Source organism: Pelobates fuscus, chromosome 4 (assembly GCF_036172605.1).
Source record: "Pelobates fuscus isolate aPelFus1 chromosome 4, aPelFus1.pri, whole genome shotgun sequence".
NCBI lineage: Eukaryota > Metazoa > Chordata > Amphibia > Anura > Pelobatidae > Pelobates > Pelobates fuscus.
The window spans coordinates 146383111-146527289 of NC_086320.1; the positions used below are offsets into that span (position 1 = coordinate 146383111).

General features: G+C 42.2%; 1 protein-coding gene across 2 annotated transcripts; it reads right to left on the minus strand.

Annotated features, from left to right (window-relative positions):
• Positions 1-5208: 5208 nt before the first annotated feature.
• Positions 5209-111124, minus strand: SLC66A2 (solute carrier family 66 member 2). Of its 2 annotated transcripts, XM_063451664.1 has the most exons (6): positions 110916-111124; positions 99360-99701; positions 98078-98211; positions 88490-88543; positions 62714-62930; positions 5209-7300 (listed from the first exon to the last, which is right to left on the minus strand). In XM_063451664.1, the coding sequence occupies exons 2-6, from the start codon at positions 99560-99562 to the stop codon at positions 7093-7095; spliced, it is 816 nt and encodes a 271-aa protein (XP_063307734.1). In that variant the 5' UTR covers positions 99563-99701; positions 110916-111124; the 3' UTR covers positions 5209-7092. The 2 variants fall into 2 exon arrangements, with proteins under 2 accessions (XP_063307734.1, XP_063307736.1); XM_063451666.1 differs by lacking the exon at positions 88490-88543 and having other exon boundaries at positions 110916-111122.
• Between the last annotated feature and the right edge of the window lie 33055 nt (positions 111125-144179).

Below are 144179 nucleotides of genomic sequence, written 5' to 3' on the forward strand. Positions count from 1 at the left end.
TCGGTAGCTTGATCAATTTCAAAGGATTCTTTTATAAAAACAGTGCAAATTTATGTTAACGCAAAACACTCAGATCAAATAAACATTCCCCAGTCTTTTTCCATTTTTATAAAGCACACATTTTATGAAATGCTAAACAGAATGTTGAATTCATTTATAATTTACATGAAAAACAAAGCACTTATCCTCAAAATATAGCGGGGCCTGATATGTCAAAAACGTATTCTGGAAACGACTTTAATAACATCAGGTTTTATTTCAGAGGTGGTTTGGCAGCATAAATGTATACATTTCTTTTGAGAAAAAGTAAAAATAAATAAAAGGTAAAAACCTATGGATAGTTGCCATCCACGATATTAAATGCTATACATTAGATTAGAAAAAAAAAAAAAAAACACCTTTTGGCAGTGTCTCTTTAATTTTAATACGCTAAGTGAAAACTGTCCCTTTTTTTTTTTTTTGCATAGCACGAAAGCCAAATTTAATAAACTTAGTAATGATATGATTTCTTCTCAAAATTTTAATTACATTTTTACAATTTCTCCTATGATGCAGTGGGTGTATTCTTATTGTGATTTTGGAAGGGTTCCCAGCATGTATGACATTTTGAAAGAAAATGCCAAAGTTGGCACCTGAGGACGTTGGCAACAATACCCAGCAGTGTCAAGGTGTGCCCTGTCGTTACCACAACAAACCTCACCCCAATTAAATGCCTAACCAGCATTTACTGCTGTGAATACAAATGTAATGGTTACCAAATCAAAAGGTGACTTTCTCTTCAAACTTCGAAGACAACTGCACATATTTATTATTATTTCAAAGGTGTCTGGGAAAAAGACGACAAGATCTTTAATTAGTACAGTGCAGGTGAAATGTAACAGAGAAAATGTGGTCTAGCACATCACATAGCAGTCTAAAACAAAAATGACAGGTTATACAAATTGCATTATCATTCAGTACATCAAAACTTAATGCGGCATCTAATTATATGAAAGTTTTTTGTTTTAAGAAACACAAACAAATTTAACTGGAATATGATTTTTTTATTAAAAGGATACACATTCAGATCAAGTAGAAGATTGTATTTACTAACATGTGAAAGCATTGTATTCTACCGTTATAGCATGATGCCTTAACATACTTCATTAAAGTCAACTACTCAGTGAGGCTAGTTTCAAGCTATTCAGGCTACTGTCCCACTTCGTAGGTATGCTTTAAGTTCAAGGTGATGACCCCAGGATATGAAATATCTCAGGGGTTTTTACCTTTTGGTAAATATAGTCCAAACATTACATCTAATACAGTGATGTCTAACTTTGGCACTCCAAATTATTGCAAACTACATTTTCCAGCTCTGAGGTTGGCCGAGCATGGGTAGTGTAGCTTGTAAATATCAGGGGAGCAAAATGTAACCACCACCAGGTCTAGAAGGTCACTTTGGCAAGAAGGTATGCATACAGTACAACATAACTTACAAATGTAACATACAGTGATCAAGTGTCTTACATAACATGTTTACAAATTGTAACATTTTACACCATTGACAAAAAAAACAACATGTTTTACGAACATTAAAAAATAACTAGTAGACAATATTTTTAAAATAAAACTGCAGGAATGTTAGAGTGCAATCAAAACGCTTAATGCGGAATAGTCGATGCTGTAAATCAAGTCTTATTTTGGTAGTAAGACAAATCAAATACCATAAGGTTGTTAAAGGGACACAATCATGAAAAAGATACATGTGCTTGTGTACAAAAATGTCTTATTTGCATCGAGCAGTTTCAAAATATATATATATATATATTTTTTTTTTTTGTCTTATTATTTTATTATGCTTCTCTTTTTCTACTTGTCACCTAAAAATAATTATGTGAACTGTACCGGGTTTCCATTAGTTTAAGACTAAGGCTTGTTCTCATTTTGCTTATGTGGACATTTTTGTCTAAGTATAATAAGGCAACATATACAGAATGTATTTCTAAAGGGATGTCATGGATTAGACCCAGTGCTGAAAATAATAATAATATTTTTAACCCATGCACAGCAGCAAATGAAACAATATTTTAGAATTTAACATTCAATGAATGTCATATTTATCTAAAACTACTACGGACTACAAAGACTGTGCTGAGAATTAAGGGAGATAAATATTTTCATGGTTGTGCCCCTTTAATGTTAAAGGGTGTTCGTGCCATAGTCAACTGGAAAAAAATTCTAAAGTACCTGTCCGCCCATAGTTACTTCATTCTTCAGGCCCGCAGCCAATGTTCATGTCACACTTACTTGTGCACTTGGCTGCAAAGTAATTTTATTAATTCATGGCTGTGTGATTATGACATCACATAGCAATAGGTTTTACATCTTTCTTGCATCCAGAGCTCAATATCCACTTTTTCTTTATTGAATACAAGACAATACAAAATAGAATAATCTTATAACAAAGAGCAGCATCATTTTGAAAATATACTAAATCGGGATAAGGAACTCAAAGCTTTGTCAAACATCCTTCCAATATCCCAAATAGGCTAAATTATTTAAAACTTTAATTGGTACTGAATTCTGCCCAGCATATTTTAAATTGCTAAGTCTTTGTATGCACTGCAACTGTGCTGTTAAATAACATCATATTATACAAAAGTTGTTTTCTATTATGCGCCTTCCTTACAAAGATCAATAGGAAGGACCACTGATGTACACTATTTGTCCAACATAAAACTATAAACAGAAAAAACATTTTTACTGACCTACAAAGAAGGCCTATTATACAAGGTAATCAGAATGCAAGGGGAATCATAATAACATTGTAATACAAAAGCTGTCAAATGACAGAAATTTCTAAAAATAATAATAATAAAGTCTAACAAAAGCTGGACACCACCTGGATCAAAGTAAAACATGTCTGTCACATACACAGCAGCCTCCCTCTTCATTTACAATATCGACATTCAATACTACATACCCTGAGAGTTATGTAACAATAATCACCCCTATCAGCATTTTAATTCCCGATTACAAGGGAAACAACATCAACATCAACATCTATTGCAAGTTTTGATTGTATATTTAATTAGAATATATATTTGTGTGTACATAGAAAAGCAATGCAAAATAAGTATAACTACTGTATTGGAAACACCAGTACATTTTAATTAAAGGGTTACTCCAACCATCATGACCACTTCAGTGATTTGGTAGGAGTCAGTATGTGCATAGTCACAGCTTGAAACACTGCACATACAGAGATATTTGTAATTGTGTGCTGGAGGGTGTTTGTTGTACCCCCAGCACATGTGACATTGGTAGCTCAGAACTCTGCATGGGAAAGTCAGCTCTTTCCCCTCCCTCTGCATCACTGGTGTATTTAAGAACACAAAAAATAAAAAGAACACCTCCCTTTCTCCTCCGCATTCCCTTTCTCTGCCTCTCTCCCTTCCCTTGCCAGCTCAGAGCACGCACATGCAATCTGAGCTGGAAAAACTGTCCAATCACAAGCTTCTCATGAGCGGCCCCAGTGACGTTACGAGTGGGCACGGGAGAGCAGCACCAGGAGCTTTGTTTAGTGCTGGATAGCAGGTGAGTTTTTTTTTTTGTTTTTTTAAGATTCACTGCTAATTGAAAGGGGAAACAATGTAATGATACATTACTTTGATTACTTTACCTAGTCATAGTTTGCTCAGATAAAGAAATTGTATTAATACAGTAAAGGGACACTTTACTGCCCCCAAACAAAAACACTATTTAGTAGATATACTCCAATGAAAACGTGCATGAATTTTTCCAATGAGGATCCATTGCAAGTGTGCAATGCTTACTTTATCTGCAAACTTAAAGAATGTTTACAGACAGATTGTAAAAGCTGCAGATCTCATCTGCAGGCTTTGCAAGCCCTCCCTTCTAACTAAGCCCTGACTTTCTGTGGTTGTCCAATCACAGACTTCCCAATGTAGCTCAATGGGAAATATTTGCACGGTGCTTGTGTTTAGCTCCACTGAGCTAACCAAACCAGGAAGTAACAGGACCAGTTGTCTAATACAATATACACTTTTTGTAACATGAAAAAAAGGACACCACGTAAAGCAAGTAAGCTAAAGTTCTCTAGGTGTTTGGAATGTTCTAATGCAAATTGGAAAAGTTTTCTACATGTACAATATAAATGTTTGCTAAATACCTTTGGTGGTAATGTTTCAGGTTGCCCATGCACTGCTTTAAAGGGTTAAAAACACGGATATATTATGCAATCAAAGACTGTCAAAATAAACATCCCCTTTATACTTGGCTTGGAGTTCTGAAAAAGATGATTAGATGTTGATGGTTTAGGCTTACAATATGGATGTCTGTTAAAATGGCTGTGGCACACAAGAGTGGCCATCAAAGGACAAACACTATCAATTATTAATCATTAAATAAAGAAGGAATGTATATATTGGTGAAGTAATTGTAAGAGCTTGGGAGTAGTTGTGAAAATTGAAGCATTAGAATACTATTGTCCCCATGCAATACTCTGTCCTTGAAGAAAAGTTGTCTATGATAACATGGCTAAGGCAAATTCAGTACAATAATATTCTACCAAAAGATAAGTTACAATGCCGTAGCTAATAATTACATACCCAAACAAGCACTGGCCTTTATTTAAAAACAGTCCATTGCCACATGCTTATCAAATAAGCTTTGTTAACAAATACCTAACTTAGGCTTTCACTCGGAGAACATATAGAATAGATCACAAGGAACACATGCAATTCTGGGTAAATCAAACCTAAGAAATTATATTTTGCCTAACTACCAATCTAATCTATGTACAAACACACACACAAATATATATATATATATATATATATATATATATATATATATATATATATATATATCAAAACACAATCACCCACAGTAACAAAAAAACAAAAAAACAACTAAGACAATAAAGACAGACACTGGAATTACTTTCATATCTGCTCAGAAATTCATTGGTGCCAGAGGTAAAATGTAAACAAATCTGATCTAGTATATAAATGTAAATATCAAAGTCATTGCACTGTAGCTGATTCGTATTTGCAAATTAAGAGTGCTCACATTTCCTGAGTCGGATTATAGACAACGGGAGCAAAGAAACACCAATACAGTGAAACATATGAACACAGAAGCAAAAAGCACTCTCCAAGCTAATTTTGTAAACATATATATTTATATAAATTAAAATTACCCCAATTAAGCGCAGAGTTCCAATATTAAATTGACAGTTATAAATCCGTGGGCTGATATATTACTTCATAAATTGCCATTGTTTTGGCAGATTGTTTGGCTCTTTTCACTGTGGAAAATCGGGGACAAACTACAGAGCTGATAACAGCTCAGATAAACCTGCTGTTATATAGCTAATATTCAGAGGTATATTCATGTAAGCTTACCACTGCAGCTGCCAACAGTACCAAATTAAAGCTATTTATCATTTATTTGTAGGGACAGTGGTGTTGTGCCTTGTCATTAGCTAAAGCTTTTTTTTTTTTTTTTTAATGTATTTATAATAAGAATATAATCTAGGTGCCTTTACCTGGTATTAAAGAATACTGCACACAGTCATGTGTAAACATGTACAAGCTATATATTTAATTGCATACGTAGTTGATTTAAATGCAAAATGATGTCAATGTATTTACAATACAGTGATGTGGTTTAGAATATAAGCAATTGATGTATAGACTAAAAGCTCGATCGAAATCACCTGGCAGTATAGTCTAATATCAGCTGAAATGTTACAATATACTAACCCTGCAATAAACCATTAAAGTACCACACAGGCTCCTTTTGCTAATTTCCTTTCACAGACTTTGATGAAGAATTCAAAACACTAATAACAATGCAATAGGACATAAATACTTCATATTCATGAAAAATAGCACAAAATCAATGTAAGGCCTCTATAATAATTTCTACCAGGAAACACTCCTCCATCTTTATCGATGAGGTATAAAAATGGAACAAAAAGTCGTAGGTCCTAGATGTAGAAAACAGACTAATAATTAAGAACTAAACTGCAAAGCTTTGCTCATTATAAGTAATACTGATAAAGTGCAGCTAATGCAGTGACACAGAAGAGGTAATCACCATTGCCGTGCAGATGCGTGTCAATGAAAATGTGCGCTAATCTATAATGGAAAGAGATACGTGTATTTAATTTCAGCTAGTGAGAAATGGTGTTCTGAACCAAAGATATGGATACACAAGACATTCCTCTATAGCAGTTTTTCTTCAATCCCGTCCTCAGGCAAACCAATGGCGCAAGTATTGGCAGCGTCCCCAAAAGAACATAACGGTGAAATACCAAGATCTTGGACTGGTGGTGTTTCTAGAGGACTGGGATGGAACTCACTGCTTTGTGTTGTTCTGGCACTGAATAATCTTTTTATACAAAGCAGCTAGAGGTGATTATCTATTACAACGTACCAAACTTTTTCTGCTACAGGTTACGTGTGTGTGTGTATGTATGTATGTATATGCATATGAGTTTGTTTGGAGATATTCTGGATGTATCCATATACATACAAATTGGATTGGCAAACAATTTTTTTTTTTTTTTTTAAACAAAACATTTTAGTGATAAGTAGATTGTGTCCAAATGAAACTGACCTCAGTTTGCTTAACATGCTGTGATATTGTATAGTGTCGTATAGTTGCATGCAATGGGTAGTCATTGGTAGTTTGTTGGTGGTCAGCATATCAAACAGGATATATTAGAAAGAAAAAATAAATAATCCAGGATCCTAAATTCTCTATAATGCGGTCAATCTCTGCATGTCTGTTGGTGTGTGTGTGTATACACCAACACACATACTCATTGCAAATACATAAATACATGCTGTACAATGATTTACACATTTACTTATAGAAATACATGCACAAACCTGTAAAGAGTGACTGTAGCATCAATACCTCAATTCTCTGGGGAAAACAAACATACAAAGAAAAAAAAGAAAAACAGAATATATTGGTGGACTTCACATGTCCCTGGTGGTATGTATACCATGGAAGCTGTAGAAGGTGCAGTTCAATGACCAGGAAGCACACAGTAAAACAGTTCTTTTTTTTTTCTCGTCACAGAACTTTGGCACTGCTAGCATGTATGGGGTGAGGAAGTGGCTTCTGAGGGTAGCGGCTGTACAGGTACACCTGCAGCAGGATGGTGATGTCCACAAACACCTGAAGTAGGCCGCAGATTGTGAACTGGAAAGGGGCTTGATTCAGTACAAAATATACAGTCTTGAACGTATCTCCACTTGTCCACATCAATACCATTTTGATGCTGAGGAAAGCAAAATACAGAGAGAATAAGTATACATTAAACGCATTACACATACCTTTTAGCATATTACATGGGATTGCTTTCCAAGGCCCATGTTGCCATTTAATAATTCCTGCCTATAACGTAATGTTATACATTAAAAATGCATTGAATTTCACATAAGCAACACACTTCAGTGGTGCATGTAACATACACCAGTGAGCATATTTAATTTTATTCTCTTTTCATTTACTGGCCCTATTTATCATGCCACGTCGTTGTTTTTTTTTTTCTATTAATTATAGCTGCTAAAATTTCATTTTCTGCCACGGTGATTTAAAAATGTAAATAAATAACACTCATTTCCATCAATGCATTTACATGTCCGGAACGACGGGACTCAAATAGTGACAAGGTCTGGTATAGGTTAAAAAAAATAAAAGTCTATACATTCTGTAATAAAATGTAAAGATGAACAGCCCTTTTTAATACAAACTTGGATTAGATTATAACAATTACACTACAGCAAGTGTTCCTCCCCGCCTAGCAAGTAAGAGGCTGTAGGCACATCATGAAATGTGCACTTAAACCCAATACATTCTAGAATAGTTATAAGGTGATTCAATTTACGGGTTTCTATTGCAGTAGTTTATACCTATATGCTTCGGTTCTATACACATATGCATAGGACATTATAGTATTCCCTGTCAGGTTTATTTACTAAGCTTGAGTGGTTTGAAATTCATAATTAATTTCCAGCTCTAGGCCAGAATAGCTGAACTGAATAAAAATACAAGAATGTTATATTTTATTACAGTTATTTTAGCCTAAAATCCGAATCGCTTTGAATTCTGAAAAACTGATACTTTTCATGACACGTAGCACGAAAACACATCGATCATTATAAGATTTGTCAAGCTTGACAAAGATCTTGGTGAATTTCGAAATGCTGTTCTATAGTATTTTTTTCGCTCCAATAAATCTGCCTAATTTGAACCTTGTGAGTGGCTGACGCCATTGTAATTTACACTTTGTTCGAAAAAAGTAGTCTAAAGTACTAACTGGTACAGTTACCAGGAAAACCAGTGCAACCAGCACTGTATTGTAATGTATTCATCCCTGGCACTGCTGATGCGACCACAAAGCTGGATGTGATTTCACAAGGCATCATAAAAACACCAAAAACACTATTTCCAGATTAAAAACCAAAGAAAAAAAAGTTACCTGCGCTCTCTCCTTAATCCCTATGTATATTTAGACAAATGGAGGTAAAAAATAAATAAAAAAAATAAAAAATACCCCTCTCTGTCTCAGTGGAGAGATCTTTGTCAGAAGCTCAAGGAAGCAAGGTGAAGTATCAGTGTAGGACCCGCTTAGGGGGGTCTGCTCTGATGTTGGCAGGCGGGCATTCCCTCCAATGGCCATTGGAGTAACTAGATGACCTCCATTTGTCTAAATATACATAGGGATTAAGGAGAGAGCGCAGGTAACTTTTTACCTTTGGGTTTTAACTATTTATTGGGGCTGATGTGTACTGTGGTCATTGCTGCCGCACAGGAGTGATGGGAGTGAGCGCAGGACTTATCTTTTTGAATTTGTATTCACTATTTCCAGATTGTTTGTGAGCCACATTTCTTTTACACTTTTCATCTAATATAATAAATGATGTTATTAAGTATGTTATAGTTCTCTTAACGTAGCAGATAAAGCTAAAAATATGAGAGAGAGAGAGAGAGAGAGAGTGTTTGTTTATGTAAAAAACAAATATATGGTTTTAGCTCAGCTGGAAAACGTGTACTAAAGAGATTTTGTTTTTTATCCAACGTCATAATGTATGTTTACATTCAAAATGCACATTCGTTCTGCACTTTTTAAATCACACATTTCCAGAAGTGCTTAGAGTTTATATTATATTATCTTATAAATCAGCACTTTCTAAAGTAGAATGAACCTGTTCTCTCTCTTTGGACAAGAGTCTGCAGGTACAGGACTTGGAATTCCCATTTCTTGACATTAAACCTACACTAAAACAATCCAGTTAGTTCATCACAATCACTGCACAGGCAGAAAATCTCTGTGACAAAGGCAATTTTCTGGCATTGTTTAGCAACCCTACTTTTTCTTTTGCTGGTTATGCATTTTTCTTGCTCCAAAATTTTCCAGTTGAGTTGAGCAATTTGTTCATGCTGACAAGAGTAATGGCGTTCTGATGTCCTGCCGGTGTGCCCTTTAATACAGCACAATTTTATCTTTTATAGCATCAATCATAAAACATATTTGGAGGTGGTTTACGGGATCTATAAAGAAGACATGCTACAGTAAAAACGGCTGGATGTACTGGAGTGAGCACAAAGCACATTGGCCAGATGTCACTTGTGAGTATTGGATCTTGGCATAGCTTTCAACACAGCCAATTTCATACAGGGAAGAAATACAATACGTTTCTTCAAACTGGAACTAAAGATATAAAGATAATGCGAAAAGAAGAGAGGAAAAAAACAAAACACAAACTCCTAAATTGCGAGATAACAGGACTATAAAGGCAGCGGAAGCTCAGCATTAAAGGGCCACTACAGCCTGAAGTTGAGCTCCCTTTTAATTCTATTATATACCCTTTATATAATGTACTAGAGGAGTAAGATCCAGTAAGATCCTATTTACTGGTAAGTGGCTGAATCTTCAATTCTAGCTCTCCCATGGTTTTCAGTGGGAGCACTAAACATGTCCTCTATAATCCTCTGCACAGAAAGGGCTTGTGCAATATGTACTGTGATGTAATTCCAGTAAAATACAAGTTTAGCAGGCTAAGATTGCCACAAGGCATATGTATGTATATGTGTTTGTAGTATCAGTTAGTTAATAACACGTAGCTAAGATACTGTCATCACTGTACTGACCAGGTGCAGGAATGTAAGAACTGGAATTACGCGTCCCTCTCCTTTGTATCAGATGAGCCACGTGGTTAGACCGGATGGATGAGTTTAGACTCTATTCATTAAATAGGTTAAGGGTATGTGTGGGTGTAGTTAATTGTGGGAGGAGCTACAGTGCTATATAAGGAATGTACTCTATGTATTCAGTACTCAGACTTTGCTGTATTTTGGTGACGCTAGTCCCTCTGAGTCCCGATCGGTGATCCAATAAAGAATCTCTTCCTTCCTGAAGAAACCTGTGTCCATCTCTCTGTGCTTGGCTTCCGTCAGTTTCTCCGGTATCATTTGGTGCATTGGCCGGGAAGCTCATCGTTCAACGGTAGCTGAGAGGCAGAGGCGTGAGACGGTCTATCTTTGCCCACGTTCTCTACGGCTGCACCCCTGAACTTCTGCGTGGACCTCCCTTCGTCTCGGCGCCACTGGTCTGTTGTCCAGGAGATCATCGGCCTCTACGTGAGAAGTGCTGGGGTGTCCCCGTCGATGAGTGTGAACTCAGGTTCAGGAACGAGGAGGTAAGATAACTGCTGTTTTAGACGGCAGGACCCGCTAGGGGTATACCGATTGTGCGGTAGGCCCAAAGGGGTTTTTGAATCTGTATCTGCCCCCTCTGTCGGAGGGAAGGAGCGAAGGCGCACCGCTCGATCGAACGCTCTTTAGTCAGACCGTTTGATTTGGTTAGTCAGGCGGGGTCCTGGTGTAAGATAGCCCTAGCCGGACACCGGTGTCTTGTCTAGACTAGCGTTCTAGGGTGTATATTACGTTCGCTAGGTCGGAGGGACCGGGAGACTAAGCGGCGCCTGTGTAAATTCGGTTCGCTAGTTCTCATCCTATCTGGGCTAAGTAGGAAGGCGTGTAAATTTGGAACCCACTAGACTTTTGATAGTACGACTAAGAGGCGCCTGTGTAAATTCGGATCTCTAGCTCGTTGTATAGTGCGACTAAGAGGCGCCTGTGTAAATTCGGTTCTCTAGCTCGCTATGTATATGTGGTGATTGGGCAGTGTGGCTAACCAAAACGGGTGTATATAGTTTTAGGTAGTCCATTCAAGGTACTGGCCAATAGTTTAGTTGGGAATTGTAAATGTGTTAACGATTGTTTTAGTAAAGTGTATATCTTGTTAGATAGCGCGAGCTCAGCCGTCTAGCGAGAGTGTTAATAGTGTGTTGCTGTATTATAGTGCACGGTACCATAACCCTGTATATTTACTGACATTATATAATAAGTACTAATCATTGTCGTCCATTGCATGTTTAACACCATAACCACTAATAATTGTATTGTGACCTTAACTTGTGCTTTGACCTATGCTAACCGTACTGTAACCGCTATTTGTAAAAGACGATGTTACTGGGGTGTGTTATAGACGGGTAATTCGTATATAGAGAATTATAGCGTGGGTGACTGTGTAGTTACGCCAAAGGGCATAATATTGATTATATAGTGACTGGTGTAGCAGCTGTGTGTGTACGGGAATTCCCTGAGTGTTTATTGTTATTGTGTACGTTTCACTTGGTAACCGTACCACGTGGTGCTGTTGCCAGAGGAAACGGGTGTGACTGTTGAATAGTACGCGTGTATAGTAATCGTTGTCGACGACGTTCCACTGTTAAATATGGGTGCGTCGCAGTCAACGATTCCGGATCCCTTAGGATGTATGGTTAAGAATTTTAAAAAGGGATTCAAAGTTTGTGATTTTGGGGTTAAGATGTCCCCTGTACGTTTGGTCACTTTGTGCACTAGGGAGTGGCCTACTTTGGTTGCGGCATGGCCGCCACGTGGCAGTTTGGATCCAACTCTGGTACAGCGCTTACACGTGGCTGTATCAGGTAGGCCTGAACTTTACGGCCAGTTTCCTTATATTGATTGTTGGAGACAGGCCGTAAATGACTCGCCAAAATGGCTCCGGACATGCCACGAGGAGCAGTGTCGCCTCATGGTAGCTAGGACTTGTTCGTCCACTAGGACTGGTGTTAGGCCCATTTTGGACACGCCCCCTGAGTCCGAGATCCCTTTGCCGCCCCCTTACTTTCCGGTAAGAGGAAGTGACGCAAATACAGGAAGTCCTGTAACCCTTCCCTCATTACCCTCATCCACTTCCGCTTCCTCCTCCAGTACAGGATCCACCCCCCCTCGTACTAAATCTCCCCTTCCGGAACCAGAACCCACCCCCATTAGAAACGAATATCCTGATTTGGCGCCACTTCAGACTTCCGGTCAAGCTTCATCTAGCTCGGCCCGAAGTGTTCTATTCACTACCTTTTCCCAAAACCAACCTCCCACATCCCCATACCCTATATCTCCCCGACCGGAACCCATGACTGACGCTTCCCTACGTAGCCCCATCCAAACCCGACAGTTGACTGGTGCCCAACAATTAAAGCACTATCAGATGCCTCTTCGCTTAAATCCCGGGTCAGCTTATATCGATGCCGCAGGTCAAATGGCACACGCTGACCCTGTCTTCGTATATGTCCCTTTCACCACTACCGACCTTTTAAACTGGAAGACCCATAATTCCTCGTATACTGAGAAACCACAAGCCATGACTGATCTGTTCACCTCAATAGTACAGACACATAATCCGACATGGGCTGATTGCCAGCAGTTATTAATGACTTTATTTAACAATGAGGAAAGGACAAGAATAAATCAAGCAGCCATTAAAGCATTAGAGGATAGAGCCCGTGCTTTGAACCAAGCTAATCCAGCAGCATGGGCCGCAACACATTATCCCAACACTGATCCCGATTGGAACGTAAATGGTGCTGATATGGTTCAACTCAGAGCCTATAGAGACGCTATAATTGCTGGCATGAAAGCCGGAGGAAAGAAAGCCATTAACATGTCGAAGACAGTTGAGGTGATCCAGAAAAGCGATGAAGCGCCCAGTGTCTTTTATGACCGATTATTGGAGGCGTACCGCTTGTACACCCCCTTTAATCCGGAAGACGCAGACAATTCCCGAATGGTGAACTCCGCCTTTGTCAGCCAAGCTTACGGAGATATTAAGCGCAAGCTACAAAAGTTAGAAGGGTTTGCAGGTATGTCAATCACCCAACTAATGGAGGTAGCTAATAAGGTGTATATGAATAGGGAAACAGAAAGCAAGAAAGAGGAGGAGCGCAAGATGCGTAAAAAGGCTGATATGCTAGCGGTAGCGATCGCAGGCGTAGATAAACGGGGCCCAGATAGAGGCAATAATAGATGGAGTAGGGAGCCTTTGAGTAGGGATCAGTGTGCGTATTGCAAGGAAGAAGGGCATTGGAGGAACGAATGTCCGCAAAGAGAGCAGTACGAGAGAGACCAACCCAGGGCAGGCTACGGAAACTTTAGAGGCAGAGCGAGAGGTAGAGGAGGTCCCGGAGGGAGTAATGGTTATAGAGGGAGTAATGGGAACAGAGGAAGTGTTAGGGAAGACAGGTATATTCCAGCAGCGCAAAGGTCTCGCGATAGAGAAGGTAGGGACTTTGTAGGATTGGCTGACACGGTCATGGAGGACTATTGATACCGACCGGGCTCCATCCCCCTTGGTCGAGCGGAGCCTATGGTCGATGTATCAATAGGGGGGAAAAGGAGTGCGTTCATGATCGACACTGGTGCTGAACATTCAGTGGTGACTAATCTAGTTGCTCCTCCATCTGGAAGGACTATTACTGTGATAGGAGCAACTGGAAGAAGTGCTGAAAGACCGGTTCTTAAAAGTCGACTCTGTACATTGGGAGGCCACGTAGTAAAACACCAATTCCTTTATATGCCTGAATGTCCAGTCCAATTGCTGGGACGTGATATGCTATCCAAATTACAAGCGCAGATTACGTTCCTACCAGATGGAACAACATCTTTAAAGTTTAATGGACCTTCAGGTATTATGACTTTATCCGTACCAAAGGAAGAAGAGTGGCGACTTTATACAGTGTTGACTAGCCAAAACCCTAGGAGTGATGAGACATTGTTTAACATACCAGGAGTTTGGGCAGAGAACAACCCACCAGGACTGGCCCGCAATATTCCACCAATAAAAATTGAACTGAAACATGGGGTTTATCCAGTGAGCCTAAGACAATATCACATTCCGCAGAAGGCTAAGAAGAACATCCAATCCTATCTGGATAAGTTCATACGGTATGGTATCCTAAAATTCTGTACTTCCCCCTGGAACACCCCATTGCTGCCTGTTCAAAAGCCCGGCACAGATGAGTATCGACCTGTGCAGGACTTAAGAGCAGTCAATGATGCGGTTGTTAGTATACATCCAGTTGTACCCAATCCATATAACCTGCTTGCTTTAATTCCGGGCGGGGCTACTTACTTCACAGTCTTAGATCTCAAAGATGCCTTCTTTTGCCTCCGAATTGCCGCAGAAAGTCAATGTATTTTCGCTTTCCAGTGGGAGAACGCTGTAACGGGCTCAAAACGCCAAATGACTTGGACAAGACTGCCCCAAGGGTTTAAAAATTCACCTACCCTATTTGGTTCAGCCCTAAGTCAAGATCTATTGGATTTCGAGTCCATCCCAGGAGAGTGTGTATTGTTACAATATGTAGATGACTTGTTGATAGCAGCAGTTACAAAAGAAATCTGTCAGCAAGCAACGCACGATCTACTACACATTCTCTGGAAGGCAGGATACAAGGTGTCTAGAAAGAAGGCTCAGTTGTGTTTGCCAACTGTCAAGTATCTAGGATTCCATATCTCTGAAGGTCAAAGGATTATGGGGCCAGAGAGAAAAGAAGCTGTCTGCCAAATACCAATACCCAAGAATAGAAGACAAGTGCGAGAATTCTTGGGGGCAGCAGGCTTCTGTAGGATATGGATTCCCAGCTATGCGATACTGGCAAAACCTCTGTACGCAGCCATCAAAGGTACAGAGCACGACCCCTTCTTATGGACCCAAGAACAGCAAACGGCATTTGAAGATGTGAAGAAGGCTTTGATGAGTGCCCCAGCATTAGGTCTACCTGATCACACACGACCATTCTACTTATATGTACACGAGCAAAGAAGAATGGCTGTGGGAGTATTGACACAGTACTTGGGATCATGGCAAAGACCTGTTGCCTACATGTCTAAGCAACTGGATGCAGTGGCCAGCGGACTTCCACCTTGTCTAAGAGCCGTAGCTGCAGCCGCCCTGCTAGTAGCTGAAGCCGATAAACTCACTCTGGGTCAAGAACTTTATGTACGAGTCCCACATGCAGTACAGACGTTGTTGGATTACAAAGGAAATCATTGGTTTAGTAACAGCCGTATGACCAAGTATCAAGCAATGTTGTGTGAAAACCCAAGAGTGCATTTAGAGACTGTAAACACCTTAAATCCAGCTACCCTTTTGCCACAACCTACTGAAAGTCAACATGATTGTTTGGAAGTAATGGATGAAGTATTCTCAAGTAGACCAGATCTTCGTGATTTTCCCATCCAGAACCCCGATGTTCAATATTACACCGACGGCAGTAGTTATGTGAAAGAAGGGATCCGCTATGCAGGATATGCAGTGACAACAATAGACAAGGTGATAGAAGCTCGGCCACTGGCGAAAGGAACATCAGCACAAAAGGCAGAATTAATAGCACTAACACGAGCGTTACAATTGGCTGAAGGTTTAAGAGTAAATATCTATACGGACTCTAAGTATGCGTTTTTAACCACTCATGCCCACGGAGCTTTGTATAAAGAAAGAGGACTACTGAATTCAGAAGGCAAAGAAATCAAGTACGCAGCTGAAATCCTACAACTATTGGAAGCAGTGTGGGAGCCGAAAGAAGTCGGTATCATACATTGTCGAGCGCATCTGAGAGGAGATGGTGATGTAACCAAGGGAAATCGGATGGCAGATAGTGCAGCTAAGCGTGCTGCTGAATCAGGAAGACAGGAGTATGTGGGGCATATAGCTGCTCTTATACCAACTCCACTGTCCCAATGGACTCCAGTTTATACAGCTCAAGAAGAGGAGTGGTTAAAGACTGAACCGGGAAAGTATCTGGAGAACAAGTGGTATCAGCTAGAAGATGGAAGAATAGTTATCCCAGCATCGCTAGCGGTAGAAATTGTCCAAAATTATCACAACGGGACACATTCTGGGAGAGACAGTACTGAAGAATCTCTCAGGAAACATTTCTACATACCAAGATTGTCCAACTTGACTCAGGCCATTGTACGCAGATGTGTAACGTGTGCTAAGAATAATGCAAGACAAGGACCAGTAAAGCCACCAGGAGTTCAGTTTATGGGGGGACTCCCCATGTCCGATCTACAAATAGACTTTACAGTAATGCCTAAATCGGGTGGACATCGTTACCTGTTGGTAATTGTGTGCACCTATTCAGGCTGGGTAGAAGCATGTCCTACTCGTACAGAGAAAGCAGGAGAAGTTGTGAGATTCCTGCTACGAGAAATAATACCCCGATATGGACTACCCTGTTCTATAGGATCGGACAATGGTCCAGCTTTTGTTCATCAGTGCCTACAACAACTGACTCATATGCTTGGTATAAAGTGGAGGCTTCATACTGCATATAGACCCCAGAGTTCTGGTAAGGTAGAGAGAATGAATAGAACTATAAAGAACCAGTTGGCTAAAATGTGTCAGGAAACCCAACTTAAGTGGAACGTTCTCTTACCTATAGCCTTATTGCGAATCCGCAGTACCCCTACCAGAAGGATGGGCCTCTCTCCTTTTGAAATCATGTATGGGCGACCACCTCCCGTACTTGGTAACTTAAGGGGGGACTTGAGTCAGTTGGGAGAAGGAATTACCCGGCAGCAGGTTGTAGAGTTGGGTAAGACTATGGAGGAGGTACAGAAATGGGTACAAGATAGATTACCTGTGAATATTTATCCCCCTGTTCATAGTTATCATCCAGGAGATCAAGTGTGGATTAAAGAGTGGAATAATGTACCGTTAGGGCCCAAGTGGAGAGGTCCTTATGTTGTTCTTTTGTCTACCCCTACAGCGATAAAAGTAGCAGAAGTGACTCCGTGGATACATCACTCCAGGGTTAAACCAGCAGCAGTCGATTCTTGGCAAGTTACAGCAGATCCAGAGAATCCCTGCAAGATCCGGTTAAAACGCACTACTCAGTCGGAGTAACGAGGAATTATTGTGGATTACAAATTTTATTGTTACAGGTGTGAGTGAGAAGGCCATAATAAAGCCTGTCCGCTTACCATCACATAGTGTATAAGCCAGGAAAGTCTCGAAGGGACACCTGTGAAGATGAGCAGAACTCCATTCCCTGCAGCCCCTCACATCCTGGAAGCTGAGGCGCCATCGCACGGACGAAGACTGAGGATGACGGCGAAAGATGTGCTTTTGATAGTGTTTATTTATATGTGTTTTTATATTCAGGAAGGTAGAGGTACCGACACTCCTAGCTGTGAGGTATGCATTAAGACTACGAGAACAGGTAACCATATTTCCCAAACCCTAATTTGGCATTCACAATACGAATGTAAAGGAGATGTATCGAGATGTAGATACTTAAATATAGATTATAGTGTGTGCCATTTAGGAGTAGGAGAACCTAAGTGCTTCAGTCCGGAGTATCAGCCTCGTACAATTTGGTTGACTCTCAGGAATGGAGATCCTCAGGGGACCCTAATTAATAAAACGGTGTTAGAATCCGTACATTCTTCGGGTGTTCTGCTATTTGATGCGTGTAAAGCGATATCGAGTGGTAGAAAGCCGTGGAATGTATGTGGGGATCTTAGATGGGAGAGGACGTATGGGTCTAACGATAAATATATTTGTCCCAGTAGCAAAAATAAATATGTAAGTCCTAGATGCCCAAATAGAGATTATAACTTTTGCCCATATTGGTCTTGTGTGGGGTGGGCAACTTGGGGACAGACAGTAGACAAAGACATGATAGTGACTAAGTTGCCGACTAGCCCTTATTGTAAGTCTATGGAATGCAACCCAGTCCATATACTCATTAATAACCCCGACAAGTTCTTAGATAAGTATGGAAATTTATTTGGGTTTCAAATATACGGGACGGGTTTAGATCCTGGGACATTATTGTTTATAGGAATAGAGACTGATACGGTATCCTCCCAGACTCATCAAGTATACCATTCCTTTTACGAAGAGATGAGTATAGATAATAAGATCCCCCATAATGCTAAAAACCTGTTCATCGATTTAGCTGAAAGTATTGCCGGTAGTCTTAATGTTACCAACTGCTATGTGTGTGGAGGTACTAACATGGGAGACCAATGGCCTTGGGAAGCAAAGGAGGTAATGTCCGGTTCTGAGGCAGTTGACCAATTAATATCTACACAAGCCGATTATCATATGAGTGTTAGAGGTAAATCTGAGTGGAGATTAAAGACCTCCATCATAGGTTATGTTTGCATAGCAAGGAAAGGAATAATGTATAATACTTCTGTAGGAGAATTAACTTGTCTAGGGCAAAAAGCTTATGATGATGATACAAAGAATACAACTTGGTGGTCGGCTTCAAATGTCTCAGAACCATCTAACCCGTTTGCTAGATATGCCAATTTAAAGGATGTTTGGTTTGATCTATCCATCACATCTACTTGGAGAGCCCCAGCAAATTTGTACTGGATCTGTGGTAAGAAAGCCTATTCGGAGCTGCCACAGGACTGGGAAGGGGCATGTGTGTTGGGTATGCTCAAACCATCCTTCTTCTTGTTACCGATTGAAACAGGTGAGACTTTAGGTGTTAAAGTGTATGATGTGAATCATAGGAAGAAAAGGGGACCCATAGAGATAGGCGCCTGGGAAGATGATGAATGGCCTCCCCAGCGTATTATAGATTACTATGGGCCAGCCACGTGGGCTGAGGATGGTACCTTTGGTTATAGAACCCCTATTTATATGCTCAACCGTATTATAAGATTACAGGCGGTGGTTGAGATTATCACAAATGAGACATCACAAGCGCTCAATCTTCTAGCGAAGCATAACACCAGGATGAGGACAGCAGTCTACCAAAATAGATTAGCCTTGGATTACCTTTTGGCAGTAGAGGGAGGTGTATGTGGGAAGTTTAACCTAAGTAATTGCTGTCTTCAAATAGATGACGAAGGGCAAGCAATAGCTGAGCTTACTAGCCATATGGTTAAACTAGCGCATGTGCCTACTCAGGTATGGAAAGGGTACAATCCAAGTAGTTGGTTTGGTAGCTGGTATGAGTGGTTTGGAGGGCTTAAGGCAGTGGTAGGTGGAGTCCTACTGATTTTACTGTTGTGTCTACTCCTACCGTGTCTTATACCCTTAGTAGTTAGGTCTGTGCAAAGCCTGATAGGAAGTATAGCAGAGAGGAAGGCTGCTGCACAGATAATGGCGATATATAAGTATAAGGCTCTAGATCAGGGAGAACCAATGCAAGAAGATGAATGTTGAAGATTCACATCATAAGATAAGTCTGGTCTGGTTCATGGTAACCTGAGGTATATGCAAACCAAGGTTAAGTGATGCCTCAAGTAATTGTGAAATATCAGAGGCATCAAAGGGGGGAATGTGATGTAATTCCAGTAAAATACAAGTTTAGCAGGCTAAGATTGCCACAAGGCATATGTATGTATATGTGTTTGTAGTATCAGTTAGTTAATAACACGTAGCTAAGATACTGTCATCACTGTACTGACCAGGTGCAGGAATGTAAGAACTGGAATTACGCGTCCCTCTCCTTTGTATCAGATGAGCCACGTGGTTAGACCGGATGGATGAGTTTAGACTCTATTCATTAAATAGGTTAAGGGTATGTGTGGGTGTAGTTAATTGTGGGAGGAGCTACAGTGCTATATAAGGAATGTACTCTATGTATTCAGTACTCAGACTTTGCTGTATTTTGGTGACGCTAGTCCCTCTGAGTCCCGATCGGTGATCCAATAAAGAATCTCTTCCTTCCTGAAGAAACCTGTGTCCATCTCTCTGTGCTTGGCTTCCGTCAGTTTCTCCGGTATCAGTACGTCAACACTCAGAAATTACTTGCAGTAGTTTCAATTAAGAAAATACATGAATGAAGCCACTATGCATGAAGACAGAAGTCAGATGAAGCTTGTTACCTTACCATATAACTGAAATCTTAAATGATCAAAACCTGGAGCTGATGTAAAAAGACTATCAGACTATGATGTCATAAAGAAGGACCTTACAGCTGAAATAATAATTGCAAATTGGAGCAGTTACTAGCAATCCTAATGGAGGCTAAAGGTGACAGGGGACCACCTTACACAATACGTACAAATATACATTGTTATGGTTCTTGCAAAATAACCATGATAAATACGAGGGATAACAAAAAATAAATGTTTTTTTTTTTTTTTTTTTAATGAAACCGCAACAAATTTTAGCAGGAGTTTCCCGTGTCATGAGACTTTGCCAGAGTAGCAAAGAATTCTCTGTGTTATAGTTCTATAGCACCTGGGGGTCTACTGATTCACCATCCCTAGCCTAGAGATTTAAGCAGTGCAAGTTCAGGAAAAGTCAAACTACTGCTTAGGGCCCAGGCAGGGTCACAGTGGGGACTGGAGCTCTGGCTCTGTATGTGAGGGGGGGGGGGAGGGGCGGGGGGTTCTCTCTTCTTGGCCCTTTGCTTATTCCCTACCTCAAGGGAGTTTCTTGATCTGCAACTCTATCGAGTGCAGATCACTTTAAGAGCTCCCTTGCGGTTCCTATGGCACTTCTCAATAACTCACTGACTGAGTGCTGGGACCCTGCAAAAGCAGGAGGGGGCACGTTAAATTTTTTCCCAACAGACTCAGACCAGTCCACACAAACAATACTCTACCACCACACACAAGAGTCACAGAAACAGAGCCCAGGGCTTTAGGAGATGGCCCTAAACTGACAAATAAGTTTGTTTTCCTGGCACTATTGTGGTCCTTTAAAGTGATTATTAATACATTGCTTTCATATTCATTGGTGCCATTATAGACTGAATATTTAAAAAGGGAGGATTAAAACAGTTTGATTGCTGACTAAAGGACACTAACATGGGACTCCTGGCGTGATTACTATAGCATACTGTTAGTGGTTATGGAGCTTAGAAAGCACCTTCAAAAATAAAAATAAAAAATGCTAAAAAAAATTCCAGGGAGAAAACCCCCCCAAAACATCCTTTATATATTTTATGTGCATACAGAATCTTATAAATAGGAGAGAAATGTTAATTTTTTGGACCTATGAAATATTAAAATGAATATATGTTCCCTCACAAACAGTATGCACTGTACTGTTAAAATACTATATTATACGGCTCTTCAGAAGAGCATACTAGATTTTTTTTGCACACATTGCTTAGCATGCAATACATTCTGGAAGAATAGCAAAGTCTATCTGTATTTTTATTATGTGATGTTTCCATGATAAACAATGGACCAAAAAGACCTCTCAATGAATCTAAGAATTGTATGTTTTATGTAATTATCTAACTATAGCGCAGAGGTCTATGAAAGGTCCCATAAGGCTATAGGACCCTCTGTAGACCTAATATAGTGACAGCTACGGAAATTGATAAAGTTATGTTTTGGTCAACATCAGGCTTGTCTTATTACATATTTTGATTGTGTAGTCTATGAGTATTTCATAAACAATGTTTATCTACATACATTGGAGAGCTGCCTTAAACTTAAATGAAAGAACAAAAATAACGGTAGTATTCTTTTAATGAAACTGGAAGAATGGAATGATAAAATCTTCCTCAAACATACGCAAGAATATCGAGTTTAACATTACCTAACCTTCCTAGTCCTTACAACCTATACCGGCCATCAAAGTTTGGATGGATCAAGCAGAAAAACGTCCATCTGAGCAGCATACAATGTGTCAGGCCAAGCCTTGGGTGCCAGCACTACTTGAAAATGTGCAAATGAATTGCATCTGAAGACTCCTTGTACCATAACTACTAACATAATATAGTGGTTATACTGTTTAGTGTGTTCCTTTAAAGTGAACCCTTCATGACAGGTTTACTTTAATGGAATTGCCTTACAGCCACCGAATACATAATTTATCATAGAGCTAAATGATGCATTCAATATAAAATATTCAGATGATAACTTTACTTACCCTACAATACTTTATAGCAGGGCTGGGCAAACAGTATATCCCCAGATGTTGTAGAACTTGAACTGCCATGATGCTTTACACGCTTTCAAACTGGCAAAGTATCATGGAAGTTGGAGTTCTACAATACTTGGGGAGCTACAGTTCGCCCAGCCATAACTTAGGGCAAGGCTTGAAAAATTTGCTTGGGATCTAGGAGCCAGCTAAAAAAAGTTCGGAGTTATGTTTTTCAACGTCAAAAATAAAATTCTTACAGGGACACTATAGTCACCAGAAGCACTACAACTTAATGTAGTTGTTCTGAAGTCTATTTCCTGCCCCTGCATGCTTTTCAATATAAACACTGAGTTTTCAGACAAAAGGTAGTGCTTACATTGCTGCCTGGTGACACCTCTAGTGACAGTCACTCAGGTGGCCACTTGAGATGCTTCCTAGGTCAGTGCTTCACACTGTGCAGCAACTAAGTTAATATTCCCTATGGGGATGGATTGATTTAATGTACACTTTGAGGAGAAGTTGATTGGCACAGTGGCAGTTTGCCGCGCATGCGCAATAGTCTGCCAATGCTTTCCTATGGGGAAGCATTGGTATGGCTGAGATCAAGATTGATGACCTCAGCCAAGGAGGTGGGGCTAGTTGCGGCGTCACCAGCACGGTGTGGGGAAAAAGGTGAATAAAAACACATTTCCCATGTGATTGGAGGGGGGGGCTCATCATCTAAACCGACACACACACTCACTGACCGACACAGACACACACACACTCACTCACAAATAATACATTTTTTATTTTCATTTAAATCCACCCATCCTCCCTATCTTTGGAGAGCTGGAGTGGATAGGCTTTCCCTGGAGTCCAGTGGGGCTACTGTCATCTCCCTGCTCAGCTCCCTCTCGCATTCAGTGATGCGGGGCCGGAGTGACATCATATTCTGGCTCCTCGCATCACTGCAAAGTGTGCTAGGAAGCAGAACAGGGAGATTACAGCTCCCTCCCTCGCTGCTGCACTAAGTCAGTCGCCCGCCTCCCTCCCTCAGTCAGTTGCCCGCCTGCCTCAGCCCTCTGTGAGTCAACAGCACGTCTCTGCTCTCAGACAGCTGATCCCTTTGGGGGCTGAACAGGCTCACAAATCACAAGTGCCTGGGATGTGTCGAGACCTGCCTTATGGTATTGTAACACCCAGGTCTGGTACCGCCTGTGTTCTGCGACACTTGATGCAGACATGCTGGCTTTATTGTCCATTCGTTCTTATAGTCACAAGCTAGTGCTATAAGTATCAGCTAGGGAGTAACCATAGCAACCACAGTGCATTTACTGTGGTTGCTATGGTTACAGAGCAGGAGGACCACTAGTGGGAGTTCTCTCCTGCTCTCTGTATCAGTGAAGTCTTCAGGTATAGAGTTTTATACATTTGCTATTAATTCTGCCAGCACAATGTTCAGATTGATTTTAATGTACCTGGGGGGCATGGGGAGAGTCCTGAGGACATTCACTGAGCCACTGTTGCTCATAGCACCCATGAAAGAAAAAAGGCACCACACAACCAAGACTGTCACTGCCCATAATGCAATGAAAATACATCAGTTTATTTTAACTCTGTAAACTTTGATGTACCATGGCATATATTCAGTTTTCTATTAGGCCAGTACAGATAGAAATAAAACATAAATAATGCACAAAAATAGGCTTCCAACATTTGTTACAAATGGCAGTAGTTTGAAAAGCATAAGCATTTATATTCTGTATGCGTTGCCTGTATACGTGATAGTTAAAGAAACAAAAGCAATTTTTAACATACTCTTTTTATGCCATAAACCCATTTATACTTTGCAGAACTGAACTGTTTTTCTGTTTTTCTTTGATGAACATTTTTCACAGCTAGGGACCATATGCTAAAATGAAAACATCGGCAAAAGTGAACATATTTTCAACAACTGAAATTCCACATCAAGAGGACTTACACCAGCATTTGTTCAGGATCTGTTTTGGCATCCCGTAAGCGATTTGTTTTAGGTTTTTAGGACCTAGCAGAATTTTGTCTAATACAAACCAGGGAGCCCAAGCACTAAAATCGGGTTTCTGATTTTTAAAAGCGCTTTTGTGACCAGCTGCAATTCAACCCTTGCTCTACATTTGGGAACCACAATAACAATGCAGGACCTATGGCAAATATCAACATGGGTTACTTGTGACATCCTCAAAAAAAAAAAAATCTTCCCCTTGTCAAGCATCTAGGATGTTAAGCAAATCTGAATGCATTACAGCAGCCGATACAAAATTAAAATAGCTCTGCTTCATGAACACCACCATATTTTTTTTATATATAAAGTATCTCTGATAGCATGCACAAAAACTATGTATAGATTTGCTCCATTGCATTAAAATTCATATACAACTTCAAACCCATCAGTGTTAAAAGAGTTAAGAGAAATTGGCACTTTTATGAAGTTTCTAAGTTGCGATCTTGTCAGACAGCTGGGATGGTGATTTTCCGGACTGCTTTGGGCTTCAGTACAAAGTGGATGGCCAAGCTTCTCAAAAAGAAGCATTGCAAGTGAAGCATGATAAGTGACACACATGCGCATTGCCTCTCAATGCTTCTTTATGAGTATTGTAAAAAATATGTTCCTTGGTTCTCCAACAGTCTAGTTTCCAAAATGTACATTTGCATGGTTTCCTGGGTGTTAATACATTTTGTAACCACACTCTAATGCCTTTTTTTTTGCTACAAAAGACCAGAGATTCCTTCAGTGAGTGTGCTTAATCTCCCCTGAAAATGTTTGACAGTGGCAAAGGTCATAATGCCTTCAGAGAGATGATCAGTTGGAAATCAGCCTGCTGGTTGAGCAGCACTCGCTGTGCGATATCCCCATGGAAGTTCCAGGTGGCAAACTGAAGGGGATGAACCACGTAGTGAGGATAGAGCTTGATTCTTAGCCGGGGATTCGTTAACCCCTTTCTGTTACAAATATACAGTGTCTAATAAAATTGCATCAATTTGTACCAAACAAAGAGATAAGGCAGGGAGCATTTTTCCTTTTTAAGACTACATCTGCAACATTGCATAAATTTGAAGAAGAAGAAAAAAAAAAAAAGAAAAAAAAAGGTTTATTATATGACACTGAAATGACGATCGTTTAATGCAAAGTAAACGCATGCAAAAGTCTTATGCCTTTTACCCTTGCAATAACATTTATTCATGTGTGCTTTCCCTAATCATTTCCATACATGGTTATAATTTCCATAATTCTCATTGCACTTATTGCGGAATGATTTCTGGGTTTGTGTAAGCTGCACAGTCATTTTGCTGCTTGTTGCATTTGATGGACTAGCACCAAAGGCGTAGCGTGGGGGGTGCAGGGGGGGCCGGCCGCACCGGGCGCAACATCTGGGGGGCGCAGACTGGCCCACCGGGACACCGGTGCGCGGCCGCCTAGTGTGCACCAGCCCCGGCAGCAATTACAGGGTGACCGGCAGGAGGGGAAGCGCTCCCCTCCTGCCGGTCACATAATGTAGCATGGCCGAGCAGGCAGACCGGGTAGGGGAGCTTCTGATCCCCTACCCGGTGTAACAGGAAGCAGTAAGCGAGCCGAGAATGCTCCTCCCGCGAGCAGGCAGGTTGGAGCGTTGCCGTGCGTTATCATGGCAACGCTCCGACCTGCCTGCTGTTCTCGCGGGAGGAGAGCGAAGTCAGCCTGCAGCCAGAGGAGCTGCAGGCTGAACAGCACGCGACACCACTGGACCACCAGGGATTGAATTGAAGCTGTTCCCCCTCTCCCCTGGGCCCTGACCAAGGTAAGGGGGGAGGGGAGGGGAGTAATACAAAAGTTTTGTTTTTTTTAAATATAAATATATCAATGCTTTAACCCCCCCCCCATACACACACTACACTCCTCCCCCTCACCAACAGCACCCCCCCCACACACATAGAACCCCCCCACACACAGAACCCCTTCACGCACACAGAACCCCTCCACACATAAACAGAACCCCTTCGCACACAAAACCCCTCCACGCACACAAAAACCCCTCCACGCACACAAAAACCCCTCCACGCACACAAAAACCCCTCCACGCACACAAAAACCCCTCCACGCACACAAAAACCCCTCCACGCACACAAAACCCCTCCACACATAAACAGCACCCCGTCCACACATAAACAGCACCCCGTCCACACATAAACAGCACCCCGTCCACACATAAACAGCACCCCGTCCACACATAAACAGCACCCCGTCCACACATAAACAGCACCCCGTCCACACATAAACAGCACCCCGTCCACACATAAACAGCACCCCGTCCACACATAAACAGCACCCCGTCCACACATAAACAGCACCCCGTCCACACATAAACAGCACCCCGTCCACACATAAACAGCACCCCGTCCACACATAAACAGCACCCCGTCCACACATAAACAGCACCCCGTCCACACATAAACAGCACCCCGTCCACACATAAACAGCACCCCGTCCACACATAAACAGCACCCCGTCCACACATAAACAGCACCCCGTCCACACATAAACAGCACCCCGTCCACACATAAACAGCACCCCGTCCACACATAAACAGCACCCCGTCCACACATAAACAGCACCCCGTCCACACATAAACAGCACCCCGTCCACACATAAACTGCACCCCGTCCACACATAAACTGCACCCCGTCCACACATAAACTGCACCCCGTCCACACATAAACGGAACCCCGTCCACACATAAACGGAACCCCGTCCACACATAAACGGAACCCCGTCCACACATAAACGGAACCCCGTCCACACACACACACGGAACCCGTCCACACATAAACGGAACCCCGTCCACACATAAACGGAACCCCGTCCACACACACACACGGAACCCGTCCACACACACACACGGAACCCGTCCACACACACACACGGAACCCGTCCACACACACACACGGAACCCGTCCACACACACACACGGAACCCGTCCACACACACACACGGAACCCGTCCCCACACACACAAACGGAACCCGTCCCCACACACACACAAACGGAACCCGTCCCCACACACACAAACGGAACCCGTCCCCACACACACAAACTTACCCGTCCCCACACACACAAACGTACCCGTCCCCACACACACAAACGGAACCCGTCCCCACACACACAAACGGAACCCGTCCCCACACACACAAACGGAACCCGTCCCCACACACACAAACGGAACCCGTCCCCACACACACAAACGGAACCCGTCCACACACACACACACGGAACCCGTCCACACACACGGAACCCGTCCACACACACACACACGGAACCCGTCCACACACACACGGAACCCGTCCACACACACACGGAACCCGTCCACACACACACACACGGAACCCGTCCACACACACACACACACGGAACCCGTCCACACACACACACACACACGGAACCCGTCCACACACACACACACGGAACCCGTCCACACACACACACACGGAACCCGTCCACACACACACACACACACGGAACCCGTCCACACACACACACACACACGGAACCCGTCCACACACACACACACACACGGAACCCGTCCACACACACACACACACGGAACCCGTCCACACACACACACACACGGAACCCGTCCCCACACACACACACGGAACCCGTCCCCACACACACACACGGAACCCGTCCCCACACACACACACGGAACCCGTCCCCACACACACACACACACGGAACCCGTCCCCACACACACACACGGAACCCGTCCACACACACACACACACACACACACACACACACACGGAACCCGTCCCCACACACACACACGGAACCCGTCCACACACACACACACACGCGCGCGGAACCCGTCCACACACGCGCGCGCGCGCGCGCGGAACCCGTCCACACACGCGCGGAACCCGTCCACACACGCGCGGAACCCGTCCACACACGCGCGGAACCCGTCCACACACGCGCGGAACCCGTCCACACACGCGCGGAACCCGTCCACACACGCGCGGAACCCGTCCACACACGCGCGGAACCCGTCCACACACGCGCGGAACCCGTCCACACACGCGCGGAACCCGTCCACACACGCGCGGAACCCGTCCACACACGCGCGGAACCCGTCCACACACGCGCGGAACCCGTCCACACACACACACACACACACGGAACCCGTCCACACACACACACACACACACACGGAACCCGTCCACACACACACACACGGAACCCGTCCACACACACACACACACACACACGGAACCCGTCCCCACACACACACACGGAACCCGTCCCCACACACACACACGGAACCCGTCCCCACACACACACGGAACCCGTCCCCACACACACACACACACGCGCACGCGCGGAACCCGTCCACACACACGCGCGCGCGCGCGGAACCCGTCCGTCCACACACGCGCGCGGAACCCGTCCACACACGCGCGGAACCCGTCCACACACGCGCGGAACCCGTCCACACACGCGCGGAACCCGTCCACACACGCGCGGAACCCGTCCACACACGCGCGGAACCCGTCCACACACGCGCGGAACCCGTCCACACACACACACACACACACGGAACCCGTCCACACACACACACACACACACACGGAACCCGTCCACACACACACACACGGAACCCGTCCACACACACACACACGGAACCCGTCCACACACACACACACGGAACCCGTCCACACACACACACACGGAACCCGTCCACACACACACACACGGAACCCGTCCACACACACACACACACACGGAACCCGTCCACACACACACACACACACGGAACCCGTCCACACACACACACACACACACACACACGGAACCCGTCCACACACACACACACACACACACACACGGAACCCGTCCACACACACACACACACACACACGGAACCCGTCCACACACACACACACACACACACGGAACCCGTCCACACACACACACACACACACGGAACCCGTCCACACACACACACACACACACGGAACCCGTCCACACACACACACACACACACACGGAACCCGTCCACACACACACACACACACACGGAACCCGTCCACACACACACACACACACACGGAACCCGTCCACACACACACACACGGAACCCGTCCACACACACACACACGGAACCCGTCCCCACACACACACACGGAACCCGTCCCCACACACACACGGAACCCGTCCACACACACACACACACACACACGCGCGCGCGCGCGGAACCCGTCCCCACACGCGCGGAACCCGTCCCCACACGCGCGGAACCCGTCCACACACGCGCGGAACCCGTCCACACACGCGCGGAACCCGTCCACACACGCGCGGAACCCGTCCACACACGCGCGGAACCCGTCCACACACGCGCGGAACCCGTCCACACACGCGCGGAACCCGTCCACACACGCGCGGAACCCGTCCACACACGCGCGGAACCCGTCCACACACGCGCGGAACCCGTCCACACACGCGCGGAACCCGTCCACACACGCGCGGAACCCGTCCACACACGCGCGGAACCCGTCCACACACAAAGAACCCCCTCACGCACAAAGAACCCCCTCACGCACACAGAACCCCCTCACGCACACAGAACCCCCTCACGCACACAGAACCCCCTCACGCACACAGAACCCCCCCACGCACACAGAACCCCCCCCACGCACACAGAACCCCCCCCACGCACACAGAACCCCCCCCCCACGCACACAGAACCCCCCCCACGCACACAGAACCCCCCCACGCACACAGAACCCCCCCACACACAAACGGCACTCTCTCCACGCACAAACGGCACTCACTCCACGCACTATGATAAAATCCACGGGTTGGGGGGCGCAAATTACTTGCCTTGCCCCGGGTGCTGACAACCCACGCTACGCCACTGACTAGCACTATTTACGTATATATGCATTTGTTCTGGCCATAGTTATAGTGATCAATACATTCATCATTACTCAACAACATACAAATAGCCCATTTATGCTGCACTCCACAGCAGTGCATACACTCACATTTTACCCATCCTGCTATTCACCCTAGTTACAGGTCAATCTGACAACAGTCCATCTCCCAGCAAAAAAAAATATTTATTTTCACTATCCCACCCAGCCAACCCCCTCCTCTAGCCCGGCTTGTTTTCAGTTTGCTTTGTAGCTTGCCTCTCCAATTGCATGATATGTTCTCCATATCTCCTCCATCATTTCACATTCCAAAATTTTCAGAAAAAGTCATCTAAAGCTTCTCTTCAAATTCTCCTTGCTCACTTATGTCTCAGTTCACATCATAATGGTGCTGTAAATGCTAGAACGTGGTTCATGAACTGGGGCTTCTTTTTCTTCTGCACTGTCTGTCTACACTCCATCATCATTAATAAATTGGAATCATAATAGTTATCAGAATGGAGTGGTTTCTCCAAGCCTGGAGCTATTTTAGATAAACTACACACCAAACGGCACGGACTTAAATTTAATAAACACTGCCTGGAAGACATGCAGACATCCACATATTATTTGAGTCAGCACTTGTCACCTACATGGATAATTATTGAAGATTCGTGAGCATCTTGCTAAACTGTGTTAAAGTCTTCTGAAAAAATCCCAAGTACTTAAAAAAAAAAAAGGAAAAGGAAAAAAAAGGCTTATTTAGATGGCTATAAGCAGTGCCAAAAAATTAAGCTAATGGAAGCCGAGATGGAAGAATACAAACCAAATGTTGAAGATCTGTATTAAAAAAATATAAATAATAAAAAAAAGGGAGGGCAAGTAATTTGTCAACTACTTAAAGGAAATGTTTAGATTAAAGGCCAAAAACAAAAAAAACAAAAAAAAACACAAACACCCAGCTAAAACTGTCAGCAAAAAAAAAGAAAAGAAAAAAATATAAACATGCAAAATTATTCAGGCAAACTGAGACAGCTGATAAGCAAAGAATAGCTAAATCACTGGAGGCTCCAGAACATGTTTGAGGAGATTATGGAGATCTATAGAGAACGTGAAGGAGCAGTTCAATGCCTCAGTAAGGCATTGATCATCTATATCAGGGGTAGTCAATCTGGTATGGTTTGGGATTTCAGGTGGGCGGTGGTGGGTTCTGCAGAAAATGCCCGGGTGGGCATCGATGTCCGCGGGCAAAGGCCGGCATGGGAGATCATTTCATCTTGCTGTAAGTCCTCTCGTGCTGTTGAGGAGATCAAAGATCTCCCTCACCAACCCTCTGGCACTTAGTTCGAGCAGAGGGAGGGAAGGCTCTGTGTTCCTCCCGCGAGCAGGCTGGTCGGAGCATTGCCGCACATTACCATGGCATTGCTCCGATACAGTGCTGTGCTCGCTGGACAACAGGAGAGTCAGGCTGCAGCCAGAGGAGCTGCAGGCTAAAGCGAATATGCCACCACTGGACCACCAGGGCTTGCAGCATTAAGTCCCCCCTCCCTGGTAAAAGGTAAAAAGAAGCGAGGGGAGACGTTTAGATTTTCACATCTCACCCACGTACACACAGTATAGACCGTATCCACCCTTCACACACAAACACCCCTCACACACACACTGACTGCCCCCCTCACATGCGCTGCCCCTTCACACATGCACAGCACAGCACCCCTCACACACGCACTGCCCCCGTCACACACACACAGCCCCCCACCACACTGGACCTCTTACCCACGCTGCCCCCTCACAAACACAAACACTACACACACAGCTCCCTTCAGACACACACAGAAAAAAGTAGAATAATAAAAAAATAAAAAATAAAAGATTAATTTAAGTAATTTTTTTTTTTTATCCTACTTTCAAAAAATAAAATAATATTTGCACTTGAGCTATAAAATTAGTTACTGCGACACTGGTGGACGGTAAGGAACTGTTACCATAAACAAAGATACAAAAGTGACCGGTAGGTATTAAAAGGTGGACTACCCCTGGTGTAAATAGTTTAACTCTCGAACGCCAGGAATTTTGAATAAAATAAAAAAGATTTGTTGCCCTATTTTGTTTCTTATTATTGTCCTTGCCAAGTATTACTCATAATAGAATAACAAATCAGGAGACAGTTTTGTTATACACAAGATTATTACATACAAGCTGCACAGAATAGAAGAGGTCTTGGATTTTGATATCAGCATTATGCTTAGCAATATTTCAAAAGAAAGCGTGGTTGACTTAGCAATATTCTGAGTGCAGTGTTTTTTTCATAAGGTCATATTAAAGTCTGCAATGTAATCGTTTCACTAGGCAGCCTGGAATAAGGTGATATTACAGAAAAAAAAGTTATGTTAAAGTAAAGAAGAGACAAACAGATTTAAGGGGGGAGAAGGGTGGGCAAAAACACAACCGTGTGGGATCTTTGGTAAAAGATTGACTTACTAAGTAAATAAGCCAATACATAAATCAGGCATTTAGAAAAAGAAAGGTGAGACACTCAATTAAATCCAATAGGTACTATAGGTCATTGAACTATCGAAAAGAACGTTAAAAATATGTTGAAATATGGGGTAAAGGAGAAGTCTGGGAACTTTGCCCAATGGTACAACTGTGCCTATACCAATCCAATTACAGGGTATAAACCCTGATCTCTCTTAATAGTATATGTTGAGAGGCTGCGTCTCCTCTTAAGGGCACTTTAAGTCTTTTACGTCACTTTTAATAGTGGTTATACTCAACAAATGGCTTACACTTTTGGAAAGGGAAAACCTTTTTCTTAAGGGCATTTACCTGGGTGATATAAAGTATATTCTCTTTATAGTTTAAGTTTATATTGTGTGTAGAACAATATAGTACTAGTGGGAAACTAACTGCATTTTGAAATTATTCTCTTTAAAGGTGCAGTTAGTCACCATGCCAGAATACAAGGGCACCCGGCATCAATACAGAGGGCGTGCGCGAGGGAACAGTGAGGAGCAGGAAGACTGAGCTCCCTCGCTGCCGCCAGGCACCTCTCCTCTCTGGCTGGGTAATTTTGGCAGAGTAGGCACCTGCAATGTGGGGATAGCAGGTGCCGACTCTGCTTTAGTAAGCATAGCAAACTTGCGGCTCACTTGGCCACAAAAATATTCATTGTGGGCCGCGAGTTTGACATGCTTGGCTTATATGATCAAGATTTCATTGGATTTTTTCTGATTACAAGGTAAGACAACATGGTCAGTGCAACTGAACAATAATAATGGTTTGTGTACTGCTTCAATAAAATAAAAACTGATTATCTAATTTTTCTTCATAATGCAATTCCTTTTTCTAATTTTATTGCATTTCTCTGAAGGTTTGCCAGTTTTCTAATGCCTTTTCGGGCCATTTCCTGCCAGTAATCTACCAGTTTTATTTATACATTGTAAAGAAATAACGAATTAAGCACCTGTGAGCTTGATCTATCTTTATTTTCTTTCAAGTTTGTTTGTATATTTCCTTCCTCTGTAGAAAATAAATATAAAAGCAGACGTTGTGATTTCATTCCCAGAGGGGGCTGGGTATTTTCCTTTTTTTTTCCTGCGATTTTTACTTCTGCAATTAACTTAGGTTCTGCAATTCAATTTTTCCTATACAGACAAAATTATATTGTGCTACCCTTTGCCCATAAATCATCCTCATGATTAACTTCATCATCTGTCTTTGTACCCATTTGCAATTTGTAAATATCTTGGTATGGAGAACAAAAGTGCAATTCATATCCTGATGGCTATATTAAGACTCCGGAATGTGAAATGACAGAATAACAATCTTTTCTCCCGTTCTTTTGCAAAATCAGCACAGCTCTGCCGTATTACAATCTGGATTGGCATGGTCACTTTCACAGCTATACTTGTTATTCATTCTAATATTAGCTATATCCTACTGTTCTAATACTTTTTATTATATGCATTAAAAACTGAAGTATAAAGCAATCATCCCACTCACATTTTCAAAAGTGTTCATTTGAGTAGAATGTATCACTGAACTGCGTTCTAAAACTCCAGCAAGCAATACACTGAGCAGCCACGACATTAAAACCACCTGCATAATATTATGTAGAGGCAAAAGAGCTCTGATGCGTCCCCAAGACCTGTGAATGTGACCTGTTGTGTCTGGCACAAGTCCTGCAAGTTGCGAGGTGAAGCCTCCATGGTCAGATCTGTTGTTCCAGCACATTACAAAGATGCTCAATCGGATTCAGAACTGGGGAATTTGGAGGACAAGACAACACCGGAACTCTTTGTCATGTTCCCCAAACCATTCCAGAACAATGTTTGCATTGTGGAAATGTGCATTATCCTGCTAAAAGAGGCCACTGCTATCCGGAAACACCATTGCCATGAAGGGAGGTATGTGGTTTGTAACAATCTTTAGCTAGGTGGCATGTGTCAAATGCCACGAATGAAAGCCAGGACCCAAGGTTTCCCAGCAGAACACCGACTCTGCTGGCCTTCTTTCCATACACATATATTTTTTATTTAAAAAATCTGTGTGTACATTGCTAAGGGTACCTGCAGAAATGCAGTGCGATGTCTGAAACATGGCGAAGAGCAGGTACATCAGTGCTCCCTTGACACCACCTCTATCTCCCCACTGGATGCATACATTTCGCCAGAGTAGGCTTCTACCGTCCACTTAAGCAGGTGCCTACCCGTTTTAGTGGATATTCCCCGGACTTGCAGGGCCCTATTATGGTTAGTCGACCACCTCCTGGGCCCCCTGTGACAAGCAGAATGCGGAGGGCATGGTCGCATATAAGGCCTCAGCGACCCCTGTGGCTCTGCCACTAAGCAGGGGGTTGACAGGGTAGCTGGGCCTCCTGTCACCGTGGTAGATCCGCCATAGTCTCTCTCACGCAGTTTAAAGTTCACCAATTGGTGGCAAATACAAAGATTGAAAGAAAATGTATATAAAATAGGCCCCTCACCCAAGTGTTAATCATTTTTTTGGCACAGATATGACAATACTTAAGCCAAAAAACATAAAAATCTGGTCTTGAAGTGGCTCTGATGTGACCTTGCACCACCTCCCCACCCCTCCACCCTCCCAACTCTACAAGTCCTTATTGGTCAGCTGACACTCTCAACCAATCACAGCTGCCCATTGTTTCTTAGGCTCATATTTCCTCACAAGGACCAGCTACTGGGGGTTCTCATGCACTATTAAAATATTTAAAACAGTTTAACACTGAATGAAAAAATTAAAGGATGACACCAGGGGACTGCAGACAGTGTAGCCACTTCAATGATTGAAGCAGTTAAAGTGCCTACAGTGTTTCCTTTAATCTCTACTCTGTCAAGTGGAGGAAATATACATAGGGCAAAGTAGTCCTTACTTTTGCCTTATATTTGTCAAGAGAAATAGATCAGAAATTAAGAAAAGTAGAAGAACAGATTCTGTCAGGGGAAGATAAAGAGAAACGATTAGAGAATAATTGAGTTCGGGATGGCAGTGGCACTTTAAAAAGCTCCATGCATATGTTAACTGCAAAAGGAAGCATTTAATTTTATATAAAAAAGTTCCACTTATTCTCCTTAACATATTGCTTTCCTCCAGTGCATTAGATGCCCTATTTTCAAAGTTTTGAACAACGCATTTTTTTTGTATCTGTAGCCAAACTTTTTTGTCCACGACGTAGATTTTTTTTTAAATGTCACTTTCCTTTTAGTTTAAACTGACAATTCTATTATAGTACCGACCTATTTTGGATTTTCTAGCTTCCCCTGAGCAGCATTTTTCCATTTCAATTTAAAAACCATGTAGGTTGGAATTTTTTCACCTTGCGTAGTGCTTCTGCAAATGCACATATTTACTGTGTAACATGCTCACGGCATACATTATTGGATTTTCCCAACAAACCCCCAACGGGATAAATGTCATAAATAAAAACACATAAAATACAAAAAGTGGCTTTTAAATGAGCACAACGTTAAAAGCGTACTATTTTGTAAGATATATTTGCATCACTGTACATATACTACACAGAAAAGTCTTTTAACCCATTAAGGACACATGACATGTGTGACATGTCATGATTCCCTTTTATTCCACAAGTTTGGTCCTTAAGGGGTTAATCAAAGTCCTGCAATAAAAGAAATTCCTTAATGCAAGAATTACTTGCATACAAAAACACATAAGTGTGCGGCACATTTCATTATGAGATACGCATAAATACTTGCATACAAAAAACACAAACATGCACACACTAATCAGCAACAGTATTAAACAGTAAATGGGTGTGATATATTAGGGAGCAAGTGAACAGTTTTTGAATTTCAGGAAAAATGGGCAAGAGAAAAGACTCACAGGTTGCTCACGGTTTAATAGACATGCACCTACTCGCAGGATAGCAAGTAGGGGCAGAATTTACTAATACTAAGTAATCTTTACATAGTATTAGTAAATTTGTCTGAAAGACCAATTTAGGTCTTTCAGCCTTTTGGCAGACAACTCCCTGATACCGTAGGAATTAGGGAGCTATCTACTAAGCGGCTGCAAAATGCAGCCATGGCACGAATAGGATCGGAGTTTCATTCATTCAAATGAAATTCCGATCCGAACAAAGTCCCGAAATGCATCCTAACACGAATGGAGAAACTATTCTCATTCTGTTATGACGAAATTCGGTAGTTTCGCCGGCGTTCTGTCTAAGTGACAGGACGTTCGGGAATACTGACAGGAAGCATCGCAATATCACGGAGGAAAGGTGAGAATTGTGGGAAAATTGCTCTGACCACCAGAAATTAAGCACACTTTGCTCCTCCGTTGGTCACAGCTGGTCAGGCGTAGGAAACCTCCATAAGACAAAGTAGTCCATACTTTGTCTTATGTTTTAAAGAAAACGAGAGCAGACAGGAAGAAATGAAGAACAGATCCTGACAGAGGGAGAGAAGAGGAATCAATTAAAGAAAGGCAAGTCCAGCATGACAGTGCCACCTTAAGTAAGGTTGGGGGTAGATTTCTAAAGGTTGTGTATTGTTCACTGTTACTAGATTAATGTTTCATTAGGCATGATTTCTCCACACTTAAGCGTGCTTCGATCTTATGTTTACCATACACTTTCCTCATATTATTAGGTTCTCACTATTTCTGTGACGTTTAGGGACTTCCTTATAAATAAAACCTCTTCTATAATTTGCAAGGTAGGTGTTACTGGAAAGAGTTATTTTGCTTCTCTGTGCCAGTCTAGATACTCACTCATATTCCCCCTTCATTCAGTAGGTACTCACTGTCACAGTGGCCCAGCAGTCTCATTTTCCAAGTCTGTCTGTATAAGGAAGGTAATATAATCCTCTCTTCTCGATTAGCACTCTTCTATGCGTACTTTACCACACACACTATTTAGGCTCTTTTAGCTTGTTTTTTCCCCATTGGGTAGGTCTAAGTCACACGTATCATTATACCGGGATTACTTCACACATGTCTATTCTTAGTAGGTACTGGTCAAGTCCTTTTCTTCACACATTTCAAAAAATTGCCCCTCGTTACGTCACTGAAGTAGGGATAGCTGTACTGGCTATAGGTGATGAGTAGCATAGTCTTCCAGGCCTTCTATGTCTAATGATGGTGGTCTCTGAGGAAAGTGACCCCACGGCCCAAATCACAGTTTGCAAAAATATATATATATATATCTGTCACAGCTAACACAACAACGGTCGGTGGCCTCATAGATTAAGCCTCTCTAGCCGCTTGGTAACTAGAAGATTCCTTACTTGTCACCTTGTTAGTGAATTTTGTAGTCACTGACTTAAATCCCCCATGATGAGGCATGCACAGCCAAGCATGCATTATCCTCTGCAACAGGTGCAGAATGACCTGATCAGGCCTTCTGATCAGAAACTTTGGTGACATCAGTAATGACGTCACTGGGTCATAGCTGAATATGGAAGTTCAGCCATGGAAGTTTAAAGGGCTGCGTGCAGCGCTCACTTTAAGCGTTGCACATAGGTCACTGTCATTCATGGGCCACTTATAATGGCCCAACCTGAAAAAGGGTAGCACAAAATATTGGGTGATGCCTGAGGTTCCTTAGTACCAACAGCGAAACATAATTATTCCACAATGGGTCCTTAAAAGACACGCTATCATGCCAGAATAATGACATCATCGGTCAAGAAGGGGAACAGTGACTTCAAAGTATTTCAATGTTTTAGTCAATAGTATAATTTCCAGAAAACTGATGATTTTCATTCAGATAATTTTTTTCAAAGTTAATTATCGAAACAAATATTCATGTTTCTGTAGAGATATCACTTGCTGAATTTATTTTAAACAAAATCTGTTCAAAAACATATAAAGTACATTTGACAAAAGTGCAATTAAATCTAACTTAGAATCTATAGAGTTAAAAGTACAATATGTGATGTTTTTAGGAAGATGTTGCTCCAAACATTTCATTTAAATAATATGAGACATACCTAGCCCGAAACATGTCGGTTACGGAGAAATTGCCTTTCTATAGCCACAAGGAAACAAGCAGAACATGCTGTTCTTTTTTCAATACTTAATATAATCCTTTGCTTTTACTAAATGGTCACATTACGTTCAAGGCTACACAGTAAATATATTTTTAAATGTACTCAAAGAATATATAACAAAGCAACTAGAATATAAAGAAACTGAAATATAGAAATTGGTAAAGCAGGTTTAAAAAAGAAAAAAAAAATATATCAAAATAAATGTAACTAAATAACCATTATTTCCATATAACTTATGTTGGTTTAAAACTTTTATGTGTTTTACGGTTACGGTAGTTTAAAGGGACACTATAGTCACCTGAACAACTTTAGCTTAATGAAGCAGTTTTGGTGTTTAGATCATGCCCCTGCAGCCTCACTGCTCAATCCTCTGCCATTTAGGAGTTAAATCCCTTTGTGTATGAACCCTAGTCACACCTCCCTGCATGTGACTTGCACAGCCTTCCATAAACACTTCCTGTAAAGAGAGCCCTATTTAGGCTTTCTTTATTGCAAGTTCTGTTTAATTAAGATTTTCTTATCGCCTGTTATGTTAATAGCTTGCTAGGCCCTGCAAGAGCCTCCTGGATGTGATTAAAGTTCAATTTAGAGATTGAGATACAATTATATCTGTTTGAAAGTGAAACCAGTTGTTTTTTTCATGCAGGCTCTGTCAATCATAGCCAGGGGAGGTGTGGCTAGGGCTGCATAAACAGAAACAAAGTGATTTAACTCCTAAATGACAGTGAATTGAGCAGTAAAATTGCAGGGGAATGATCTATACACTATAACTGCTTTATTTAGCTAAAGTAATTTAGGTGACTATAGTGTTCCTTTAAAGTAGAGTTCACTTATTATTATATGTTTTATCTCTTGGTTATCAACAACACCCTTATCAAGTGTGCATGTTGGGTGAGTACAGCCCTTGAAATGGGAGATGACCACCTAATTTAATTCATTAAAAAAAAGATCCATTGTTTTACAAGATATCTTACAGGTCTCCTCTCTTTCTCAGCAGCAATAATGGCTCGGAATCTTTCAAACAGTTCCAGGTCTGTAATATTATTCAATGAAATTAGACTAGGCATTAGAAAAGTTAGATTGTGCAAGTGGGACATGGTATATTACACTTGACAACTGATTGCGTGTCCTAATGATACCGGAGAAACTGACGGAAGCCAAGCACAGAGAGATGGACACAGGTTTCTTCAGGAAGGAAGAGATTCTTTATTGGATCACCGATCGGGACTCAGAGGGACTAATGTCACCAAAATACAGCAAATTCTGAGCCCCGGACAATAGTGCAGGCTCCTTATATAGGCATATAACTCCTCCCATATTAAGCTCCACCCGCACATTCTCTTGACCAATCAATACAATATAAGAATTAACTTCCTGTTTGACCGCATGGCTTGTCCAGCACAATGGAGGAGGGGGAATACTATATCCTGTATTCTTGCACATGCTCCGTACACTACTGATCGTATCTTGCCTCGTGCAACCAACTGATCGATACGTCAGCATATGCACGTACACATGCCACGTGGTAATCTCGGCCTACTAAATTTATTTTTACCGAGATTCCACCACATTCCCCCCTTTGATGCCTCTTGATATTTTACAATTACTTGAGGCATCACATAACCTTGGTTTTGCTTACACCGCAAGTTACCTTGAACCAGACCAGACTTATCTTATGATGTGAATCTTCAACATTCATCTTCCTGCAGTGGTTCTCCCTGATCTAGAGCCCTATACTTATATATCGCCATTATCTGTGCAGCAGCCTTCCTCTCTGCTATACTTCCTATCAGGCTTTGCACAGACCTAACTACTAAGGGTATAAGACACGGTAGGAGTAGACACAACAGTAAAATCAGTAGGACTCCACCTACCACTGCCTTAAGCCCTCCAAACCACTCATACCAGCTACCAAACCAACTACTTGGATTGTACCCTTTCCATACCTGAGTAGGCACATGCGCTAGTTTAACCATATGGCTAGTAAGCTCAGCTATTGCTTGCCCTTCGTCATCTATTTGAAGACAGCAATTGCTTAGGTTAAACTTCCCACATACACCTCCCTCTACTGCCAAAAGGTAATCCAAGGCTAATCTATTCTGGTATACTGCTGTCCTCATCCTGGTATTATGTTTCACTAGGAGATTGAGCGCTTGTGATGTTTCATTAGTGATAATCTCAACCACCGCCTGTAATCTTATAATACGGTTGAGCATATAAATAGGGGTTCTATAACCAAAGGTACCATCCTCAGCCCACGTGGCTGGCCCATAATAATCTATGATACGCTGGGGAGGCCATTCATTATCTTCCCAGGTACCTATCTCTAAGGGTCCCCTTTTCTTCCTATGATTCACATCATACACTTTAACACCTAAAGTCTCACCTGTTTCAATCGGTAACAAGAAGAAGGATGGTTTGAGCATACCCAACACACATGCCCCTTCCCAGTCCTGTGGCAGCTCCGAATAGGCTTTCTTACCACAGATCCAGTACAAATTTGCTGGGGCTCTCCAGGTAGATGTGATGGATAAATCAAACCACACATCCTTTAAATTGGCGTATCTAGCAAACGGGTTAGATGGTTCTGAGACATTTGAAGCCGACCACCAAGTTGTATTCTTTGTATCATCATCATAAGCTTTTTGCCCTAGACAAGTTAATTCTCCTACAGAAGTATTATACATTATTCCTTTCCTTGCTATGCAAACATAACCTATGATGGAAGTCTTTAATCTCCACTCAGATTTACCTCTAACACTCAAATGATAATCGGCTGGTGCAGATATTAGTTGGTCAACTGCCTCAGAACCGGACATTACCTCCTTTGCTTCCCAAGGCCATTGGTCTCCCATGTTAGTACCTCCACACACATAGCAGTTGGTAACATTAAGACTACCGGCAATACTTTCAGCTAGGTCAATGAACAGGTTCTTAGCGCTATGGGGGATCTTATTATCTATACTCATCTCTTCATAAAAGGAGTGGTATACTTGATGAGTCTGGGAGGATACCGTATCAGTCTCTATCCCTATAAACAATAATGTCCCAGGATCTAAACCCGTCCCGTATATCTGAAACCCAAATAAATTGCCATACTTATCTAGGAACTTGTCGGGATTATTAATAAGTATATGGACTGGGTTGCATTCCATAGACTTACAATATGGGCTAGTCGGCAACTTAGTCACTATCATGTCTTTATCTACTGTCTGTCCCCAAGTCGCCCACCCCACACAAGACCAATATGGGCAAAAGTTATAGTCTTTATTTGGGCATCTAGGACTCACATATTTATTTTTACTACTGGGACAAATATATTTATCGTTAGATCCATACGTCCTCTCCCATCTAAGATCCCCACATACATTCCACGGCTTTCTACCACTTGATATCGCCTTACATGCATCAAATAGCAGAACACCCGAAGAATATACGGATTCTAACACCGTCTTATTAATTAGGGTCCCCTGAGGATCTCCATTCCTGAGAGTCAACCAAATTGTACGAGGCTGATACTCCGGACTGAAGCACTTAGGCTCTCCTACTCCTAAATGGCATACACTATAGTCTATATTTAAGTATCTACATCTTGATACATCTCCTTTACATTCGTATTGTGAATGCCAAATTAGGGTTTGGGAAATATGGTTACCTGTTCTCGTAGTCTTAATGCATACCTCACAGCTAGGAGTGTCGGTACCTCTACCTTCCTGAATATAAAAACACATGTAAATAAACACAATCAAAAGCACATCTTTCGCCGTCATCCTCAGTCTTCGTCCGTGCGATGGAACCTCAGCTTCCAGGATGTGAGGGCTGCAGGGAATGGAGTTCTGCTCGTCTTCACAGGTGTCCCTTCGGGACTTTCCTGGCTTATACACTATGTGATGGTAAGAGGACAGGCTTTATTATGGCCTTCTCACTTACACCTGTAACAATAAAATTTGTAATCCACAATAATTCCTCGTTACTCCGACTGAGTAGTGCGTTTCAACCGGATCTTGCAGGGATTCTCTGGATCTGCTGTAACTTGCCAAGAATCGACTGCTGCTGGTTTAACCCTGGAGTGATGTATCCACGGAGTCACTTCTGCTACTTTTATCGCTGTAGGGGTAGACAAAAGAACAACATAAGGACCTCTCCACTTGGGCCCTAACGGTACATTATTCCACTCTTTAATCCACACTTGGTCTCCTGGATGATAATTATGAACAGGGGGATAAATATTCACAGGTAATCTATCTTGTACCCATTTCTGTACCTCCTCCATAGTCTTACCCAACTCTACAACCTGCTGCCGAGTAATTCCTTCTCCCAACTGACTCAAATCCCCCCTTAAGTTACCAAGTACGGGAGGTGGTCGCCCATACATAATTTCAAAAGGAGAGAGGCCCATCCTTCTGGTAGGGGTACTGCGGATTCGCAATAGAGCTATAGGTAAGAGAACGTTCCACTTAAGTTGGGTTTCCTGACACATTTTAGCCAACTGGTTCTTAATAGTTCTATTCATTCTCTCTACCTTACCAGAACTCTGGGGTCTATATGCAGTATGAAGCCTCCACTTTATACCAAGCATATGAGTCAGTTGTTGTAGGCACTGGTGAACAAAAGCTGGACCATTGTCCGATCCTATAGAACAGGGTAGTCCATATCGGGGTATTATTTCTCGTAGCAGGAATCTCACAACTTCTCCTGCTTTCTCTGTACGAGTAGGACATGCTTCTACCCAGCCTGAATAGGTGCACACAATTACCAGCAGGTAACGATGTCCACCCGATTTAGGCATCACTGTAAAGTCTATTTGTAGATCGGACATGGGGAGTCCCCCCATAAACTGGACTCCTGGTGGCTTTACTGGTCCTTGTCTTGCATTATTCTTAGCACACGTTACACATCTGCGTACAATGGCCTGAGTCAAGTTGGACAATCTTGGTATGTAGAAATGTTTCCGGAGAGATTCTTCAGTACTGTCTCTCCCAGAATGTGTCCCGTTATGATAATTTTGGACAATTTCTACCGCTAGCGATGCTGGTATAACTATTCTTCCATCTTCTAGCTGATACCACTTGTTCTCCAAATACTTTCCCGGTTCAGTCTTTAACCACTCCTCTTCTTGAGTTGTATAAACTGGAGTCCATTGAGACAGTGGGGTTGGTATTAGAGCAGCTATATGCCCCACATACTCCTGTCTTCCTGATTCAGCAGCACGCTTAGCTGCACTATCTGCCATCCGATTTCCCTTAGTTACATCACCATCTCCTCTCAGATGCGCTCGACAATGTATAATACCGACTTCTTTCGGCTCCCACACTGCTTCCAATAGTTGTAGGATTTCAGCTGCGTACTTGATTTCTTTGCCTTCTGAATTCAGTAGTCCTCTTTCTTTATACAGAGCTCCGTGGGCATGAGTGGTTAAAAACGCATACTTAGAGTCCGTATAGATATTTACTCTTAAACCTTCAGCCAATTGTAACGCTCGTGTTAGTGCTATTAATTCTGCCTTTTGTGCTGATGTTCCTTTTGCCAATGGCCGAGCTTCTATCACCTTGTCTATTGTTGTTACTGCATATCCTGCATAGCGGATCCCTTCTTTCACATAACTACTGCCGTCGGTATAATATTGAACATCGGGGTTCTGGATGGGAAAATCACGAAGATCTGGTCTACTTGAGAATACTTCATCCATTACTTCCAAACAATCATGTTGACTTTCAGTAGGTTGTGGCAAAAGGGTAGCTGGATTTAAGGTGTTTACAGTCTCTAAATGCACTCTTGGGTTTTCACACAACATTGCTTGATACTTGGTCATACGGCTGTTACTAAACCAATGATTTCCTTTGTAATCCAACAACGTCTGTACTGCATGTGGAACTCGTACATAAAGTTCTTGACCCAGAGTGAGTTTATCGGCTTCAGCTACTAGCAGGGCGGCTGCAGCTACGGCTCTTAGACAAGGTGGAAGTCCGCTGGCCACTGCATCCAATTGCTTAGACATGTAGGCAACAGGTCTTTGCCATGATCCCAAGTACTGTGTCAATACTCCCACAGCCATTCTTCTTTGCTCGTGTACATATAAGTAGAATGGTCGTGTGTGATCAGGTAGACCTAATGCTGGGGCACTCATCAAAGCCTTCTTCACATCTTCAAATGCCGTTTGCTGTTCTTGGGTCCATAAGAAGGGGTCGTGCTCTGTACCTTTGATGGCTGCGTACAGAGGTTTTGCTAGTATCGCATAGCTGGGAATCCATATCCTACAGAAGCCCGCTGCCCCCAAGAATTCTCGCACTTGTCTTCTATTCTTGGGTATTGGTATTTGGCAGACAGCTTCTTTTCTCTCTGGCCCCATAATCCTTTGACCTTCAGAGATATGGAATCCCAGATACTTGACAGTTGGCAAACACAACTGAGCCTTCTTTCTAGACACCTTGTATCCTGCCTTCCAGAGAATATGTAGTAGATCGTGCGTTGCTTGCTGACATTTTTCTTTTGTAACTGCTGCTATCAACAAGTCATCTACATATTGTAACAATACACATTCTCCTGGGATAGACTCGAAATCCAATAAATCTTGACTTAGGGCTGAACCAAATAGGGTAGGTGAATTTTTAAACCCTTGGGGCAGTCTTGTCCAAGTCATTTGGCGTTTTGAGCCCGTTACAGCGTTCTCCCATTGGAAAGCGAAAATACATTGACTTTCTGCGGCAATTCGGAGGCAAAAGAAGGCATCTTTGAGATCTAAGACTGTGAAGTAAGTAGCCCCGCCCGGAATTAAAGCAAGCAGGTTATATGGATTGGGTACAACTGGATGTATACTAACAACCGCATCATTGACTGCTCTTAAGTCCTGTACAGGTCGATACTCATCTGTACCGGGCTTTTGAACAGGCAGCAATGGGGTGTTCCAGGGGGAAGTACAGAATTTTAGGATACCATACCGTATGAACTTATCCAGATAGGATTGGATGTTCTTCTTAGCCTTCTGTGGGATGTGGTATTGTCTTAGGCTCACTGGATAAACCCCAAGTTTCAGTTCAATTTTTATAGGTGGAATATTGCGGGCCAGTCCTGGTGGGTTGTTCTCTGCCCAAACTCCTGGTATGTTAAACAATGTCTCATCACTCCTAGGGTTTTGGCTAGTCAACACTGTATAAAGTCGCCACTCTTCTTCCTTTGGTACGGATAAAGTCATAATACCTGAAGGTCCATTAAACTTTAAAGATGTTGTTCCATTTGGTAGGAACGTAATCTGCGCTTGTAATTTTGATAGCATATCACGTCCCAGCAATTGGACTGGACATTCAGGCATATAAAGGAATTGGTGTTTTACTACGTGGCCTCCCAATGTACAGAGTCGACTTTTAAGAACCGGTCTTTCAGCACTTCTTCCAGTTGCTCCTATCACAGTAATAGTCCTTCCAGATGGAGGAGCAACTAGATTAGTCACCACTGAATGTTCAGCACCAGTGTCGATCATGAACGCACTCCTTTTCCCCCCTATTGATACATCGACCATAGGCTCCGCTCGACCAAGGGGGATGGAGCCCGGTCGGTATCAATAGTCCTCCATGACCGTGTCAGCCAATCCTACGAAGTCCCTACCTTCTCTATCGCGGGACCTTTGCGCTGCTGGAATATATCTATCTTCCCTAACACTTCCTCTGTTCCCATTACTCCCTCTATAACCATTACTCCCTCCGGGGCCTCCTCTACCTCTCGCTCTGCCTCTAAAATTTCCATAACCTGTCCTAGGTCTGTCTTTCTCAGACTGTTCTCTTCGCGGACACTCATTTCTCCAATGCCCTTCTTCCCTACAGTAAGCGCACTGATTTCTACTTAGAGGTTCCTCATTCCACTTACTATCGCCTCTATCTGGGCCCCGTCTATCTACGCCTGCGATCGCTACCGCTAGCATATCAGCCTTTTTACGCATCTTGCGCTCCTCCTCTTTCTTACTTTCTGTATCCCTGTTCATATAGACCTTATTTGCTACCTCCATTAGTTGGGTGATGGACATACCTGCAAACCCTTCTAACTTTTGTAGCTTGCGCTTAATATCTCCGTATGCTTGGCTGACAAAGGCGGAGTTAACCATTCGGGAATTGTCTGCGTCTTCCGGATTAAAGGGGGTATACAAGCGGTATGCCTCCAATAATCGGTCATAAAAGACACTGGGCGCTTCATCGCTTTTCTGAATCACCTCAACTGTCTTCGACATGTTAATGGCTTTCTTTCCTCCTGCTTTCATGCCAGCAATTATAGCGTCTCTATAGGCTCTGAGTTGAACCATATCAGCACCATTTACGTTCCAATCGGGATCGGTATTGGGATAGTGTGTTGCGGCCCATGCTGCTGGATTAGCTTGGTTCAAAGCACGGGCTCTATCTTCTAATGCTTTAATGGCTGCTTGATTTATTCTTGTCCTTTCTTCATTGTTAAATAAAGTCATTAGTAACTGCTGGCAATCAGCCCATGTCGGATTATGCGTCTGTACTATTGAGGTGAACAGATCAGTCATAGCTTGTGGTTTCTCAGTATACGAGGAATTATGGGTCTTCCAGTTTAAAAGGTCGGTAGTGGTAAATGGGACATATACGAAGACTGGGTCAGCGTGTGCCATTTGACCTGCGGCATCGATATAAGCTGACCCGGGATTTAGGCGAAGAGGCATCTGATAATGCTTTAATTGTTGGGCACCAGTCAACTGTCGGGTTTGGATGGGGCTACGTAGGGAAGCGTCAGTCATGGTTTCCGGTCGGGGAGAGATAGGGTATGGGGATGTGGGAGGTTGGTTTTGGGAAAAGGTCGTAAATAGAACACTTCGAGCCGAGCTAGATGAAGCTTGACCGGAAGTCTGAAGTGGCGCCAAATCAGGATATTCGTTTCTAATGGGGGTGGGTTCTGGTTCCGGAAGGGGAGATTTAGTACGAGGGGGGGTGGATCCTGTACTGGAGGAGGAAGCGGAAGTGGATGGGGGTAATGAGGGGAGGGGTGCAGGACTTCCTGCGTTTGCGTCACTTCCTCTTAACGGAAAGTAAGGGGGCGGCAAAGGGATCTCGGACTCAGGGGGCGTGTCCAAAATGGGCCTAACACCAGTCCTAGTGGACGAACAAGTCCTAGCTACCATGAGGCGACACTGCTCCTCGTGGCATGTCTGGAGCCATTTTGGCGAGTCATTTACGGCCTGTCTCCAACAGTCAATATAAGGAAACTGGCCGTAAAGTTCAGGCCTACCTGATACAGCCACGTGTAAGCGCTGTACCAGAGTTAGATCCAAACTGCCACGTGGCGGCCATGCCGCAACCAAAGTAGGCCACTCCCTAGTGCACAAAGTAACTAAACGCACAGAAGACATCTTAACCCCAAAATCACAGGTTTTGAATCCCTTTTTAAAATTCTTAACCATACATCCTAAGGGATCCGGAATCGTTGACTGCGACGCACCCATTTTTAACAATGGAACGTCGTTGACAACGATTACTATACACGCGTACTATTCAACAGTCACACCCGTTTCCTTTGGCAACAGCACCACGTGGTACGGTTACCAAGTGAAACGTACACAATAACACAATAAACACTCAGGGAATTCCCGTACACACACAGCTGCTACACCAGTCACTATATAATCAATATTATGCCCTTTGGCGTAACTATACAGTCACCCACGCTATAATTCTCTATATATGAATTACCCGTCTATAACACACCCCAGTAACATCGTCTTTTACAAATAGCGGTTACAGTACGGTTAGCATAGGTCAAAGCACAAGTTAAGGTCACAATACAATTATTAGTGGTTATGGTGTTAAACATGCAATGGACGACAATGATTAGTACTTATTATGCAATGTCAGTAAATATACAGGGTTATGGTACCGTGCACTATGATACAGCAACACACTATTAACACTCTCGCTAGACGACTGAGCTCGCGCTATCTAACAAGATATACACTTTACTAAAACAATCGTTAACACATTTACAATTCCCAACTAAACTATTGGCCAGTACCTTGAATGGACTACCTAAAAACAATCTACATACGTTTTGGTTAGCCACACTGCCCAATCACCACATATATAGCGAGCTAGAGGACCGAATTTACACAGACGCCTCTTAGTCGCACTATACAACGAGCTAGAGGACCGAATTTACACAGACGCCTCTTAGTCGTACTATCAAAAGTCTAGTGGGTTCCAAATTTACACGCCTTCCCACTTAGCCCAGATAGGATGAGAACTAGCGAACCGAATTTACACAGACGCCGCTTAGTCTCCCGGTCCCTCCGACCTAGCGAACAAAATATACACCCTAGAACGCTAGTCTAGACAAGACACCGGTGTCCGGCTAGGGCTTATTTTACACCAGAGCGCCCTGCCTGACTAACAGAATCAAACGGTCTGACTAAAGAGCGTTCGATCGAGCGGTGCGCCTTCGCTCCTTCCCTCCGACAGAGGGGGCAGATACAGATTCAAAAACCCCTTTGGGCCTACCGCACAATCGGTATACCCCTAGCGGGTCCTGCCGTCTAAAACAGCAGTTGTCTTACCTCCTCGTTCCTGAACCTGAGTTCACACTCATCGACGGGGACACCCCAGCACTTCTCACGTAGAGGCCGATGATCTCCTGGACAACAGACCAGTGGCGCCGAGACGAAGGGAGGTCCACGCAGAAGTTCAGGGGTGCAGCCGTAGAGAACGTGGGCAAAGATAGACCGTCTCACGCCTCTGCCTCTCAGCTACCGTTGAACGATGAGATTCCCGGCCAATGCACCAAATGATACCGGAGAAACTGACGGAAGCCAAGCACAGAGAGATGGACACAGGTTTCTTCAGGAAGGAAGAGATTCTTTATTGGATCACCGATCGGGACTCAGAGGGACTAATGTCACCAAAATACAGCAAATTCTGAGCCCCGGACAATAGTGCAGGCTCCTTATATAGGCATATAACTCCTCCCATATTAAGCTCCACCCGCACATTCTCTTGACCAATCAATACAATATAAGAATTAACTTCCTGTTTGACCGCATGGCTTGTCCAGCACAATGGAGGAGGGGGAATACTATATCCTGTATTCTTGCACATGCTCCGTACACTACTGATCGTATCTTGCCTCGTGCAACCAACTGATCGATACGTCAGCATATGCACGTACACATGCCACGTGGTAATCTCGGCCTACTAAATTTATTTTTACCGAGATTCCACCACACTATCAGCATATGTCACTTTCCTTATCATCTGCTGTAATATGCAAAGATCTCCAGATTTAAGATGGTTCGGAAACGTTACATGTATTACAGAGCTTGTTTTCGTTTTTTTTCTTGGAGTCCAGTGTTTGACAGTTGTGATTGATACACATACAGACTTGCGGTGATCACACCCTTAAGTTGAAGGAGCATGGTGATGTGTTTTCTGAAGTCTAGCAAGGGTACCACTGACTGCTTCATACATCATGTCCACACGAATCAGGAGAAATACACAAAGGATTATCCATGCTTAAAGGCAAATGTACAAATATAATACACACAAGACAGGACTCCTGCTCTGAGAAAAAGCCACTGTAGTAATAAAGATCAATTGGCATCAAGTAAGCATTGCTAATATTCCAAAAAGCAGTCTGCACAGTATACTGCAATATAGGTGCTCAAAATGGGCTTGCAGTCTGTGGCAGTAGGGCAAACAAGGATTTAAATGAGATGAGAATAGTGGTTTGCGTCCTTTTCCCCTGCATTAAGGTTTCAAAAATAATTTTTTCTTTATCCCTGCCATAAAAGGATCATTGTTAAATATATACAAAATAATATTATAATGCTGTAATTATATAATTATTACTGTATAAGCTTTTGAATATTATATATTATTGTAAAAATTTTAAACTTTTCAATAAAAAATATTTGAAAATAATAAAGGAATGCAACCCATGTTGCAGCAAGCAAAGTGTAGATAAAGTATACTTTTTTCCCTAGCAAGGGCTAGATTTTGATAAATAATAGGCAGCCGAATCTCAAATTACCGTATATACTCGAGTATAAGCCGACCCGAATATAAGCCGAGGCCCCTAATTTTATCCCAAAAAACTGGGAAAACTTATTGACTCGAGTATAAGACTAGGGTGGGAAATGCAGTAGCTACTGGTAAATTTCTAAATAAAATTAGATCCTAAAAAAATTATATTAGTTGAATATTTATTTACAGTGTGTGTGTATATAATGAATGCAGTGTGTGTGTATATAATGAATGCAGTGTGTGTGTGTGTGTATGAGTGCAGTGTGTGTGTGTGTATGAGTGCAGTGTGTGTGTGTATGAGTGCAGTGTGTGTATGTGTAGCTGAGCCTTGGTGGGGGGTGGGCAATTTTATTATTTTTTGTAAATTATTGTAATAATTTTTTATTATTATTTTTTTTAATGTAATTATTATTATTTTTTTTTTTTTTTTTTTTTGTCCCCCCTCCCTGCTTGATACATGGCAGGGAGTGGGGCTCTCCTTCCCTGGTGGTCCAGTGGCATTGGTAGTTCAGTGGGGGGGCTGTCAGAGAGCACTTACCTCTTTTGCAGCTCCTGTCAGCTCCCTTCTCCTCCGCGCCGGTCCGGTCAGCTCACACTGTAAGTCTCGCGAGAGCCGCACTATGACCCCGCGGCTCTTGTGAGACTTACACTGGGAGCTGACCGAGGTGCTGAACGGACCGCCGCGGAGGAGGAGAGAGCTGACAGGAGCTGCAGGAGAGGTAAGTAACCGCTCTGCAGCCCCCACAGCCCCCTGTCTGTATTATGGCAATGTAAATTGCCATAATACAGACATTGACTCGAGTATAAGCCGAGTTGGGGTTTTTCAGCACAAAAAATGTGCTGAAAAACTCGGCTTATACTCTAGTATATACGGTACTCTTTTTTTCAGAAATTTCTCATATACCTGTATATTTCAGGAAAAAAAGTGTTATTTGAAATAATATAGTATATATATATATATATATATATATATATATATATATATATATATATATATATATATATATATATATATATATATATACTATATTATTTCAAATAACACTTTTTATTTATATATATATATATATATATATATATATATATATATATATATATACACACACACACACACACATACTATATTATTTCAAATAACACTTTTTTATACATACACACACACAAAACTTGACATAGTTGAAGAGCTGTAGTAAATAACTAGTATTTCTGATATTGCTCATTTAGGTTTTTGGACCAAACATGATCAGAGACTGCTGGTCTGTGTTGCTAATCTCAATGTATGGATGCCATTTGTATATGCTTATAATGCCAGACCTGTCTGCTGCCATTGTTGTTCATATGCCATTAATGTTCATAGTATATTAATGAGATCAATGGTAAATCATCCTTCTCAATGGATCTTATTCTTTCTCAAGAAACATTCACAGCCGATAGTGATGTTTTTTCGCTGTCCCAAAATAAACTCATTCCACCATGGGATGCCAAAAGACTCAATGTTAGCACCACTATTGTTCAATATTATTGTCAGTCCTGGGTATACCTCAACCCAGGCATGGAACAGAATACGACCACTATGCAGATAACACCAAGATCCATGTCACTTCAGATGACAGAATAATCACTGTAGGTTACCGTTCTCACTGCCCATCAATAACAGACATGACGAGAGGACAAAACTAGTTGAGACTCATCTTTGAAAAGGAGTCCTGATGTTAAGCTCAAATGTTGTCTAAATGTATAACAGGGCTTGATTGCTCCTGTTTTTTTTTTATAGATGAGGTTCTACCAACTCTAATGTAGTCAGATGGCAAAAGATGGTTCAATTTTAACAGCAGTTTGAACATATGAATTCATCTCTCAGATGCGGTCAAATCAGCGATCTGTACTTTATGATAATGTACTTCCAGGAGGCAGTCTTTGGTCAGGGAAAGATACCATGGAATGCATTTTTTTCCTTCTGGTCTTTATGAATTGTACTTGTATTCTTTATGCTTTAATTGCTCGATGATGTTATTTCCAGTTTCACTTGCTGAAATCATTTTATAAAATGCTTTGGTAATTCCCTGCGGCATTGAGGTACAAAAACAGATAGATAGACCACATAATGGATGAATGGCATTAAATGGGTCAAAACAAATTACATTGTTCTAAAGGCTGCAGAAAACAAAAAAAACAAGTTGCTATTATAGTATGATCTAGCCTCTTTAAAATATAGTATAACTATCCAGATAGATTGCATGGGTGGCAACTTAATAAAAACATTTTTTCAAACGTAGCCCAAGGTTGTTCCTGTGATCTACATTGTGCAATTTCTTTTTGTTCTATGTTGGAAGGAGAGTATCAGGAATATCTGTTAAATAATCATGCATTGTGAAAGAGGTTTTCAATGTTCAATTCAAAAAAGACCAAGATGAACAAAAAAAAATAACTTTAAATTAATTATACCAGCATCCAGAATCATTTTCTATCTTAATGAATATATAATACATAATGAATTATGATGCAGAGAATTTAAGGTTTTAATTGTGCTTTGTGTAGGATAGGGCTTGACAAATTTTCTTAGATCTAGGAGACTGCTAAAAAATTTAGGAGCCATGATTTGTTTTGTTTGTTTGTTTGTTTTTTAACCCCTTAAAGGGACACTCCAGGCACCCAGACCACTTCTGCTCATTGGAGTGGTCTGGGTGCCAACTCCCACTACTCCTAACCCTGCAACTGTAATTATTGCAGTTTTTTCTAAACTGCAATAATTACCTTGCAGGGTTAACTCCACCTCTAGTGGCTATCTACTAGACAGCCACTAGAGGTCACTTCCTGGTTTGTAGCAAGGATTTTCCTTGCTAGAGCGTTGCTGGACGTCCTCACGCTGTGTGAGGACCTTCAGCGTCGCTCAAATCCCCATAGGAAAGCATTGAAATTTGTTTTCAATGCTTTCCTATGGGGAGCGCTAATGCCGCGCATGCGCATTAGGTCTCCTCGGCCGGTGGGCGGGATCAGTCTCACCCACTGGCCAACGGAATCACAGGGAGGAACGGCGCGGAGGAGGAGGCAGCGACGAGGGACATCGCCGCTGTCCCAGGTAAGTGACTGAAGGGGTTTTCACCCCTTCAGCCTCCAGACTCCCCGGGGAGGCCGGACGGCCGCCTCCAGACTCCCCAGGGAGGCCGGACGGCCGCCTCCAGACTCCCCGGGGAGGCCGGACGGCCGCCTCCAGACTCCCCGGGGAGGCCGGACGGCCGCCTCCAGACTCCCCGGGGAGGCCGGACGGCCGCCTCCAGACTCCCCGGGGAGGCCGGACGGCCGCCTCCAGACTCCCCGGGGAGGCCGGACGGCCGCCTCCAGACTCCCCGGGGAGGCCGGACGGCCGCCTCCAGACTCCCCGGGGAGGCCGGACGGCCGCCTCCAGACTCCCCGGGGAGGCCGGACGGCCGCCTCCAGACTCCCCGGGGAGGCCGGACGGCCGCCTCCAGACTCCCCGGGGAGGCCGGACGGCCGCCTCCAGACTCCCCGGGGAGGCCGGACGGCCGCCTCCAGACTCCCCGGGGAGGCCGGACGGCCGCCTCCAGACTCCCCGGGGAGGCAGGACGGTCGCCTCTAGACTCCCCGGGCCGGTCGTCCCCTCCAGGATCCCCGGGCTGGCCTGCCGCCTCCAGAATCAGGGAACAGACAAACACCCAAGCGACTTGGTGCCTGTGATTTGTCGAGCAGTAGTAGCAGGGCATAAAAGTAATTCAAAACAAAGAAAGACAGAGCAGAATTGACAGGGTTATTCAAAGTGAATTTTAAATTGAAGGTAGAAATTGCCAAAATAAAAAAAAAAAAATTAAAAAAATAGAAATCAGTCAGCTATGCTTTCAGCTTGGCTACTCTGTCCTTAAAATGAAATTAATTTGAACTCAAGCTGTAAATATTATGCCAATACAATGCACTAGGACATAGGCATAACCGCAGAATTGCTCATGAGATGTATTTTTTGTATTGACTAGTGTCTCTGAGTGCCTTTCTGCTATTTCTAACTGGATGGCTACCCACTTCCTTAAACTAAACTTGACCAAAACTGAAATTCTGGTCTTTCCTCCCTCAATTGTTGCTACTTCTGTGTCTGTCTCCCTCCAACTCAACAGTGCTACCATCAGCTCCACCACGCAGGCTTGCTGCTTAGGTGTTCTCTTTGACTCCAACCTCTCCTTCACGCCTCATGTTCAGTCTATCGCCAAATCCTGCCGCTTCCATCTCAAAAACAATGCGGTGGCGAAGCACATCTTCCTGTCCGCCCACACCTCACCCTTCTGTCAGTCCCTACTTTGGCTTCCTGTAAGATATAGGGCTCAATTTAAAATTCTGGTTCTTGCTTTCAAATCTTTACATAATGCTGCACCTACCTATCTATCCTCCCTAATACACAAGTATGTCCCGTCTAGACCCTTGCGCTCTGCTGAAGACTTATGTCTATCTTCTGTCCGTACTCCCACCTCTGATGCTTGCCTTTAAAACTTCTCGAGGGTGGCACTGTTCCTGTGGAACTCACTTCCCTCCTCTATTAGATGCACACCCAGTCTCAACTCCTTAAAAAAAAAATCATAAAAAACACACTTCATAAAAAGTGTATCAATTAAACAGTTAATAGCTCCCGACTGATTCCTCTCTTGCAACTGTCAGTCTAACACTATGCTTACCTTATGTGTCACTTTACAACTCCCTCTAGCATGTAAGCTCATTGAGCAGGGCCCTCAGCCCCTCTGTTCCTGTGTGTCCAACTTGTCTGGTTACAACTACATGCCTGTTCGTCCACCCATTGTAAAGCGCTACGGAATTTGTTGGCGTTATATAAATAAAATAATAACATAATAATAAAGAAAAGGATGAACAAAACTCTGTGTGTTCTGTTTTGTGGAAGACATCCAGAAATGAGCAGATAGACAGCCATTAAATGTGCTGTAAGAATGACACGAAGAATGACATGAAGAATGAAGCACTAATGACATTAACCCCTTAAGGACACATGACATGTGTGACACGTCATGATTCCCTTTTATTCCAGAAGCTTGGTCCTTAAGGGGTTAAAAGAACCACTATAGGCACCCAGACCACTTCATCTTAATGAAGTGGTTTGGGTGCCAGGTCCACCTAGGATTAACCCATTCTACTGTAAACATAGCAGTTTCAGAGAAACTGCTATGTTTACTTTAGGGTTAATCCAGCCTCTAGTGGCTGTCTCATTCACAGCCGCCAGAGGCGCTTCCGCGCTTGTCACTGTGATTTTCACAGTGAGAAGACGCCAGCGTCCATAGGTCCAGACGCCAGAGTCCATGCTTTCCTATGAGACTGGCTGAATGCGCAAGCGGCTGAATGCGCGTGCGGCTTTTGCCGCGCATGCGCATTCAGCTGATGACGGGGAAAGGAGGAGGAGAGTCTCCAGCACCGAGGGAGCCCGACGCTGGAGAAAGGTGAGTGTTTAACACCTTCCTCTCCATCTAGCCCGGCGATTGAGGGACCCTGAGGGTGGGGGCACCCTCAGGGCACTATAGTGCCAGGAAAACGAGTATGTTTTCCTGGCACTATAGTGGTCCTTTAAGAAACAGAATTACTACAATCCACTAGTCGTTCATTATACAGAGATACATATTCACATGTTTAAATCACAATAGAAAAACATTTGCTGTGATTGTTTTTTTACTTTTTGGTATAATGCATTGCATATCTAAAACTGCTTTTTCACTGTGTTATCATACTTATCATAGGGCATTCTGTAAACCAGAATATAAATCTAACAAATTAACCCAACACTATAAGATAGTCATGGTATAGTTAATGGTACAATAAAAAGATGGCTGACCTTGGTGAAAGGCAATTTGTTATTGTGACTGTGAATGACCAATTTAGAAAAATAGTATATATTGAATTGTCAGAGGCATTAGGTGCACTCTAAGTTCCCATACACCAGTTTTTCTTTGTTCTCATGAAGGTCTGTGGGAACATTTTCAAGGAGAGACAAAATTAAAGCCGTGGCTGAATAAATAAGAGCTCATCTGCATTAATCAAAATTGTCCTTTTCTTGGTGTCACCAGCTAATTAATGTTTTAAGAGAAAGCACCTGTGACTTGAAAGAAACAAGGTCACAAATAAGGATTAACTTTCCCCGTGGATATTAGCACCTGTCTTTTATGTGTTCTATTACCTTGTGCTCAAATGAGTGCTGCAATTAAAACAAAAAAAGATCACAACCAACAAGGATTTTTAACTATGCAAATAAACCCCTTTGAACACAACTACAGACAAAAGTCTGATCTCTGAAATAACCGTGAGGACATCAAGTCAACATTTTTTCTGCCATCACGGGAGAGAAAAGACATTTATTCTATAATCTAATGCTCATTAGAAGGAATTTTGGATTGCAAATGTTCAGTATCATCATGACTCCTTCCTCCCACTGCCCCCCACCAAAAAAATGATAAGAGAAGTTTCCAAGTCTTCATTTCACTATTCGATTTATACGATTCCTCAAAATTTTATGACACCTATTTTTCCCCTCCAGTTATATAAGCCTGTTATATGGAAAGAGAAGTCAGTAAAAATAAACAGGCTTCATCTACACACATTCACACAACAATTAAACTGATGAGGGTCCTGCGAGCTAGATATCAGAGGGTATAGATCAAATTCAAGAACTTGTACACATGCTTATTTCCCATTCCACAATTACACGTCGCATTTATCTCCTTTACAAGTGGTCTCTTAAGTATCCCAGTTGTAATGCGATAAAGTGTTATTTTGCGGTTGACCCGCCAACATTATTGAGAGATATACTAAAACAAAGTTGTGCCTAGGAAAGAATATGGTCTATAGATATCAATTTGCCATTTCGGGAAAATGGAAAACATAGGGGGGGCGGGGCCGGACCGCCATGCTAACCGGTCGCATGCAGGAGAGGCTCCGGAGAAACCGGGCCCTTTAAGCTACTTACAGCGGAATTTCGCACACAAAACGAGCCTACAAGGCACCCCACAGATGTGGGAGCGGTGGCAGACCCCGAGGTCGGGAGTTCTGGCCCTCTGAAGGGGGCACGGAGCTTCGAAGGCTGCGGCTTACCCGGAACGGGAGCGCGGTGGACGGCCGCTGCTGCGTCTTCCTCCCCGGCTGCCACAGACTGTCAGAGTTGCTTGCCGGCCCTGTTTTCCCCCCCCCCTTTGGACCGGGGGGGTCATCCCGGTCCCCACTGAGGGGAGCCTGAGACGGGCGGGGGCTGAGGCGCACGGAACAATCGAACTGCCCCACAAAATGGCGGCGGCAGACAGCTCAACGTTATCTGCTCCTGCACCATGGAGCCCCCTTGAACCGCGGGTACATCATCTGCCCAGCCGGAAAGCTTCAAGCACAAGAAAACCGTGGAAGTACTCACCGCGGTCTGGGAGAGTGAGAGACCCCCAGCCCACACTGGTTGTTCCTAGGTGTGACCGAGTGCAGAAGGCACGAAATGAAACTGGGCTGCAGCGTGTAACAGCCAAACAGACCTACACGACTTCCAGCGCTGCACCCCCACGACTGCAAAGGCTGACATGGGGAGACTTACCACACACAGATGAGCACCTGCAAAGCTGAACTGCCATGGTGATAGATCAATGTCCGAGGGGAAGGAGTCACACATGCCAACATAGAGACTCTCACATCACCGCAGGACGCTGACTAAACAAGAGAAGCTGTAGTTTTATATCAGCTACCTAAGAGCAGCTACCTATTCATCTCTTGCCACCTAAACGGCGCTCTAACATTCACCGTAGCAATACTATTATATTACTATGTCTAATGATAATACCTAATGATACAGGAATGCATTCAGCCCCGATGGCCGCCCGCCTACCTACGCTCGGCAGTGGTAATATCGAAGTTCAACTATGTAATACCCTTGAAAGCCCACATTTACCTCTTTAAGTTAAAAATATATATTTTATGCCATAAGCTAGTAGATCCCATCGTGACCCATTGCATAAGATATGATATAACTCAGCCTGCGTTTAACTTAACCTGCATTACGCTAGTTTCATTACAAACAAGCATACAGTATGTAAAACGTACAAGTTAGCATGTTACACAACACGACTATAACTACTGCTTTATCTTGCAATTCTTTTTGTATAATTCATGTTCCTACTCGACAAAAAAAAAAAAAAAGTGCAGCACCTCTTGACTATATGTACCAATTGTTTGCAATAATATTGTATACTAAACATGTCACAGATTAAGCTTGTAATCATCTCTGCACTCAAAAATAAAGATTTCAAAAATGGAAAACATAGATTAAAGGGGGGGGGGGGAAATGTTTTTAAAAGTGGAACCATAACTTCTTCTGCTTGCTGAAGCTCTTAAGGTGCAAGGACTCATAGCATTATCACAGCTGCTGATCTTACACTGCACGAGTACATGCAGCTTTTACTAACGGCGAAAATGACTCTAGCGAGTCAGTGCTTGCAGCAAGCTGATTGCTGCACATTATTTTAAAAACACGATGGATGGACAGCAGCCAGGGGGTACTTATTTTTGGAAAGACAGAGAATCTTGATGAATTGGTCAGCTCTTTGCAGAGACCACCTAGCTGTTGTGAGGCAGATCAGATCTCATTATCGGAGGGACGGGAAAGTTTATTAACCCCTTAAGACCGGAGGGCGTACTATTACGTCCTTTTAAAAGCGTCTCTAAACGCCGCCGGACGTAATAGTACGCCCTCCGGTTTTTAGTAACTTACCCGGTCGCTGGCGGTCCCACGCCGGCGATCGCGGTTCGGGGGACTCCCAGGGAGCCCCCCGCGGCACGTCCGCCCTCCAGGAGCCCTACCGGCCATGTGAGAGTGAGGTCCTTGCGAGGACCTCACAATCACATGGCCGGTATAGCTGCCTGCTGCATTGCCAGCAGGGGGACCAACTGTAATGACAGTTGGTCCCCCTGCTGGCTGAAAATCAAATAAAAATGTTTTAAAACAGTGTAAAAATAAATAAATTATATACTTAGATCATATATATATATTATATATATATGATCTAAGTATATATATACACATATACACACATACACATACACCGTCTAGGTGTATTTTAATATTAATATATATATAATTATATATATATATTAATATCAAATTACACGTAGACTGATACTGATTAAATATATATATAATTATTGTTATATATATATATTTATAAATAATATAAAAAAAATAATATGTAAATACGTAAAAAAATTAAATAAAAAAAATATATAGATGTGTTTTATTTCGTTCTAACTGTATTCTGATATTAATATATATATATTTATATCAAAATACACTTATAACGAAATAATATATATATCTATATACATAAATATATACGTATATATCACTATATATATACCTATATATAAATAAAAATATTAAAAAAAATATATATATATATACGTATATATACACATATGTATATATATACATATATTAATTCTACACATATATTTATGTAATAATTTTACATAATTAGGTATCCTAATTAATTACAATTAGCGGGACCTGCCTGACCACCCATGCCGAAAGTATAGGGAATTTAATTTGCTAGCACTATATTTAACCCTATAACTTTCCAAGACACCATAAAACCTGTACATAGGGGGTACTGTTTTACTCGGGAGACTTCGCTGAACACAAATATTAGTGTTTCAAAACAGTAAAATGTATTACAACCATGATATCGCCAGTAAAAGTGACGTTTTTTTGCATTTTTCACGCACAAACAGCACTTACAGGGACGATATTATTGCTGCAATACTTTTTACTGTTTTGAAACACAAATATTTGTGTTCAGCGAAGTCTCCTGAGTACAACAGTACCCCTCATGTACAGGTTTTATGGTGTTTTCAAAAATTACAGCGTCAAATATAAGGCTTGTGTTTAATTTTTTTCACATTAAAATTCGCCAGATTGCTTACGTTGCCTTTATGACCCTATGGTAGCCCAAGAATGAAAATTACCCCTATGATGGCATACCATTTGCAATAGTAGACAACCAAAGGTATTGCAAATGGGGTATGTCCAGTCTTTTTTAGTAGCCACTTAGTCACAAACACTGGCCAAAATTGGCGTTTTTTGCATTTTTCACACACAAACAAATACAAACGCTAACTTTGGCCAGTGTTTGTGACCAAATGGCTACTAAAAAAGACTGGACATCGCTTATTTGCAATACCTTGGGTCGTCTACTATTGCAAATGGTATGCCATTATGGGTGTAAATTTATTTCCTGGGCTACTATACAGTCTCAAAGGCAACGTAACCAATCTGGCGAATTTCAATTTCAAATGTAACACGCTATATTTGACCCTGTAACTTCCCAAAACACCATAAAACCTGTACATAGGGGGTACTGTTTTACACGTGAGACTTTGCTGAATACAAATATGTGTATTTTATTGCAGTAAAAGCAAACAGTATTATGACATTGACAGTTAAAATGTCATGAAGAACGAAAAAAATAAAAAAAAAAATCTTATTTTCTCCCATTTTTTTTCATATTAAATTATGTTTCATAGCTAAATATTTGATATTAAATGAAAGCCCTGTTTCCCCTGAATAAAATGATATATAATAAGGGGGGGTGCATTTAATATGAAAGAGGTGAATTACGGTTGGACAGACATATAGCGCAAATGCCAGGTTTTGTTTACGTTTTGTTTCGTTCACAACTTGTACATTTGGCTGCGGTGTTAAGGGGTTAAGGAAAGCTTTTTAAAACAAAGGGGAAAAAAAGTGTTACCAAGAGACTGTGAAGGCAGACAGGGAACGGGCTAAAAAAAGAGCGTGAGAAGGAAATAAGGCTTGTCAAGTAACGGGGGCCAGGAAAGAAAGTTTGGGAGGTGATGGGAAAAGTTGGGGATCAGAAAACAAAAACAAGAAAACTGGACTGATGAAAAAAGTAGAGATGGGTGTTCTTTAACTTGTTAAAGAAAGTGGTTTTATGTGTATGAAACACTGGCACACTTTGCAAATAAACACAGACATTCACACAAACTAGCCACAGAAATGAATACCATCATACGCTCACATACTCGTTCATTCACAAACACTTAGGCTATATACACAAACACACGCATTCTTCCTGACTGTAAGCAAACACACACAAATAGAAAAATGAATACTACCTATGCACACATACAAGTATGTTGTTACAGAAAAAGTTTATATGCCTAAAGGAACACTATAAAACGTATGCTCTTTGTAATGATAACGATGCAACAGGCCCCCTTTCAATGTATGCTATTTCCGCGAATCCTAAATATGATTTACCTTAAAGCGGCACTGTCACCATCAGGGAATTTCCAGAATTTGCAAAGAGCCCCCAACTGTGACATTGCCGCTAATGGTCCGGTGGCTGGAGGAGGGGGCCACGGTATAGGTGAGATTACTTACTTAAACCTGTCCCTTGTGGGTGCAGCCAACTTCCTCCAGCGCCAGGAGCCGTCGTCACTACTGTATGTAACAGTACAGTATTGAGGTCTATGGAGTATTCCGCAAGACCGTGGGATCCTCCACAGACAGAGCAAAGTCCCTACAACCGTCACTGTTGATGGCTGTTGGGATTGACACTGTAGCTCTACCCGGTGTCTAAGAAACTCAGGCGGAGGAAATATACAGAGACAAAGTAGTCTCTAATATATCTCTTGCATGGGTTGGAATTTCAGTGAAATTCCAATACAGTCAAAATGAGTATTTCATGAATATTCCTTCTTTATGAAATACTCATTTTCAGGTGGTGAGACAGTACCGTTTTAAGGGGCACCCAAAAATGTCTTGCACCAGGGCCCTCTGTTCACGAGCACTAGTAAGGATTCTAACATCCCTACAGCATGTGTCCCTATCTAATATCATGTAAGCTAATCAATGTACTCCATTCTCTATAAATAAACAAAAAACTATAACAAGAAAGGATAAAAGGGAACAGACCAAAAATGGCAAAACTGACTGAAGACAAGTGAAAATATGAGTAAGCTGACCTCATTCCTTCGGTGGAGTTGTTTTGGTAATTTCTGTAAAGCTGAGGTACTCCAAGCATGGCTTCTGTAAACACTGCCAGGAATCCTAATGTCTCTACATAGAGCACAGAGTCCAGGAACAGATAGGTAAGGTATCCAGTCACACCAGTGAAAGCCAGCACACACTGGATGTAATCCAAGAATCTGCTCCAGTGCCAAAAGAAGGTCACGTCAAAATCTGTAATGACAAGATTTCCAGATTCACTTAAAAGTATACACAATAAACCCAGCTTTACACAACATATGAATGTAACCATCACTGTAACTGCATCCTACACAAAGTGTACAGCCTCTCATGTGACGGTAACACAGCAGTGAAACAAAAGAAGATTACAAGGTGTTTTAAGAACACACACTGTGTATATGTGAATTGGCGTACAATGCGTGGTTCATATGAAACTAACATGTTGCCGGTCATCCTTGTGTATGTGCATTATAACTTATGGGTTATGTCAGTTAATTAGTGAGCCAACTTTTGAAGAAAATCCAAGGCATCTCTTTATATTCATGGTGGTTTCAACTTAACACACACACTCACTCACTCACGCTAAACTTCATGGCCAGGACTGCCTGCTTTGTATGGGGTTACTCTATGTAATACAATACTTATCAGCGCAACATTAATTTGTGAGTTTCAGTTGAAAATGCTGTAGCGTCCTTTATTCAGTTTACAAAAATGGAAACGTTCTTTTATTGTAATTGATTGGAACACCATGAGACACAATGAGCAGGTTACATTTGGATCAATGCAACCCAATTAAAAATGAAAAACATGTAATTGCTTTAAACAAAAAATAAAAAAATAACGGAGAGGTGTATTCTTACTTCAGAAATAACTTGGCATTTTAGAACATAATGTCACATCAATTAGTTGTCCCTTGGTAGATGACATAATTTATTTTTATTTTTTTTTAATTCACAAGTATATCTGAAGACTTTAGATCGGCAATGGATTGTCAAATAATAAAACTCAAAATGTGTTTATGGATACACTACTTGTTATGTTAGGCTTTCACATAAAGGAGACAATGTTAAATAGCAAAAAGCATTGTATTACTGGCAAATGCAACAAAATATCAAATAGACCTGCCATTCTCCAATTGAGCAACACTGATAAATATAATTCGGGCAAATTTTAAGCATAAATGTAACGATTCTGTTGATTTTTAACACAATAAGAAACCATAGAAACACTGCAAATAGCACACATTTTTATAGACAGTCTAGGAGATTTCTGGATATAACACCACAGTTTTCTGGTGGAAATTCTATGCTTCGTAGCTAGCCAGCCCTTACGTAAGGTCTCTCTAGCAATGAACAGTCAGATGACCTAGCATAGCCAGACAGCTTATGCACTCCAGTGTAACAGTACTACCCGGTAACTAAGACAACATTGCAATTTCATGGGATAAAGCAGCAAAATAACCCAAATATTAAAACCTGATTCGCGAAGATTCAATTTAAAGTATCTCATATATCTCCATTTGTGTTTTGTATTCTGGAAGACAGAACGACCCACTTTAGATACAGGGATCTCCCATTTCGGTCTTTAGAAAGAAAATGCTACAGTTTTACTATGAATTGCAATCTTCTATCACCGCAAAATTCCAATAAGTAGAATCTGTAATTGTAAACCCCATAAGGAACACTACCACCCCGAGAAAACTTCAGCTCACTAAAATAGTTATAGGGATTAGAGTGTCTGGCGGCATCTTAATTTCATTTGTTAAATGGTTTAATCCTAAATTTGTTCCTCCCACACAGACACCACTGTCTCCTTACTTACTTCATCCCAGCCCTTTGCAGTATGAGAAAGTTTTATCACACAGCTGGTGATAGGCCAAGGGCCTCAGCTGAGGCTATCAGCAAATCACTGGTCGACCATTAAGAGAAACAGCATGTACTTTAATGAGCTGAAGTTGTTATGAGGTGGACCGTGGTAGAGTTATTTTAAAGAAGGAAACAACATGTCTGATTTTCCCCTGGCACCCAGATCTGGTCTTCTACCTTGTACGTAGAACAGCACAATTTATCAGAGCAGCTAATGGCCTCTGAACATTCCGCCTGCGTCCAGGTTACTGGAAAAATGCCTGTCTTGGTTACTCTGCAATATAGTTAAGCAGTAGCAGGCATGAGACGTCTAAACATCTATACACACACTTTTACTTGTCTTTAATTATTGCTTCATTCAGTAGCAATGCCAAAGCTGCTACTAAATAGAGACCACGGTGCCAGGATTTCTATAATTAAATCCTTATTAAAACAAAGCTGTAAAATGAGGTGAAATGCCTTTGGCAGTGAAGACATGGCCTACTAGGAATATTAATGGCACACGTCCCGTAAGCACAGAGGAGCCACTCGGACCACACATGATGGAGATGGTGAGAGATATGGGATTGAGAATGTAAGAGAGTGGAAGTTTATTAACTTTATAATCTAGAAAGTGCAAGATTAGATACATGCTGTACACAATGGTTAATGGTCTGTGTAAATTAAGGTTACATGCCAGAAATAGTTTCTTCGTCTGTGTTAAACTAAACAGTGAATGATGACTTCAAAAATGTTTTCTGTAGACTACATACCACAATAACAAATACTAAAAGGTAAGTCCTGCGCTCACTCCCATCACTCCTGGGCTGCAGCAACGACCACAGTACACATCAGCCCCAATATATAGTAAAAACCAAAGGGAAAAAAAAGTTACCTGCGCTCTCTCCTAAATCCCTATGTATATTTAAACAAATGGCCATTGGAGGGAATGCCCGCCTGCCAACGTCAAGGCAGACCCCACTAAGCGGGTCCTACACTGACCCTTCACCTTGCTTCCTTGAGCCACAATAAATACCACAATAAGCAATAGAGTATTCACAAATATCCGTGAAAGGTAAATACAGCAGAACACTAATTAAGAACGAAAAAAGTGATACTCAAAAGGATACCCAATTAGGTTTGTGGGGGTCCTGTAATTAAATCCCTTTTTTACCATCTGAAAAGGCTGTGCACTAAGAATCTGGAGCGGTGTCTTTACTGAGCACCGTTTTCTCGAAGTATGAAATGCTATGTTCCATAAAATACAAAGATACCACAAATATTACAGACACAGAACACTAAAATGAGTTAGATGTCAGGACACAGCCTGCTAATGTCAGAGGAACAAACATCGCTTGGATGAAAGTCATGTTTTAATATACGTTAGTTTAATTTAAGATATAATTAAAACCAAAGGGGAAAAAAGTTACTTTCCCAAATCCCTATGTACATTTAAATAACTGGAGTTTTTTTAGTATCACCAATTTAACCCCTTAAGGACACATGACGTGTGGGACACGTCATGATTCCCTTTTATTCCAGAAGCTTGGTCCTTAAGGGGTTAAATGTGCATAGGGATTTTGGATAGTGCGCAAGTAACAGTTTTTCTTCATTTTTATTGTAGGCATTGTGGGCTGATGTACTGCCGCCTAGGAGAAGTGGGAGTATGAGCACAGGGCTTAAATTGTTGTGTGTTAAATTAAGATATGAATTTTTAGACAAATTAAAGAAAATCAGTAAAAAAAAATATAAGATTTTGGATAGTTGTATCAAGAAATGTAGAAGAAACACCAGTAAGCTAGCTCAGTGGAGCTAAATTCAGTTGCTCAGAGCACCTACCTTGCAAATACTTCTCAGTTGAGATTCCTCAAAGCATGTATGTTTTCATTAGGGATATATACTAAACTGTGATTTTTATTTTTTTATATTTGGACATTGCAGTTTCCATTTAACTGATCCAATCGCACTTTGTAACTTAAGTATGATGCAACACTTATTGCATCATAGCAACAAGTAGACACAACCTTCTCATGGCGCCAAATATGTGCGAAGACCATACATAAATTGAGAGAGGATCCAACAACATCAGAACAATAATAGAAAAAAAGTCAAAGAAACATTCAGTACCCATACATTGTAATTAATGTCCTCAGTTTAGGTTTATTCATTTTAAACGTCAAACTAGTGAGCAAAATAATAGACATTAGTGGGAGACAACAGGGAGAAACCATTCTCTTAGAGAGAAACCTCTTGTATTCACTGACTGAAAACACGTACACCAAGGAGTTTATATTTAGTATTTTTTTCGTTTTAAGTTTATGCAATCTTTTTTTTATTATTATTTTTTGCAGTAATATTTTTGTCCTTCATTTTATTTACAGCACTTTTCATGTTTTTTTTAAATATATTTTTATGTAATTCCTTTGTAAATAGTGGGTTGCTATCAGACACCATGTTTTTTCCTGATGTAGATATATAGATAGATAGATGAGGTCCCTTCTGTACTATACTATCTGTTCCTATAGGCTTGCTGTATCATTGGTATTAATTATTGCATTATCATACATCATTTAAATACATTGAACATCACAGAAGTATAACTGCACAGTATAATAACAAATTTTAATCTAATACTTTTGTTGCTTTAAATGTTATTACTAATTTAATAACAATTTGTTTTATTGGCCCTGTTGCTTCTTCAGCTCTATATGTTTTAATATAATAATATGTTTGCCAAGAAACGAGGATTCTCAGAAGGTCAATGTGCTATAGGCTTTCTTCAAGCTACATTGATACATAAAATTAAAAACATACATCTAAACAGATTATACAGCAGAATGATCATCGACGGTAGCCGGTGGGTCAATAAATATATTAAACCACGCCACTATCAAACCCGGAAATTAACGATCCGGTAAAGGAACGGAGAGAGGGTGTTTCTTCATTATATATATATATATATATATATATATATATATATATATATACCTTGAGGGATATAGATGACAAAGCTGAAAGTTAGTTTGAGACCAAAATCCAAGTAAAGCTTTGTGTTTCAGCTGACATGGGAGACATTGATATAAATTTAGCAACGTGATTATCTTCTTACCACAACTAAGGTCTACCTGTACATGTGCCATTAGATCTGCATTAACATAGCACCTTTAATTTAGTATGGTGCCGGCGAGCGTTGAACTTCAGTGAATAATAAAACAAACAAAATGTTACAAAAAACACTAAACATGTAGTTCTGTATAACAAAGGCAATATATTACAATAGCAGAAGATGGTACCTGCACATGTAGTAAGATAGTTTTAGAACATGAAAGGTTTGTAATGGCGGAGACACTCGGGGAACGTCAGACACAAGCATTTATGTTTCTACAAAGAGCTGTCTTTGTACCACGTTGTGGAAGATGTTGCTGCTACATGAAGTACCAGCGACCGTGATAACTGCAGAAATGTAGGAGATTATGTGTAAAGAGTGCTCTGTATTTCTAAAAGTTTCACAACCAGCATGCAGACTGGTGGAATCTCCCCCCACCCATGGCACATTACATTGGGGGCTCATCTTCTTTTCCATGTTTGCACCACTTTTTAGAAGAGACACTTTTTGTATGTTAACTCCGTTGTTTTGATTCAATGGAGGCAGATTTACTGATTTTGACACTATAAACATACAGTTTATCTTTCCCAACTCACATAGAACACTGCAAAACAATTAGCTCCTCGCTAACTTCATTTAAAAAAAGCAGGCGAGAAACAGAGTTGCAAAAATATGAATAAATCTCCAATATAATGACTCAGCAAGTGAATCTCAATCACTGCTTAGCAGGAGGTGCCATCTAGTGGAATAATGACAGATCTACAGGTTTTTAAAAGACTAAGGGTCAGTATAAATGTTCAACTATTGCTTCTATGATAGAAGTTCAAGCAGGAAAAAAAAAAGTCTGACAGGTGTAGAAGCAGGTGTATTTCTGCCATACAGTAGTCATAATGTGTCAGGCTATGCCAGTAGCAAGTGACTGACCAGACGCATTGAAAAATTTAAGTATGTATCTTAAAATATATCTGACATTTATTAATACGTTAGTCTCATTCTGTTTCAATATTTCTCAGGTTAAAGGAAAAAGTGAACAACACAACAACATGTGATGGTATACAATGTGTATGGAAGAACCAAAGTAAGTTTTGCATTTTTGTGTTTCACTGTAATTTCCATCTGTCGTTTTTTCCACTGACACATATTACATACTATTTTTTTTTTTTTTTTTTTTTAAAGGATAAAAAGGGCTTTAATTTTATGTGACATGGATATATAAATGCTCATTAATTGTATAAAAAAAATAGCACACAAAAATGCTAAACAAAAGTGAAAAAACACAACACATTTTACCCACGTTTTTGGCAATTATAATGTATGCATAATTAATACAGCTCAAAAGTATTTCAAAATAAATTAATTTATATGTTCTGGTTTACAGACTACATACTGGGTCTAGGATTTCAGTTTATAATTGGTAGTTACAGGTACACAAAGTAAAATAAAATCAATATAGAGCAATTTTCAGATTTGGTATTTTTGTCTTGTAAGTTTAATAGCGATCACAGAAAACAAAATTGCCACGCAAAAGGAAAAATAGGTAGGTATCATGGTGGGGGAGAATAAACATTATAAAATCATACATTTTCCCTAAGTGGGTGTGATGTGGGATTATTAAAAATCTTTATTGTACTTGTATTGAATTATTGTACTAACTCCATTTTAACCTTATATTGTGACAATCCTCCATTTTGTCCTCCTAACCTGACTTCTTCAATCCTCCATTTTGTCCTCATGACTTAACTTGTTCATTTTAAAACTACCTTACGTGACTGAACTTCTCAACCCAATTAATATAGTAGACAAAGACTGTATTTCCTGCAAAGACACAGGAGTTGCCGACTACTCCCTAAACTTGTAAGATAGTATAGTTTGAAGGCCACGAGAACACAGTAGTAATGAAATGTTCTATTCATAAGAGACCTTGCACCTGGACATGAGGCCTGATATCATTGACCGTGTAAAATGACGCTCAAGACCCCCTTATCCCCACCCGTGTCCAGAATAATCCCACCTCTGGTGGGTGGGCACGGGACTAACCTCTTAATTTTTTGAACCAATAAGTAAGACACTAACTCCGACACTTAACAATTAATCCAATTGATGATGTTTATTTGCTGATATTCTAATAATCAATGATGACGCAAAATGCCTCTTAAAAGGGCCTGCGCGCCCGCTTTTTCTTCACTTGCCAATAAACTTTCTCGAAGTTATTTTAACCTGAACCTTGCGTGTCAGACTTAATTACTTCAGCGTATATACGCAATTCAATTTTATTAATTTGGACAGGAACAGATAGACATTTAAACATTTTGGTTTACTTTTAAAAAGTACCATAACAACTTGGCGCCCAACGTGGGGCACCGGGCTATGTCCGGCCGGTGAGCCGTCCTAAGGAAGACAAGGGTGGATGGAGGAATCCAGGGGGAAGGAAAGGAGATTGATCACCTCCAGGTACACGGTAGAGACTTCTGCAGAGCCACCGGTATGTTCCGGCCCCTTTGATTGACCCGTCCACGTGTCTGTGACTGCTTCCCGGGAGGACATCAAAGACAGGTAATATCTTGCCCGGTGTCTCGTTACTCACTTGTTTACCTGCATTTTAGTCTGTTGCCTGGGTGTGTTTGAATTGTTTGCCTGTTTCCCCATTTTGAGATAAGGGGGGGGTGGACCTGCAGGGGATTTGCCTGGGGTTCTGTCTTGCTTGTTTTCCCCTTTTTGGGATAAAGGGGGGTGGACCTGAGGGGACTTGCCTGGGTCTTCAGTTTGTCTGTTTATCTGTTTGTATTTTACCCCTTTTGGGATAAAGGGGGGTGGACCTGTGGATGCGTTCCTGGGGGTCTTCTGTTACCTGTTTTACTCCTTTTAGGAACCACGGTGCTGTGGTTGTAGGGAAAAAGGGGGGTTGACCTGTGGATGCGTTCCTGGGGGTCTTCTTTGCCTGTTTACCTCTTTTAGGAGCCTCGTGGCTGTGGCTGTAAGGAAAAAGAGGATTGTTGGAACTGTGGATTTTGTGTAGACTCATAATTTCCTGTGATCCTTCTTGTGACACTTTGAGAGCCCAGCTAGCCTCATTGTGCACGTGGTAACCCACAGTTTCGAGTACTGGGGCTAGTGGAATTCCAAGTTTGGTAACAACTGCCCCGAGTGCTGAGAGTGGGGGGATTCCAGTTTTGGTAAACCTCAGCTTCGGCTGGGGGGATTCCAGTTTTGGTAAACCTCAGCTTCGGCTGGGGGGATTCCAGTTTTCTTTTGGTAACCACAACCCTGAGCGCTGGGGCTGGTGGAATTCCAGTTTTCTGTTTATTTGTGGTAGGGGACTTAGTCTTGTGGCAGGGGACTCTGTTTCCTGGGGGGATCCAAGTAGGCATTGCTTGTTTTCCGCATCACGTGGTAGTGAGACTTATAAGTGGGTTTTATAGGGGCACTACGGGAGTGAGGATAGAGGTGGCCACATTCTTGTGGGCTACTGTGCAGAGGGAGGCTGACGGAACTCGGACCGGTGTCAGTTGTTTTCCGTGGCCGCTGGTAGTGAGACTTACGAAAGTCGTTCTCCGAGCGGAGACACTACGGGGTTGAGGGAGGTGACTTTGGAGTAAGCACACGAGTAAAGGAAAGGGATTACTGTTGATTTCATTTGAACTGTGATGCATGCACTGTATTTCAATTGTATTGTTGTCTTGTTTGTTTAATTAGGAGTCTCATGCACTCCTGTGTCTGTCTCTAAGGATTTTCCTTGCCTTTCATCTTTTCTACACTTCCTATATTATTATACTATCCACTCCTATTTCTCTTAAAAGAGAAGTGATTGGTCACACACTTCTCACCTCGCTCCAATCCGTGTCTACCACCCCGGGTAGGCGGATTCAGTGACTAGTCTACGTTTTGGGAAGACGCACCAGAGAAAGTCCCATGGTTCTCAGGTGGCAGTCGAGCATTGTAGACGTTCTTGTTCAATTTTCCTTCTCTCTCCCTATATCTAGGACGCTGGTATAGGGGGAAAGGGATTATGGGGCAGGATTTGAGCAAGCCCAGTAAGGGCTGGTTAGCATGTGATTTAGTTGAGGACAGAGAGGGCGAGGAGATGGTTAAAGGTGTTGAAAAGATTGCAAAAGTATGTAAAATCGCTGTACCAACAGGTGGAAGATTGCAACCAGAAAGTTGGCGTAGGTTACTGACAGAAAAGAAAGGCAAGCTTACAGATAATGATTTATTAAAGACTGCTGAAGCATGGTACAGAGTAGCGAAGGCTATTCAGCTAGAAGGTTGGGTTGAGGAAGAAATAAATCACAAAGGTGTGAAATTGTTTGTGTATCATAATAATTGTGTTACTGGGGTTTACCCTCAGCCAGCGCCCAAAAATGGCGCCCAGGGAATGTCTATCCCCAAGGTTCAGTCAGCAATAGGTGATAGCCAGCTGACTATGTTCCCCACTCCCAATCCTCCAAACACCCATCCCATCACCTCCCCTGTCTGCCCGGTCCTGAATTCTGATGGATCTTTCTTTTCCCCTTCCCCGTCTCTAACATTCCCATCATCCTCATCCGTCCCTACGCTACCTGCTGTACCTCCTCCTAACATCTCATCTGCCATTCCTTCCCTACATTCTCTCTCCGTTACCGATCCCCTCCCCTCTTCATCCGCCCAGCTAACCACCTTCCCCACCCTTGCTCCGGCTCCTCCCTCTACACCCACCTCTACCAATCCCTCTCCGTCCCTTCCCATCTCCACCCCAGTCCAATACCCCACCTCCTTCCCCTCCCCAGCCTGGCCCTACCCCTTCCCATATCCCATGGCCCTGCCCTATCCCGGGTATCCACTACCCCTTCCCCAAGCCACTCCCCAGGTTCCGGTCATGCCCAGTCCGGCACAGTCTGCCCCGGATGTGCCCACATCCAACATGGCCGCCACTTCTTCCCTTAATCCTAATGCAGTACCTTTTCCGGCCACCAATATGGCGGCCCCCAGTACAGCCCTGATGCCGGTAATTCCCGGTGACTACCTATCCCCAGGTTATGACTCGCTAGCCACCCCTGCATCTGGGACCCCCGCTCATCCTCCGGTCCTGTCACCTCACCCGGGCCCTGCACGCAAGAGAGCCCAGATCATAGAATTAGATGAGGAAGAGGAGGATAAGCTATCCCAGGACTCATTGGAGGCTGCAGGAGCCGCTGCAGGAGCCTCAGCTCATCGTTCTATCGATGATCCCTTTGGACACAAGGGTCGGGGAGAACGGACCCCTCCTAAATATGTTGCTTTTTTTTTTTTTTTCTTTTATTAAGGCATGTGCAATGGGGTACAGAACAGAAAGAGGGGAAATGCAGTAATGATATACAAACAAGGGTCAATACAGCATCAAGTACATTTCCTGCTTAACAATGCCTAATTTTTTATTTTTGTGTTGGTTAACGATAATTTCTCATTCAATCAAGTGGTATAGATTATCTGTCGGTCTCAGTAACTGACTATACGTATAAGATCGATAGAAATGGTTCGCTAGCTATTACCTCACTGTCTAGTAATACCTCGACACAACATAAGCAAATCAACGTGGTGAGGCAGGTACTGCGCTTGCTAGTAACAGGTGAAGAGCACGTATAGTGAGATCGCATGTGGTCTGGTACAGCATTTGGTGGTAGGTTACATTATGTTAGGCTACCTGAGGGGTCTGCCAAGTAGTACACAAGTATATGTTTTTCGATTAAGTAGCATAGGTTAGTTTCTGTGGTAATCATTCCAGTCATCTGGGCTAGGGTAACACACTGCTAAAACATAACATATTTAACAGAAACAGGGCACGCTGACTCTGAACTAAGACAAAAACACTGCCCCGACATCTCCTGCTAGAGCAAGAGTGCTTTATGTGTGGAAGCGAAAATATGTAAAATGTTAAGCCAGGCACAAGGGGGTCTGTTGGTAGCATGAGAAGGGGCAAATACCACCAGTGGTCTGCCACTCGGGCTAGTCCTCATCATGTCCAGTGACAGGGGGCCAGATCAGGACCCAGAGTCCCGCTTGCTTTCGGAGTCGTTAAGCCGCTGACCAGAGTCTCTGTGTTGGCTATGCTGTTTTCGAGGGTCGCTCGTCTTCTGCCTGAGGCCTTGATGGGCACTCGCGCCTGTGTGCCATTGGACCCATCTTCAGGACCGTGGGCCCAGGGTTCCGCCGGGCCCCTAGCTTCTCCCTGGGTGTATGGCAGGCTGTGGGGGGGATTCCTCCCGATGAGCACCCAGCTCAGATGAAGTGTGTGCGGACCTCTCAGCAACGCAGCGGTATTTGTGTCAGGGGTATTTCTGGGTGTCTGTGCCCGTACCTGAAAATGCCTCGGGTGCCAGAGCGGACGGTGGCTGCAGGTCGTCCTGCTGGTCTCCGCCATCTTGTGCACGAGTCTAGGTTGCATGTTGGTGCACGTGTGTGGGGCTGGTAAGCGTGTGTTCTGCCTCTGTAATTCTCTGGGCTTTAATGCTGCTTTAGAATGTGGGTCTTGGAGTTCAGGCGACTCTGTGTACCACGCCAGGTCTGCTGTCGGCCCCATGCGATCACCGCTCTCGTGGCCTCCGCCATCTTTGCCGCGTGTCTGAGGCCTGCATGATGGACTGCTGGCTCCTCCGCTTGTAGCTTAAAGCATGGACCGGGATCACCCCCCCCGGTCCGGTGGGGGGGGAAACAGGACCGGGTCCGCTGTTGCGCTTAGTGTGCTCCGGGCTCCATTGGGCAGGATAGTGGAGCGGCGGCCGTCCACTCCACTCACCGCCAGGCAGGTACCCGCTGGTTGCTGCAGGGCACCCCTCCTCCGGGGGACTAGAACTCCGCGAGCAAGCCTCTCCCCGGCTCCGGTAACCCGTGTGCTTTGCGGGTCGAGGTCGGTATTAGTTGATTTCTGATTTAGAGCCGATTTTCCGGTGAAATTAGGTAGCTTGTGCGGGAGCTGTGCTTGTCTGCGACCGCTCGGCTCGGCGGCCCGGCCCCGCCCCCAAATATGTTGCTTTTAACCCCACTCAAGCTAGTGCATTAAGGAAATCGCTCCCTGACCCAGAAAAACAGCCTATGCCTTTTTACCGAGGGATAGTTCAAATTCAAAAGACTTATTCCGCCGCATGGCGTGATTTACTGAGCATTTGTGCTATTAAAGCAGGGGATGCATATTGGCCGAGCATGGCCCGTCACCTCAGTACAGATCTGCTTTCCAGTGATGTTGATTACCCCTCCGGGGTAACCTTTTGCACCCAATTAAGAGAATGGGCTAAAGACAAACTTGCAGATCAGGCTGCTGGCCTTACTGATGTTATTCAAGATAAAGGAGAATCAGTGGAAAGGTTTCATGCAAGACTGTATCAAATGTTTACAGATTTGGGATTTGATCTTACTGACAAAATGCATTCACAAATGCGGTCAGGTGCGTTTGTCCAAGGTGTTAAAGACTCCATACGCAAGGGAATCATTGCTGCACGCCCTGAATATAAGGTTGTTCCCCTGGATACCCTGCTTTTAGTTGCTAGAGGTTTGGAATCTGTTCAGACCCCAAGAAGACCCACTTCAGCTCCTCTCATGGTATCCCGCTCCACTCCAGTCCCAAGAGGTACCAGACCGGAGGAGGGGGGACATTGCTTTAATTGTGGAGCAAAGGGGCACTTTAGAAGTGACTGTCCAGAACCAAGAAAGGAGCAAAGGGAACCCAGAAAGCCACCCAAGCCTGCCCCGGCTCCCAAAGCCACCAAACAGGTTCCAATAGTTGAGGAACCCGATGACTAGGAGATTGGCAAGCCTGTGTCCGTAACCCCTGTCATGGCAGTGTCTACAGGGGATAAGGGGGGGCCACTTGCCACAGTGACTTTACCCATTGAAGGCCACCCTACCACATTTCTAGTTGACACAGGTGCAGCCCGTAGTGTTCTGCAAGAACAAGACCTGCCAGACCCATCCTTCCTGTCCAATATTGATGTATCTTGTGTTGGAGTGGATGGCCAGCCAAGACATAGCCCTTTAACAACTCCACTACGAGTTGGCTCTAGCCTGCTTGCTCGCTTTGTGGTATCCTCCACATGCCCAATTAACCTGCTAGGTGCTGATGTTCTCTCACGCCTGCAAGCATCCATCACCTTCACCCCAGACGGGCAGGTAGAAATGTTTACACCTCTATCTGTATCAGACACCTCAGCCCTGTGCTCCTTGCCTCTGATGCTGCATTTAGAAAAGCCCCGTGAGGAAGCAGCAGAATTAAGGTCTAATTTCCCAGAGGAATTAAAAACACAGGTGCCCGCCAAGTTATGGTCCTCAGGCCCAGAGGACATAGGTCACCTAAATGTTCCCCCTGTGGTGGTAAAGCTTATTCCAGGAGCTAAGTTACCAAGAAAGCCACAATATCCATTAAAACCAGCACAGTCTGCTGCCATTTCTATCCACATCAAGGCACTCTTAGAGAAGGGTGCCCTGGTAAAATGTAAATCTGAATGCAACACCCCATTATTTCCTGTGAAAAAGAAAACTCCAAAAGGTGAGCCAGAGAAGTACAGGATGGTCCAGGATCTCCGTGCTGTTAATGAAGCTACCGTCCTGGACACCCCTCTTGTACCAAATCCTCATACTCTGCTCTCTGGGGTCCCACCATCTGCAAAATTTTTCACAGTCATTGACCTGGCCAATGCCTTTTTCAGTGTCCCACTGGACCCATCCTGTCAATACCTGTTTGCTTTCACCCATGAGATGCAACAGTATACCTGGACTGTCATGCCCCAAGGGGCATAAAATTCTCCAAGTCAATTTGCAAAGGCCATGGGTACCATCCTTGACCCATGGCAAGCTGAGCACCCAGAAGTTGTCTTGCTTCAGTATGTGGATGATCTACTGCTCTGTGGAGATGATATACCCACTACTGAAAGGTGTTCAATTAGTCTTCTTTCCTATTTGGCAGAACAGGGATGCAAAGCTTCACTCATCAAGCTGCAATTCTGCCAATCTTCAGTGATTTTCCTTGGACATTGCCTATCCCAAGGCACCAGACACCTTACTCGGGACCGGGTAAGAGCTGTACAAGACATTCCACCTCCAAGGACTTCCAAGTCTCTTCATGCCTTCCTAGGCCTCATTTCCTACTGCAGAGCATGGATCCCAGAAGCCTCCCTGCTTATGCAACCTCTCTATGATGCACTTAAGTCTGACCCATTCTGTCTGACCAATGAAGCTCTGGACAATTTCAATGCTCTCAAACGTGCCATTGCTTCTGCTCCTGCCTTGGGCCTGCCTGACTACACCAAACCCTTCAAATTATTTGTCTCTGAAAGACAAGGCCACGCAACAGGAGTTCTCACCCAAACTAATGACTTAAGAGGCCGCCAGAGGCCTATTGGATATTTCTCATGTCAACTGGACATCGTGGCCAGAGGGACCCCTCCTGCCTCAGGGCCGTTTTTGCCGCAAGAGAGCTCATAGAAAGAACCTCAGACCTGGTCCTTGGCCACCCTCTGGTTGTTTTGGCCCCTCATGACATTTCTGCCATCATCAACCAAGTCCAGCTCAAGCACGTGTCTCCAGCAAGACACCTGCGCCTACAGTGTCATCTTCTTTTGCCTGACAACATTTCCATCCAGAGATGTCAAGTGCTTAATCCATCCACTCTTCTTCCACTCCCTGAGGGGGGTATCTACTATGGATTCATCACGGATGAGACCTACATTTACCTGCTCTGCGGGTGTATCAAGAAGATCATGCACCCACATTTGACATTTCAAGAAAATGGGAATCCTCTCTGTGAAGGCCCAGATTACGCCTTCTGTACCATGTGGTACAAACCAAACATTTCTCCCGAACCTTGCTATGAAGATGAGCTTTACCACTGGACCGATGCAAAGCTCACTGCACAAGACTTCTATTGTGATTCTGAAGGCAATAGCATGGTCTTGGTCCAGCTACCTCAACAACTTAACTACCTTTACCGCCATTGGGATACCGCTATCCCACATATTCCTGTTACCAAATTGAAGACAAGGTCATGGAATGATCTTGGGCCCATGGGGAAGCTATGGGCCACCATGGATGAAGAACAGTTACAGGAAAATGGTATCGTCAAATACCCAACAACTGACCTTCTGGAAGCATGGCCACGCCACTTCCTAGAAAAAGAATTTCAAGATCTGGTCATAGTGAATGATTATGACCCTGAAACACCTCATGACTGTTTTGAACAGATGAAAATGGAGACAGTGCACCTACCAACTGTGCATGAGAATCCGTTACCAGATCCAGATTTTACCCTGTTTGTGGACGGCTCAAGATATGCTGATGAAGAAGGAAGATATCATACAGGATATGCCGTAACCACAACAGATGAAGTTATCAAATCATCATCCTTACCGCCAGCAATGTCTGCGCAAGAAGCTGAATTACAGGCTCTGACTTCAGCATGCAAAATTTCCGAAGGAAAACGTGCCAACATCTATACAGATTCAAGATATGCTCTGGGCGTGGCACATGACTTCGGCCTAATTTGGAAGACAAGAGGATTTCTTACCACCGCCGGTACACCAGTCAAGCATAGTACTGCAATCAAGGAGCTAATGGATGCCCTCCTACTCCCTAAAGAAGTGGCCGTTTTGAAGGTAAAGGCCCATGGGAAATTGGATACAGATGAAGCAAAGGGCAACCATTTGGCTGATCAGGCTGCTAAGCTAGCAGCCAGGGATCTGCAGGAAGTGGATGAAGAAGTGTCCGGACAAGAAGAAGAAGAAGTCCCTATTTTTGCTCTGCAAACTCTTCCTACTGATTTGCGAATTTTGCGAGAACAGCAAGCTGCAGTCACTCCTGAAGAAATCCAGAAATGGAAAAAGAAAGGAGCTGTCCAAAAGGACGGAATATATTACAACAACTTCAAATTTTGTCTTCCCAAAAATTTATATCCAGCAGTTGTCCAATGGGCACATGGGCCTGCACACCTGTCAAAGGAATTGATGGCCGCCCTCATACAGAAGTATTATGAAGCACCCGGAATCACAACATTGATCAGCAGCTTCTGTAAAGCCTGTGTCATTTGTGCAAAATGCAATCCAGGAAGACCAGTCAAGGTGCCTGCAAAACACCTGGCAAAGCCCATGTACCCCTTCCAGCGAATTCAAATTGACCACATCCAAATGCCCAAGAGTGGGCCCCATGAATATGCACTAGTCATAGTGGACATGTTCTCAGGATGGCCAGAGGCCTACCCAGTGGCCAATATCACTGCAAAAACAACCGCAAGACGCCTACTTACCGAGATAGTATGTAGGTTCGGACTTCCAGAAGTCATTGAAAGTGACCAAGGCCCAGCCTTTACAGCAACAGTGACTAAAGAAATTTGGACTGCTCTAGGGGTGACTCTAGCCTTCCACACCCCTTACCACCCACAAAGTAGTGGTAAAGTGGAGCGTATGAATGGCACTCTAAAAACCAGAATGTTAAAAATGTCACAAGAAACAAAGATGCCCTGGCCAGAAAGCCTGCCAATAGCGTTATTTAGTGTTAGGCACACACCTAGAGGGAAGCATTCACTGTCCCCATATGAGGTTCTATTTGGGACAGCACCCAGACTAGGTTGTTATTATCCGCAGCAGTTGCAGCTCCAATCAGATGTTTTAATAGACTATGTAACTGAACTTGCAAGTGTTTTAAACAAAATACATGCCCAAGTTTTCTCTTCAATTCCAGATCCCGAATTGGATACAGGTACCCATAACCTGCTTCCCGGAGATTGGGTCCTGGTCAAGAAGTTTGTGCGGAAAAATACCCTGGAACCAAGATTTGACGGTCCATTCCAAGTTCTCCTGATTACCGCAACCTCCGTCAAACTGGCCGGTAGGCCAAATTGGATCCACGCTTCCCACTGCAAGAAATCTCCTGCCCCAGAGGAAGCGAATACCGCACAGACATGTATCTCTGGTACACCTTCTCCCTAATTAGCCTTATAAAGGCCCAGCAAGTAGCCATTACCAAAGATATTAGTGGGTACACCTTCTGGTATAATTCATCGTGCACCCAGGTGGCTACTTATACCTTTGATTACTGTGATATTGTAGAATGCCCATTTCCCACACCACAAATCCAGAGCATCTATAGAGATATCCCTCATTCGAAAGACCCATATGTTTGTGTAGTTGACAAGCAATGGGGGCACAATTGTGACCATTGGGGGGCGGCGGGATGGAATGCCGGGCCTGCCTGGGGTTACAAACCAAAAAGTGCCGTATCCAAAGTAGATGATCATGGTAGATCCCTTCTCCAGAGAATGACTTTGAGAAAGCCTGGGGGGAGTACACCAATGAAACTAATCCTTAACATTGAGCATCCAAGCCCAACAGATGCAGACCAGTATGTGATGGGAATATATTGGAAAAAGGGTTCCTACCGTAAATTAGGGCATTTCTACCTCAAAGATATGTGCAACTCTTCTGAGTGGCAAGGGGCCACCCATATGGTCCCTAACCCATTAAAACCTCATATCCAGACATTTCAAGACATGATGGCCATTGCTAACCCCACCTTTGAAGATACCATGGCCGCTGAAACAGGTTTTAATGATGTAAATCTATGGTTAGAATGGATGAAATATAATGCTAATAAGCATAATAGGACTGCATGCTATGTGTGTGGCGGTGCCCGGCCTCACCTGGGTACTGTGCCTTTAATCCTACCAGTAGATATAGAAGAATGTGTTTTAAGCCTTTTTGCCTATCACTATAATTTTAACAGGTCCATATGTATTGCATGGACAAAAGAGTATCCTCTCCTAACCCAGGATGTCAAACCCCCAGATGGTATTACTGTGTATAAAGGTAATTACACTTGTTATGCTAATTACGATGGAATAGGTAAATTCTTGGGTAACTTCTCTAAGGGGTATTGTGCTACCTACAGAAATGTCTCTATGGACTTGTTGCAGTTTCACACCAGGTCATTAGGGGATATTTACTGGTTGTGTGGGGATTTACAGCTAAGATCCAGAATGGACAAGCAGTGGTGGGGGGAGTGTACTCTGGCTAAAGCCATTATGCCTATACATATCATCTCTGACACACACCTCGTCACCCATGGGTCCAAGCACACTAAGGTTAAGCGTGACGCCCCAGTGAAAGGAAGTTTTGATCCTCATGTGTATATTGATGCCATTGGAGTGCCTAGGGGGGTGCCCAATGAGTTTAAAGCAAGGGATGAAGTTGCTGCAGGATTTGAATCAATTTTTACCATAGTTACCGCAAACAAGAATTTAAATTGGATAAATTACATTTATTATAATCAACAACGTTTCGTTAATTATACCAGAGACGCCCTCCAGGGGTTGGCCGAACAGCTGCAGGCCACATCCCAAATGGCTTTCCAGAATAGAATGGCCCTAGATATGATCTTAGCCGAAAAAGGAGGGGTTTGTAAAATTTTGCCCGACACCATGACATGTTGTACCTATATCCCAGAAAACACAGGCCCTAATGGTAAAGTTACATTAGCCATAGAGAAATTAAATGACCTGTCTGAAGAGTTAAAAAGGAATTCTGGGATAAAAGATCCCTGGGAAAGATGGTTTGGTTGGATGACAGGATGGCAAAAAGCTTTAATGCATATTGGTATGGCTATACTAATTTTCCTTTTTATCTTTGCTCTTCTCTTTTGTTGTATCCTCCCATGTCTGAGAAAATCCCTCATGAAGACTGTTGACCAAGCGGCACCCACTTTCACCCATCTCGAAGTTGATGACCAAGAATTCCAAGACATCAATTCACCCTGTCTGCCGCTGCAAACTATCCCTTTTGTTGATAAAGTGCAGGAATTCTAGGAAGGGACTAGCTTAGGGACAGCATCTGTCAGTGAATGGTAAAGGCCCCGTGTGGAGAAGTGGTGGGTTAGCTGCCATGGGACACCCATGGGTGTGAAGTGTTCGAGAGCCATACTGACGGATGAGTTAGCCTATTAGGGTCAGCTCTAGGGACAGACTTGCACTTAGCATTAACACCTAGCTAGCGGCCACGGGGTTTCTGTGCCTTTGGGTTAACACGTCTTCTGATACTAACAAATAAAGTTTTATCTCTTAGAATCTAACATTTCATAGGGGGGACTGATGTGGGATTATTAAAAATCTTTATTGTACTTGTATTGAATTATTGTACTAACTCCATTTTAACCTTATATTGTGACAATCCTCCATTTTGTCCTCCTAACCTGACTTCTTCAATCCTCCATTTTGTCCTCATGACTTAACTTGTTCATTTTAAAACTACCTTACGTGACTGAACTTCTCAACCCAATTAATATAGTAGACAAAGACTGTATTTCCTGCAAAGACACAGGAGTTGCCGACTACTCCCTAAACTTGTAAGATAGTATAGTTTGAAGGCCACGAGAACACAGTAGTAATGAAATGTTCTATTCATAAGAGACCTTGCACCTGGACATGAGGCCTGATATCATTGACCGTGTAAAATGACGCTCAAGACCCCCTTATTCCCACCCGTTTCCAGAATAATCCCACCTCTGGTGGGTGGGCACGGGACTAACCTCTTAATTTTTTGAACCAATAAGTAAGACACTAACTCCGACACTTAACAATTAATCCAATTGATGATGTTTATTTGCTGATATTCTAATAATCAATGATGACGCAAAATGCCTCTTAAAAGGGCCTGCGCGCCCGCTTTTTCTTCACTTGCCAATAAACTTTCTCGAAGTTATCTTAACCTGAACCTTGCGTGTCAGACTTAATTACTTCAGCGTATATACGCAATTCAATTTTATTAATTTGGACAGGAACAGATAGACATTTAAACATTTTGGTTTACTTTTAAAAAGTACCATAACAGGTGTATCGCTTCTGCATGGTACCTCCAGCATGCCCAGACAGCTGTCTGACTCTTATCTAATCGATTTTTAATAAATGTGTCTGGTCAGGGAAGCATCCCTGTATCAATTCAAAGCGACTGGCATTAAGGGTTGACCAAGGTGGACTGGGCATTCCCCCGGTAAAACAACAATGGAAAACTTGCAATATTGAGCACGCAATTATCACTCAGATAGTTCTGAACAGAGTATTGATTACATGGGAGAAATGTAAAAAAGAAATATCACTCCAAAATAAAATCTCTCTCTCTTTCCTTAGGACAATTCGCGAATAATATTGAGGATTTAAATTTACAGAAATGGATTAACTCCGGTATTACAAAAATTGATGACCAATGTAAAGAAAATAAAATTAAATACTTCACTTCCCTATGTACTGAATATAATGTAGACAGCATAGAAATCTTTACATACATAAGAGTCAAAGAGTACCTCCGAGAACATCTACCCAGAGACAAATCTCACATTTATGAGAAGCTTAAAAAAATTCTAAATAATAAGAACATCTTGAAAAAAACACGTGTTTCTAGACATGCAGAATTGACTGCTGGAGACCCAGAACGTTTCATCTGTCCCATTATAAAGAAATGGGAGTTAGATTTGAAGATTAAAATAAGTTATGATGAAATGAAAGATTCCCTGACTACTAAGATATATAAAAAATATACATTGTCTCAACTTAAATGAAATGCACTATAAACTCTTATGTCTCCCAATGTCTGTCTTTGTCCCTATCCTGTAAAGGAGACCTGACCATTTCAGTTTTTACAGTTAGAATTTTGATGCATGGATGTGATGGGCCTATATCTCATTTGTGGGCTTTATAGCAAATTGACTGCTACAGGGGAGGGCTGGCAGCCTTAAGCCTGGGGGCCAAACCAGTCAAGTGGCCAATTGCACCACCGAATCAGCTCACCATCCATGCCCACCTTTTCCTGGTTTTATAATGCAGCCAGTCACACCAAGTCTTTCCCACGCTCCGCTGGTGCTACCTAGTGCCTATCCTCTGCCTCCAACTTCCAAGAAGATTGTCTGTGCGAGGACTGGGAGTTGTAGTTTCCTGCTGAGCTAAAGCTGGGTTCTCCCCGCCCCACAAGAGCGTGAGAGGGCCCCTAGCATGGACTACAACTCCCAGAATGCATCAGCTCTCACTCCCTGTCAGCCAGTGAGTGGCCGTTCCATTCCTCCTCCCTCTGACTCCACAGCCAAGAGACAGCCAAGAGATCCTGTCTGCCTCTGTGGCAGGCAAGCAGGAAGAGACAGTGGCCGTTTTTAACATGATTTAGGCAGGGCCTGTGCAAGGCTTTTTGGGTACATAGGCGAAGATGCATTTCTCCCCTACCCTCACCCACCCACAAAACAACGTGTCCCTCTTAACCTCCCTTTTGTGTTTCTTATTCCCTTTTTGTTTTAAATGTCTTACACCCTTTAGTGTATCTCCTATTTTTCCCCATTGTGTGTCTTACAACTCCCTTGTGTGACCCTTATCCCCTCTCTTTGCTTCTCCCAGCCACTTTGTGTCTTTTGCTCTTTACAGCTCACTTGTGTGTGTCTCTTTCACACCCAGCACATCTGTTTCCCCCCAACCCCTCGGTGTCTCTTTTTCCCCTTCAAGCCCCTCTCCCCTCCAAGTTGCTTAGTGTTTCTCTCCCCACCCCTCCCTGTCCCTTGGTGCACCCCCTTAGTGGTCCCCTCCCCTTCCGGGTGTGCCTCCTACCTCACTTGTAACGTGGCCGAGTAGAGTGGATTCCCATACAGGAGCTTCAGTTTTCTGTACCCAGCCGGACTGACAGGAAAGGTGCTCTCAGTGAGCACCTCCTGTTAGTTCGGCCAGGTACAGGAAACAGAATCTCCTGTACCGCACTCCACTCCACCATGCTACACTCAGTGGTGTATACACACTGACAGTCACACAGACTCAATGACAAAACACACACACACACTCACTGACCGTCACACACAGACTCAATGACAAACATACTCTCACTGTTTTGACAGACACACTCATAGACACAAACACAAACACTCATACACTCACAAACACAAACACCCATACACTCACAGACACAAACACCCATACACTCACAGACACAAACACCCATACACTCACAGACACAAACACTCCCTAATTATTAATATTTTTATATTTAAAAATGTTCCACCCAGCCTCCCTACCTGGAGAGCTGGCGTTGATCTGTCCCTGGGGTCCAGGGGGACTGCTGGGAGGCGTGCGTCTGTTTTTGAATCCAAGGCGGCGAGGGAGCTGTGATCTCCCTGCTCTGCTCCCTCGCGCTAATATCAGTGCAGCGCTAGGGAATTTGTTGACACGTTATAAATAATAATATAAATAATAATAATAGCAAACGGAATTGTAGGCCAAAATAGAGAGTGGTATGGTGCTGTCATCTACTGGCTATTTTCAGTATGACAGACACGTCTAGCTATAGGCATTTAAATGCCTTTTCAAGGAGTTGCATGCTGTGCTGACTTTCAGCACAGTATGCAGCACATCTTCTAAGACCACTAAAAATGGCTGCAGCTGAAAGTAGGGAGCAGTGATTTAACCCTGCTCACACCACACTGTAAAAGATCGTCAGTCAACCTGGGGCCACTAATTCTGGCCCGAACAGGGGGGAACCACTGGAATCAAATGATCCCTGGGGTTCCCAATAACAAGCAGGGAAATGCTCCCTGCTGGTACAATACCCCAAGACGGAATTATTCTTTCATGGGTCCTTATGGCACGAACAACCATGACAGAAAAATTACATTGTGGGTCCTTAAGGGGTTAATAATCATAACATATTTACGATCAGCTTGACATATTTATACTCACTTTACTTGTTCCTAAATTTGACTTTATGTGGGGGCAGTGCCTGCTTGCAGACCTAACCATGCACCATTTCATTGAGCTCCTCAAGGAAAACTGACAATCTGCTTGATATCGGTGAACCAGACGCCACTCCAGCCCTAAAAACCGGATAACTGAACTCTGCCGCCCAGGCTGTATTGATACCTTTTTTTCAGACCCAAAAGCAGCCTAAATGGCGATGAAGATTGAGGGCCTACCACTCACTGCCAATCCCCGGTCACGGGGCCCTCCTCCGCGGAAACTTTGCGAGGGCCGCTTCACATCCCTCTCCGCCCCTTGCAAAAGCCTGCATGCCGACAATGGGCCACAGATCCCAAAAACCCATCTCTGGCTCGGACAACAGAGATATTGGGGCCATGCTGCAAAGGCCTGCACAGCCAAGACCAACTCCGAGCCAGGCAGCCGGGAAATGCAGGTGCCTTCAAACTCCCAGGCAACATGCACCATACCTGCGGAATCCTCCAATGACTCAGCCCTGCCCACAAGCGAGACCTGAAGATTCATCTGGCCGACATCCACTAAATAATAGCTGCTGACTCTGCTATACTCAAAATGGAATTGCAAGCAGTCACTGAACGAGTAAAGGTCTCTGAGGGGGACATTGTGGACACACAAGCTAACTTGTCCACAGTACAGAACCAACTCCAAACACTTCAGAGAATCCTGTCTGCCAGAATCACGGCCATAGAGGACTGACAACGTCACACACATAAAAATCAGGGGTGTCCTCGCAAAAGAAATGCCTCACTATATCAGGCACCTTCAAGCTGCTTTGCTACCCCCCACAGTGGCACGGAAACTGACCATAGATGGACTCTACTGCATTCCCAGCACAATCCACTCTAAATCCAACATGAACCGGGATGTTATTCTCCATTGTCTTACAGTCCAGGATAAAATTCTAATAAAGGACAGCTCTGAAAGGCAAAACACCTCTTGCCTTCGAGGACTCCACCTTGACCTTCTCTCAGGATTTAACCAGAGATACTCTGTTATGGAGAAAATCCTATGGATCTGTTACCAGTCAATTACGATCGTCAGGATTGCCTTACAGATGGGGGACTGACAACTCTCTGGCGCTAACACAGGCTGGAGGCACCCACGTTCTCCACTTCATGAACGATGCAACACCCTTCCTAAAGAAATTGTGTCTGTCTCTCCCATCTACAACCCTGAGTCAGCCCAAAAACTCATGGGATCCAGCTAATGTTACCCCCTTTGTTCCATGTGCCAGAGGTGTACCAGCAGACCTTCCCATTGTCGAAGGCAGCTCCAGTACCCCATGAACTTAATGGGCCACTGTTATAGATTAACACCTCACAGCTGGTTTTACTGTTTTTCTTTGTTTTATTTTGTTCTATTGTTCCGATATGTTACAATCTTCACCAGCTCTCCAGTACTTAAGGAATGGTGTAATTAATACCAAGCAATCCCTCCCTTCCCCCTGCTGCCCCCTTGGTTAGGGGTACTACACTCAATTGCATTCTCCCTCACCTTATTATCCCACCTGTGGGGTAGTCTGGATACCGGCATCTTACCAAGACTTTCTGGGCCACCTTACCACTAGCACCCTTCGCAGAATGCAATTACAGTCCTCACTGGACCCCAACATTATTATACAATGGGTTCTCTGGGAGATGTTCATGTATCTCCCTAAGTATGTCAATGACCATTTGGGCCACTCTTTCTACCCCCGTGTGAAATCCCCCAAGACATAATGAAATCAACTCTAATAGAAATATTACATTTTTGATTGCTCAGCATTACTCAGCTATGGCTACTTAATGGTAATTACGGCCTGATGTGCCTTTTGTGTGTGTTCAACATATCTCTATTGCCAACTGTGCCTCATGGGTTCCCTGGGAGATGTTCATGTATCTCCCTAAGTATGTCAATGACCATTCAAGTCACCCTAAGTATGTCAATGAACATTCGGGCCACTCTTTCTACCCCCATGTAATCACCTCTAATAGGGCGTCAGGTACAATTGATGGTTATACAATTTCTCTCATCACATAGATGTCCTTATTAGCTAGTAATCCTGTTTTATAAAACTCAAAAAAGTGCATCAAGCGAGATATTGTTGACTTGTGATTCCCTTACAACTTTATGTGCAAATATCTCTTGTTAATTTTGTGTATACTTTGCATTACCAAAATAAAGAATTTTTTTTTTAAATGTTTTAAAAATGTTTACTTTATGTAGTCACAGTAAGATTTGTTAGTTAGTTTCAGCAATTTTCACTCTGCTTTTTTTGTTACTGAGTTACCTGAGGTTTATGAAATTCAACTTAAAAGGAACACTCCAAGCACCAGTGTGCTGTAGTGGTTATGGTGCCAAGAGTGCCCTCATTGTAAGTAGTCAAATTGTTTTAGAATGGTTTGACTTCTTACTTGGGGTCCACTGGGTGGTGCTCTCCACCTCCACTAAGTCCTGTATTGAATGACTAACTCACTGACTAAGAGCATCAGCTGATCAATCTCAGCCAGTGATCTAATCCCTGCACTGCCACGACTCCCCTGTAGCTGTAGTGGGAATGGAGTGCAGCATCCAGTGAAAAACTGTTGAAAACGTGTTTGAAAACTGTTGAAAAACATAACATAGTGGTTATGGTGCTTGGAGTGTTTAACTTTACTTGTTCCTGAATGCTACTTTATTTTTAATTTTTTTTAACTAAGCTTTACTTGTCACATGGCTGTGCATATTTAAAATGATTTTTTTACTGTTCACATACTTTATATATTTAAAATAAATTTTGCTTGCCACAGAGCTTTACATATTTAAACATTGACGATCATGTTTTCGTTATGTTCAGAGCTCTGCACATGGATTTCAAAGCCACTGGCTCACCACAGGTTATTTAAAAAAAAAAAAAATTATAAATGAAAATTGTTAAACCCATGCAAACTCAACAACAAGCTAATAAGCACACCAGAGCAAAAAAATAAATAAATACAAAAATTATAAATTTAAATTGTTAAACCCATGCAAACTCAACAACAAACGAATAAGCACACCAAAGCAGAAAATAAATAAATAAAACAAAAATCACACGATACGGAAAAAGATCTCATGCAAGGTGGGTGCACCCAGTACCTACCCAGAAAGCATCTCTTGGGATGAGTTTTGAGATCTTCATCCTTACTATCTGAAGCTAAAACAGCATTAACAGCAGAAGGGAGAAAAACAGAAGACAGAAAGAATTGATTCAGTGTTATAAAATAAAATAATTTTTTATTTTTTTTTAAAGTAATCTGATCTGAAAAAAATATTTTACAAATGTACGTTTTTAAAGGCATCCAGGAGACCTGTACATGCAGAGACCAAAAAAGTCTGCATATCTTTCAGTAATGTTAAATACCAGCTCACACATAAACAGTTACAAAACACAAGACAAATATTTAAAATAAAAATAAAATACTTCCTCCTCTGGAAAACCTTTTTACATAGTATAATGGTGTCAAGCTGACCTTGCTAGCTTGTTTGAGGATAATTAGTAAATAATTCCTTCAAAAATACTACAAGCATTTCCTTCAAAAATACTACAAGCATAGCGATGCTCATGGCTTTATGTAGGATACGGTACAAGGAGGTCTCAAACAGCAGTCTCTCTAAACATGCTTGTAATTGGAGGAGTTTTTGAGAAAAGGAAAGGAAATGGTTACACCTATAAGCCTTCGCTTATCCTCTGGGACATCAGAGGAGGAAACCAGATTTCTACCTCTACCAATATTTGCACGGTGTGTGTGCCCAATGTTCGCCTCTGTGCCTCCTTGGGAAGTTCGGCTTATGTGGCCGGTAGTGAAAGCAGGCACAGTATGGCTGCTTTCACATTATTCTGCAGTTTAAGCTTTCTGAGCTTAAGAATGGAACTGCAACTGGAGGCTGAGCTACATGCCCTATAAACCAGAGCAGGACAAAGGGTTTATGGGATAAGATCAGACCCAAGGATCAGGGTAAAAGGCAAAATGTAAATGGGTGGGCGGTGAAATAATAATGATAAACTAGTGCAGGCAAGCCACTGTCATGAGGTCACTCCAAAACCTCTATACAAAAGAACAAAATCCTGAACGTAAATCAGAAAAACAGGGCGCCACAATCACATTCAGTCGGGAGATTCCCATGGATGGAAGGAACAATAAATGTAAGAAAAATGTCCTCTTTATTGGTAATACATTAAGATAAAATAGGTAATAGCACACAAAACTGTGCAAAATCGCAATTGCAAAGCCAAATAAGGCAAAACAGCCCTTGTGGACAGCAACTTAAACCATACAAGTAACTGTACAGATATTAAAAAGTACCAAAGTGCCAAAAGTGCAAAGGATACCAAATGTCACTCTTCAACACAAACGACAACAGTACACTGACAGAATAAAAGACTGCTGTACCACCAATGAAGGGCTCTCGTAGCTGCTAAACGAGTTTCGTCGATTAGACTTCTTCGGGAGCTTCTGTGTTCCCCTTTGCATCTTCTTCTTTTAAATCCGCCGGTCTGGGCGCCATTCATTGCCTGCGCATGCCCAGATCATGTCGGGCGCACAGCCATACGTAATGACGTGCAGTCGACCGATGTGCACATGTGCAACCAAGCTGGAGCGCAAATAACTTTATGAGTACTGTACCCAGCCGCACAAGCGAGCGTAACCATATTAGGAGCGCTCTATGTTCCCACGGTCTGGGTTAACAGCCCTGCCAACTGTAGGAACTATAGACTAACATAGAAAACCAATATTAAGGATACAAATTGGACCAAATAAATGGTAATAAATAGCTCATGTGGACAAAGTACAAATGACTCATGTGGCGAAATATGGAAAAAAAGTATAAAAATAGATAAAAGATAAGTAGTCAAAATCAATCAAAATTAATGTGGAGAAATATATATAAAAATATACATAAAAATATATATGTGATAAAAAAATACAAATATAAAAAAGGAAAGATTAAAAAAAGAAAAAAAGTCCATTTGTATCATGGTGTGTCATTCAAATTAATACATAGATATTGCTAAGGCTAACAAATAAAATCTAACTCATCTATCATACCTATGAGGCACGGAACAGAATATACAAGAAAGTGTACAGAACAAGGATAAGTAGGTTCATAACAATTCATATAATCAGAAAGTAACAAGGAAAAATGGGTTCATAACAATTTCTTATAATCAGAGAGTAACGGATTATAGTTACTAGATCAATTAATGTACTCATTGTACATATCGAGGGAGACGGACAATAAAATGGACAGATCATTTGAACGTAAAACATATGATACAAAATATATAAGCATGTGCAAAATTAGCATAGTGTAATAAAGGCGAGAAACCAGACGATAATTCTTCAAGATCCCAAAGATTGCCCAGAATGGAAGATACCGTCCTCCGGTACTTTTGTTACTTTCACTAATTAAAAATATATGGCAGATAAAAATAGAGATAAAAATAGAAAAAAAGTAAAATATAAGTAAAATATACAGGACACAGGAGAAGAAAAAATGGTTAGTACACTTTCAGACAATAAAAGCCAATATATCAAGGTCTGTATTAAGACCTGAGGGGACCGAAGTTTTCATCTTATATATTCATTCGGTCTCCCTCATAGCCAACGTTTTCTCAGTCCCCCCTCCAATGTGGTACAATAAGATCAATCCCAATACATAAAAAAATCTTTCCAGTTAAAATCTTTACAGGTAGTGCAATGCATAGGGACACTGTTTCATATTTTTATTATTAATTCCATTAAAATGTTCTAAAAGGGGGGCGGGACTGGACCACCAGGTTGAATGGACGCAAAATGGAGTAGCTCCTGTAAAAACCTCCAGTTTTAGCCCCCCCCCTCAAAAAAAAACCCGGCTACATGCATACCTGACAACTGGCTGCCGTGCACCGGTGCAAGAGGTCACCCTGGTCCCGAGGAGAGGCTTGCTGAGCAGTTTTAGTCCCTCGGAGAGGCGATATAAGTCACACGATGCGGACCGCTCGGGCGGTGAGCGAGGTGGACGGCTGCTGCCTGGCTATCCTGCCCAGCAACGGTAATGCAGCAACCCGGGGTTAGGCGGGTCTGGCTCCGTTCCCCCCCCTCTGGGCTGGTCTTACATGTAACTTTCTAATGGTACGACGTATGTATTGGACGCCACATTTACATTGTAACAAGTACACTACAAATCTGTTCTGACAATTTATAAAATGTTTTACCTTAAAAACCTCATTCGTGACTAAGCTCTTAAATTCTGTAGTTTTTTATTCACTTGAAACTTACATGTGCTGCATCTACCGCATTTAAAGAAACCTTTAGGTTTCCCAGATAAAAAAAATAAGATGATTTTTCTCAACCTCTTTCTTAGGGAGTATGGGGGGGGGGGCTAAAATACTTTTCAGATTACTCATTTTTTTTTTATACAACACTTGCGGGTAAGATCTTCTTTAGATATTGATCTTGTAATAAAATCGGCCACTTTTTTCGAATAGACTTTTCAATCAGGTTCGCCTTGCCATTTTATTTTGTAAGAAAGGCAAAGTCGAACCTGTTACTGGTAAAACTTCTCATGTTCTTATTTTTACCTCCAATCGATAGTAAATCCTTCCTTTCAAATTTTTCTCCTTGTGATTGGGTCTTGGATATAAGGTCATCGGGATAATTTCTATCATAAAACTTTCTGTTTAAAAGCTGTATGGGTTAGCACTTTGAATTGACTCCTATAGGATACAGGAAGCCAATGCAAGGACTGACAGAGGGGTGAGGTGTGAGAGGAGCGACAGGAGAGGAAAATCAGTCTGGCGGCAGCATTCATTACAGACTGTAGCGGGGCAATACGGACTGTCTTTAAAATCATCTGCATCAGGGCAATTTTTAAAAATTCTCATATGTTGGCCTTTCGGAATGTTGGTTAACCATTTACGATGGTGACAACTTGAAAACTCAATAAAACCGTTGCCGTCAGTGGGCTTAAAACTAGGTCTTACTTCTAACTTTTCCTTCTTCTGGGATGTACACTCAAGAGTACATTGCAGATATTCCTACTCGGTTTAGATATTACCCAGTACTGCAAACACTCACCAGAGCACAGCGTTAAGACAATGCGTTTTTCACATTTTTGATCTATAAAGAAAATTAACAAAAATAACAGATTTTCTTGAACCACAGAAATATAAAATTTGTGATTGCTCAGCATTACTCAGATATGGCTAATTAATGGTAATTACGGCCTGATGTGCCTTTTGCGCGTGTTCAACATATCTCTATTGCCAACTGTGCCTCATGGGTTACCTGGAAGATGTTCATGGTCTAGCATGGAGCTCCGTGAATTAGACTGTGGTACTTAACTAAAACACTTTTATATTGAAGTTAACAGTTTTATCTTTTGTATTTCTATTTTCTTCGGGCTACTAGCCCCTGTTTGTGGTTATTGAAAATTTATGCTCCTCTACCACTTGTATAATTATATAAATATATATATATATATATATATTTTTTTTTTTTTTTTTTATTCCTCTTTATGAATTATCGCACATAAAATAGTCAGTCATTAATTATACATAAAACACGTAAAAAAAAAATTAAAAATACATATATTATTTTTTTAAATGTATTTTATGTATAATGAATATTGCTTTGTATTTTATTTGCAATGTTTTTATTTGCTATGGTTGTTCAAAGCTCAGTGTGCATATTAATTTAGTTGAATGGTCCCATCATTTTAGCAGCTAGCCTGAGCTCAGTGCAAGTCACAAGCAGACACATTTAAAGAAATCCCTGTAAAATAGACCCCAGAAAATGTATAGGTGCCAGCACTGAAATCAGCACTTGATAATTACACGAGTCACTAATAATCTATAATATTATGCTCCATTTAATAGAACAGTTATGCAGCCTAACTGATAGACTAGCAGTGAAGGGTCTAAGCTTAACAAGTACCAGTATTTTAGAAGGTCGGGCTATTTGAAATTATGGATCTGTTCCTTCCTCAAGCAAAAATCCCAAAACACTAGAAGTCCTCCATCAAATGTAAATTGCAGAATATATCAGAAACGCATTTGAAATATCACCTGTAGACACTAGCGATGCTGAACTTATTCCTGAGATTCTATTTGCTATCAGACGCCTTGTAAAGCACACAGTATGTTATTCAAGGTATCATTGAATTTGCTCTGAAATAAGTGTCTGGAGAAAGTCCAGACACTTCGTTCAATTAGTTCCTGCATGAGTTTGCAGCAGTACTCAGGACAGCAGTTAGCCAAAAAAATGTGTTGGAGCTGATGTGTACAATCCCGCCCAGGAGTAGGGGAGTCTGAGCGCAGAATTTATTTTTGTGTATTTGTATTAGCGAAAACAAAGTGATGACTCCACAGAGGTTTGCAGCATAATAAATAATGCACACTGGCTGTTTAATCCTGTGAATATCAACTAAAAACAACTGCTCTCTCTCTTCTGGCATTGTCCCTGCTGACCTTAAACATGCTACTGTAATACCTATCCTGAAATAAAAATCCCTCGACCCGTCCACCCCCTCTAACTATCGTCCCATATCCCTGCTCCCTTTTTCCTGAAAGCTTCTGGAAAGACTATCCATATATGTCTCACTTCCTCAAATCCAACACTCTCCTTGACCCTCTTCAATATGGCTTTCGCCCCCTCCACTCTACTGAGACTGCTCTTATTAAAGTTACTGATGACCTAATTGCAGCTAAATCCTAAGGTCACTACTACATACTAATTCTTCTTGACCTCTCGGCTGCCTTTGACACCGTTGATCATGCTCTCCTTCTTCAAACTCTTCAATCACTCTGTGACTCTGTCCTCTCGTGATTTTCCTCTTATCTCTCCCAACGCTCATTCAGTGTCTCCTTTTCTAATGATACCTCATCCCTTCCTCCTGTCTTAGTTGGAGTCCCCCAAAGCTCCGTCCTTGGTCCCCTTCTATTTTCTCTTTATACTGCCTCTCTTGGCAAACTTATTGCCTCATTTGGATTTCACTACCACCTGTACGCTGATGACACCCAGTTATAGCACTCCTCCTGCCATCCTGCAACGTGTCACTGCTTGCCTTTCCTCCATCTCTGACTGGATGTCCTCCCGCTTTCTAAAACTAAATCTCTCTAAAACTGAACTCCTTGTCTTTCCTCCTCCTAATACTGATCCTCCTCTCTTTTGCTCTCCCTTGAAGTCAGTGGTGTCCACATCAGTCCATTCAAGCTCGCTGTCTTGGTGTCATATTTGACACTGGCCCCACCTTTGAGCCTCACATCCAGCATGTTACCAAATCCTGTAGATTGCATCTTAAAAACATAGCAAGCATACGCCCCTTTCTTACGCAAGATGCTACTAAAGAGCTTGTCCATGCTCTAGTAATTTCCTGCATGGATTATTGTAACCCTCTCCTAATTGGAGATTATTGCCCCGCTACAGTCTGTAATGAATGCTGCCGCCAGACTGATTTTCCTCTCTAGTTGGTCCTGTCACACCTCATCCCTCTATCAGTCCTTACATTGGCTTCCTGTATCCTATAGGAGTCAATTCAAAGTGCTAACCCATACCTATAAAGCATGGACCAATTCTAGCCCCCACAGATCCATAGGTATGCCCCCTTATCGGTCTCTCCGCTCTGCCCGTGACCTTCTCCTGTCCGATGCTTGCACCCGTACGGCCAACTCACGCTTGCAGGACTTCTCGCAGGTGGCTCCCTTCCTATGGAATAGCCTGTGTACCACCATCAGACTCTCACCTAGTCTTCAATTGTTTAAAAAGTGCCTTAAAACCCATCTCTTTAGGAAAGCTTATGGACTTCCAGAGTAACCTCTACCTCACATACCTGTCCCTTGCTCTCTCCTAAAGGGTAGCACTCTACTCTCTCCTCCAGCTCTGCTTCTCTCCAACCTTATTTGATTGCTATTTCATGTCCTAATGTGTTTTCCACCCCACCTCCTATAGACTGTAAGCTCGTTTGAGCAGGGTTCTCTTCAACCTATCGTTCCTGTAAGTTTTCTTGTAATTGTCCAATTTATAGCTAAATACCCCCTCTTATAATATCGTAAAACGCTACGGAACCTGTTGGCACTATATAAATGGCAATAATCATAATAATATTACAGTGAATGTGCCCCCTTCAAAGCACAGGGAATAAACACATCTTTACATATTGCTCCTTCCCAAAACTGTGCGAATCATTAACGTCTAAAGGAGCAATAAAAAAAAAAGACAAAATGGATTATATCTATTTAACTGCAAAGTTGTTAACTTCAAATTATTACCAACGAAATTCACAGACAGTTATTACCGGCTTCCGTGGTGAATGCCTCACTGTTAGAACTTTGCACCATTTTTTAGCAGCAGTAAAAATAAATAAAAACACAGAAACACAGACACAAATTTCACAAAAATGAATGGAGATCATATGCTTTAAGCAAAAAAATGGGCCTTAACATGCCAGAGGTCAATATGAAACAACTGCACAAAATGAATGTCAATTCAAGATATTTAACCCCTTAAGGACCAAACTTCTGGAATAAAAGGCAATCATGACATGTCACACATGACATGTGTCCTTAAGGGGTTAAAGGACCACTATAGTGCCAGGAAAACACTCGTTTTCCTGGCACTATAGTGCCATGAGGGTGCCCCCACCCTCAGGGCCCCCCTCCCGCCGGGCTCTAGGGGGTAGAAGGGGTTAAATTTACCTCTTTCTCCAGCGCCGGACAGGGAACTCTCCTCCTCCATATCGCAGTCATTGGCTGAATGCGCATGCGCGGCAGGAGCCGCGTGCGCATTCAGCCAGTCCATAGGAAAGCATTCTCAATGCTTTCCTATGGACACTGCCGTCTTCTCACTGTGAAAATCACAGTGACAAGCGCGGAAGCGCCTCTAGCGGCTGTCAATGAGACAGCCACTAGAGGCTGGATTAACCCATAGGTAAACATAGCAGTTTCTCTAAAACTGCTATGTTTATAGAAGAAAGGGTTAATCCTAGCTGGACCTGGCACCCAGACCACTTCATTAAGCTAAAGTGGTCTGGGTGCCTATAGTGGTCCTTTAAACAGACTTACTTCATTGAAAATGTGTGCATGTCTCATCCTAGTACTGGTAAGTAATCTAACAGAGATTACTGTAGTAAGGTAAAACATGACTGTCACAAACACAAGCCTCAGTTCCTTCAGAGTACACACAAGTATATTAGAAGCTGCTTCATAACAATTTGTAATTTCCTTTGTGTTTATTCCTTTAAGTTGTTCAGTGCTGATAAAGACATTGCACTCCATAATTAAAAAAACATGTATTATTAATTATTTATCCATCCAGCATGTAATATTATGTATCTCTTCATTTAAAAATCTATTTACGATCAAAGATTACAACCCGATTCTTTCCCTTTCTGACACGCCATTTCTCCTGTAATCTTGAAAAAAATGTAATGCAGAGTAAACACAGATCTTGTATGTGGCCAGCAACATCCATGCAAGTGAACCAACTTTGGAATATACAGTATACCTTGATGATAACCACTGGCACATCAGATATTAAAGATGGTGAAGCATCATGGGAAATGTTATTAGAACAATCTGGGGAGTAAAACGTAGTCATTGCCCCAGTGTTAACTTTGTCGACTAATAAATTTAGTCAGATTTTAGTCTACTAAAACTAGATTAAAATTAAAATAATTCAGATGACTAAAATACGACAAACTAAAATGGCTTTTTAGTCAAGAGACTTTGACTAAAACTTAATGGAAATTTGCCATCAAAATTAACACTGCACAGAGGGTCTGTGGAAGGGGCAAGAGACAGACCAGGGCTTAGAAAAGAGATACCTAGAAGGGCTGGGGAAGGGGCAAAAGAGACAGAGGCTTTAACTAAACCCATTAGATTTTAGTCGTGTTGACTAATATCTACTGGAGATTTAGTTGGGTAAAACAAAAACAATGCAGTTTACTAAAATACAACTAAAACAATTAAAACGAAACTGATTTTTGCCCCCAAAATTTGCGCTGCATTACACGCAGACCAGACAACAATGTTATTCATTGAAAACCAGTGACGATACTTGACATGTAACACTGCACAGTAAGCTTGGCGAGTAGTTTTATTAATGTTTATCAAATTACTGACAGCAGGTAAGCGTAAACTATCTATGTCATAAAGGCTACCAGAGTGAGTGTTTATAGGATATTCCCAATTTTCTCACTGAAAACAACGGGAAGACCGGTCACTTCCTGGCCTGTTGCAGACTCCAATAATATATAGAAAATTAAGTGAAATTCTGAGTTAATCTTCATATCTACAATTCTTTAAATTATTTTTTGTATAGGTTTCTCCAATGTGTTGTCTCAATTAAGCACCTTGAAACCGGTTTTAAATATTCAAATATGGTATTGGATCTATACACTAAACACAGAACTGTAACAAGTCACAGGTGGGAAAGTAAATTGCGAAATTTAGGCTAAAATAGTTCAATTGTGACTATAAAAGGTTTGGAGATTTTTTCTAAATTAGCAATTTAAGTCTAAGTTTTACAATTTGGAGCCTACTGAATAAATTCCCCCACATGTATTAAACTGCTCTTAAATTACACATCAATGGAATGGGTACAATCATCAGGGTTGATGAACCACTAAGGAAACTGGGAAGGACTTAGGTGGAAAAGTGTCAAATAATATTATATGGAATACTGTGACAGAGCTTCTTAACATTACATACCTGAGAATGACCGTCGCTTTGTGTTTATATCACTTGCCACACGAACCTCTGTACATAGTTTCAACATAAGCAGCATTGTAACAATCATAATTATACTCTGCCACAAAAGTGGTGATTCAAAATGGCGCCCAAACCTGACAAAAACAACACAGATACATATGTTAAAGAAAAGCATGAATTAACTACATCTCACCTTCACCTAAATTCTCCACAAAATTACAAAATGGAAGATTGAAACATTATGTTTTTGGTGTTCAATGGCAAGGATGAAATCTTCAGATTTCTACTCCTTTTGTGGCTAAAAGAGCCCCTGAACAACAATCTCAATCCTTTGCACTTTAGTTCAAGGAATGGGTGCACCATGTGTCCTGCCAATATAATTATTGTACCAATAGCAAATTGAAATGGCCATCAAGTTATGAATGGAAAACATGTCTTGGCTAGGAGTATAACGCTCATCTGTCATCCATTCATAATAGTTACAGTCATTTCTGCTTGCGTTTCCTAATAAAAATAGTAGTGATTACATTCTACAAATGCTGATCAGTGTCTGTTGCCAGCATATGAATCATTGGACAAAATTGGACTTAACAGGCAGATTTTCACTGCCCCACTCTCCCTGGGTTCAAAAATTTTAAAAAAATCTAATAGAGTTATGGAAATTTCATGATGCTGTATGCAATCAGCAGCAAAATACTGATCATAAATTGAAATGTCAGTCATAATTATAAATAACTATGAATAGGAGACAAATCTGCATTGTGGTCACATGTCTCCCATTCATATTTCTGTTATTTCATTTTTTTTGATTACTATAACTTTCATCATAGCCAACGGCGGTTAAAATCTCTACATTGTCTGCCAAGTGAGTAAGGGGGCACTGTGGAGATACAATGGTGTCACCTGCTCCTTGCACTGTGTGGGACAAAGGTGAAATAATGATTCTGTATCAGAAGCGTTAATTCTCGTTGACTTTACTTTAACCTGCATTAAAATATGGGAGATGCAGAATTTGAGAATTGAAACAGCGTATCTAGCATCTATAAATTCAATATAGCAGGCTCTAAATTTCTATATCCTAAATGGTTGAGGTTTCTTCCATTACACTTTTTTATTTTTGGGCTGGGTCCTGGCAGAAATTGAGGATGTGTGTAAGACAGCTATTATAAACAGTAAGGTACCTGTTCTACACAAGTAGAATGGTATTACAAGCCACTATTTAGAAGAATTTTATGCCAAAATATTCTTCACATATGCTCCACTAGACACTAGAGTCCCTTACCAGAAGAGTATTCGTAGAATATTTGCAACCAAAAGCATAAGACAGACATAAGTGGAGAATCCTTCAGCGTTCTGTGTTCGTCTAATGTCTCTGTATTGGGGGATATAAGGCACAACCCCTCCAAAGATCATGGCGGTCGAAGCACCCCAGGAAACTAGTCGATGTACTGAGGCAGCAAGCCATTCTATGACTTCTTCCTCCATAGCATCTATGAGATCACTGGTCTATTTGGACAAACTGGCCAGGGTCCTCAATGCACTCTTCAACATGTGCTTCAGGATTATTTTGGAGGTTCTTGGTACCACCAAAGAGAAAGCGGGATTTCAAACCCCATATTCAATTCTGCAAGAAAAAATACATGAAACAAACTTTACATCCTTAGAAACTGAAGCTACAACATATAAAAATAACAATGGTAAGGCATGACTTAGAATGTGATTGGTTAACTTTGAACACAGCTAGAGTAACCATTATAGAAGAGTGGGCAGACTTTATCAGTGAGAAAAAAAAAAAATATCCCATATGTTTAGACCTGGTCTATTAAAGAATTTGCACAAGGAAGAACATAATTAATAGTCAATGCCTTCTATGAAAGGTATACAAACAATGTTTAACCACTTCATGTCATTAGAACAAGTCATTATACCCTAGCTAAACCGAGCTTTAATGCTGTTAGGATGTACTGACCCAAAGTTTTGGTGAGCAGGGCAGGGTTAAATTCCTGCTCATACAATGGGGTCCCAAGAAGCAATTGATATATGGTACTCTCCTGTCAGCTGTGGCCAGTTTAAATGACCCAAGACTGTCAAATGCCCTGTATGCATCACTCAATATGAGCGCAGCATATAGCACTTTAATTTAACCCCTTAAGGACCAAACTTCTGGAATAAAAGGGAATCATGACATGTCAGACATGCCATGTGTCCTTAATGGGTTAAAAATTGATTTAAATGCATATTGCTACAATGTGGTGTGAACAGGGGTGACCCCTGGAATACTTTGGTACCAATTGATAACTGGGGCCACATTTAATGGCCACAGGCTGAAGGATGAGATGTATGCAGAGATCAAAGGGAGCACTCAATATAGCCCTTTAAATCTTGAACCTTGATTTCAGTGAAATCAACACGGCTGAGGGCAATCTCTCTGGACTGGCAGGTGCTCAAGGGCCCCCAGCATGACCCCATGCTGATTGTGATTTGTGTTGGTCTTTGCCAGCTGCACAGTACAGATCACAGTGCAATCAGAATGCTGGAGTTTCGGCATTACAGGGATATCCTTGTAATGCTGAAAACAGCCAGTAGGTGGTGGAAACATAACACTCTGTACTGTTTTATCAAGTAAAACCTCCTGCTGATATAATAACCAATTTCAGCAGAGGGTTTCCTTAAGGTGAAGGTTAGGCCTATATAAGAGGAGAGTCTCCTTGATACTTACATCTAGTTCACCAGTTGAAAGTGACAAACCACCATAAATTCCGGTTCTCTTTATTCTATTTCGAGAGTGAAATCCATTTGAAGAAGGTGGGGTGCCACCTATATGAGCACCACTGTGTCTATATATAGCCTTAACTTTCAGGCTCTGAACATTGTGAGTTTACTTCTTACACCTGTTCGCACTGTTTATATTCTATTTAAGTACCATCTGCACTAGTGTTTGTTCTGTTTTTATCTTTTACATGATTTATTGTATCAAGACTTCCATATTTTTGCATTAGGGGCAAGCAATTATTGCATGCAAAATACTTGTTGTTTAGCGCTCCACTCACCAATTACAGGATTATATCCTGATAGTGGTCTGTCTGAAGGTTAGGCCTAGGGAAAGGGTAAAGTTAGGGTTAATCATGTTTGAGAGTTAGGAATAGTGTGGGCGGGTATACATATAGTATGTAAGGCTAGGGTTAGGGGTAGTACGGTTAATTTAAAATCGCTAGCATGAGAAGTTCTCAATATTTTTAATTTAAGTGAGGAAATGCTGCACCAGTATTTATGGAAAACGTGCAGTTGTTTGCTTTTAGCTAGGTGTTTAACCATTTCAGCGGGCAATTCATTTCCCCCTTCCATCCTGACAAAAACAAAAATTTCCCACACACCAAACGTTGTAGCGTCATAGACCATGCTTCAGTGTGGGAGGAATGTGAAGATGAAATCACTACAACAAAAACTATTTTTTAAATGAGCGATCCATACCATAAGGGGAAACGGTCAGGTTTTAGAATACTTTAACAAATTACGGTAAGAAACCGGTTTGAAGGTGAGTGAGTGGATCACAGCTAGAAGATAATGATTTGTGCGTGTGTGTGTTCTGAGCCTGCACAGAGGAAAAACTATGACAGCTCTGTTATGCTACAGGAATAACCCATGAGCAGTCTGAGGAAGATGCTTACTTTTTTGGACTCTATTCACAAGTCACACAAGCCACACATGTCCAGTGAGCCATATACAGGGAGTGCAGAATTATTAGGCAAGTTGTATTTTTGAGGATTAATTTTATTATTGAACAACAACCATGTTTTCAATGAACCCAAAAAACTCATTAATATCAAAGCTGAATACTTTTGGAAGTAGTTTTTAGTTTGTTTTTAGTTATAGCTATTTTAGGGGGATATCTGTGTGTGCAGGTGACTATTACTGTGCATAATTATTAGGCAACTTAACAAAAAACAAATATATACCCATTTCAATTATTTATTTTTACCAGTGAAACCAATATAACATCTCAACATTCACAAATATACATTTCTGACATTCAAAAACATAACAAAAACAAATCAGTGACCAATATAGCCACCTTTCTTTGCAAGGACACTCAAAAGCCTGACATCCATGGATTCTGTCAGTGTTTTGATCTGTTCACCATCAACATTGCGTGCAGAAGCAACCACAGCCTCCCAGACACTGTTCAGAGAGGTGTACTGTTTTCCCTCCTTGTAAATCTCACATTTGATGATGGACCACAGGTTCTCAATGGGGTTCAGATCAGGTGAACAAGGAGGCCATGTCATTAGATTTTATACCCTTTCTTGCCAGCCACGCTGTGGAGTACTTGGACGCGTGTGATGGAGCATTGTCCTGCATGAAAATCATGTTTTTCTTGAAGGATGCAGACTTCTTCCTGTACCACTGCTTGAAGAAGGTGTCTTCCAGAAACTGGCAGTAGGACTGGGAGTTGAGCTTGACTCCATCCTCAACCCGAAAAGGCCCCACAAGCTCATCTTTGATGATACCAGCCCAAACCAGTACTCCACCTCCACCTTGCTGGCGTCTGAGTCGGACTGGAGCTCTCTGCCCTTTACCAATCCAGCCATGGGCCCATCCATCTGGCCCATCAAGACTCACTCTCATTTCATCAGTCCATAAAACCTTAGAAAAATCAGTCTTGAGATATTTCTTGGCCCAGTCTTGACGTTTCAGCTTGTGTGTCTTGTTCAGTGGTGGTCGTCTTTCAGCCTTTCTTACCTTGGCCATGTCTCTGAGTATTGCACACCTTGTGCTTTTGGGCACTCCAGTGATGTTGCAGCTCTGAAATATGGCCAAACTGGTGGCAAGTGGCATCTTGGCAGCTGCACGCTTGACTTTTCTCAGTTCATGGGCAGTTATTTTGCGCCTTGGTTTTTCCACACGCTTCTTGCGACCCTGTTGACTATTTTGAATGAAACGCTTGATTGTTCGATGATCACGCTTCAGAAGCTTTGCAATGCTTCATCCCTCTGCAAGATATCTCACTATTTTTGACTTTTCTGAGCCTGTCAAGTCCTTCTTTTGACCCATTTTGCCAAAGGAAAGGAAGTTGCCTAATAATTATGCACACCTGATATAGGGTGTTGATGTCATTAGACCACACCCCTTCTCATTACAGAGATGCACATCACCTAATATGCTTAATTGGTAGTAGGCTTTCGAGCCTATACAGTTTGGAGTAAGACAACATGCATAAAGAGGATGATGTGGTCAAAATACTCATTTGCCTAATAATTCTGCACTCCCTGTATTTAAAAACCCTGATGAAGATAGCTAAAAGGGTAGCTGCTATGGGCACCCTAAAGACTAAAACAGAGCAGAGCAGCCGTCTTCGATTCCCAGTATAGACAGCCCTGAGCAAACATCAAACAGATACTTTTCATAAATCTCATTTGCTTTGTGAACCGTACTACCAGTGTGTGAGATTCTGAACTATCAGGGTGCCTGTGTATATTGTTCACAAAACCCAGGCTTTGCACACATCCATGCATTTATACATACCCAGTATATTATATAATAACTACTTAAAGGGACGCTGTAGGCACTTTAAAAACTTCATCTTTTTGAAGCTGTTATAGTGCCTGCAATCCTGCCTGTTCCACCTCCCAAAACTCAATATTAGACCAATCAGAAGGCTTGAAAATCAGCGTCAAGCCACACCTCCAAGCCCTCTGGGTATGAGAGTCGGGAATCTTACTTCCTCTCATACCATAGCATATGCGTGCATGTACAGTGTCGTCACGGTCAGCCTTAGAGAATCATTGAATACAATAATGCTCTATAGAGAAATTGTAGGCGCATCACAGCGAGTGCTGTGCATGTGCTGTACGAGGAGCCTTGGATTGGCTCGTTATCTCAGCACGCGTCCAGGATGAGGCAACCCGAGGAGGAGGTTGCAGCAGCGCTGAGAGAGACTTTGCGCTGGATAAAAAGGTACGTAATTTGTTTAAATTTCCATTTACTACGATTTTATTTTTGAACATGGGGAGGAGTGAATGATAAGAGGCACCAGGACTAAGGCATTAGGAAAACAAATACCGTAATATACTCTAGTATAAGACGAGTTTTTCAGCACATTTTTTTGTGCTGAAAAACCCCCAGTCGTCTTATACTCGAGTCACTGTCTGTATTATGGCAACTTACATTGCCATAATACAGACCAGGACCGCCGGGCTCATTACAAGCCCAGCGGTCCTGTTGGGGGCTGGCAGCAAGCTGTAACTTACCTTTACAGCAGCTCCTGTCAGCTCCCTTCTCCTCCACTGTAAGTCTCACGAGAGCCGTGGCGTCAGAGCGTTGCCACGGGTTACCCTCAGACCGCGAGACTTACAGTGGATGAGAAGAGAGCAGACCGGAACGGAGGAGAAGGGAGCTGACAGGAGCTGCAGGAAAGGTAAGTTACAGCTCGCTGCCAGCCCCCCTCCTACACAGCCCATGCCACTAGACCACCAGGGAATAATATAGCCCCCCTCCCTGGCCATGTATCAAGCAGGGAGGGGGGACTAAAAAAATATAAATAAAAATGTAAATATTAATATAATTAAAAAAATGTAATAATATTAAACATAAAATAAAAAGAAGATTTAAAAAAAAAAAAATAATAATAATAAAAAACGCCCACCCCCTACCAAGGTTACACACTCTGCATCACATACACACACACACTGCACTCATACACACTCTGCATTCATTATATACACAAAATAAATATTCAATTCATTTAATTTTGGGGGGGATCTAATTTTATTTAGAAACTTACCATTGCCTGCTGCATTTCCCACCCTAGTCTTATACTCGAGTCAATAAGTTTTCCCAGTGTTTTGGGGTAAAATTAGGGGTCTCGATTTATATTCAGGTCGACTTATACTCGATTATATACGGTATGTATTCCTAACGCTATAGTGTTCCTTTACAGTGAACAGGTGCACTTGGTTCTGGGGTCTTACTCAAGATTTTTTATTTTTTTTAAATTCATATTTAAAGGGACACTATAGTCACCCAACTTTAGCTTAATTAAGCTGTTTTTGTGTACAAGTTATACCCCTGCAGTCTCACTGCTTAATTATCTGCCTTTCAGGAGTGAAATCACTTTGTTTATGCAGCCCTGCATGTGACTTGCACAGCCTTCCTAAACACTACCTGTAATAAGTAATCTAATGTTTACACTTCCTTTTTTGTAAATTCTGTTTAATTTAGAATTTCTCACCTCCTGCTCTGTTAATTGCTTGCTAGACCTTGCAGGAGCCCCCTATATGTAATTAAAAGAACATTACCAGCTGTTATCAGCTCATTGAAGTGGTCTGGGTGCATATTCCCAGTTCCTTTAACCCTGCAAGAAAAATTATTTCAGTTATTGAGAAACTGCAATAAATTATGATCAAGGGTTAACTCCAACTCTAGTGGCCATCAGACAGACAGCCACTAGAGGGACTTCCCGGGTCGTTAAATTACTTTTGGTTGCCTGACGCTGGATGTCCAGCATCACTCAAATCCCCTTAGGAAAGCATTGTATAATGCTTTCCTATGGGAGAATTCCTAAAGAGAGTGCGGCCATTGCAGTGCATGTGCATTAGGTCTCCCCTGTCGGCTGAACTTTGTTTTCCTGGCACTATAGATTTAAACTTAAAAGTTACAGAGCAGGAGATGATGACTTTTAAAGAAAGTTTATTTTGATTGAAAATTAAAGGAGCACTATAGGGTCAGGTACACAAACATGTATTTCTGACCCTATAGAGTTCAAACCCCCATCTAGCCCCCCTGTGCCCCTCATGCCTTCCTAAATATAGTAAAATCTTACTTGTATTCAAGTCTGCAGCTGCTTACTTAATTCCTGTTTCCTTTAGACCTGCCCACTGCCTGCTAACATCAGCAGAAGTGGTAGCCTGATCCAATCATAATGCTTCCCCATAGGATTGGCTGAGACTGACAAAGAGGCAGATCAGGGGCAGAGCCAGCACAATTCAAACACAGCCCTGGCCAATCAGCAATCAGGAGGCCAATCTCCAATCAGGAGACACTGAATGTTTGGATGCATTTTAGGCATCTGATGAGTGGCCAGTGAAGTTACCACTAGGCTGTAATGTAAACACTGCATTTTCTTTAAAAAAAAAAAAAAAAAAACAGCATTTACAGCAAAAAGCCTGAAGCGAATGATTCTATTAACCAGAACAAATGCAATACGCTGTAGTTGTTCTGGTGACTATAGTGTCCCTTTAAACTATTTCGTTTTCATGCAGGCTGTGTCAAGGGAGGTATGGCTGGGGCTGTATAAACAGAATCAAAAGTATTGTAATTTGTAAATGGCAGAGAATTGAGCAGTGAAACTTCAGAGGCATGATATAAACAAAAACTGCTTCATGAAGCTAAAGTTGTTTTGGTGAATAGTGTCCCTTTAGTAAAAAAAAATATAAGACTAATATGGTTGGTAGTACACCCTTAGCCTACTAAATTAAACTGAAGTGGTTATAATGCTTAGAATGTCCCTTAAAAGTGACAGCTAATGCCCCTCACTTCTTAATGATTATATTATTCCTCCTTGCCTTCATGTATTGTTTTTTCTTCCTTGTGCCAGTTGTCAATAGCTGAGTGCTACCATGATGTCTGCAGTCTCCTTCTGTCGCATTCTTTGGACTCAAATGGAACCTTGTTTAAGTGAACACTATAGTCACCAGAACAACTACAGCTTAATGTATTTTTTTTGGCGAGTATAATCAGTCCCTTGAGGCATTTTCATTCAAACACTTTACATGGCCACTGGTGGCGCTCCACGGGGCAGTGGTGCACAGTAGGTAGCACTGATGTTCTACCAGACAGCCACTAAAGGGACTTCTGGAATCGAAATAATGCTTTCCTATGGGGAACTGCTAATGCGAGCGCGGCCATTGCTGTGCATGCACATTAGGTCTACCCCACCGGCGGACATATGCGAGGGAGGAGCGTTGGCAGAGCCTGACCCAGCGCCGAGGGACATCAGCGCTGGATTCATGTTAGTGACTTAAGGGGTTTTAACCCCTTCAGCTCTGCGGAGGGGGCTGCAAGGGAGGGGGGCACTTCAGGAGTCTATAGTGCCAGGAAAATGGGTTTGTTTTCCTGGCACTATAGAATCCCTTTAAAATCAAAACTTGCAGAACAGTGCTGCTTGAAAGTATTACTGTGTTAAGGAGACAAAATGTTATATGTGCTATCGCAATAACAAGCTCTAAAATTTTTTGAATGAAAAAAAAAAAATGGATTTTGAACATAAATAAGTGCAAAGTAGAATATTAGTGCTTTAGAAATTTAAATCACGCCATCTGTCAATGTTCTCTCAGTCAAGCTGGTAAATACAGCACAGCGAGGTTATTGACCTGATGAACATGACCTCGTTATTATAATACAATCCCACTAAGCCTTGCAAAACTGCCTGTCTGTACAATAAGACATTGTTCTTACACATACCAAGAAAGCAAAAGCACATTGCAAAAAAAGAAATAAAATCAAACTTGTTTAGTTGCAGAAGGGGTCCAAAACAGCTTTTGTAAAAAGACAATTGAAAATATAATCTAAAAAGATACTGGGTAATAGAAATGAACGCAAATACAAAAAGAAAAGTCCTGCGCTCACTCCCATCACTCCTGGGCGGCAGCAACGACCACCAATAGAAATTAACACTTTATAATGGATCTGCCACCAACTAGGGATCGACCGATTATCGGTTTTACCGATATTATAGGCAGATATTCTGTATTTTCGGCAATATTAGTATCGGCCAATATAGATACCGATATTGCCGCTAATACCTCCTGGGGGGGCCCGCAGGAAGCTGTGACTTACCTTTCCAGCAGCTGCCTCCTTCACAGCCCCAGCCAATCCTATGGGAAAGCATTGTGATTGGCTCAGAACAACACTTCTGATTGTGTCAGCAGGCAGCCTGCTGTTCTGAGACAAACCGGGACAAAACTAGCAGCTTCAGGCTTGAACACAAGTATACTTTTACTATATTTAGGGAGGCAAGAGGGGGCTAGATGGTGGTTTTAACACTATAGGGTCAGAAATATATGTTTGTGTTCCTGACCCTATAGTGCTCCTTTAACCCCTTAAGGACACATGACATGTGTGACATGTCATGATTCCCTTTTATTCCAGAAGTTTGGTCCTTAAGGGGTTAAAGCATTTCTTTCCATTCTATTTTTGTAGAAGAAAAATAACATTTATGGCTTTCAAAAAAGCACATAAACATGTATTCTAGCAATGAATAAAATGTAAAGTTTACTAATGTGTATTCTACAATATTATATTTCATGATCAAGAATACATAGGTGTATTCGTAAAAAAAGGATTATATATAAAATGATTACAAAATTAAAAAAAAATTTAAAAAAGGAGAGAAATTGAACATTCCCCATAAAGATCCACTGATTTTGTAATTAAGTGCTGATTGGTGCATGTAGTGACAAAACTCTACATAAATCATCCCATTTACAATAAAAAAATATGAAAATTAAAGAATTTACTTACATTTTCCCAGCAACAAGGCTCCCTTAACCCCTTAAGGACCAAACTTCTGGAATAAAAGGGAATCATGACATGTCCCACATGTCATGTGTCCTTAAGGGGTTAAAGGACCACTATAGGCACCCAGACCACTCAATTAAGTGGTCTTGGTGCCAGGTCCATCTAGTGTTAACCCTGCAGCTGTAAACATAGCAGTTTCAGAGGAACTGTTATGTTTAGACTAGGGTTAATCCAGCCTCTAGTGGCTGTCTCACTGACAGCCGCTAGAGGCGCTTCCACGCTTCTCACTGTGAAAATCACAGTGAGAAGACGCCAGCGTCCATAGGAAAGCATTGAGAAATGCTTTCCTATGGACTGATTGAATGCACGCGTCTCTTGCTGCTTATGCACATTCAAAGCTGACGTCAGGAGAGGGAGGAGAGATCTACAGCGCAGAGGGAGCCCGGCGCAGTAGAAATTTAAGCGTTTAACCCCTTCAGCCCGGCGGGAGGGGGGCCATGAGGGTGGGCAGGACCTAAACACCCTATAGTGCCAGGAAAACGAGTTTGTTTTCCTGGCACTATAGTGGTCCTTTAACAGTGCTTTCATCTCTGCCTCCCACAACGTCAAGATAATGGCATGAACTTCTCCATGGTTGCCCAATCCAATGCTCTTTAACCCCTTAAGGACCAAGCTTCTGGAATAAAAGGGAATCATGACATGTCAGACATGTCATGTGTCCTTAAGGGGTTAAAGAGGAGCATCGGGGTACCGAATGTGCACTCATGGCAAATGCCGCAGAAAACACTAGCAGCCATCTGAGGAGTGGCCAGATGAGGTATCCCTAGGCTGTAATGCAAAGACTGCATTTTCTATGAGAAAAACTGTTTACTACAAAAAGGCTGAAGGGAATAAAATATAAAATATCGATGGAGAGAATGCTTGTGTTTCTCCTCATCCACTACTATGCCAGAACTGAACTAGACTGTGACATCAATTCCTATATTCAAAGGAAATCAGAACATTACATGAAAAAAGGTTAAAGGGAAACTATAGTGCAAGGAAAACAAACTAATTTTCCTGGAACTATAGCTTCCCCTCCATCAATGACCTGAAGTGGTTTGGGTACCTATAGTGTCCCTTTAAGTTATAAGTCATTGTCAAGGAGTAAAGTCACTTTAAAGGGGACTTTCTAAGTACCATAGTCATTATTAATAATTGCAGTGGATATGGTGCATTGAGTCTGTGGGCACATCTCAAAACCCAGCCCATCATTTGATGCTCACATAACAAGGTTGGAACCGGTATAAGTAAAACTCTTGCATTATCTGAGCATCATGTGAAAGGTCTGGCTTTTGGTGCTTCAACATTTCAACTAAAAATGGTTTGGCACTAAATATGGAAACAAAAAAAAACAGACTACTCGTACAATGTCCAGTAGAAAAATAAAAATAAAAAATTCGGCAAAATCCTTAAATGAACCCAACACTTAAATTCTGGAATTTACTAAATAATTCAGTGACAGTTAAATAAAATGGCCAAAAAAAATATTATAAAAATGCAGATTTATTGTACCCTATTGTATCAATGCAATGTTTTGTGAACCAGGAACATACTTGAAAACAAGATAAAATCTCAATGTATCCTTCCTAGTAAAATATTTTATAAATAAATAAAAACTTATCTAAGACTTACTTTATCTAGCACAACCAAACCAAATAGCCCTAGTGGAATGGAGCCCCAACTTCCTCTCACCATGGGCAGTAGAGTGAGTCACACAGACACTCTGATTGTTATTATTATTTTATTTTTATTTATATAGCGCCATCAAATGCCATAGCACTGTACAATGTTAACCAAATCCTTTACCAGCAGGCTGACTTACTGTTTAATTAATTCGGAACTAATTTGGTCATGTCTAAGGACTTAATTCTGGAACAGTTTGTAGTAGAATTGGTCCCATCTCAGAGCTATGAAGGAGAGCACATTTTCAAGAATGTATATTAAAGCTGCTGAAATGGAATACTAGTTTTTCATAAATTTGGGTTGGGGGAGGGGGGATAAAATGCAGCTTTGAGAATCTTACTTATTTTGTTTCAGACACTTATGTACTATATACCCAGACTACAGAGAGGACTGATATTGTCTAGGACCCAGTAAAGGTCTGTGAGCGGCATGTCATGCCTAATGCCCTGCATTGTGTAAAACACCGACTGGGTCAGCAAATGGCAAACTACCTTGTGTCGGGTACCAATCAGCATGAAGTCACAGCCTCAGGACTGGCCCCAGCTGTTCCTGTTAGCAGACAGGGACCCTGGGTGTGTGGTGCCATGTCGGATCTTACCTTCTGCGTGCTGTCATGTTGTCAGTCAGTACAGTTCCCAGCCCGGGAAGTCTGGCCAGCTCCTGGCCTCTGACAACCCCATCCTCTCCCAGCGAGTGTGTGATTGGAGCCGCAGCCGGAGGGGCGAGCTCTGTCTGGTGACGTCACCATGAGCGCCGGGCGCTCACAGAGAGGAAGTAGAATGTTGATGTGCTCGGCGTTCTACCGGGATACGTTCTACACATACGTGGCTTAAAGTGTGGGACTGGGGCTGTTCCTGGAAGTTAGCACGAACAGATGACACTTGTAGGAGGGTTTATTTAATGGCTGAGTCTGACATACTAGTTGGATCTTGGTAGCTTGTATTACGTGATTCCATGTAAAACTGTAAAGAAGCAGCTCTGTTTTCCTAATGTTTTTATTGCAGCTCGGTGCTAAATGTTTCCAGTGGAAGTATTGCGTGCCCGATATGTCATGTGATTTAGATCTCCAGCCACCAGATACTCTCAGGGATAGTCACTAAAGTGAGAATTTCAGGTCATAATAGCCGCACTGGACACATACTGTAAATCAGTTATGTTTCAACTTGGCACCTCTGTCCTTAAAGGACCACTATAGGCACCCATACCACTTCAGCTCAGTGAGAAACTGCTATGTTTACACACAAGGTTAATCCAGCCTCTAGTTGCTATCTCTCTGAGAGCCACTAGAGGCACTTGCATGATGCATTGGGGACACGCTGACATCTATAGGAAAGCATTGAGTAACGCTTTCCTATGGGCGGTTTGAATGTGCCTGCGGCTCTGGCCGTGCATGCGCATTCGGAACTGATGTTGGCGCTGGATTAAGGTAAGTGGCTTAAAGGACCACTATAGTGCCAGGAAAATATTCTCGTTTTCCTGGAACTATAGTGTCCTGAGGGTGCCCCCACCCTCAGGGTCCCCCTCCCGCCAGGCTCTAGGGTGAGGAAGGGGTTAAACTAACCTCTTTCTCCAGTGCCGGGCGGGGAGCTCTCCTCCTGCTCGGCTGAATGTGCATGCGCGGCAAGAGCCGGGCGTGCATTCAGCCAGTTTCATAGGAAAACATTCTCAATGCTTTCCTATGGACGCTGGCGTCTTCTCACTGTGATTTTCAATGAGACAGCCACTAGAGGCTGGATTAACCCTAATATAAACATAGCAGTTTTTTCCTGAAACTGCTATGTTTACAGCAGGCAGGGTTAACCCCTTAACGCCGTTACGGCGTTCTATGCCGTCGCTGCTTTAAAGCCGTTGCGGCGGCATAGAACGCCGTAACGGCTTGCAGCCCTTGGAGGTCCGGCGTACTCACCTCCGCCGCGATCATCTTCTGGGGGGCTGCCTGAGAGCCCAGGCAGCCCCCCTCCGGCAAATGAGGCCCCCGGGGGCCATGTGATCGCTCTCAAAGAGCGATCACATGGCCCCCTATAGCTGGCTATGGATTTGCCAGCAGGGGGGTGTCTAAAATATTAGACAGTCCCCCTGCTGGTAGGTAGTGTAAAAAAAAAAAAAAATGAACATGTTATAAAATAAATTAAATGCCTTTTTATATATATATAATATATGTATATATATAATATATATACATATTATATATATGTAACGTCATACGTAATGTATTTTAATATTAATATTAGTATATATTAGTATTAAAATACACTTAGAATGACGTTACATATATATAATATGTATATATATAATAGATCTACATATATATATTATATATATACGTATAATTACAATAATAAATAAATAAAATAATTAAATAAATAAAATATTGAAACAAAATTTAAAATAAATTATATATTCATATGTAATTTCATTCTAACTGTATGTTGTTGTTAATATATATATATATTGGAAACAGAATACACTTAGAATGACATTCTATATATATCTATCTATTTATAAAATACAAATAACCGCAAATATATATATAGAGATAAATACATATAATTACATAAAAGATTACATTAGTATACACGTAGAATTTAAATACCTATAAATGCATATATATTAAAATTCTACGTGTATATTTAAGTAATTTTTTAACATAATTATGTCATTTGATTAATTAAAATTTGATTGACATGCCTGACAACACAGCAAGCACTATATTTGACCCTGTAACTCTCCAAGACACCATAAAACCTGTATATAGGGGGTACTGTTTTACTCTGGAGACTTCGCTGAACTCAAATATTAGTGTTTAAAACTGGTAAATTGTATCACAACAATGATATTTTAAGTAAAAGTGAAGTTTTTTGCATTTTTTACAAACAAACGGCACTTTTATGGACTATATTATTGTTGTAATATGTTTTACTGTTTTAAAACACTAATATTTGTGTTTAGTGAAATCTCCCGAGAATAACAGTACCCCCCATGTACAGGTTTTATGGTGTTTTGGAAAGTTAGAGAGTCACATATAAGGCTTGCATTTCATTTTTTTGACATTGAAATGTGCCAGATTAGTTATGTTGCCTTTGAGACCGTATGGTAGCCCAGGAATAAGAATTACCCCCATGATGGCATACCATTTGCAAAAGTAGACAACCCAAGGTATTGCAAATGGGGTATGTCCAGACATTTTTAGTAGCCACTTAGTCACAAACACTGGCCAAATATTTTATATTTTAGCTTTTTTCACACAAAAACCAATACGAATGCTAACTTTGGCCAGTGTTTGTGACTAAGTGGCTACTAAAAAAAACTAAACATACCCCACGTTCAATACCTTGGGTTGTCTACTTTTTCAAATGGTATGCCATTATGGGGGTACCGTAATTCTCTTTCCTGGGCTACCACACCGTCTCAAAGGTAACATTACTAATCTGGCAAATTTCAATTTGAAAATGGAACGTTCTATATTTGACCCTGCAACTTTCCAAAACACCATAAAACCTGTTAATGGGGGGTACTGTTGTACTCGTGAGACATCGCTGATTACAAATATGTGCATTTTGTTGCAGTAAAACCTAACAGTATTATGACATTTACAGCTAAAATGTAAGGCGGAACTACAAATTAAAAAAAAAAAATGAAAATTTCTCACAGTTTTTTTTTATTTTATTCATAATAAATTGTTTCATATATACATATTTGATATGTAATGAAAGCCCTGTTTTTCCTGAACAAAATGATATATAATAAGTGTGGGTGCATATAATTTGAAAGAGGGGAACTACGGGTGAACAGACATATAGCGCAAATTCCAGTTTTTGTTTACGTTTTGTTTTGATCAGAACGTGTACTATTGACTCCGTCCTGAAGGGGTTAATCCTAGATGGAACTGGCACCCAGACCACTTCATTAAGCTGAAGTGGTCTGGTTGCCTATAGTGGTCCATTAATGGGGTTTTAACCCCTTCAGTCCAGCGGGAGGTGGGGGGCCCAATAACCCTATAGTGCCAGAAAAACGAATTTGTTTTCCTGGCACTATAGTGCTCCTTTAAATTTAAAATTCATTTTGGATTATCACATTAGTAAATAACCGAATTGTATTGAAATGTAAACTGAAATGGAAAGAAAGTGATGATTTGGTAACATTCCCAACTCTATATAAGCATAGCTTGAGATTTTTATATATTTATTTTGCCTGTGTAGGGAATATACACTTTTAAAAGGAGATATGCAACCAGATTTGCTTCAACTGTGTAAAATGCATATACCGTATATACTCGAGTATACATCGACCCGAATATAAGCCGAGGCCCCTAATTTTACCCCCAAAAAACTGGGAAAACTTATTGACTCAAGTATAAGACTACGTTGGGAAATGCAGCAGCTACTGGTAAATTTCTAAATAAAATTATATCCCCAACATCTACTCTGCCATTCAGTTTAGTTTAATTTAGTTTACTTTATGTTTCTTTTAGTTCACTTAACCAGCATTGTCAGCTTACAGCAAATTAGGCCACATTACATATCAGGGCATTAATCCACGCCCCGATCAGACTGGTTGCCCCACAACCATGCAATCCCTTCCCCCCCAACATTTAAGGGCACCACGGATGAGGGATACACTACATTAGTAGTTTGAAAGGGAAGAGCGCAGGGTACCTACGCAAGCATTAAGCACACCCTGCTAGTCGGGCACTCTTACACTCCCCGCACTAATAGTTCACTCCAACAGAGGTTTCTGGGCATTCGCCCATGTACATCCCGTAAGCAAACTGACATGGAGTACAATGCCAAGCTTGCGTCATACACCAGAATGTATTACGTTTCACCATTCCCCCTCTTTTTCATGTCTTATAGTAATCCCTCTGCAGCACTGTCTGGCAGTTACAACCAACTCACAACAGCATATACCTGCCAGTGTGTCACTACCTTGGTGCCCCATGTAATAAACCCGATGTCTTATCTCTCAAGCGTACAGTACATCTGACTTCATACACTAAAAAATGCACACTGATGTACTATTATTATATTTCGTCCTAACAACATGATTTAACCAGCGTGTTCCTGCTGAGGTGGCGACACACGCTTGCTTGTTATCCTTTATTATTTTATTGTGTTTTACTTTTTATGTTTTATTTCTTGTATTGCTGTTGCCAAGTATAACACTGTAAAACTTAAATTGTTTATAAAATCAACTCACACAGGCGGCTTAATGACCGTACTAAATTCAAATTTTTTTATTGATGGGCTAAATATGAGATGCGTAAAACTACATGACCTCCGGTCCTAGTCTCATCACCCTCATTGGGAATTGGCTGACTTACCCACAAATCTTGCCAGAGGAGCTTATCTTCCTCACTGCTATAGACCATATGTTTTTTCATTGTGCAGATGTTTTCCCCTGTATAACAGCTTTTCTTATAGCTGGCCCCCAGTTGTATTATATGAGCTGAACTAGATGTTTAAACACTAAACACCCCATTTTAGTAATTGCCGTGACACAGGCTGTCTCTACTTTCTTGCACATTGACATAACCAGCGGTATTTGTTTTCTATGTTTTACGTATTTTAGTTCCTACTCAGTGGCATAATAGCATTTAGTTTTTTGCTTTATTTACTTATACAAGAAGAAACCTTGATCAGTAGCTACACAGGTTGTGGCTTAACATTAATAATCATATTTACTTAGCATACTCCCCTTTCGACAAACGATAAATGGGCAAATTGCCTGAACGTTTCACTGTTTATCTATAATCTCTTGCCAACATATAAGCCAATCAGAAGGTGATGATACCTGTGAAGCATATCATTATTATTATTTTATTATGTTATTTTCCTATTTTGAATACTAAGAATGCCAGTTCACATACCATTTATTACTACTCATGCCTGCTCATCTTCTGGCATGACCTGCATTACCCTGTTTACTTATTTAAAAATTGTGCAGCTAAACCCTATGTCATGATACTGAATGCCTTGATTTGCCTGTTACTGCTATCGTGGCACAGCAGGCCTGTCTGTAAACCTTTTTGCACAACAAAAATAAAGAATATTATTTTTTTTATTTTTTTTTAAACAGGCATCTCAAACTCTGGCACCCTCCAAATGTTGCTGAACTACAACATAAATTATTATCTGGCCTCCTAATGCACTCATGTTTATGGGAGTTGTAAGCCATCAACATTTGAGTTGTCCCGGAGCACCATAATCACTAGAGCACACGGCAAGATTTAGTTAATTGACTGAGAACTATCAGCTCACGTTTTCGGCAAATCAGCTAGCCCTGTACAAGAACTAATAGGAGCTCTGTGCAGGAGCTTCTGACTCAAAGATGCACGCGACCAGCGCCTTGTGGACCCAGGTAAGTTGTCAAACCATAGGCAAGCAGTTTGACTACTTACATTCAGAGATAGTATCTAGGGTACTCCTTGCACCATAATTACTGTAAGATACCAGATGCTTAGCAAAGGGAGCAACCATTGCAGGTAGCTGATCTGATGCGGTGCCCTTCTGTCATCCGACTCGCTGATATCAGCATACCGACCACTGGATAAATGCCTGGTCTGCCCAGGGTGCTTTTGGTCTGTAAACTGTGCAGACTGTTTGTATTGCTCCTTGGAGTGGATCAGAGCATTGCCACAGGTTACTACAGCAATGCTCTGTCTACTTATTTTATATTTATATTTTAATATCCATTGTTTTGTTTGTTTATATTAAAGTATACTTTTAAGTTACTTTTTAGACTTACAATTTTCATTTCCTGGTATCCTGTATATCCTTGGTGGGGATCATACCACCTAAGCTGTTTACACTAGAGCAGGTCACATGCTCTGGAAAGTGTAAGTACAATACTATTTATTATCTATTATATTATTGGTACTTACTTCACCATATTGCTGCTATCTTTCTTTTATACCAACTACGCACATGGCACCCTGAGAACATCTGTGGCAACTACTACAAATCCAAAGACGGGGATTGTACCGTCCAAGCTCTTCACAGTAGAGCTCTGTTATAGCTCATCTCCATGTGAGTGGACTGTACATAGTTACTAACTACTTATTTCTAAGATAACATTTACTGTATTGCACTATTATTTTTTATCTTAATCTCTTTTTGAGGTCACGATTAATTGGAATATCCAAGAACATATGTATGTATTTTTTGTATATTTTAATTTGAATTAATAGGCGCGGTATACGCCTTCTTTCTTTTTCTGATAGTTTTTCTGTGACAGAATAAGAGAACCACCTGTAGGAGGCTTCTCCTGGTCTCCACGTCACTCAATATTCTACTTAGACCTCCATACCAAAGAGTAATTTACTGACTAAATTTTTAAAAAGTATGAAATGAAAAGCCATACATGTGCAAGCGTTCCGCCAGCACAATGCGCGCATTAGTGATTATGGTGCCATAAATTCCCTGGCAGGCTGGCACCATTCCCTGGTAAGGACACAAACTATTTTGCTACATACTTGGCTATTGTTGGGTAGTGTGTCTGAAACAATCGTAGTGGATATGCATCTGGCTTTGGGAGAGCTGAAACGCAGTACATACATGGTTCTTTCACCAGGAACATTTCAAAACACTGAAGTGGTCATGTTTCTTGGAGTAACCCTTTTACCACTAATAGGCAGACAAAGATCTATTTATGGTTAATACTAATGTCGCAAAGATGAACTGCAATTATACAAGAGTTCAATTAAGAGTAAATCACTGTTTAATGAATAATCCCCACTAGGTCGAAGGTGATTCTTTGTGCTGGATCTGGGTGTGTTTCTAGCTAGTTAGGAGAGAATTGGGTGTGTCCCTAATGACTAAACACCATGAATGTATACCTTTAGTTAGTGCTAGATGATGCTGCGTTCCGTGACAGAATGCAATCAAGGTATGTTTCCAGACCATGGTTTTATGACTGTCTACACACAGAGTTAGTGCAGAACGGGAAAATTGTAACCATTAGGCCAAAACGGAACTCCGTTCCCTTGCCATAAACCCCTTTTTGTCTTTCTTTCTTTTGTTATATCTTCTGTATCTGGATACAGTTAAAGGGATACTATAGGGCTAGGAATACAAAGTTATATACATAGCACTATAGCTGCCTTGCAGTGGCGGATCCAGAACCTGATCTCGGGAGGGGCACTTGTAGATTTTTTAAAGAAATAATCCAGGCACAATAACCACTACAGCTCAGTGTAGTAGTTATGGCGCCAGTAGTGCCAGGATCCCATCCCAGAGTAAGTAGTCAAACCGTTGACAACTTACCTGGGGTCTGCTGGGATATTGGGCATAGGAGCAGTGGTATGTGTTAGGGGTGAAGTGTGTGTGAAAGGTGCAGTGTGTGTGAGTGGTGAAGTGCGAGTGCGTGAGGGCGGCAGTGTATGTCAGGGTTGCAGTGTGTGTGTGTGTGTGTTAGGGGGCAGTGTATGTGTGGGGCAGTGTGTGTGTTTGTGAGCGGTGCAGTGTGTATGTGAGGGTGGCAGTGTGTGTGAGAGTTGCAATGTGTTTGGGGCAGCGTGTGTATGGGGGCAGTGTGTAGTGTGTGTATGGGGGCAGTGTTTGTGGGGCAGTGTGTGTATGGGGGCAGTGTTTGTGGGGCAGTGTGTGAAGTGTGTGTATGGGGGCAGTGTTTGTGGGGCAGTGTGTGCAGTGTGTGTATGGGGCAGTGTTTGTGGGGCAATGTGTGTAGTGTGTGCATGGGGCAGTGTGTGTAGTGTGTGCATGGGGGCAGTGTTTGTGGGGCGGTATGTGCAGTGTATGTATGGGGGCAGTGTTTGTGGGGCAGTGTGTGTATGGGGGCAGTGTATGGGGGCAGTGTTTGTGGGTCAGTGTGTGTAGTGTGTGTATGGGGGCAGTGTTTGTGGGGCAGTGTGTGTAGTGTGTGTATGGGGGCAGTGTTTGTGGGGCAGTGTGTGTAGTGTGTGTGTATGGGGGCAGTGTTTGTGGGGCAATGTGTGTAGTGTGTGTATGGGGCAGTGTTTGTGGGGCAGTGTGTGTATGAGGGCAGTGTTTGTGGGGCAGTGTGTGTAGTGTGTGCATGGGGGCAGTGTTTGTGGGGCAGTGTGTGTAGTGTGTGTATGGGGCAGTGTGTGTGTATGGGGGACAGTGTTTGTGGGGCAGTGTGTGTATGGGGGCAGTGTGTGTGTGTATGGGGGGTAAGGAGGGTAGGGAGGCTTTTTTTATTTATTTAATTAAAATTAATATATTCATGTCCCCCCTCCCTTCTTACCTTTACTGGGAGGAAGGGGGACATTTCTTAGTCCCTGGTGGTCCGGTGGGGATTCCCTGGTAGTCCCAGTGGTGGTGAGATGAACTCTAGCCCAGCTACAGGGCTAGAGTTCGCTCCAAATCTCGCGAGAGGAGGACCCGGAGGAGCTGCAGGTAAGAGCTCCCGGGTCCTCTCTCACTCCCTCACTCTCCCCTCCGGTCCGCAGGCACATTGCAGGGCTGGCACTTGGGCAATGCCAGCCCTGCATTAGCCAGCAGAGGAGAATCTCTGGGGGGGGGGGCAATTGCCCCGTTGCCCCCCTCCTGGATCCGCCACTGCTGCCTTGTGCCCCCCCTCCTGCAGTGTAAGTGTTAATAGACCCTTACTGTAATTACCTGATTCCAGCGCTGATGTCCCTCGGCACTGGTTTGGTGCTCCAATGCTTTCCTGTGGGGCATTGACTGACACTGGATGTCCCCATTCAGAGCGTGAGGACATCCAGCGTCAGGCGATCAAAAGTAATCTAACCACCCGGAAGTGCCTATAGTGGCTGTCTGATTGACCCCCAATAGAGGCAGTCTTAACCCTGCAATGTACTTATTGCAGTTAACCAGAAACTGCAATGGTTACCATTGCAGGGTTAAGGGGACAGGGTCACTGGACCCAGACCACTCCAATGAACTGGGTGTCTAATGCCCCGTTTCCACTGAGCAGTATGGTCTGGTACGCTATTTGAGTGTTTCCATTATGAAAGTGGCCCATACAACCGAACCAAACCGCACCATTCCTGGGCCCCCTTCAGATGTAGGTCCATAGGAAATGGTACGGTACGGTTAGGGCTGACACTATACAATCCATTGATTGGCGGACAGGAAAACGTCAATGCTCACGACAAATGACACGCTAGGCATTTGGTCTAAACCCTGCATGCCCCCTGGCGGTCCGCCTTGCAGTGGAAACGCTCACCTGAATAGGCTGGACCATTCTAACCCTTCCGAACCGTACCGACCGAGCCATACTGCTCAGTGGAAACAAGGCATAAGTGTCCCTTTAAGGTCTGGCACTTATATACAAGTGCGGAATTATCTGTTACCCAACACAATAGGCAGTTGTGAGTGTATCCTCATACTGCAGTTAGTGAAGTCCACATTTAACTTTTTATTTCACAGACAAAAAAGCAAGATCTGCACTACAAATGAAAGTAGTAGAATATACAAGGACTGTGATTTCACTTAATCTAATATCACGTATCACTAAATTACATTAAAAAAAACAAAACCTAAATATTAAATCATTGTAGATGAGTCCCTGCACTTTTTGAAACATTTATGTTTCTTTCAACATTAAAGGTTGGTAAACCATGTTCCATGCTAATCAGAAGAAACAGACTCTCTTTACTGGCTTTGTTTAGAGTCTAAATCCATGCAATCCCTAAGCAAAGACAGTAATGGGTGTCTGTTTCTACTGATTAGCCTGGCAGTTGAACAGGCATGATGAGGTGTAACTGTTAGTCTATATGAAAAGCAGGTTTTACTTGTCCAGTCAGGTTGTAGTTTAATAACGAACCCATGCTTTAATATGAGTGTGAATGGATTCTTCCAAGATCTGTATTAAGAGGTTATTTTAAAAGTCATTGCAAACTGGTTTACCTGCTTTGTGTAGTTAATATAGAATGTATTTCTAGCACTGTAATAAAGACCTGTTATAATTAGCCTCTCCTATACAGAAAATTATGTGTATAGGCACAGTCTAGTTTGACATAGTTCATGGAAAAATAGACATACAAATCTTAATTTATTTATTTTATTTCCATAAGTTAAACTGATTCAGTTTTGGCTACAAAGTCAGCAAATATTTGTATTAAGTTAAAGTGAAATCAATGTTTTAGACATTGTCCATGTGCAATGTAATCTATGGATGGTCTCAATATGTTATACTGTGCGCAGGTCCTGGTAGATGGTGGAAGACCAGACCAATTAAATATAACTACCTCTTCACTATCCCACTGCCCCATTCTGTTACTATACAAGCAGGCTTGTCCCCTTGGCAACATTTGTTTGTTTTGCAAAGACTCCAAATGCGGTAGTTTAGATTTAAGCATCCTGTTTGGCTTTAAAGGTCTCATAAAGTTTGGGGATAGATGCCCTCAATCTCGTGTTTTACGTTCAGTGTTGGGTTACAAGTTAGTTTAACGAGCACTAATTATGCTGGAATGTAACTCATTTACTCTCAGCCCGAATCCATTGTCCACATTAGACTAATTGACTATAACTACAGACATCCGCTGAAGACCAGCTTTGAACACATGTCCCTCCCCCTTCCCCTATATGTTAAAAAGCAAGGTTACTATTTGTCCTGTATTAATATATTTCATCCCAATATCTGTCCCAAGGCAGGAATATTACCCTTTACAATATGAGCAGCTCATCTAATTTATGTAAATTGCCTAATGCTGCTCTGCAAACCAGTTTAATTTCTAACATTAAGTAGCCGTAACCAATGAAGATAGTGAGTAGCAGTTTGTTACCTTGTGCCCTGCAGGGGGTTTGTTGTCACTGTCTGCTTGCTTCCTATTGGCCAGACGTTTCTAAGTCAGTTAAGGTATCATTGTTTAGTTTGTTTATAGACGCTGCATTCTTTTAGCACAGCTGATAAGACCGCACACTGCTCTTTTGGGTTTCAGTGTCTCTGCTCACTTTGTAGCTTTGACATTGCTCCAGAACCAGCCATCAGCAGTACCATGACAGACAGTGATCCCAAGACCCCACAGGACCTCTCCGACTTTGTAAGTGTTCTATTGATGTTGCTATATGTTACATGTGAGTTGTCTATTGGGATTGTGCGATCTGTTTGGAGGAGCTGAGTGTAGTTACATGGATTGCAGTCTAACCATTCATACTAAGCTATATCTGTTCATATTATATGTTTTAAAGCTGTCTTGATTCTAGCTGCTCATCTTGTCAGATAAGAGGGTGACCACAATATATATATATATATATATATATATATATATTCAATGATGTTAATGAAATAATTATCTTTGTTAAATATTTTGTTGTAAATAAATTACATTATTTTCTAACTTTCACTGCGCCTTGTGATGACAATTTTAAGACATTTAAGGTTTCATTTACTAAACATTTTGTAGCAAACTGATATTTAAAGGAGCATTCTAAGCACCAAAACCACTGGAAGCTACTGCAGTGATTATGATACCAGGAGTGCTCTGGCGCTGTCCCTTGGCAATGTGTCAAACTGTTTTTTTTTATTATAATCTGACAATTTTCTGGGTCTCTCTTGCTACTGATGCTATGCCCTTTCTTGAATGGCCCTGCTTTTTCTACAGAGCAATCTGTACGTAGTGCAGGGCTTGACACATTTTTTTTGGAATCTGGGAGCCAACTAAAAACAATTAGGAGCCAGTTTTTTTTTTTTTAAAGGGACACTATAGTCACCAGAACCACTACAGATTAATGTAGTTGTTCTGGTGTCTATAGCCTGTCCATGTAGCCTTTTCAATGTAAACGCTGCATTTTCAGAGCATTGCTGCCTACTAAGACCTCTAGTGACAGTCACTCAGACGGCCAATAGAGAGTCCTGTGTGGGTGCTCTGCTTGGAGGCGCTGAATGTTACCCATAGAGAACATGCGCAATATCCTCCCAAGGCTTTCCAATGGGAATGCATTGGCTTAGCTAAGATCATAAAGATTGATGAACTCTGCTATGGATGCAGGACAAGCCATGGCAAAACCCAGCACGGCGTAGAAAAAAAGGGAGTAAAAACATCAATCATGTGATCGGAGGGGGGCAGGTACCTAAACCATCACACACTCTCTGAAAGAGACACACGCACACACTGAGAGACACACACACACAAAATGACAGACAGACACACAGAGACACACACACTGACAGACATACACACTCACAAATGTACATTTTTAATTGTAATCCACCCAGCCTCACTACCTTTTGGGAGAGCTGTGTGAATATTTCCCTGGTGTCCAGTGGGGCTGCTCTCTCTTCCTGCGTTCGAGGGAGCAGTAATTTATTTGCAGCTCCTCTCTGCTCCCTGTAGTGATGCCGGCACCGGAATGACATCATTCTGGCTCCCAGCATCATTACACAACGTGAGGTAGCAGAGAGGGACTGCAGGAAGATCACTGCTGCCTCAGCCGACCACCTCTATGCTCCCTGAGCCGGCCACCTCCATAAAGCCCAGGGCGGCCAGCTACAACATTCCCTGAGCCGGCCACCTCCATAAAACCCAGGCCAGTCGACTACAATGCTCTCCGAGCCAGATGCCTTTATGCTCCCGCGGGCGGACGGCCGGCCGGCTCCATTATTTGCACAGTCGGCCGCTTTAGGTAAAAGGGCAAAATTTCTAGTTGCCATCGTGACCTGGCACCTTGAATTTGTCAAGCCCTGATGTAGTGGTTATGGTGCTTGAATGGCAAAATAGCCTGAAATAGCCAAGCTGGAGCTTGGGATGTAACTGAAGGGGAGGATATTCCCAGATCAGTTATTTAGCTTAAATTTTGCCTTTCATATTTTCCTACTTGTTTATTGTTTTGCTGAGAAAAATTGAACACTGACTAGATTGTTCACTAAAAGGGATTCACCAAACTCTAAACAGTAGCAAATTAAGATCTGAAAATGCAAACTTTATGCTAGAATTAGCTCATCTGGATAAATTATCCAGTGTGGCTATTGCCACCTAGTTTTATTCCAGAGACATTGCTAGGATCAAAAACTACATTTTGGGCATAATGGGATGATTTCTTAGTTAACACCCCACCTCTGGCCCTTCGTCTACACCACCCCTTAACACACCGTTACTTAATACATGGACTGACTCAGACCTGTACACACAGGAAGACACAGATAGGTATATATGGAACAGAAAGCCACAGATAAGCAAATATATACACTGCCGTAAGCAGGCACAAATAAACACACAGACTCAAACAGGCGCAAACACAAAAAGGCACAGTCGAGGCTAAAAGTCAAGTTTGGGAGATGGGAGAATAGAGATGGATTGGTGGGAATAATGGAAGCAAAGGGATTGGATTTGATGGAAAGAAAGAAAGAAATGGAGTGATGGAGACAAGGAAGGAAGTTATGGGATTAAGAGAGGATAGAGATTTGAATGAAGGAAGGATAAGTGTGACGGGAATGTAAGAATGCAAAGGAGTGATGAGCATAGTAATGGCAGGATACAAAGGGAGTTATAGCAGTAAGGGGATAGCATATCTCCCAACACTTTAAATGGAAAAAGAAGAACACTTTAATTTTAGCGGTGGGGGTGAGGCCAGTGCCGGAGACATTTTAGGTTACTTACTAATTACAATTTATAAAATTTTAAATGTAACTTAAAACAATATCTTTTGATATTGACCCAGACTGATTTCAACACCTTTTTTATTGAATGTTAAATACATATTACTAAGAGTTTTATTGCTGTGAAGCTCTGCTATACTCACATACCAACAATATTGAAAAGAGGGACATGAGGACATAGGGAGTTGGGCCCAAAATAAGGACTGTACCTCCAATATAGGGGCACTTAGGAGGTATGGGGGGAGGGAGTGATAATTTACAATGTATATGGATTTTAGGGAGCCAGGAGTGCATTGGTGCCATCCCAGGCTAAAGAGTTACTCCAAGCACCATGATCATGTCAGTAAAATGAATTGAAATGGTCTTGGTGCCCTGAGCCTGTATGTTTCAGAGTAATGCATGGGTAATGTTTATCCTGTTGCAAATTGTGTGTCACTTGCACTTACACTTGCACCATATGCTCATAAGCAGCATGAAATCCTCCCTTTCATGCTGCCCATGTCCTCATCTCAGCCTGCCCTGACTGACCCGCCGACATGGGCAAATGCTGTCAATGGAGGAAGAGTGGGCTGTGGGGAAAACTTGGCCATGCCGCTGGAATAAAGACACATTTAAAAAAATTCAAAATATTTTGACCACTTACCTGGGATCCGCTTGTCCAGCTGTGTGCTCCTTACAGTGCAGGGCTTAGTTCATTGCCTGAAAGTACTCCGCTGAGGCAGGAGCTGTGACTTAGCACACGGTAGACCCCAGGTAAGTAGCTAAACAGTTCCAAAATGGTTTGGCTAGTTACCTGGGAGGGCGTTGGGGTACTTCTGGTACCATAACCACTACAGTGGGCGTTAGTGATTGGTTATTGTGCTTGGAGTTCTTCTTTTTAAAGTAGTATTATTTCATCATTACAGGAATCGTACTGCATACAATTACAATTATGTCTTTTCTTCCAGGCAGAGAGTCTGCTGAAAGGCCTCCAGGAAAGATTCCAGGGGATGTCAGATCAACTAACACAAAGAAATATCCTTTTGGTTGCACTTTGAAATAAGTGTCAGTTTCCTCTATTGTGTTTTGTTAAAGTATCACCTGGCTGTTACTCAACCAATGCAATATTGCATGTTCTTGAAATTAGGGGTAAAAGAGATGAGGCCCAAAATTAAAACAAGTGAAAAGTATACTACACTATTTCTTAATTGGTCATTTATTGGCACTAGCCTCACAAATCTACGTTATGCCTGGAAATTGTAACGGTAAATCACCATTGAAGATATACAGTAAAGTGCTATGTTTGTTTCAAGAGTGCTACATTGGGTTTTAGCAAGGGTTTAGTTTGTAGTTGCTGCCATTTTGCTGGTGTGAAAGGTCAGTTGTATGAAAGTAAAATTCAGTGGCTGTGTATAAAAACAACAAAACTAATTATATGGTATCAATTAAACCAGAAATGTACCACCGCAATAATAAAAACACACCAAACACTCAAGTCACAGAACGTTATTTTCAGGTTTAAATGCTTGGCCAATGTACACAGCAGGTCCTTTTCTGATTTGATCAAACATAAGATATGTTGAATATTTTAGTTAAAATATTATTTCATGGGGTTGATTAACATGTGTATGAGTCTGGAAGATGTGTATTTGTTAATATCTAGAGAAGAGATACATCCATATAGGTTTACATAAAAATACTTAAAATATCATATAGGCAGCAGCTGACAAGTGTACACATATAGGAAAGAAGTTGGGAAAACATTTTACCCCTTATAACAATATGTATTTTAGGTCTTGCTCCACATTATTCAAACTTCTAATCCAGTCCATAAAAATTTTACACAATGCATAGACATTACCAACCCTACATAAAGTATCGAAAAAGAGCTGAGGGGAGAGAGCAGGCTTTACTATGGGTAGTGTTTATTTTATTGTATTTTCTACCATCCAAGAATAATTCTATCTCATAGCAAAAAGCAAAACCAATCTAAAGTGGTACTGGTACTGGTTTGGCTCAACACCATACATACATACATACATACATACATACATACATACATACATACATACATACATACATACATACATACATACATACATACATACATCAGAAATAACATTACACAACATAGTTATTTAATATAATCTAAATGCTTACGAACAGTAGGGCAGTTTAGATTTCATTTCAATCAGCAACTATAGACTATTATGTGAGGAGAGGGTGTATGTCAAGTATATCTAAATAGCCTGTTCACCATATTATGTTAGGCATCCATATTAGATTTACATAAATAGAAAATGTTTTATATACATAAGAAGGAAAAGATAGAATTTTTGGTAGAACTTGATTTCATGCTAACTCATTGTAACGGATCGCCTGGCACCCCGACTGGGTACCTCCGTTGAAAGATGCTCCTAGCGCTTCCAGAGGACTCCAAGCACTCCACCAGACACCATAAGCACCGCAGGCTGCAGCTATCTCCCTTCAGAACGAAGCAGGAACAAGCTCTTACAAGAGCTCAGTGATTATAGCAAGGGAATATGCCTAGCATAGCAATCCCTTGTAGCAGATTCCCCCAATAAGAGACAGGACTCAAGTTGAGGGTAAAAATAGAACTCTCTGGCTGCTAGCTTGCAGCCCTTTTTATTCACAATCCACAAAACCTAGTACTGCTCACAGGGTTTTGCAGAACAACCAATAAACACATTACAACACATACAATGCAAGTACAGCAGCCAATCAGACACAATGGGACAATAGAAACACACCCAGCATATTCCTCCCCTCTGCTTAGGAGATAATTGAGTCAATTACTGTATCTACTCAATTATCTCCAAGCTGAAAAGTTACACTTTTTATACATTTTTATAACTTTGTGAGTTAACATCGTACATACATAAAACTTATATTATTTTAACCAGTATAACTTGGGGACAAACATATCCAAAATTCACTTGAATAGGTTCAGGGGTTTAACGGTTAGGTCGAAGTCCTTTGTTTTCACTTGCAAGCATGGCTTTTCCTTGTCCCTGGGACAACACCCTGCTGGAGAACAATGGATCCGGGGGAGGGGAAGAGGAAGTGTCCAAAAAGTTTCAGTATGTCCATACACTGTTTTTAAAAGGCCAGCACAGTACAATAAAAGTCCATTCACTGTGCTTAAAGGGCCAGTAGCCGCACGATAAAACACAGTATGCCCAAATACCGTGCATAAAGGGCTAAATCGCCCAGGGACCGTAGTCACACGGTAAGAGGCGGGCAAGCAGCCCCCTCCAAAACACAGTGGCGAAGTGGCTTTCGCTACATATCTTCCCATTCGGGGGTAGACTAACCAGGTACCTGACCTTCTGCCGGTCAGTACCTAGATTAGTCGGGCAGCCCACCCATAAAACAAAATTAGCAGAGTAGCCCACCCACAAAACAAATTTAGCAGTGTAGCCCCCCCACAATAAAGAATTCACAGAATGGCCCACCCCCGGTACATAGTTCACAGAGGGTCTAACCCACAAAACAAATTTAGCAGTGTAGCCCCCCCACAATAAAGAATTCACAGAATAGCCCCCCAACAATAAGTCATACTGGCCTGTAGGTCCCAAGTTGTGGGGTGAAACTGTGGCACCCTCGGCCTTGCTGGGCAAATGGCTGTGAGTACTTGGGGGCCAGATGCCCGATGTGCTCTGCTCCGGGGTCAGAGCTGGGGTAGTCTCAGGGTAAGGAAAAAAGGAAGGACAGAGGCCAGCGGCGCTCTGCCCAGTTGCCAGCTCTTCCGCTGAGGCAGCCTGTAGAAAGTCAGGCTCAGGGGAAGGAAACAAGGGAGGACAGAGGCCAGCGGCGCTCTGCCCAGTTGCCAGCTCTTCTGCTGGGGGGTCAGGGAACAAAGGAGTTGACTGGGGAGGAGAAATATCACTTACCTCCCCCTGGTACTCCGGCTGCTGCTGGGGGGGGAGGTCGATGCTCTCCACTTTCTGTAACTCCAGCTCTAGTTGGGGATCTGGGCCGGTTGCCCAGCATCCCTGTAGGGCCGGTGGAGAGATCTCGGTCCCATCTCCACCTGCCTGCAGGGGGTCCTCCCAGGACCAGTCTATGAGGTCCTCTACCTCGGGTACCTCTGGTTGCTGTTGGGGAGGGAGACCGGTTGTCTCTTCCTCCAATAACACATTCTGCCGCTGGGGAGTGAGACCGACTGTCTCCCCTCCCTGTAAAACATACTGCCGCTGGGGATCTGGGCCGGGTGCCCAGCATCCCTGTAGGGCCGGTAGAGAGACCTCGGTCCCATCTCCACCGGCCACCTCGGTTTCTTCCTCGTCCCACTCTACCTGTGGCTGGAGTTTCTCCCAACGTGCCCACTGGCCTTCCCTCAACGCCCTGTGTTGTAGGTTCCGGGTCACCATGTCCCACACAAACCGCACGTATTTCTCCTCTGGATTGGGTCCGTAAAACTTCAGGCGCAACCCTACCATCGTGCCAAACTCTAGTACGGAGTAGCTATACGCCATGCTTGCTGTAGCCACTGCTGGTTCCATTATGTTGCTGAAGATAGGGACGCTGCACAACTCCACAAGTTACTGGTGTCTCTGAGCTGCTTCTCCTCGCACTAGGACGCCATCCCACCGCTGCCACCAATGTAACGGATCGCCTGGCACCCCGACTGGGTACCTCCGTTGAAAGATGCTCCTAGCGCTTCCAGAGGACTCCAAGCACTCCACCAGACACCATAAGCACCGCAGGCTGCAGCTATCTCCCTTCAGAACGAAGCAGGAACAAGCTCTTACAAGAGCTCAGTGATTATAGCAAGGGAATATGCCTAGCATAGCAATCCCTTGTAGCAGATTCCCCCAATAAGAGACAGGACTCAAGTTGAGGGTAAAAATAGAACTCTCTGGCTGCTAGCTTGCAGCCCTTTTTATTCACAATCCACAAAACCTAGTACTGCTCACAGGGTTTTGCAGAACAACCAATAAACACATTACAACACATACAATGCAAGTACAGCAGCCAATCAGACACAATGGGACAATAGAAACACACCCAGCATATTCCTCCCCTCTGCTTAGGAGATAATTGAGTCAATTACTGTATCTACTCAATTATCTCCAAGCTGAAAAGTTACACTTTTTATACATTTTTATAACTTTGTGAGTTAACATCGTACATACATAAAACTTATATTATTTTAACCAGTATAACTTGGGGACAAACATATCCAAAATTCACTTGAATAGGTTCAGGGGTTTAACGGTTAGGTCGAAGTCCTTTGTTTTCACTTGCAAGCATGGCTTTTCCTTGTCCCTGGGACAACACCCTGCTGGAGAACAATGGATCCGGGGGAGGGGAAGAGGAAGTGTCCAAAAAGTTTCAGTATGTCCATACACTGTTTTTAAAAGGCCAGCACAGTACAATAAAAGTCCATTCACTGTGCTTAAAGGGCCAGTAGCCGCACGATAAAACACAGTATGCCCAAATACCGTGCATAAAGGGCTAAATCGCCCAGGGACCGTAGTCACACGGTAAGAGGCGGGCAAGCAGCCCCCTCCAAAACACAGTGGCGAAGTGGCTTTCGCTACACTCATGATTAAAGCCATATATCCTCATATACTTCAGATAAGATGACTTTCTATCCTGTTTTCTTATGGTGCCTAAGAATACCATATGCTTTAGCTGTTTGTTTGCAGACCCATTGATATAGGACATCAAACTTAACCAGTAAACACAATATATTCTAAATAATAAAGGTCCACTATAGTGTCAGGATTACTAACGTGTCCCTGCCACTATAGTGCCTATGTGGCTGTTTAGGTCACCAGACCCCCTTGGATCGCACTGAAATGGTGTTAAACTCACCTCTTCTCCAATTCTGCATGGTCTGGCTGCGGCTTGCCCTAATTCTGTTTTGATGATCTTAGCCAATCCAATGTTTTCCCATATCATCCTTTGCAGGGCATGAAGGCGCTGAATGCTGGTGCTGCACACTGTGAAGCACTGACACGGGAAGCACCTCTAGTGGCAGTCTTGAGTTGCCAGCCAGCAATGTAAACACTGCTTTTCTCTGAAAAGGCAGAGTTTACATTGAAAAGCCTATATTAAATTAGCTTATATTAACCCCTTAAGGACCAAACTTCTGGAATAAAAGGGAAACATGACATGTCACACATGTCATGTGTCCTTAAGGGGTTAAAGGGAAACTATAGTGCCAGGAAAACAAGTTTGTTTTCCTGGCACTATAGCTCCCTATAGTGTCCCACTAGGTCGCTCCCCTCCCTCTGTGGTACAGAAGGGATTAAAAACCCCTTGTGTCATTTACCAGATTCCAGCTTAGATGTCCCTCGGTGCTGGTTCAGGCTCCGCCTGCTCTCTGCCAACATCACCCGGCAGGGGAGACCTAATGGGCATGCCCTGGGATGGTTGCGTTGCATTAGGCCTTCCCCCATAGGAAAGCATTGTAAAATTGTAAGCATTGTATAATGCTTTCATATGGGATTTTGGGTGTTGCTGGATGTCCTCCTGTATAGCGTGAGGACTTCCAGTGCCAGGCGACCAAAAGTTGCCCAATGACAAGGAAGTCCCTCTAGTGGCTGTGTGGTAGACAGCCCCTAGAGGTTTAGTGAACTCTGGCAGGTAATTACTGCAGTTTATTAAAATGTGCAATAATTATCTTTGCAAGGTTAAGGGGCATGGGACACTGCACCCAGACCACTTCAAAGAGCTAAAGTGGTTTCGGTACCTATAGTGTCCCTTTAAAGATTTTAGCATAAGACAGCAGGAGAAAGGTAAAATTTTAGGCAACCAGAAACATTTGGCAGCAAGAATGCTTTCCATATGTCGTCATATCTGTCTCATGAAGATAACTAAGTAACCAATGAATTGTTGGGATTATTCTGACTCTTTGCTATCTATGGAAATTAATTAAAACCGATCCTTTAAAAGCTATATGCTTTTACTAAATAAACTAGAAAATTATCTTTTTGGTCGTACATTAATTTCTCCCAGCTAGCTTATGATGGATTAGTCCTTAAAGTGAGAACGCAAGGTGAATATAAAGTGAAATTCAAATTTAAGGTAAAAAAAAAAAAAAAAAAGCAAAAATTAACAGGTTCTCTAAGTCGGCTATGCTTTCAGTTGGTTTGGCTAAGATCATCAAAATAGAGGCAGAGCAAGCAGAGGCTAGATTATTGTGGCGTTGGAGATCCAAGGGGGGCCCGGAACCTAAACTGCTCTGGACTTACATTGGAAATTAATTTAGAATTTTCACTTTAGAAAATAACCCTGTAAGTATCACAGGACAGACCTACTGTAGCTGAGAAGCCTTCGGATGGTTTGTAGGTAAAATGGATTATTCTATAATGAATAACAATTGCTTACTTAAACTTTTTGGACTACATCTGGAATGAATATTATGAAATTTACATTACACCTAGAGTATAAAACGCAGTTCTGCAGCAAAATAATAAAATGGAGACATTATCATCACAACCAATATGTCCTTGATTGATAGATTTTTAGAATTTGACCCAAAATTGCTTTCTATGCAGATCCCCAACATGGCATTTCAGTTTTTATCTTTTCAATACAGAAATGAAAACATATTTAAATATATCTTATGATAAACCGGTTGATCAAGAATGTTTTGAATATTTGAAAACTATTTTTTATAATTTTCTTTAATATCCTACTGGAAGAAATTGGCTCCAAGCTTGACGTACTGCAGAAGGATATCAGTGAACTGATGACACAAGCTGGCATAGACAACCCTGATGATGTAGTGGTAAGAATCTTGTTTGATTTGCATTAGGCAAAAAATTAAATTTACAATGGGATAATTTACTAAGCTCTACATTTTCAAACCAATTTACAAAATTAGAGTAGAAGATCTCAACGGAATGAGAGTGGTTTACCAGGATTCAAAAGTGTTTCCAAGGAAATATTGGTGGATTTCCACTGGCAGGATGAAGCAGATCATATTTACCAGTTAACAGGCAATTGCTCACAATAAGTTAACATAGCTTCCAGCATTAGGCGATATGAACTCAGGATGGGAAAAAGTGCACACCATGCACCCTGGCCTGCTGAAAATAAGGCTGTCCAAGGACAGAGCTTTTCTAAATCGATTTGCCTGTGGTGGCTTGAATGCTGAGAGCACACTGCGCAGTGCAAGTTCGTCTAATAATGCACTAATGGTGTGCTTTCTGCAGACATTTCTATGGTGTCTAGAGACGTGGCACACAAGTTAACAAACCCGGGATGACGAGACAGGAGTCCAAAACCCCAGGACTGTTGGGAGGCATGCTATAGTGCACGTTGCTTTGGGAAGTATCTCCAGGCAGGGACAACAGTGTAGAAGGTAACAGAGGGATGGATGTTAAGTTAGTAAAATACCCACATAGATTTCAGCATTGCTAGACTTGAGGTGAATATTAAATATCTCCTAAACCCATAAATTATATAATATATTTATAACTCACATATTCATTAACTAAAGAGATAATTGCACTTATGCTGAACCAATCATGACTGGTATAGATACTAAATATGGTGTTCTAGTTCAACACACATAGCATGTTGTGGTTACCAAGTAAAATGTCATCTCTAAAGCCAGGCCTCAGACCACCAAAACAGTATACAACCTACTCACAGAATAATAGCTGGGGGGCTCCACATGTAGATCTGTAATTTTAACTTTACAGTTAGTGTTTCTGAACATGCATACTGTTGTGGATAGGATGGCCTTACCAGTCCTCTAATGCTAATGGATGTGGATAATACTCATTCCAGCATGTATATTTGCTTGTTTAAACAAACTTAAAGGACAACTGTCACCTCAAAACTAATCATTTTTATTAAGTTTCGAAAATAAATATTACGTAAAAATAAACAACAAAAAAAACACTGCACATACAGGATCATTTCACCATCACTACTTCAAAACACTGAAGTGGTCATGGTACTTAGAGTAACAGTATAAAGTGTCACCTCTCTAAAAGTAAACCCTCATCGTCCTGTGCGAATTTGCAAAGAGGTGTCAGAAAAACAGGTACACAATATAAAATGAAAATCTGTTCAAAAGTTAAAAAATAATAACTAAGTAAAGGTTGGCAAAAATATCAGATGTCAAAGTTCTGCTTTAATATGTCACACCCAGTGTGTTCTAATAATATGCCAAACGTGGCAAACTCACTAATCCTAATCGGAGACATGAATAAGAACCTGTAGCATGCTGGTAACCAAGTGAGACAATCTGTAATTGACACTAATAATAGTTAACTATAGATAACTTGTTTAGAGGCATTTTCTCTTCAAAACATACTGTTAAGTAATTTTTTTTTCTCTTTCAGCCCTAAAGCACGAACAAGAAAATCCAAATTTATCTTTTTGTATCTGTGAGAAGTCTGTCCTATGTATTGTTTTATATTTTTAAATAACTATAATAGATTAAATAAAGAAATGCTGTATTCTTAGAGCTGCCTTGGTCTCCTTAATTTGAAATGGTCATACAGAGCTACACACATTTATATTTTTCTATATATATATATATATATATATATATTACAATACACACAGTTTGTGAATTGTAACGAAAAAATTTGAATTTAAACTTTTTGGTTTACTTCCCTTGACCAGGTCTATGGATTTCCATGCAGTGAAACAGTGATCAAAATTAAAGCGGAGATAGACCTAATAATTAAGGATATGACTATTTTGGCTTTGAAACTTTGAATTGTGACATACTAATTTGCTGGGCATGTCATTTTAAAGGGTCTTCTCCAGGCACCATGACCACTTTGTGCTAAGTAGGAAATGCTGCACATACAGAGATAATACACTTGGCACAGTTGGTGTTAAAACTGTGCATCAAAGACATCTGTCATCAGTAAGCACTGCATGCAGGCCCGGTGGGCCGCGATGGCCGTGGGGCCGAGGAGATCTCAGGATCTCCCCTGCCAGCCCCTGCAGGGCCAGCGCTATCCGAGCGCCGGCCCTGCATAGTGCCTCCATGGGCCGGTGGGGAGATCAAAGATCTCCCTCACCGGCCCACAGGCACTTCCAGGCGGCCGCCGGCTGAGGAGTGAGGGAGGGAGGCAAGAGAGAGGACCGGCGGAGCTCTAGCCAGCAGCTCCGCCTGGTCCTCTCGCGGGATTCTGAGCGTTGCCGCGGTTACAACGCTCAGATCTCGCGAGAGTGAACTCTAGCCTGCAGGTTAGAGTTCACTCTCACCACTGGACCACCAGGGAAGGCAGCATGGCTGCTTCAATGGCACCACGGCACCACCCCTCCCAGGCAGAACGGCGCCCCCTCCCAGGCTAAAGGTAAGACGGAGGGGGGATATAACTTTTTTTTTTTTTTTATTAACAAAAAAATATTTAAATAAAAAATTACACTAACAGCCCCCTCACACACACCGCAACCCCCTCACACACACATCACCCAGACACACACATCACCCCCAGACATATATATATATATACATATATATATATATACATATATAAATACACACACACACACACACTACAGCACCCCTCACACTGCACCACTACACACATTACGCTCCAGATACACGCTAGATCCCTTGCCCTATATGCACTCTTAATCCTCTATACACACACACACTGCACCACCTACACACACACTACATTCCTTATCAGCAAATACATACAACATTCTCTAAACACACCCTCTCTACAACCCCTACACACACTACATCACCTATACACACACACTACAGCCTGTATGCACACACTCTCTACATCCCCTATAACACTATGCCCCCTATACACACACTCTCTACAGCCCCTAGCCACACACATTACACCACAAACACAAATTAAATTGACCTATTTACACAATACCACACCACACTCTACACACACACAATCCCACAAGCAGGCTCCAAACACATGCACCATACACTTTGCTGGCCCTTTTGTCCTCTGGTATCCCACTTGTGGAGACACCAGAGACCATTTAAAACCAAACACAGCACAAGCATGTTATTAAATTTGCTTCTGCTGCGCAGAACAAATACAGGGCCTTTTTCTAATGCTAAAGCTCTTCAGCGGAGCTCTGCGCATTGAACCAACTTGCTCACTTTGAGAGGGGGCGTGCTTGTCATTAGTGATGACAAAACACACCCTCTCTGGCCCCACCCCCTTCTTAGGGGGCCGCTCTGATTGAAAAATGCCCGGGCCTAATTTTTTTTCCCAGTCCGGCCCGGACTGCATGCCTATGTCCTTCCTCAGCAATGCCTCCAGGATACCCCTCCCTTTGCAGTGAGGGGAATGACATCCCAGGAGGAAGATTGTGCTACAGGAAGAACATTACATGTGGGTAGAATCACAGGTATTTATTTATTTTTTGCTTTGTTTTATATTTTCTATTGTCTTTTTAAAGCGGGTGGGGACCATGTTGCCAGCAAGGTTTACCTATATTAATATAACCCCTTAAGGCATATAAACAGTCCACAGGCTTAAATTACTCAAAAAAATTGTCAGAGTATTAATATTAATCCTTCCAACTAGAAATTGAATTTCTGCCAGTCAGTGAAAATACATTTTCTGCAAACTTTATATATTATTGCTGAATATTTCATAACCCTGATGTGTTATACAGCAGTAAAAGATGAAAACCTTGTTCAGATGTATTCCAGAGTACAGTAATACATGCAGAGCACGACATGTCTATTTCAGTTGTAAATGTTAATGATTTATTTGTTGGACCTAATTTAGGAGCATTTTCTGGATGTTACACTTCAACTTACCCCCATAAATAAAAAAAAAAATCTGTTTCACGAGCTGACATTTAATGCAGCCAGTTTACCTCTGATATGACGCATTTTGCATTAATTGTATCCTATACATTTTTAAACACATTCAACAGTGTGATTACATTTTATGTATCATTTTCTAGCTTGATTTCAGCTACTTTGCAAATGCTCCACCTGTCAAATTTGGGACATGCACAGTAGAATCTCCTAACTTGACTGAACCTCTACACCTCCACAGTATTGTATCCCACTGTTTGAAATTAACCCAACAACTATTTATAAAGGGTAGATATCCTAAGATATTTCACAAATATATATATATATATTGGATATTTTAACATTCCAAACCACTCAACACATATTCAACATAGATAACCTTGTTTTATATAAATGCAGATTTTTGTCTTAAAGTGATAAAAGGTGGAACTTCAAACTGCTACTTGCCATTTCCCACCAACCATAAAATACCAACAGTCTCTCGGGTAGATCTCTATTTTTTAAACAAGAGCAAGAGAACGTTTCTGCTTCTTAAGAGAGAGGTTCAGTTAAGAACATCCACTAACCTCCTAAAGCACTATGGTTATAGTGTCTACAGTGTCCTTTTAACACTTGCATTAATTTTTCCATAGTTTATGATGTTTTTGCATTTGTCATACACAAGTTACAGCATTGTTGTAGATTTCTGAAGCAATGTATGAGTGCTGCAGTTGCTAAATACCTGTTGAGTGCATCCACGGTCATTGCTATATCCAAATAGGCGGTAGCAACTTCCATATTATATAAAATGAAACCATATAAAATGTGCCGCAGACCCAGAAAAGGGTGAGATCTGGTTCACAAAATTGTTACATAGCTGAAAAGAGACTTGAGTCCAAGTTCAGCCTTCCTCACATTTGTTTTTTGCTGTTGATCCAAAAGAAGGCAAAAAAACAAGTTTGAAGCACTTCCAATTTTGCAACAAGCTAGGAAAAAAATGCCTTCTTGACCCCAGAATGGCAGTCAGATTTATCCTTGGATCAAGAAGCTATCACCCTACATTGAAAGATTATATCCTTGAATATTCTGTTTTTGCAAGTATGCATCGAGTAGCTGTTTGAACATCTGTATGGACTCTGATAAAACCACTTCTTCAGGCTGAGAATTCCACATCCTTATTGTTCTGACAGTAAAAAAAACTTTCCTTTGCCTTAGACGAAATCTTCTTTCTTCCAGTCTAAACGCATGACCTTGTGTCCTATGTTAAGTCTGGTTTGTGAATAGATTTCCACACAATGGTTTGTATTGGCCCTGAATATATTTGTATAATGTTATCATATCCCCTCTCAGGTGATGTTTTTCTAAACTAAATAGGTTTAAATTTGTTAACCTGTCTTCATAGCTGATATGTTCAATTCCTTCTATTAATTTTGTAGCCCGCCTCTGCACTTTTTCTAGTGCCATAATATCCTTCTTTAGAGCAGGTGCCCAAAATTGCACAGCATATTCAAAGTGGTCTTACCAATGATTTATAAAGAGGCAAAATTATATTCTCATCCAAAGAATGAATGCCCTTTATCATGCATGACAAAACCTTACTGGCCTTAGCCACTGCTGATTGACGTTGCATTGTTGTCTATAACAATTCCCAACTCCTTTTCGTGTGTTGTAATATTGACACTCTTGGAAAAACATATATACTAGCTCAAACTAATTTTTCAGCACATATAACAGATCTAATTTCAGTAGAAATAATTTTTTGGGAATACATGTATATTGGCACTAGTGTCCATTTGTATGAACATCATAGGTTAATATTATGCTTCTAACTCAAGCATTCATGTTATTCCTTCAGTCAGTACAGATCAATACATCGAGACAAATATATTTTTTACTTGTAAGAATTGATCCCCCTCTTTAAACAGGGTATGTACTAATAAGGCCCGGATAAACAATATATAACCTCTCCATTGAGATGGACTAATAATGCTTTAAAATGAAAAACCCACTTTACTGTTTTTTTAAGCTTCATTTCAATTTGTTTTGTTTGTACTTGCTTGTGCATTAACCCCTTAAGGACCAAACTTCTGGAATAAAAGGGAATCATGACATGTCACACATGTCATGTGTCCTTAAGGGGTTAAAGTTAGAGGTACTAGACATACAGAAATAAGGTAAAGTCGGTTGTGGTGTGCCAGAACCAACGATGAGGTAGGCCTGAAAAAAGAGGACAAAAAGAGATATAAAAAATGTATTCGGTCTACGAATACATTAGATACATCACATATTCATGTTATGGAAAGCTTGACATATCTCCTGTACTGGTTGAGGTATATATCTAGTGTAAGTAGAGGACTTCCATTGTCCTAAGGTCTTGATAATGTGTACTGGTATATTTCTCTTGGAAGGAATGACCAGAATAATTTGCTGGATTAAGAACTAACCATACCAACAACATTCTGATGTATAGCATAAATCTACTTGTTGTCAGTGTATTGTCGTGTAGAGCAAGTAGTGGTTGGTCTGGTGAACCTTGACTGGAGTAAAGGTATTTATCCAGAACGTTAACGAGGCACCAATGATTGCCTGTAGGGTAATAAGTGATTTTTACTGTCTGACCTCTTCCGCTAGTTTTTGTATGGTTTAGTGAAAGTACGTAATGGTCATGTTATTTAACCAGGTGAGCTCTTTTGATAAAGTTAGGGGAGTTAGTGAATTCTCTAGGCTGGAGAAAGCCATACAATACCAAATAGATGGCTGTTTTTATGACGTGCTTTGTATGTGTTTCAAATGGTGAAGTATCTATGAGGTCTGAAAGGGACTGGAACCGGTGATCGTGGATGGGTTATCTAGAGCAGTGTTCCCCAACCCCCGGGCCGCGGACCGGTACCGGTCCGTGGATCAAACGGTACCGGGCCGCCCAGGGGTGTGGGGTGTGCGAGCCTGCCGGCTAATGCAGGGCTGGCATTGCCCAAGTGCCAGCCCTGCAATGTGCCTGCGGACCGGAGGGGAGATCAGAGACCTCCCTCCCCGGTCTGCAAGCACTGTGCTGACAGCCGGCAGGGGAGGGAGTGAGAGAGGACCCAGGAGCTCTTACCTGCAGCTCCTCCGGGTCCTCCTCTCGCGAGATTTGGAGCGTTGCCGTGTAACTGGGCTAGAGTTCACCTCACCACCACCGGACCACCAGGGAATCCCCACCGGACCACCAGGGACTAAGAAATGTCCCCCCTCCTCCCAGTAAAGGTAAGAAGGGAGGGGGGACATGAATATATTAATTTTAATTAAATACATTTAAAAAAAGCCTCCCTACCCTCCTTACCCCCCATACACACACTGCCCCCATACACACACTACACACACAGCCCTACACACACTGCCCCTACACAGACTACACACACTGCCCCACAAACACTGCCCCCATGCACACACTACACACACTGCCCCACAAACACTACACACATTGCCCCATAAACACACTACACACACTGCCCCACAAACACTGCCCCATACACACACTACACACACTGCCCCACAAACACTGCCCCCATGCACACACTACACACACTGCCCCACAAACACTGCCCCACACACACACTACACACATTGCCCCATAAACACACTGCCCCACAAACACTGCCCCATACACAGACTACACACACTGCCCCACAAACACTGCCCCATACACAGACTACACACACTGCCCCACAAACACTGCCCCCATGCACACACTACACACACTGCCCCATACACACACTACACACATTGCCCCATACACACACTACACACACTGCCCCACAAACACTGTCCCCATACACACACTGCCCTGCAAACACTGCCCCCATAGACACACTGCACACACTGCCCCACAAACATTGCCCCCATACACACACTACACACACTGCCCCACAAACACTGCCCCCCCACACACACTGCAACTCTCACACACACTGCCACCCTCACATACACACTGCACCGCTCACACACACACATACACACAATTTTGAGTCTATGTCTTTATGTGACTGTGTTTGTGATTTTCTGACTATGTATGTGTCTGCGTGTTTTTTTTAATATATGTGACTGTTTTTTTTTTTTTTTGTCTTATTAAATCAAAACAAGCGGGCCACGGAAAAATTATCAAACGTTTACCGGTCCGCGGCGATAAAAAGGTTGGGGAGCACTGATCTAGAGGGTGTAAGAATAGGGTTGGAGTCTTTAAAACCTTTTAATATTGCTTTAATCTGGGAGGATAAAAGGAAACTGTTTGTTAGACCATAAGGTGAGGATATGATGTTGAATGCCAGTTAGATATAATTTAATAGTGTTGAAGGATAGCTTTAAGTGAAAGTGGCTTGAATGTGTATCGAGTCCAAAACTACCCCCAAGACATTTATTACTGTATCGGGACCCTCTGTTTTACTTGGCGAAACTAGAACACCCCTATGTTCAAACCGTTGCATAGCAGCTTTGAGGCTACTGGGTGGTAGCAGGTTACTTTCTACTTTCAGGAAGTCATCCAGGTAATGAATAACCGTGGTGCATCTACAGATGTTAAGTAGCAGCCAACACAAGGTCTCAGCGAACAGATCAAAAATCCCTAGACTACTTTATGAACCAAAAGTGAGACGTGTAAAGAAATAGTATGACCCTTGCCATTTAACACCATGTAGATGCCAAAGTGAAGGATGAATGGGGAGGAGCTTGAATGCATTCACTATGTCGGTCTTATTGAGCCAAGCTCCGACTCCAGTTGACAACATAGCATCTATGGCATTGTCAATAGTAACGAATTGGAGAGAGAATTCATCTGATGGAATGAGTGAGTTTAGGCTAGCTGTTGTTGTAGAGTGGGGAGCAGAGAGGTCGATGATCAACCTTTGCCTATTTGATTTTTTCCCCGTTATCACGCCTATGGGATTAGTTCTCCATACGTAAAAAGGTGGAGAGTGAAATGGACCAATCAAAAAACCTTGATCTAATTCTTTCTTGAGTGGCTCATTTATCATCTGTGTATTGGTTCGTGAAGTTTGCAAGTTGTTACATTCGACTATCCTTGAAGGCATATAAATGATGCCTGTGTGAAAGCCTTCCTTGAATCCTGACACCAGATGGAGTGAGGGGTGGTTGTGTAATAATTCTCAAGAGTGATATGTTAACAGATGAAAGATAAGGCTTAGGGTACATTTTATTGGGGAACATTGTTTTAGAATGTGCCCTGAAGCATTGACAGCACACATACAAACTTGGGATTTCACCAAGAACACAATATTCTGTCACAATTTATCTTTTAGAACCCACTTTCCCTACACTGGCTGGCTAGCTAATGCCAAGTGGCTAAGTATTACCTTGATTTTGTGACAGGTGAGGCCCTGCTTTTTGCCAAGCAGCTTGTGGCCACTGAATGTTGTGGCAGGGTATCTGCCTCTCATCATTATGATATGATTATAATATATCCACATATAAACCCACCTAATTGGACCCCTAGTCTTGGACCCATGGATCTACCTGTTAAATAGCTCTATTGAGGGATGGACGAGAAGAGAGCAGAAACTGGTACGGGCGATAACTTTAAGTGCACGCAGAGCGGTAGCAGCGGCGTGGCTTTCACCTGGAGGCCCGGAGTTCAGGGGGGTGATTTCTAGGATAAAGCAAAGCAGAATCATGGACGACCTGACTGCTAGACTAAGAGGAACAACCGTAACTTTCCAGAGGATTTGGGAACCATGGGACAATAGTGTAATGGGCTCCAGTAACGATTGATGGGATGGATATCTAGTTTAGATCGGGACCTGGCACCGTGAAGTCCAGTACCAGAGTGGAATTCGTTAGCCTCGTTCGCCTCCCCCCCCTCCCTATCCTCACATCTTTCTCTTCCTTTTCTCCCCTCTTCCTCGCTTACTCTTTTCTTTTCCTATTTTACTTCTTCACGTTTTCCATCTTGTTACTAAACCCTTGGTTTACAAGGGTATCGTTTATTTTTTACCTTTTTATATTTTTCATTGTCGCAGTCTGTTTTCGTTTTTATTTTCCTCACTCAGGCATGATTATACTGAAGGAGAATTGAGGATGCCTAAAGTAAAATTTGACATGGATAGAGTTAGGGCTCCTTTTTAGGATGCATAGCCTGATTAAAAAAATGCAAAATCCTCGATGGGAGGCAAGTGGTATAGAATTTATAAAGCGGCTTGTCATGTGAGCTGATGTCAAATTTTGTGTTTCCAAGACTGATCTTTTACATTCTGGCTTCTGCGCAAGCCTCACAATTGAATTGTATTGCTCTTGCTATGCCTATCGTGTGCAAAAATAAAGAATAATAAATAAATAAAATAAACCCACCTAATTGCTGGTGGATTGTTAAATTCCAACCGGGAATTCTTGATCTGTAACCTAGAGAGCAAAACCAAAAGTCATGACCGAAAGACCAATGGCCTTAATGTAACCTATGTTTAGCAGGTAGATAACCTCTAAGACTATGGTCTTTAGAACAATGAGATCTGGAAATAGCTTGAGATACCACAATTAAGTCACTTAAAAAGAGAACAAGCATATTGCTGGTATCAATAAATAGGATGCCGCACTCATGTGCAGCATCCTATTTATTGATTTTGGATGTTGGATTGTAGGGTGACCTTGATACCGGCACCGATTTTCCTATTGAGTGCCATCATCATAAATATTTCTTTGTATCGTCAGCATCTACTGATAAAGAATGACAAAACAATTAACAAGCAATGCGCTTGCTTTACCTAATTAAATATTATCTTTAACAAAATATCAGACAAACATAAAATATATACATATGCAGTACCAAAACTGACCACTGACATTTAAACACAGTATTAACCGAACCAAAGAATTAAAACATTTCTTATGATTTAGTTTAAAAATCCTACTGCTGGGGGCGTGGCTTGGAGGCCGAGAGGAATGGCAGCTTAATCTGAGAGCTCCCCGCAGGCTTATCTTGAATCCTCGTCCATCCACTCCCTACAAATACAAAATGGGCAAAACACATCGCTCATCACACGCTGGTAAGCCGCAGACACAACCAAGGGCACCCCGGCGTCCACATTGCACAAATACCTGAAAACCCCGGCGGACCTGGCTTCACAGGCCTCGACGGATTCCGGGACCTCGTGGGCCTCGCGCCCTCATTCCCCAAACACAGAACCCTGCACGGAAACCCCCGACATCAACCCCCACCCAGAGCATACACCGGACTGGGTGACTTTAATCCGGGCACTACCAACCAAGGCAGACCTCAAGGAGGCGAACTCTGAGCTCCGAAACTCCATCACGGCAGAGCTCCACTCCCTCCGAGAAGAACTGCAGGGCCTACACCAAAAGGTATCCCAGCTGGAAGCGGACAGTGACCATCTGACTGCCACACAAAACGCCACTACAAATACCCTGAAGGTACATGAGGCACAACTACGCCAGATGGCCCTACACCTCGAAGACCTGGATAATAGGGGACGCAGACAAAATATCCGGGTTAGGGGGATTCCGGAAGAATTGGATCAGACCGCTCCGATCCGTGTAACGCTCATGGGACTATTTAACAGGCTCCTCGGACGGCCTGAAACCACGCACATCGAATTTGTG

Excerpts from the sequence above, each read along its gene's own strand:
- SLC66A2 (XM_063451664.1), bottom strand. The coding sequence starts at position 99,562 with ATGGAGGAAGAAGTCATAGAATGGCTTGCTGCCTCAGTACATCGACTA. Across the intron at positions 98,212-99,359 it reads ATTCTACGAATACTCTTCTG|GTTTGGGCGCCATTTTGAAT; the intron begins GTAAGGGACTCT and ends TGTTTTTGTCAG. Across the intron at positions 7,301-62,713 it reads AACTCCACCGAAGGAATGAG|CATCAAAATGGTATTGATGT; the intron begins GTCAGCTTACTC and ends TGCTTTCCTCAG.